Source organism: Electrona antarctica, assembly GCF_951216825.1.
Source record: "Electrona antarctica genome assembly, chromosome: 24".
NCBI lineage: Eukaryota > Metazoa > Chordata > Actinopteri > Myctophiformes > Myctophidae > Electrona > Electrona antarctica.
The window spans coordinates 5885091-6029269 of NC_136803.1; the positions used below are offsets into that span (position 1 = coordinate 5885091).

General features: G+C 41.5%; 5 protein-coding genes across 12 annotated transcripts in view; 3 read left to right on the plus strand and 2 right to left on the minus strand.

Annotated features, from left to right (window-relative positions):
• The first annotated feature begins 2772 nt into the window (after positions 1-2772).
• Positions 2773-39195, plus strand: pspc1 (paraspeckle component 1). 4 transcript variants are annotated; one of them, XR_013789142.1, is made up of 11 exons: positions 2773-3368; positions 7019-7168; positions 7559-7710; positions 8614-8709; positions 9531-9727; positions 11148-11232; positions 13121-13247; positions 31579-31627; positions 36124-36275; positions 37913-38616; positions 38662-39195. XR_013789142.1 is itself a non-coding variant. In XM_079495450.1 (10 exons), exons 1-10 carry the CDS (start codon positions 2961-2963, stop codon positions 38120-38122), a joined length of 1626 nt encoding a protein of 541 aa, XP_079351576.1. In that variant the 5' UTR covers positions 2773-2960; the 3' UTR covers positions 38123-39195. The 4 variants fall into 4 exon arrangements, 2 of the variants coding, with proteins under 2 accessions (XP_079351576.1, XP_079351577.1); XM_079495450.1 differs by having other exon boundaries at positions 37913-39195; XM_079495451.1 differs by having other exon boundaries at positions 13142-13247; positions 37913-39195.
• A 13042-nt stretch (positions 39196-52237) lies between these two features.
• On the plus strand, positions 52238-90018 carry LOC306917188 (rho GTPase-activating protein 20-like; the record flags this gene model as incomplete). Its single annotated transcript, XM_079495321.1, has 17 exons — positions 52238-52556; positions 66145-66230; positions 69577-69750; positions 70498-70650; positions 71201-71242; positions 72424-72508; positions 72713-72790; positions 73525-73591; positions 74847-75032; positions 76034-76212; positions 77588-77752; positions 80694-80806; positions 83275-83464; positions 84007-84121; positions 86194-86457; positions 87106-87812; positions 89194-90018. The coding sequence occupies exons 1-17, from the start codon at positions 52458-52460 to the stop codon at positions 90016-90018; spliced, it is 3528 nt and encodes a 1175-aa protein (XP_079351447.1). The 5' UTR covers positions 52238-52457.
• Positions 90019-103629: 13611 nt separating this feature from the next.
• On the plus strand, positions 103630-119247 carry LOC306917189 (uncharacterized protein). The gene is made up of 7 exons (XM_079495322.1): positions 103630-103729; positions 104001-104164; positions 113941-114041; positions 114609-114831; positions 114911-115055; positions 115186-115319; positions 116725-119247. The coding sequence occupies exons 2-7, from the start codon at positions 104146-104148 to the stop codon at positions 117234-117236; spliced, it is 1134 nt and encodes a 377-aa protein (XP_079351448.1). The 5' UTR covers positions 103630-103729; positions 104001-104145; the 3' UTR covers positions 117237-119247.
• A 9695-nt stretch (positions 119248-128942) lies between these two features.
• On the minus strand, positions 128943-138894 carry LOC306917331 (uncharacterized protein). 5 transcript variants are annotated; one of them, XR_013789147.1, is made up of 4 exons: positions 138772-138894; positions 133193-133329; positions 130926-130979; positions 128943-129525 (listed from the first exon to the last, which is right to left on the minus strand). XR_013789147.1 is itself a non-coding variant. In XM_079495505.1 (4 exons), the coding sequence occupies exons 1-4, from the start codon at positions 136741-136743 to the stop codon at positions 129486-129488; spliced, it is 303 nt and encodes a 100-aa protein (XP_079351631.1). In that variant the 5' UTR covers positions 136744-136752; the 3' UTR covers positions 128943-129485. The 5 variants fall into 5 exon arrangements, 3 of the variants coding, with proteins under 3 accessions (XP_079351631.1, XP_079351632.1, XP_079351630.1); XR_013789148.1 differs by lacking the exon at positions 138772-138894 and adding an exon at positions 136614-136712; XM_079495505.1 differs by lacking the exon at positions 138772-138894 and adding an exon at positions 136656-136752 and having other exon boundaries at positions 128943-129509.
• A 4088-nt stretch (positions 138895-142982) lies between these two features.
• The window catches only part of LOC306917326 (adrenodoxin-like), an 11950-nt gene continuing 10753 nt past the window's right edge, over positions 142983-144179 (minus strand). The window contains exon 5 of the mRNA XM_079495499.1: positions 142983-143584. Within this exon, the coding sequence (XP_079351625.1) occupies positions 143476-143584 (109 nt within the window). The 3' untranslated portion in view covers positions 142983-143475. The remainder of the gene's footprint in view (positions 143585-144179) is intronic.

Consider the following 144179-nt stretch of genomic DNA (forward strand, 5'->3'; position numbering starts at 1 on the left):
ACAGGTGGCGAGCGCCCATAGGTATGCAAATGTATGGCTGCCCTTCATCATACATCATCATACATCATCTCATTCTGGCCAATCATTAGTCTTTTAATGTTTGTTTGTGTTTACACAAACACTCAAACCTGGCCATTCATTTACAATGGCATTTAATGTTTGTGCTAGGACAAACAAAGTTTGTGTTTACACGCAGACACACACTAAAAGCTGGACATAGAAAAATCACACTTGTGTGAAGTGAGGGGCATTCTTATTGTCATACATCATATCACATTCCATGCTCAACCAATCAAGTCATCTAAAATTTGGTACACACAAACACGGAGCTAAAAATGCACAGATTTGAGTTCTGCAATGATTTTACAGCATCCATTTATACTTCAAAAGGCAGGATATTGTAACTTAAGTTTGGATTAAGAACGTCTGCTAAATGCCTAAATTGTAAATTGTCCACTTTCATTCTCCCATTGGAAATGAATAACTAATAATAATAATAATAATAATAATAATAATAATAATAACTAGAACTGCACTCTGTTGAGTGCCTACTTGCTTGTTGCACACTAGTAGGCCATAAATGGCCTACTAGTGCGCAAGCAGAGCGTGCAAGTACTGTCGACCGTCAAGGTATAACTGGTATAGGTAGCTCTCAATGATCACTAGCTCTCAATGATGACGTAATAAAGATGTGGATTAAAGGACCCAATGCAAGAATGTAATTGGTTTTTGATGGTGACATAATGACGATATGTTTTAGTGTCGGGAAGATTAGAGGTAATGTTCCTATGTATATGTATATGTAATTTGTAAGTTGATTAGCGGTATACTGTGGTTACTCTTGATGCGTATGCACCGTCCCAGCAAATGACGTCAGGGTATATCTGATATAGGTAGCTCAGTAGTCAGTAGTCATTACGTCATTTGCTGGGACGGTGCATACGCATCGTCGGGCGAAACTAGTACTTGCGCGCTCTGCTTGCGCAAGTAATAATACTTACTTGGCTGTTGCCGGATGCATTCTGGTTATATTGCAACAGGTTATATTTCATACTTTTGGAAGACCAATGTTATCTTTCTTTTTTTTTAGCCCTCAACATGCATCTATAGATGGTGGAAAGCACTTTTGAATAGCAATTTTTATGATGCCACTCTTCTTGGTGTGTGTGTTTTTTTTTAACCATTCATTTTAGCATAGCTATACAGATCAGGTTTGTCTCAGTGCAGTAGCATGCTTTTAACAGACTGACTTTGATTGATTGATTGAAATATTTATTAACAGTTTGCAGAATTACAGTACATTTCAAGCACAACTCAATACAAAGACTGTTAACTGTGAGTGGACGACCCAATAAAGCATTATACTTGTTTACAAGAGGGTCCACCTTGTTCAATTCATCAAAAACTGAATCCTGACTGAATCCTGATGGCCAGTGGGAAATTCCAAAACTTGAATTCCAAGGGTAGTAGTGACCAGCTGTGTGCATTATACCCGTTTCATGCAGTATTCTTGCCATATGGTAATTGTAAATTATTTCCCTGTAGCCACTTGGAAAAAGGAGAGAGAGATAGAGAGAGAGAGAGAGAGAGAGAGAGAAAGAAACAAACCCACTCAGTTTACCAGGTTTCCAAGGGCTCTATTGTACTAGGCCACCTCTTTTATGGCTGTTAAAATAAGCTCTAAATATATGTCCTTGTCTTGAAAGTTTCCCCAGCCATGCCATCAGCCAGCCAGCCATCCATGTCTTATTAATAAAGATTTATGTCCATCAAAACAACAATGTGCCAGTTTAAAGTGAAATATATGACTATAGCACTAGAATTATTCAAATGGAGTCCGTTGGGAATCATTATGTTACAGTATGTGTTTGATATGGGATGCTAAATCCCACATGAGATGGCACTCTCATACATTGGACACTTGGGAATCTTGGTATCTCTTTAGAAATAGATATACTTATATAGAGTATCCCCCTAATTATTGCGGGCTATACGTAGAATAAAATGTTCTGTAGCCATGGTTATTTATAATAATTTCTGTAAATTCATTCAAGAAAAGGGTTGAAGTTAGGGATGTGACGATGAGACAATTTGGCCGATATCGATATCCAATCGAATTAATTGCTATTATGGCCGATAACCGATATAACCGATGTCGATATGATCTGTGATTCTGTATTAAAAAATATATAATTTTGGTCATTCTGAAAAAGGCTGAATCTTTTTCCAAAACTAGGGATGTTATTGAAATGTTGGCTCATATCCCAACACAAACAGCCTGAATGTAGTATTTGTTTTAAATGTTCCAACTATTGACTCATTCGAAAGCTTCCCCAGAAAACACTGATATGATTTGCAGCCTTCATCATCACAAAAGGCTTTTTCAGGCTTTTTATTAATTTATTTTTCAACATAATTATAATAAAATTAAATACTGATACCGATGTGTTTGCCAATTAATCTCCCATTACTAGTTGAAGTTCATCATTCCACACAGGATTTAAAAACAAATGCTAATGACAAATTAATAATGGCAAAATATAAATATTCAGAAAGAAAGTACACGTACCATATCCACAAGTTGTTGAAGATTTGATGAATCAGACATTCAGCAAGCCATTACATCTACATTAAATTCATCACTTAAACCACTTGGTGGCAGTGTTTGCACAGTTTAGGAAGATCTAGGTGATTAAACCACCAGACCAGTGGAGGGCAGTAATACGCCTGGCGGCGTCCATACGGCCAGAAATAAAAAGAAGAAGAAGAAGAACAAGAGCCGGAAGAGGCGTATAGCTTTGATGAGCGAACGTAGCACCATCTTTGCTAAGCGAATATTTAGCTAGCTGAAAAGAAGCTGCAGAGCGTCGAAAAACGTCTTTCATTCACATTCGTACAAACAAAACAACAATAATATTCAATACATTTGTAAAGAAACAACACTCAAGTCTGAGAAAAGAATGGCCAACCGAAATTTGAAGCAAGTGAACATGCAGCACCAGCACCAGCACCAGCAGGGAAGAAACAGCAACTCCCCTCAACAACCGCCGAGACGCGGCGGCACCGAGTCCCCCGCGCCGGCCAAGAAAGAGTGCCCCACGTCGCCTCCTCCACAGGCCGGGGAGCAGCAGCCGGGCAACGGGGCTGGTGGTGGTGGGGACCCCGGGGAGGCCCCGCGGGAGATGATCCTGGACCTGAAGAGCATGCGGAGGCCGTGGGAGAAGACGTTCACGCAGCGCTGCCGCCTGTTCGTCGGCAACCTGCCCACGGACATCTCCGAGGAGGCCTTCAAGAAGATGTTCTCCAAGTACGGCGAGGTGAACGAGGTGTTCATCAACCGAGACCGGGGATTCGGCTTCATTCGCCTGGTAAGTAACTTCTAGTTGCAGTATGAGGAAAGTGCGTATATATATTTTTTACTTGACTACTAATATGACATTGTAGCAGGAGAGAAGCGTTGCTCATGGTAACGGTGTTGCTCCAAATGATTCGCTAGCCTGTCAAATTAATTCTGACTCATATGGAGGCATCACATTAATTATTTGCTGATTGATTGCAAATTGTATTAACAGTTTGCAGAAAAGGTCCAGTTCAAGCAAAGTACAGGTCAATACAAAAACTGCTAAGAGGTGTGTACATTGGGTAGATAATAGATATCATATGGAGTATTAGCCGCAATTGCAACTTTTGTTATGAATCTAGAGTTGCAATACCCTCCATTGACTCCATTGACTCAGCCAATTTGCTTTTTCGATGTGCTTGTATTAAACGACGTTAAAGTCACCAACATTGCAGCTCTAGGCCAAGCTTGAATTATCCCCTTTCAATCTGCCGAGTTTTTGTTTCTTAAAAATCACAACCGAGTGGTGCAACTCCCCTCTCCTCCTGCCCCCCCCCCCCCCCCCCCCTTGCTACTCTAGATTTATCTCATTATAAAACAAATCGAGAGTTGCAAATTGCAGCTAATGGAGTATGGACTAGCCTAGGGCTACTCAATTTAAGATGACTCGGGGGCCACTCAGCTAAATACCAAATGTCCAAGGGCCGCAAGCTCAAATAATGTTGGTCCTAAAAATTGAGGAAACACACAGAAAACGGCCTACATTTCCATCTAGGAAAGGCCAAACCTCATTGAACAAAATTATTTGATTAATAATGAAATTAACTTACAAAATGAGGCTTTTATTCACAAAATGTGAAGAGAACATGAACAGATTACTGATGCAAATAAATCAAATATCAGAGGTAGACCAAGATACCAATACTACTGAAATTAATAAGCCATATCACAGTCTCATGGACTGGTACAAATAATAACATACAGTAGCCTACCTATAAATTACAGTTTTACTTTTTTTGGTTTCCACTGACATTCAGTCACACTTTACTAATGACTGCTTACAAATTAAAACAAATAGTTTTATAAATCAGCTCAGCTAAATCAGGTTTGATTTGGGCGAAGAGGAGGCAGGAGAGAGACAACATACATCGGGGACAGTAAACGCAGGGAGAGAGGGAGAGACAGCGGGAGAGATTTCTTACTTAATGTGACACTTGAGTCTGCATTTTCGCCACTCAGGTGGTCTGGCTCGTATATGGACTTTATGGAGGTTCTGCTGTGTGCAGACAGTCGCGCGCATGCATGGTGCTGGTCACTGAGAGCGTTGTGCTGTTTTGACTTGATCATTCCCATTGTTCAGAAGACACTTTCACACACATACATTTTCCGAAACAAGCCAGGAGGATCTTCTTTGTACAAAGCACAAAACATGCTGTTTTCTGTCCACGCCCGTAACTTGTTTTGCATATGACGGTGTTGTTTACCGAACACGAGCCGATCTGTTCTGCAGCTTCTGCTCAATGCGTCGTGTTTGCATGCTGCAGCTGTGCTTGTGTAAATCGACAACAACACGCCCACTTTTTGTCAGCAGGTAGAACATACAGCTCAGTAGCGCATGATCACATCGTGTGGTTAGAAATGCTAGAAATTACTTTTCCACACTGAAAACGCAACAAAAAATATTTTTGACCATGACGGGCCGCACAGACATGTTGCACGGGCCACATGATTCATTATATAGTCTAATGGCCCCTGGGATAAAGTCTATCTGTGCTGCATGTCTGGGATAAATTCCTGTTACTGAATTTGCTCTTCTGAGAATAAAGTGCTGTGTGCAGTGGGTGACTGACATCGTCCAGGATGGCCAGTGTCTTGGCCAGAGTCCTCTTCTCTGCCATCACCAGGATGGCCAGTGTCTTGGCCAGAGTCCTCTTCTCTGCCATCACCAGGATGGCTAGTGTCTTGGCCAGAGTCCTCTTCTCTGCCATCACCGCCACAGAGTCAGGCTTGGTCCCTGTCGCCTTGCCTGCTCGCTTAATCAGTCTGTCTAGTCTGGCTGTGTCCCTCTGTCTGGCGCTCCCTCCCCAACACACCACAGCATAGAAAAGACCTGATCAGTCTGTCTAGTCTGGCTGTGTCCCTCTGTCTGGCGCTCCCTCCCCAACACACCACAGCATAGAAAAGACCTGATCAGTCTGTCTAGTCTGGCTGTGTCCCTCTGTCTGGCGCTCCCTCCCCAACACACCACAGCATAGAAAAGACCTGATCAGTCTGTCTAGTCTGGCTGTGTCCCTCTGTCTGGCGTTCCCTCCCCAACACACCACAGCATAGAAAAGACCTGATCAGTCTGTCTAGTCTGGCTGTGTCCCTCTGTCTGGCGTTCCCTCCCCAACACACCACAGCATAGAAAAGACCTGATCAGTCTGTCTAGTCTGGCTGTGTCCCTCTGTCTGGCGTTCCCTCCCCAACACACCACAGCATAGAAAAGACCTGATCAGTCTGTCTAGTCTGGCTGTGTCCCTCTGTCTGGCGCTCCCTCCCCAACACACCACAGCATAGAAAAGACCTGATCAGTCTGTCTAGTCTGGCTGTGTCCCTCTGTCTGGCGCTCCCTCCCCAACACACCACAGCATAGAAAAGACCTGATCAGTCTGTCTAGTGTCTAGTCTGGCTGTGTCCCTCTGTCTGGCGTTCCCTCCCCAACACACCACAGCATAGAAAAGACCTGATCAGTCTGTCTAGTCTGGCTGTGTCCCTCTGTCTGGCGTTCCCTCCCCAACACACCACAGCATAGAAAAGACCTGATCAGTCTGTCTAGTCTGGCTGTGTCCCTCTGTCTGGCGTTCCCTCCCCAACACACCACAGCATAGAAAAGACCTGATCAGTCTGTCTAGTCTGGCTGTGTCCCTCTGTCTGGCGTTCCCTCCCCAACACACCACAGCATAGAAAAGAACCACTGACTGATAAAACATCTGCAGATGTTAAAAGAATGTAAATGCATGCCTTTCAGCCTTTGTATCCTACTCGTCTCAGTCGTCTGGCAGGCATATCTCTTTGAAAACCTTTAGTGCTACGATTGTGCGCGGGGGGACGACAATTAACACATCTTTGCCTGCCCAAAATGTAATTCCTGGAAACGCCACTGGTTATACCTCTGAAAAAAGCCTAAACTACAGCACTGCATCAGATTAATTGAATATTAAGGACCAAAGCAAAGTTACTATATTTACCCAGGGTAACTGGACTAAGCATCAGATACTTGTTTACAGCCAGGCCCCAATGGATACAAGCCATAGGCTTTCTTGGGTTATAAATCAGTCTTGTATTGAACTGTACCTTTTTTTTTTTTTCCTGCAAACTGTTAAAGTAATCAATCAGTCATTTTGAAGTAGCGAGTCTGGTCCATTGGACCAGAGGCCAGAACTAATTTTGAAGTAGGGCCTATTTCAGGCAATCTGATAGTAATTGCTTTATGTTTATAATCATTTCATGATTTGTGATAGCTAAATTAATATTGGTCACAATTAGGCTCTGGCAACATTTCTAATGGCTATAATATTATAGCATTAATTTCAACCATATGCAAATTATATGTAACCATTTAAGTAAGATTTTTTTTCTTTTTTTGAGGTGTATGTAGGGCATTATTTTAACCCTTCATGTTCCTCTGTGTCACAGGAAACCCGCACCCTGGCGGAGATCGCCAAGGCAGAGTTGGACGGGACCGTCCTGAAAAACCGACCTATCAGGATCCGTTTTGCCACGCATGGCTCTGCGCTCACTGTGCGCAATCTGTCTCCCGTGGTTACAAACGAGCTGCTGGAAGAGGTAGTCAAACAAATTGTAACTTTTAACTGTTTTTTTCCTGCTTTGTAATTGCATTGTTCATTCCAACTTGCCCCCTGCTACCATACCAACCCATCAATGAAGTTATTAGTTATTCTGTCCGCCGGGAGGCATACTTTGGTTAGACATAGCATTGGTCCGACCGGATTAAGGTTGGTGAGGGGTGCGTTAAGACGACCGGATTAAGGTTGGTGAGGGGTGCGTTAAGGGTTGGGAGAGGGTTAAGGTTAGGTTTAGGTGTGCTGCCCCGTGGGAGGTCAGGGTGAGGGTTTGAGATATCGGACCAATGGTATGTCTAACCAAAAGCATGCACCCCTGTCCATCTAGTTTGAAATGGTCGGTGATTTCTAAACCGTTGTGAAATCCACACAGGCGTTCGCTGAGTTCGGGCCAGTGGAACGAGCCGTGGTGGTGGTGGATGACCGTGGGCGTCCCACAGGGAAGGGCTTTGTGGAGTTTGCCAACAAACCGACCGCTCGCAAAGCCCTGGACAGATGCAACGAGGGGGCGCTGCTGCTCACCACGTAAGAGGCGTGCAAGCTGTGTGTGTGTGTGTTTGCAGTTTTGTGTTGTACTTGGGCCTGTAAATATCTATAGAAAGATCAATCAAATAATACTGACAGATGTTGTGGTGGGAATGTGTCCACAACAAGGGGTTTAAAAACAAACTATGGTGGGAACCCCCTGTATACTAGGGAGGTTTTCATTGATTGATTACTTTATTAGGCAGAAATGTAAACGGTACAGAGTACAGTCAAACCCTTAGCCTGTTTCCATTCAGGTCCTGGCAAAATTCAAATAATCACAAAAAATATATGTACAGTTTGGGGAAAAAAGGAAGGGTCATAAGAAATGTCATAAGACAGAGCAATCGTCCCTTTTGAGACGGCATATTTGGGGCTTGATTAGAGCTTAACCCTTTCCAAGCCAAGGAACGACAGGTTACGTTTTAAGCACTATAACCCCCTGTGCCAGGACGTCATTTTGCGTCTTAAAAATAGAAACGCTGGCCACTGGTCTGCGTTTCTATTGTAATGTACTGGCATGGATTGTGTTTTAATTTGACTTAGATATTAGCATCGCTTAGCATCCCGGACAGATGCACTGTGTAACACAGTGCAGAAAGCTAGCGGATGTTGTGATCCGTTTGACCGGAAATGACATCACCAGATTCGCTCTATTCGTTCAAAATCGGCATAATGGTGAAGTTACCACCACCATCAGTGTCTAATACTATAGTCTTGCCCCGTGAAAATGAGATGTAGTGTGTATATCACAGATTCTTCTATTGGCATTAAAATGATGAATTAAAAATATGAATAGTGCAGGTAGAAGGCACGATCCACTGTTAATTAGGGTGGCCATAAGGGGGTTAATAATGACCTCATGTATAGCTTGAACCTGTTGCATTGCCTCCCATCCTGCAGCACCCCCCGTCCAGTGATCGTGGAGCCCACGGAGCAGCTGGACGACGAGGACGGACTGCCAGAGAAACTTCTGCAGAAAAACCCGGCCTACCACAAGTATGTAGAATGAAAATGTATAGATGGCTGAGTTATAACAATGATTCCGGACCAGTGGTGATTTAGTTTTAGTCTTTAGAATTGATTAATTGATTTGTTTAATAGACAGATGTGAAAAACGGCAACAGAGTACAGTCAAACATTTTGTCCAAAAGGGATGGCACCAAAAAAAGTCCTTGTTTCATTAGGCCCTAGGAATACATTTTTATTTGGTTTTAGTCCGTCTTTTGAATACAATTTAATTTAGTTTTAGTCATCTGAAATGTTTAAGTTTTAGTTGACTATATCATACGATTTTAGTCAACTAAATCTACAGTTGATGGTTTTGTCGACAAATGTATTTTGGCGGACCTTGATTGCGTCGTAATGGCTGATTTTTTTACTTGGTTGTGACTTTGTGCTTTGTGAGCTGCTATTTTCAGAGCGCAACGCACAAGCGCAACCTAACTATAAAATGTTTGGTCTTCGTTTTACTGTATCTCTTCTTCACTAGTCCCTCCATAACATTTTTAACAGTTTTTTTTTTTTGACAAAATTGTCAATATATTTAGTCTAAGTTAGCCTAAGTCATCATAGCCTAGATGTTTGTAGTTTTTATTTAGTTTTCGTCAGTGAAAAAAAGGTAGCCAACTAACATTTTTCGTCATAGTTTTCGTCAGGGACCCACCGTTTACCTAATGTGTAGTAGAATCGGTTATATTAGCAGAGTAAATGAGACCGTGTCTTTTGACTGATACTGTACGGTAGTTGAATCCTAATTAAAGGTTTATTTATGGTCTGCTGTTCTCAGTATTTAACCTTCTGTTTCTTTTCCTTTCCAGAGAGAGGGAGGAGCCACCGCGCTTCGCCCAGCCAGGCACCTTTGAGTTTGAGTACGCGTCTCGTTGGAAGGCTCTGGACGAGATGGAGAAGCAGCAGAGAGAGCAGGTGGACCTGAACATCAGAGAGGCCAAGGAGAAGCTGGAGACCGAGATGGAGTCGGCCAAGCACGAGCACCAGCTCATGATGATGAGACAAGGTAGAGACGTGTGCATACCTGCTAGCATGGTTTAAAGTTCTCAATCGTCATGATTGGGTTTTTTTTACGTCTGTAATCCACATAACTCGAGAAGCCCTACGACACACGTGTTCCACACTCCCACCGGGAGTCTGTGTCCGGTGTTGAGTCGGTCTGACTCACGGTTGTCCAGAACCGCAACAAAAGGCCTCTGCCCGGGCTCTGGACAGGGCACCTGCCCAGGCTCCATATATGGAGCTGGCCTGTTCTGACATCACAAATATGTTCTGACTTCTGCATAGACTCCATATTTGGGCATGCCTTACAAAGAACTCCATATATGGGCATAACAGGGACACATAAAAACGGGGTGAGCAGGCCAGTGCTCAACAGGCACCACTCTAGTAAAAGAAAAGGTTAATGCGGCTGCCAATACCTAAATATCATTACATTCTCAGTAATGAGATTTTATTTTGCTTTAGTCCATTTGATAGGCTTGTCTGATGTCTATTTTTCCACACTCACGAGGTCTCTTTGATTATTTAATCATCCAAAATCTTACTTGCAAAATCACCGACTTCAAGACACGCTATCTACAGCCACTTAGAACAATGACAATTTGCAGTACTACTTACAAGCCACTGAGTGGTGCTATTGAGTTACATTACATGTGTACACATCAAGCCTTTTAATCTATTGAACACACCAACGCTGGGAGGCTGAGATCCTTTTAGTAGCATGACATAATGGACAGTAACACAACTAGAGATTAGATCGTTATAGGGAGCAAAAGGGGCCGTTCAAGATTTAACCCATTTTGGGCGGGAACCCCTTTTGGTGTTAGCATTATGTAATGCTTTAGCTATTTAAAAATAGCAGATCTACAAGCTCATAGCGCGCCACCGAGTGGCGCGCTACGAGCTACGAGCTTGTAGGTCTGCTATTTTTGAAAAATCGAAGAACGACTGACATAGAAACATAGCTTTTTCAGAAAACTGTCATTTTCAAACAGACATTTTTAGAATCTGATCTCAGGTCAAAAATGGGTTAAATGATATACTCATGCTCTTTTTCAGCCTAATGTGACGACTTGATCTTCAAGCCTTCACAGTAGAATCAAACGGCTATGCCCCAATGTTCAGTATGGGCACAGATAATACATGTTCTATTTAGAGGTGCTCTGATCAGGTTTTTTGGGACCAATTCCAATCACTGATAGTAGTTTTTCTCCTGATCTTGTGCGTAAGGGGAAAATTGGAATATTTCCAAAATGATTATGTCAAAATCCACGTCAAAACTGTGGTGTTCTCCAGATCAGGTAAATTGCCGACCACTGATGGAGTCATTCTGAGTGAATATCGGCGATCAGAGCACCTCTAGTTCTGTTCTCCCTCTGCTCTTCACTCATGTCCTGTCTCTCCTAATGTCTCCCCTTTCTAAGATCTGATGAGGCGTCAGGAGGAACTGAGAAGGCTGGAGGAGCTTCGTAACGCGGAACTGCAAAAACGCAAGCAAATGGAGATGAGGTGCGCTTCTTCATCTTGCTTTAAAACTGTTAAAACCTTCTACATATATTATTAATAACATATATTATTAGTGGGCGGCTGTGGCTCAGGAGGTAGAGCAGGTCGTCCAATGATCCCTGGGTCGGTGGTTCGATTCCCGGCTCCTCCTGTACACATGTTGAAGTGTCCTTGGGCAAGACACTCTGAACCCTACATTGCCTCCAATGAGTTTGTCGGTGTGAGCTTACCACCATTGGTGTGGGAAGTGAGGACGCTGGCGTCGACTGTTCGCCGCTTCACCTCCCAATGTATGAATGAATGAACCGTTGTAAAGCGCTTTGAGCACTTGGAAAAGCGCTATAAAAATGCAATTCATTATTACAGAACTTCACTAGTTCTGGGAAGTTTCTGCTTATGGACGAAGGTTCACTCTCATTCCTGCCGAACTCCATATTAGTGTCTCATGTGACCTGGCATACATAAGGCAGTCGGAACTTCATGTAATAGTGTTTTTTTGGGAGGTTTTGAGGTTGTGAGAAAGCAATTAATGAACCACGTGTACAATGGCTTCTGGGCACAAACGGAGTTATGACACTTGGCACACAGAATGTAGTGATAGCGGAATTAACTGCATATTTGGATGGATGACATGGGTTTTATCCAAACTAAAAACAAGCTAAAAAAGTGTTTGCAATGAGCACAAAGAAGGGAAATGTCCTGCCAGGAATCTGAGTACATTTTCTATCCTTTAAAATCTGCGTGACTGATAATGTCAGGATAATGTGATCTAGTCGGTCAGAAACAAATCATGTGGGCCTTTTTTTAACCGTAGTTTTAGTTTTAGTTGTATAAACCAGTGGTTCTCAAACCTTTTCATGGCAAGGACCCCCAAAGGAATATTTATATGCCTGCGGACCCCAATTTTCACGGTTCTAGCAGTGATTTTCAACCATTTTCATTTCAAAGACCAGCAGTTTGACATGCATTAGGCTACGGACGGACCTCAAAATGTAATCGGATTTCTATTTCTGGGGCCTAATATATTTAGCAAAATCAATGTTAATTGTACTCAAATTGAACCAAATGGTCCTGTTAGGGTCCATTTGTACACTCTCTGATTTGCCGACCCATAAGGGTCCATTTGGGACCCCCTGGTACTCCTCAAGGACCCCTGGGGGTAGTGCTGCTGCTGCACAATTCTCGCTCAAATGTGAATCTCGATCCTCCTCCACAAGAATTGAGATCACAATTTACAATTTAGGCATTTAGCATACGCTCTTAATCCAGAGCGATTTACAATAAGCAAGAACAAAAAACATGGTAATACATCAAAACATAAAAAAATCATGAATCATATGTATTTTGGACTGACGACCGATTCTACTGTAAAAACGCCTTCTAAATCCTGACCTAAGTTTTCTGAAAAACTATTTATATACAAATATTTATATACTGTAGCAGCATCACATTTTTAAATTTTTTTGAATACTGTACATACTGTACAGAACCCCAAGAGGGGTTCCCGTCCAGAAGGGTTACAACACCAAAAGGGGTTCCCGCCCAGAATGGGTTAAGAACCTAACAGTGGAATATCTATCTAAGGAAACTGTGTGTATACATAACACTATAGAGTGCTATGTTTACATAAAGCTATTTAAGATCACGATTCTCACACATTCTTTCCATGAAAATATATATTGTCTTTAGTCTGTAGTTGCTGAACATTACTGCATTCAAAATGTGGCACCTGGAGCCAACTACTGAGATCGCATAGGTGTCTGAATCTAGATCTCAATCTTTTTCTTCCATTGTGCAGCTCTACCTTGGGGTCCCCGGACCCCACTTTGACCCACACTGGTGTAAACGAGCAGTCTTTGATGTCTAATTTTCCTTTTTATTTCCTGATCAGTCACGTTTCTCCCCCGCCCAGGCACGAGGAGGAGATGAGACGTCGGGAGGAGGAGATGATGAGACACCGAGAGCAGGATGAGCTCAGACGGCAGCCCGAAGGCTACAAGTCCAACTTCATGGACAACGTGAGTACCTTCGGAATGTGATTGAAGTTCTCAGTCGCCACGACTGATTTCACTCATCTGGATTCCATAGAAGTCTTCTATATGGAAGCATGTTGCGCAGCGAAAATAGCGGATCTACAAGCTCACAACGCGTCGCAGACGTGTAGTGAGCTTGTAGATCGGCTATTTTCAGTCAGTTATTTTAAGAGGAAAGAGTATTTGAAGTGATCAAATTAGGAATAGCAAAACAGCGAAAGAAGCCCGATCTACAAGCTCTCGATGCGCTCGCTTGTAGATGGCCTATTTTCGGTTATTGGTTATCTTAAGAATAAAGAGTATTTGTGGTGGTCAAACTAGCACTAGAATGTTAAGTCTTCCAGAAAATCCTAATGATCTTGTATATTTCGTAAGGTTAAAGCCTCAATCTTCAATGTCTTCAACTGGTTGGCTGTATGGCTACCAAGACCATAATTGTACATATCGTGCTAATAATTGATTATGAAACACAGCGCTAGTGTGTAGCTCTAGCAACATATTTTATTTTGCTTTAATCCATGGCTGTATCGCTCACACTCTTATTCCGTAACACTCCATAGGCCACTGCAGTAATGGCCTGCTTTTGACGAGATATAAAGGCGTCACATTCCTAACCTTTTGTTAACCTGTTATTAGCCTCGGTACCCAGGCTTTTATTTTTGTTCGCATTTGCCTCAAAAATGAAAGCCTGGAGAAACCCATTGGAAAATGTGGCATAGAAAGCCCACTTCCTTATATTTCACTAACCAATGACAGTGCAGAGGGGCGTCGCTCCAAATTTGGTGACGTCAGTGTTCTCTGCATGATCCGACTTAGAGATTGGCCTAATATATTAATTAACAAATAGTTTTTTGGGGGAAAAAGGATATATATCATGATTTATTGGGAGAAACCAAGCAAGTAAAAGTATGTTAAATCAGACATTAAGCACCCCACAGCCCAAATGGAATGATTCTCTATTGCATTTTTATGGTATGCAATCTCTGTCAAATCTTGCAATATATTTATTTTTTTATTTTTGTGTAGTTGCCTTATAGACAACATTTGGCCAATCATAGTCTACTAAACAAATCCTTAGTTAGGTACAGCCCTTATATCTACAAACCACACCCTGGAAAATGTGCTTTGTCGAGTATATTACAGAGTACAGACCCATATCCACATTAATACATGTTTGAGACGAAAAAAACAGTCAGTTGCAACTGTTGCAACTGTATTAGCCTTCTGCGCCAAGGTGTCGTCGTAACTTTGTCGTAGAGATTTATAGTTCTGTGTAGACCTGACCTGTGGATTGTCATATGACGAGCTGTAAGAACAAAATGTCATACGTCTATTCTAGACTACACAAGAGGCAGAGACGGTGTAATATATAGGCACTTGAGATGTTCTCTAATAGGCCCGTTTTTATTCCAAATGACTCGATCGGCGGTCTCCAAATTGCCCAATCCCATAAACCAAACAAATTACATTTTAATATTTGTAACTGTGTAGTGCGCTTTGTGTCATGAAAGCACATGGTAAATGGTGCATTCATATAGCGCTTTTATCCAAAGCGCTTTACATAAATTGTGCAATTCATTCATTCACACACCGATGGCGGAGGAAACCATGCAAGGCATCAACCTGCACATCAATTGCTCTTGAGCCAACACCACGGGACACCTTTGGCGGCACCTTGGCGCAGAATCAAATTTGCCTTTAGTGTAAAAGTTCTCTAACTTTATTGAAGACTGCCTCTGGTTCCGTTGACCAGAATGAATATCCTCTTTGAACTGGGATGGGATTGATTGTGGGTTTATTCTTTGCAGATGTTTTGCCATGTTTATTTTCCGGTGACTGTGCAGCCTCCGTCACTGTACTTTGGATGTGTTTTTCTTATAGAAACGACAATTGGTTAGGGCCGTTGATTATAGTCATGCAGTGCTTTGCCCTGAGGCCTGGACTGACCCCTTACCCCATGTTCTTCTTGTGGTATGACAAAATACTGACAAATATAAAACCTAATGGGTAATAAATAAGGTAACCTAGTTGAATGGCCATCGTTGTCACATTTAAAAAGAAAAGTATGACATGACTTACTTGTTGGTGTCTTTTGTTATTGTGCCATAGAGCTGTACTCATAAGACACAAGTGCTTCTTTGAAGTTGCCACTTGGATCTATACAATTTGCTTCTTGCATAATAATTTACTTCAACCTAGATTAGAAAGTACTCTTCTCCTCTCAGTATTTTAGTTAAAAGAAAGGCATGTTTTTGTTGATTAGCAGCACCCATAGATGTGTATATAAGAAAGGCTAGATGGCTCACCCTGGCCAATGGAGAGTGACGTCGCTACGTGGCGGCCATCTTACTTCGGGCAGCATAACATTGTCTATGGGGCAAGTATTTTTTAAATAACCATAACTTACTCAATTGTCAACCGATTTTCAAATGGTTTGGTTTGTTATAAACGGCAGATGTCTGCATATGCTTTTATATGACGTTTATATAAAACAAATAACATTAAGCAGATAAGCATCCTGAATCATAGCCACGTTTTATAACGTTTGTAATAAACCAACCCGTTTGTAAATCTGTCAAGATGTGAGGGAGTTATGAGTATTTTTGTTTGAGCTGCCATTGAACATACTGTACGGGTAGCCCCGAGGCAAGAGGGCCGCCGGGTGAACTACGTCAGAGACTCAGAGCCTTGAGCCGTCTAGCCTTTATATAAGTCTATGGGTGCACCAGCAGCATATCATTTGTGCACACAGCCAGCCACCCACCCACAATTCCAATCCGCACACAGACATGCTAAATGTAAGTTACACTGACCAATGAAAAATTGTAGTTGAACTGGACAGTATTTTTTGGAGCATCTGCCCAAAATGGGTGCATTCAGTCTGAAGCCCTGTGATTAGGGTTAGTGACTGACATGTTTGTTTAAAGATAATTGATCAGGCTTCTTTTGATCCCCTATATTGTTTTGTTTTGTTACATTTTATTTAACCTTTTTATGGAAATGTTAATGTTTTGGGGTGGAATAATTTGGGGAATATTCAAATGTGGCAACTTTACATTTAAGGGAATATGGGACTTCCAACAGCTATAAAAGAAGTATAGGGTAATGATTAGACAGTTGGGATTCAAAGGAATCATTTGAGGTACATCTCAACACCACCAGTCTTCCGTGTATTAACATGCAAGTGAATTCCACGGTGTGTTCGATCCCTTTCACTGAGCTGTGTCCCTCCTTGTAAAATCCATTATCGAGACACGGATTACGTAATTCCACACATAACCGAAACTTGGGGCTAAAACAATAAAGGTGTGTGCCGTGATTAAAACCCTCTTATGGCCACCATAATTAACAGTAGATTGTGCCTTCTACCTGCACTATTCATATGTTTAATTCGTCATTTTAATGCCAATAGAAAAATCTGTGACATACACACTATCTCATTCTAACATGGTAATCCTATAGTATTATACCCAGTCCTGATAGTGGCGGTAACGTCACCATTATGCTGATTTTGACCAAATAGAGCGAATCTGGCGATGTAATTTCCTGTCCACGTGATCACAACATCCGCTAGTTTTCTCCACTGTGTTACAGTCAGATGTCCGGGATGCTAAGCTATCATCGTTTATTTTAATAACTAAGTCAAATTAAGCTGTAATCAAGCCCCAAGGGCAGGATATGCATACACGCCATTTTGGAAAGAACTTGGGACCCCTTCCCTACGTCCTTCACAGGTGTTACCGATGATTCTGGTCAGACAGAGTCAGGGTGCTGCTATTGTGCATGTTGGCTCACTGGAAACACTCTGCTACCCCAGTGGGTCTCAAAGTGTCCTTGAGTGGGTTCCAAATGGCCCCGTACGGGTGTGTAACTGAGTTATGGGGGTCCTTGAAATTAAAACGTTTGAGAACTACTGCACGCTAAATGGGACAGAGCCTTAATTAGTATCATGGGTAACGCCTGTGAAGGAAGTAGGAATAGTTATTCTGTCTGCATAGAGCCCGTTGCCACATTATGACGAACCAGTGCTCTGCACATGTGAAAAGAGAATGCACTGTGCATGCAGAGGGTTGTAATCATGCTGAATTCCGATTAAATGGGATGCTGGCAAAATCAACCACATGTAAGGAATACACTGCACACATTGAATGCTCAGTGCATGGTTGCAATTCAGCTGGAATATCTATTAAATTAGGATGTTCTAACCAAAGCATGCCACAAGACCTATTATTTTCCATATGTGCATGTTTTCCCCAAAATAAGTTCATAATTATATTTTATAAGATTTTATTTATTGAAATTGGCCAACAGAATATTTCCCAAATCCCATAGCTTAATTTAACATTCCAGGACTTGCGCAACCCTAGAATTGTCACGTTATTGTTGTATAATACAATAATACCACTAAGCTAGTGTGGTATCATTATATTATTATCAAACCTTGACAAGCAGAGAATATGAAAAGCTCCATGCCAGAAAATTCCACCTTTTCGAAAATAAAATCATCATAACCATTTTAAAAATGTGTATCTTAGCGCATTACTTATGTCAAGGCATTACTTACAATATGTTTCTGTGCTCTTTTTGTTTTAGCTCATGATTTGTAATAACCTAGAGAATGAGTTGGGCTTAGGCCCAAACCACACCAATGCAACTAGTCGCAACTCCTTGTTTTAAGGACATGTCCCACCAATACAACTCCTTGTTTTAAGAACATGTCCCACCAATACAACTCCTTGTTTTAAGGACATGTCCCACCAATACAACTCCTTGTTTTAAGGACATGTCCCACCAATACAACTCCTTGTTTTAAGGACATGTCCCACCAATACAACTCCTTGTTTTAAGGACATGTCCCACCAATACAACTCCTTGTTTTAAGGACATGTCCCACCAATGCAACTCCTTGCAACTGCCATTGGGGGTAATGGTTTCTTGCAACTACTCGCAACCGTTTGGTTGCAAGGAGTTGCTTGGCGAATCATTGGTGTGGTTTGGGCCTTAGTCAAGTAAATTATATGTATTGAGGTAAATGAAGAACATATTAAATACTTCTCATAGTTTTGTAACAACACAAGACCTTATAGTATACCCTATATAGCAAGAGATTTGACATCTCATCATAAATAAAACTGCTGAATTGTATGAATGAATTCTCAAATGGCCAAGTCCCTACTGTTCAGAGAGTGTGCATGCACTGTAGACGATGCTGAAGTGTGTGTGACTTGATGTTGTTTTAATCTGTAATAACTTTTCTCCTCCAGTCCTTTGCTGTGTTGAGAGGTTCCCCGGAGTGTGTGTGCGCGTGTGCACACACACACACACACACACACACACACACACACACACACACACACACACACTAACGTACTGGTCACATCTTCTGTTGTACCTCTACCTCATTGAATCTCTAGATCACAAATGTGCCGATTTGACCTCGAAATTGGTCAGAATGGTCTGGTCACCCAACACGGGAATGTTGGCGGATTCAGTGAGGAAAGAACATTTAACCTACTGATGATTTGAAAAGTTTGCTGTCACTGAAATTGTGGGTCACCAATCAGGGCCCAGTATGCAAATATGGGGAGGGTTTATCACCATATTTTTTAGGAATCTTTTTATCCGCCCCTTGGAAATGCACCATCGTTACTATTACTTCTATGACACTATTGCAGTAAATACAATTTCACGTTGGGATTTTCACCAGACATTCAAGATAAGGAATCTTTATCTTAACCAATGTTGGCAGTCTCCAAGCAGAGTAGCTTAATTTATTTGACTTAAATAGTTAATTGAAGCTTTAATTTTATTTAAAAATATTAATTATTATTATTCACAGTAGTTTCTAGGGGACATGATGAACTGACTGACTGTCACACATAGCATTGCTATTGCATTGCTATTGTATTGTTATTTTTTTACACTGATTTAATTTCACAAAGAAAATCAACTTCCAGATCACATGGCATATCTATCTCACATAAGGGCACACGTATGTCAACATGCCTTATTTATTGGAAAATGTACAAAGGTCACATGGCTTAATGACATATATTTATTAAAACATTCTACCACACAGGCTACAATTATTTAGATTTCCCAATGGGACAAAATAGTGTGCAATTTTTTTTGCAAATACAAAAGGGCTAACCCAAAACGTAAAATTTGTCACCTTTTTGGCCCAAGACATGTATATGTCAAACAACAATAGTAACAGATGATGTAATCAAAATGGTAAGAACCAATGGAATTAGCCCTTCGCTAAACCTCACCCCAAAAGCAATCGTCCAATGCAAATCCAAATGTGACTAAATTTGACTGAGGGGCTGCCATTGGATTTTTTTTAAATTTTTGTTTTTTTCATGTCTTATGAAAGCAGGGAATCATAGCTTCAAATTGACATTGGTTGTTCAGTTTGGCCCACCAGTTTTGGAGATATGGCTTATAGAGTAATGTCTTGCAGAAAACGGCGAGTTGAGAAAACAGGCTTGAAAGGTTCACTTCTGTGGACTCTAACATTACACCTAGTTACATGTTTGGGCATTTATTTCATATTTACATGTCGATTTCAGCTCTGACACTTATTTCAGACATGCTCTAGTATGTGAAGAGTCTGCCTGTGCTATTAACTCATTAGGGTTAAAAAAAAAAAAGTTCTCTGGTGAAAAGCTGTAATTTGCACGATGGCAGTCTCTCAGTCAAATCTGGTCACAAATGGTTAGCAACCATTGCTAAGGATGGCAAGCTTTCATCACCTCATAGCTGTCAGTGTTATTTTGCATGGCTGTGCTGTTGAACACACACACAGCTCAACGTTTGGAAAGTTAGACTGACCCACTATGGCAATAATACTAATCACCGTAGTCTTACCGTGCATTTCGTGAAAACTACTGTCGGACGGTCGTTAAAGTTGATTGAGTTGGATACTGTTTCTCCCTCTTAACATTTCCTCGTAGATATAGTTTACTGAAATAATGTCATGTACATGTGTCCAGTGCATAGCCTACTGCAGGCCTTGTTGACTAGATTTAAAGGACATTTTGAAGCTCTTGCTACTGAAATTATCGATTATTTATATGTGGAAATCCCGTCATTTAACATGCATCTCAATGGGTGAGAAGGACAGCTTGCCATCGCAGAGTGGAGTGGGTGGGTCTTAGCGAAAGGCTAATTGAAGCAATTAAACCAGCTGAATTCAGCTTTTTGAACGATTTGGATTCATGTTAAATGTGATTGGATCATCGTGCCCCCTTTTATTTAGGCCAATATTTTCTTCTCAATTAAATTACGAATGTATTGATGATATTGCACGCCTTTTCTTATATGAAAGTAGATTATTTTACATGCCATGTGTATGCAGTAATGTTTACCTGAGTGTAGTGTTTGTTTGTTTGTCTTATGTGTGTGTGTGTTCTGTCCTGTCTCCCTCTGTGTTCAATGTGTCAGTAACTGCTTTATTAACAGCAGAGGACGTACTCCTGTGAAAATTTTATTTAACCCATTTTGGGCGGGAACCCCTTTTGGTGTTGGCATTATGTTATGCTTTAGCTATTGAAAAATAGCAGATCTACAAGCTCATAGCGTGCCACCAAGTGGCGCGCTACGAGCTTGTAGGTCTGCTATTGTTTTTTAAATCGAAGAACGACTGACATAGAAACATAGCTTTTTCAGAAAACTGTCAGGATGTAGAAGACATTTTTAGAATCTGATCTCAGGTCAAAATGGGTTAATTTAACGGATTAATACTATTCTGGAAGGTATTATATTCTGCATCCACCTGAGATCGCAATTGAAAGAAAATGACTAATTTCTAAATAAACTAAACAAACACCTATTGTGTATGGAATATACATACATATATTGGGTTTAATTTCAAGGACCCCCAATAACTAAGTGTGCAAATGTGACCCAGATGTACAATCTCAGTTAAAACCAGTAAGGGTCCATTTTGGTTTTGGACCCTGGACCCCAATTTGAGAACCGGTGTATTGTAGACCATTTCAGGCCATCAACGATAAAGCCTGATTTATACTTTGTTGCGACGGGTGTCACCCACTGAAACGAGACGTTCAAGAAGCTCACAGAATGTTGCGTTGTGATCTTGTTGATCTGTAGAACTAGGATATAACTTAAGTATAACTCAGGCTGTTTTGTGCACACGTTCCAGCCTTTATGACCTTCCCATTCGTAATCATGAGGTATAGTTAGGTAAAGTTAGCTTAAATTGTGGCTAATCTGCAAAAAAAAATCTTACCACTTACCCAGGGGGCAAAGGGGGTTGACCTGCATTTGTCATAACATACAAAGTTGTCCACCAGAAATAATATCTATGACCCCATAGGATCACAACCTATATGGACAACTCGGTCAATTTTGTTGCGAAAGTCCAATATGGCCGCCCCCAATATTAGCCCCTATTAGTTATAATGGGGGGTGAATAGGGCAAAATTTTAAACTGAGAGATATTTCCACGAAACTTCTCAGGTTGATCACTGATATGAATACGAACATTTTTTGTATTTCAAGTTTCCATGAAATCCAATATGGCCGCCACAATATGGCCGCCACAATATTAGCACCAAGAAAATAGGTTTTGGCTCTAACTTCTGAACCAGATGAGATAGAAATGCAAACTTGGTGTCTATTTCATGGTTTCTGACCATGAGAGACTCAATGGAATACCTATTTTTATTATTGGGTGTGTCTGGACCCTTATTGTGCATATTTACAAGATGGTGGCTACCCGAAATAGTGCTTTACCATGATTTCTACCATGATTGTTGACTGTTTTGGCAAACACAAGCAATATTAATCCATTGGCTAAGATTCATGGCACAGAAGGAACATATTTTCTTGAGCTTGCATATTGTCAAAATGGCTGCAAACATGAAAAAGAAAAGAGACATTACATTTCCTGTCAGATCCTATTACCCAGGGGGGCAAACCACCCCTTTTTGGATACCTGCATATGCCATAACATCAAAGGTTGTCCACCAGAAATATCTATGACCCAATAGAATCACAACCTATATGGACACACCGGTCAATTTCTTTGCTGGAAATCCAATATGGCCACCACAATATTAGCCCCCATTTGCCTATAATGCAGGTGAATAGGGCAACATTTTTAACTGAGGGATATTTCCACGAAACTTCACAGGTTGATCAATGATATGAATACCATAATGGTTTGTATTGGAAGTTTGCATGATATCCAATATGGCCACCACAATACTAGCACCCAGAAAATAGGTTTGGCTCTAAATTCTGAACCAGATGACCTATACATACAAACTCATGGTTTCTAACCACGAGAGATATAAATATTTTAGCCATAATTTCCCTCTATTAAGTATTATTGTTATGGGGTGTTTCTTTGCAGAAAGACATCCCTCTGGCTGTATTTTGGTTTTGTTCTACTGTTTCTGTTGGCATTTCCTCTGTTTATGTTGACAATCATCCCTGGCAGGGACGTGCATCACCAAGCCGGACATCCCTTCACTGAGTATGTATGGTCTCTCAGTGATGGTCCCCTGTCCATCTAGAGCCAGCCTGGAAATCTGTTCATGTGCCAGGGACGTGAGACAAGATGCAGCAGGAGCTTCACTCCATTCCTGACTGGGGATGCATCACCATTATCTTGGACTCTGGCTGGCATCCTGTCATGAAAGGACGCGATGAGAGAGATCAATGTCCCTGGACAGCCAAACTTGCCAGGGATCTGCCACAGGCCCTCACGATTGACTGTGTGAAAGGCCTTGGTGAGGTCGACAAACACCATATAGAGACCTTTCTGCTCTCTGCACTTTTCTTGCAGCTGGCAAATGGAAAAGATCATGTTACAGGTACCTCTGCCTCCGTGGAAACCACATTGGGATCCAAGGACAACATTCTCAGCATGGCTGATTAGCCGGTTGAGGATGATTCTTGCTAAGATCTTTCCTGTGATGTGCAGGACTCAGGAGGGCTATACCATGATGGTTATCGCAGTATGCCCTGTCCCCTTTCCTCTTGTAAACATGTACCTCCTGGTGCCTTTCCAGAAGTGGTTTGTTGGAGTGCTTTCACTGTCTCTGCACTGGTGGGGGGGGGGGGGGGGGGGGGGCTTTGATTGGCAGATGGGGAATCTTGGCAATATCCTCTTCGGAAATTGAGGACTCTCTGTTTAAGACCTCACTGAAGTGCTCTTCCCAGTGTGCTAGGATGTCACTCTTGTCAATGAGCAGGACACTTGTCAGAGGAGCGGACTGGAGTTGAGCCAGTGGTTTTGGGCCCATAAAGAGCACACAGAATGATGCATGCATCTGAGACATTCCCAGTCAGGAATGGAGTGAAGCTCCTGCTGCACATGAACAGATTTTCTGGCAGCCTTTGATACAGCTACATGATATTGTCTTGTTCATTGACATAGGCCAGGCTGGCTCTGTAGATGGACAGGGGACTGCATTCCAGTCACTGAGAGACCATCCAGACTCAGTGAAGGAAGGGATGTCCGGCTTGGCGATGCACGTCCCTGCCAGGGATGATTGTCAACATAAACAGAGGAAATGCCAACAAACAGTAGAACAAAACCAAAATACAGCCAGAGTGATGTCTTTCTGCAAAGAAACACCCCAGAACAATAATATCTTTCGTGGTTAGAAACCATGAGTTTGTATTTCTAGCTCATCTGGTTCAGAATTTAGAGCCAAACCTATTTTCTGGGTGCTAGTATTGTGGTGGCCATATTGGATATCATGGAAACTTCCAATACAAAAACATATGGTATTCATATCATTGATCAACCTGTGAAGTTTTGTGGAAATATCCCTCAGTTAAAAATGTTGCCCTATTCACCCGCATTATAGGCTAATGGGGCTAATATTGTGGTGGCCATATTGGATTTCCAGCAAAGAAATTGACCGGTGTGTCCACAGGTTGTGATTCTATTGGGTCATAGAACCTTTGATGTTATGGCAAATGCAGGTATCCAAAAAAGGAGTGGTTTTCCCTCCTGGGTAATAGGATCTGACAGGAAATGTAATGTCTTTTCTTGTTCATGTTTGCAGCCATTTTGACAATATGCAAGCTCAAGAAAATATGTTCCTTCTGTGCCATGAATCTTAGCTAATGGATTAATATTGCTTGTGTTTGCCAAAACAGTCAATAATCATGGTAGAAATCATGGTAAAGCACTATTTCGGGTAGCCACCATCTTGTAAATATGCACAATAAGGGTCCAGACACACCCAATAATGAAAATAGGTATTCCATTGAGTCTCTCATGGTCAGAAACCATGAAATAGACACCAAGTTTGCATTTCTAGCTTATCTGGTTCAGAAGTTAGAGCCAAAACCTATTTTTTGGTGCTAATAATGTGGCGGCCATATTGTGGCGGCCATATTAGATTTCATGGAAACTTGCAATACAAAAAATGTTCGTATTCATATCATTGATCAACCTGAAAAGTTTCGTGGAAATATCTCTCAGTTTAAAATTGTGCCCTATTCACCCCCCATTATAACTAATAGGGGCTAATATTCGGGGTGGCCATATTGGACTTTCGCAACAAAATTGACCGAGTTGTCCATATAGGTTGTGATCCTATGGGGTCATAGATATTATTTCTGGTGGACAACTTTGTATGTTATGACAAATGCAGGTTTCCTAAAAAAAGGGTGCTTTGCCCCCTGGGTAACTAGCTTTCTTCACAGATGTGTTCATAAAGGTGTCTACTATCACAGACAATTTTGTTCCAACCCAACCAACCCACCTTGGGAAACTTGGGGCTACCATTATCAACCAATATATAAATATAAACATTCCAAATTTCATTATACTTTAAGTAGCATGTGACATGTCAAACTAGGGGGTTTTCAAGATTCTGAATCCATTGCAAGCATTAGTTTTGCACAAAAATGCCCATCACAAATCTGATGAGGTCAGCACATGGCTATGGCCAAATTTAGCCCAAGGAGTATTTTCGTGCAAAACTCATGCTTGGAATGGATTCAGCATCATGAAAACCCCCTAGTTTGACATATGCTACTTAAAGTATAATGAAATTTGCAATTCTTTGCCTTTTATATTGGTTGATAATGGTAGCCCAACTTTCAGCAGCTGTCACAAAGTTTCCCAAGGGAGTTGGTTTAGAACACATTTTTCTGTGATAGTAGACACCTTTATGAACACATCTGTGAAGAAATCTAGTGCTAGCATTATTTTTTTGCAGATTTGCCACAACTTAAGCTAACTTTACCTAACTAGTATGACAATCTGAGAGTTTTTATTTAATTTGCCTAGTGGTTTAACTAGTTGATAGGATGTTGACAAGTGTGTCACACATCTAGCTACAACAGAATGTTGGAAATGAATTGAACCCTAGATGTAGAATTAGTCCTACCCCAACCCCTTGCATAATCATCAGTCTTCTACCCATATGATTTTTACACATCAACTATGGGCACTTCATTTACATGGCCCCATGTGAATAACCCTACGATTGATTCACATAGACTTGAATTGCTCCATGTACCATTTCTCTGATTTATTGCAGCTTGTTCAAGATATTTAGGTTTCCGGCCAGGAAACCTGTTGTTTCTCCTTCCTTTCTTCTTCTTCCTTCCTTCCTTCCTTCCTTCCTTCCTTCCTTCCTTCCTTGTTCTTCTTCGCTGTCTGGTTAGCTCTTTTTCCTTGCGCCATTTCAATGAGGCCGATTCGTCTGGTAATGATATAGCAACCACCTAAAATTCTACATTTTTACAAGTTCATACAGCTGTATAATACTACAGCTTTGCACCCTTTGCTGAAATGTAAGCCCAAATCTGAAGACACTTTAAATACACTGAGACTTAGTAGAAATTACTATCCATCACTGTGAAACTATGTGTCTTCACATTTTACCAAATGTTCTGTATACTTGAATGAGGACATCATTTTTAGTGGTAGTTTTTAAATGTATGTATTTTGATCAAAGTACAAACTTTCAATATTTTCTTTAATCATTTTCATTTTTCGGAACAAACGGACAAAAAAGGCCCAAACAGGATAGTCCGGTCTCATTCAGAGTTACGCATACAGTAGGCCTACTACAAGAAAATAAGTCTTCCTAGAAATGGAGCTACAGAAAAATATATAAAAGAAAATGAGATATAAGCCATACTGTACATTCTAAGGCTTGCAACATAGTGTACAACAAAATGACTAAACCTTTTTGAGGGGCTATCCCCTCCTATCAGGTTTAATGTTTGTTTTTAGTTCAGCCACACATTGTGTCCCTAACAAACATTAAATGCCATTAACCGATTCCGTACATAGGACGTCGCCACACGTCCTAGGGGTCCCAATCGACGTGTACATCCGACGTGTGAGGACGTCTTAGCGCATCCTCAGTGATACGGGACGAGATAAGAATATTCTGAATTTTTTCCTTTATTTGTCAGTTCGCCTTTCGGCTACCGTATGCTACACTCTAGGCAATTGTTAGCTTACCATTGACTTGGCCGTTAGCGCGGCGGAAAGAATGACTCGTTTCTCCTAATCCAGGGCGCTCTCCGTGGTGTTGAACGGATCGATATACTGGCGCTTAATTTCTGCTCATCCGTCTCCCGCAAAATATGAACGCTTTTTGGATCATATATCGTATAAATTAAAACGATCGCAATGTAAGCTAGCTATGTAAAGTCCCTCACTTCACCCGGGTGTGATTTAAAAAAAAAAACTTTATGACCAAGTAAATAACAAGTTTATAAAAAAAACCTGCAAACTATTCTAATCTTAAAACTCTACTATAGTTTTAGGGATGTACCGATGAGACATTTTGGCCGATATCCGATATAATTAACACTTATTTGCTGGGGTTATTTAATCCATTAATAAAGTGTGCCCAGCGATATATATATATATATATATATATATATATATAAACACGGAGCACCTTTACCGACGGACCGGATGTTCTGGATGTGGCTGTAGCAGCTAAGTGTAGCCAAACCACTCTAGAGGCGATCGACAACAACGGGAGGTAAGATTAAATCTAACGCGACTAGCGACTGGACAGCGGGGGCCTGTCTAACACATAACCTTTTTTTTAATAATTAGGCGGGGTGATTTAGATCGCGAGTTATTAACGTTTTAAGATTTTCGTTGTCGTCGGCTAAACGGGGGAACATTTTCGATGACGTCTCACTGTTGCGCAACATCGAGGATTGCGCAAGAAGCGATCCTAGGCTGTGGAGCGATGCGACCAGTTTTGATATCATTAATCTCCGTTGTTTTTTATCAATCTCCATCTCGGGTACTAAGTACCCGGACAAACATCTCCGTCCTGGGCCCTCAACCTGTTAACCGTTTCCGTACATAAGACGTCGCCACACGTCCTAGGGGTCCCAATCGACGCGTACATCCGACGTCCTCACACGTCTTAGCGCATCCTCAATGATACGGGGCGAGATAAGAATATTCTGAATTTTTTCCCTTTTTTTTTGTCAGTTCGCCTTTCGGCTACCGTATGCTACACTCTAGGCAATTGTTATCTTACCATTGACTTGGCCGTTAGCACGGTGGGAAGAATGACTCGTCTCTCCTAATCCAGGGCGCTCTCCGTGGTGTTGAACGGATCGATATACTGGCGCTTCATTTCTGCTCCTCATCCGTCTCTCCCGCAAAATATGAACGCTTTTTGGATCATATATCGTATAAATTAAAACGATCGCAATGTAAGCTAGCTATGTAAAGTCCCTCACTTCACCCGGGTGTGATTTTTTTTTTAAAAACTTTATGACCAAGTAAATAACAAGTTTATAAAAAAAACCTGCAAACTATTCTAATCTTAAAACTCTACTATAGTTTTAGGGATGTACCGATGAGACATTTTGGCCGATATCCGATATAATTAACACTTATTTGCTGGGGTTATTTAATCCATTAATAAAGTGTGCCCAGCGATATATATATATATATATATATATATATATATATATATATATATATATATATATAAACACGGAGCACCTTTACCGACGGACCGGATGTTCTGGATGTGGCTGTAGCAGCTAAGTGTAGCCAAACCACTCTAGAGGCGATCGACAACAACGGGAGGTAAGATTAAATCTAACGCGACTAGCGACTGGACAGCGGGGACCCGTCTAACACATAACATTTTTTTTTATAATTAGGCGGGGTGATTTAGATCGCGAGTTATTAACGTTTTAAGATTTTCGTTGTCGTCGGCTAAACGGGGGAACATTTTCGATGACGTCTCACTGTTGCGCAACATCGAGGATTGCGCAACATGCGCTCCTAGGCTGTGGAGCGATGCGACCGGTTTTGATATATCATTAATCTCCGTTGTGAGAAGAATGACTTGTCGCTCCTAATCCAGGGCGCTCTCCGTGGTGTTGAACGGATCGATATACTTGGCGCTTCATTTCTGCTCCTCATCCGTCTCTCCCGCAAAATATGAACGCTTTTTGGATCATATATCGTATAAATTAAAACGATTGCAATGTAAGCTAGCTATGTAAAGTAAACTTTTTTTTAGTGGATTGTTTCCGGGTCATGGGTTTCCGAGTAAAAGCGGCCATGTCTTTCCGGCACCCCAGAGCTCCTATTTTGAAGGACTTCCGGGACTGATTGTGTTAATCATTTTAATATTGTTTTCTTTCCAAATAAATTACAAAATATGTATGGACATTGGACATAATTATGTATGTACAGTTTTCAACATGGAAACAATTATCTCAAATAATTGCGAGTATCTCAAATAATTGCGATTAGGCGATTATGTAATGTGCCGCCTAAATATGGTAGGCCTATTTTGTGGTGATTGAAGTTAATTCTGTTGCTTTGACACTTAGGTGGCAATGTGGTCACATCTGTCTATTAGCAGCTGCTGAGTTCAGGATGAAGTGATCTATTTATTGTTTTTATTTTTCCAATGTGTTGTCGGTGCATGTTTTATCATGTTCTTTCCATGTCTGGGGAAAAATGCAGTTCCCAAGGCTCATGTTGATGCTGGCTATAAACTGGTGAATTATGTGCTATATGTAATGACATGTTTCCTTCTGGACAATGTTGGGCTGGTTTGTCTGACTTGAATTGTTTGTTGAATTGTTAACAGAATTGTCAAAAAATAGTTTCCCTCATTTGCGATATTAATGATAATGTCTTATTGCTGAGCCAAGCTTAACACAAGTCAGTGAAATCATTCCTTGCATTGTGTGTGTGTGTGTCTGTGTGTGTGTGTGTGTGTGTGTGTGTGAGACTGTTCACACACCTGCGTGTGTGTGTGTGTGATCGCGCACACGCATGTGTGAAAGCGTGAGCGCACGCATGTGAGTGTGTGTGTGTGATCGCGCACACGCATGTGTGAAAGCGTGAGCGCACGCATGTGAGTGTGTGCACGCGTGTGAGTGCGTGTGTGTGAGCGTGTGCGCATGTGTGTGAGCGTGTGCGCATGTGTGTGTGCGTGTGTGTGTGTGTGTGTGAGAGAGAGAGAGCACATGTGTGTGTGTGTAGAGGGAGAGAAAGAAGGGAGTGATGTTTGTGTTATTTAGGGATAGTTTGTATGTTTCTAGAATCCTTTGCCTTCCTTACAGTGTTATTGTGTGCTTGGAAGAATGAATGCATAATTGTATATATTCTTTGTCTTGCATCTAATGTATATATGAGGTTTTGATATTGGGTTGGGTTTAGCAATAAAACCGTAAGGAAAAACTAAAGGGGAACTAAAGCCTAGACATTTTGTGAGTTTTCAAGGGCATGGTTTATCTTATTGCATTGATGTAAGCAGCACCGATGCAGCTAAAAGAATATGCGTTGTGTTTATGGCGACTGGCGGTATAGTATTGTCAATGCTTGCACATTGGCATACATATCTCTTAAAGGGCCACTTCACCCCTTTTGCAACCAGATCATATTTTAATGTTGTTTGGGAGACAAGAAACCCTTTCCTGTTTTATGTTTTTATGTGGATAATGTGTTTTTAGATGTTTTAGTATTTCAAAGTGTCTGTAATGTCATGGACACTGGTCTCACCTCCTTCCTGGACTACATGTCCTTCATGGACTACATGACCCCTCCCCCTATCCACAAGGTTGGGTGAGTACAGCAAAGCATGATGGTAATTGTAGTAATCCAGCAGTGAGACAAGTGTCCATGACATCACAGACGCTTTAAAATACTAAAATCTAAAAACACACATTGCCCACAAAGTGTTTCTTGTCTCCCAAACATGACATTAAAATAAGATCTGGTTACAAATGGGGTGGAGTGGCCCTTTAAGCTTATTTGCTGCAGTGGTTCTCAACCTTTTCTGGCCAATGTTTGACCAGTTTTTACAGTATAGTTTGATTTCTTTGGATGCAGGAATGCTCTTTCTTTCTTTCTTTCTTAAATGTCCCTTTTTGAGTGGTGCAGCCACGCCATTGCCCATCGATGTGTATCCCTGGCTGGCTGTGTCCATTTAATGGGTCCGTCCGAGCACGGAAATACCCCCCATGGGGATCCCGACCCACAGGTTGAGAACCACTGTATTACAGCACCACGCTCAAACTCACAGAAGAGGCTTAAGTGCAAAACTCCCTGCCTGTGCAGCACAGCGCCACTGATGTGGTGGGCGTTGTACATGGACAATAATGGCGGCAGCTGTTTTGACATGTGCCAGCAGTGTGTTTTACACTTTAGGGTTTAGTTCCCCTTTGCAAAAGATCATTATGGATCAAATTGACACTTTCATAGTTGGTATTATATACTTAAAGGGGCATTCCACTCATTTTCAACATTTTACTATGTCATTATATACCTTAGAGCTGTTGTGTGGAAATAATAAAAAAAAGTCCCCCCATTCTGTGTTTCCTAGAACTGGAGGTCTGAAAAAGATTTGTTTCATAATTACAGTTCTGGGAAACACAGAATGGGGGGACTTTTTATTATTTCCACACAACAGCTCTAAGGTATATTAATGACATAGTAAAATGTTGAAAATGGGTGGTTTTCCCCTTTAATACACTATGCAAACATTTTATTTGAGTTCAAGGAAATGCTATACCAGCTAGCTTGTATGTGGTTAGTTGTATGCCTTGTATAAGCCAACAGTCATTCTACCCCATATGTGTAGCCTGTATTGCCCCAAAATCTCTTAAGTATGGCGAAATCTCTGCCATATTGGTTAACATAGGCGACCAACAGTACTGTGTGTTAGTTCTTTTCTAGTAGTGTATGAGTGTGGTGCGGTCCGTAACGATGTGTATGAGTGTGGTGCGGACCGTGCGGTCCGTAACGATCGCTGCTGGGAGGCTTTTGTTTTCAAGGTTCTTCTTCACGTTCTTCTTCCAGGAAATGAGAATGGGTGAGCTGGGCCCTCGTGGAGCCGTTAATATGGGAGGTAGGGGCCATATGACCACATAAGGACTGGTCACTACTGAAAATAACACCTTGAGACACGGAGAGTGCTCTAAATGCCACTTTCCTCTGTTTTTACACCCCTAGTGGCTGCATTTCCATGTTCAGAGTTTTCCTTTTTATCCTTTAATACATCAAAAAAGATTTGGAGCCAGTTGGGGTGTAAAACTAAAATTAGACTGAACAAAAAAAAAAGAAGTCTACTACCTGTAATATACGGTGTACTGTGGAGTGTATTATCTATACTCTGCTGGGTCTATGTTGTGGGGGTACGAGGGCGGGATTCATAGTTAAAACCTTTTTTGTCTGGTCCCTAAGCTCTCATCCTCTGTCATCTGAAGCAAGTAGCAAGGTGTTTTTTGTGTCGGCAAAGTGTTTGTAATATTGTAACCAAAATGCTTTGTAAGAATATGTTAAAGAAGGTGAAAATACAAGCCTATATATTTTTTAACTAAATCAAATATTCTAGTGTACAAACTTGTTACTGATCAGCTGCCTGCAGGGCGAGAGCCTTGGGACCAGGGTTAGGCAGGGCCATACTCTGTTACTGTCGGAGCTGGAGTCCACTGTCGGGAGGTTCATGGTGACTTTTCACCGTATCAATATAATCCAGTACTGCACACCATCATCACTATCAACAAAGCTACTGTGGGTCGTTTTTAATTGTGTTACTCATTTTTTGTACATTTTGCATATGATCACAAACTGCCAAGGAATATTTTCCATACATTGAAACGGTTTCTAACACCTTTTGATTTTGTGTGTGTGTGGGTGTGAGCGTGTGTTCGTGCGTGCGTGCGAGAGAGAGAGAGACAGAGAGAAAGTGACAGGCTAGAGTGTGTGCTGTGGAATGAAAATGTGATTTTGTTTGTTGAATTTTTGGCTTCTATTTTGTGTAGTAGAATAATAAGTAGGGCGCAAACAATTATATAGCATAAACCACTTAGCAAGGAAACTTTGCTAATTATCATCCTAAATCCCAATATTCTGATGTGAGGAGGTAATAGTGTAACAAAGATATAACGTCGCTGCGACGCGTTGAGCTTGTAGATCGGCTATTTATACTACTTGTACAATGTCACTCACCACTCTCTCGACAGTTCACCAATGTTACGTAGTGGTTGTATATATCCATTAACATGGTAACATGCCGTCCACGTTCTCACGTATTGCAACGTATTTTCATACAGCATATCCAGCGGTCATCGGCAGGGTAAAGAACTTAATCACTCCCAGTCCCACGCCAAACGTATATTCCTCCCTTCTGTTTTACTTAGTTTTAAGTTTCTCTCAGACTCACTAGCTGCCTGTTAGCAACTTTAGCGTAGCTGCCTGTAGGCTGTAGGAGATCACTGTGTTGTTGTGCAACAGGACCCAACTTCATAGGCGGCTAATTTGTGACAGATCATGGAAAATTATCCATTAAAATACTAACTCACGCACGCCAAGATTTTGTGCGTTTTTAAAAGCTATAATAAGCATATAGATAGATGCCATTAATTTATTTCCCGCATTATTTCACCCACGGTTTATCCAATATTATTTATAATATATTGAATTGACCCAAATCCACCCTAAACTGCGGTTCACCCACGGCAACCGCGGCTAAATCTGCCACCCGCTGGTCTCTAATGTAGAGACAACCGCAAATTAATACAACCACCTAAAGGTAACAAAAACTAAAAGAAAAAAGGAGTAAAAGACCATTTAGACCAAAATATTTTATTTTTGGTGAGCGAAACCGTCGTTCTAGAAGTATAAATTAAGGTATAGAACTGCAAATCATAGTACGTGCATTCACTGAATCACAATACGATATCGCGGAAAAGGCACATTGTATTGTCTCTACAATATTTATCACCATATCGTAAAAGCCCAGTCATCTTCTGTGTTGTCGTGAAAACAATGATGGGAAACTTGTCGTTTCACAACTGTATGGAATATACGTATGCTAGATGATTTTTTTTGTCACACTATGGTTCGATTGACTAAGGTGTTTACTTCCATATTTTTGGGTGTAAAGGACATTTTCCAAACTTCCCATGTTGGTAGTCTAGAATAAGGCATTTGGTCCCATGTAACGCCAGGGCTCCACCAGACGCGTTGCGTCGCCGTCGCGTGCATCAAAAAACGCACCGGTTCAATTTGAATGCCCGCGTCGCGTCTCCGTCAACGCAACGCAACGCGGGCAGTGGAGCCACCCTTCATTGATTAAAAAGGGAACAGTCCCTGACGGTGACGGAGACGCGACGCTGACGCGCCTGGTGGAGCCCCGGTGTAAGTCTGCATCCGAGCAGACTTGAGAGAGCGTCCCTCTGCAAAATTCACAGACAATATTACTGAGTCGGACTATTATTGTAGGAAGTTTGGAAGGTTCCCTTACACAGAATATGGGTGTAAAAAACAGCTTAGTGAATCGGGCCCTATATTATTGATCTCCTCATAGTTAAAGATCCACAATAGACCGGACCTCTATGAAAACGTGATGAGAGTTTGTTTTGTGTTGGATAAGGGTGAATAGTAGACTTGCAACAATGTGCTGGTTAGAATATTTGAATTTAGACTACACAATTTTGCATCTTGCGGGCAAAGCTCAAGGTAGCGCACATGCAGGCATCATAATGAGCATGTTCAAGGCAGGTAGCATTACTTAGCAGATTTTATTAATCTAACAAGTCCTTGACTGTCATATCTACTTGTAATATTCCACCATTTTTAAAGGGAATATTTCACTTTCAAACATGTTAAGGGTCATTTTAACATCTACCGAGCGTGGCACAGCTGCAGCTCACCGCTCCAAGAGATGGGTCCAATGCGGAAAACAAAATTTCACTGCGGTAACGTGTGTGACAAATCGTACGACTTTGACTTGACTTCGACTCAGGCTTTTGTGAGCACCCAAGACCGTTTTTATGTTGCTTGATTCAGTATTTATTTAGGCATTTAGGACAGGTATACTCATTTTTAACATACTTTTAACCCCTTCTTATACATTCCTATACAAACCCATTGTAACTTCAAACTCCCTTTTTTATTTTTATTTTTTTAAGATATTTTTTGCGGCTTACGCCTTTTATTGGTTTTTTGAAGGGACAGACAGTAGGCTGACAGGAAACGGGAGAGAGATGGGGGAAGACATGCAGTAAAGGCAGTGTCGGGCTCGGGAGTCGAACCCGTGGCACACTGCGACTGGATTACCAGTCGGGTGCCCAGACGGTTACGCCACCGCCTGGGGCAAACTCCCTTTTTAACCATGTTAGATTCATTGAAAACACCCGTCCTTGGTTCTGGTGACTGATGTTGTCCTAATGCGTGAGGAGACCGTGCTTTGTCAATTTTGGGAGGACAATGGTGTGTGTGTGTGGTGTTAAAAATTAATATCCAATATATCTAAATACTGAATCAAGTAACTTAAAAAACTGGGGTGCTCACAAACACGCCCAAGTAGATTACCAAACATGTTTGAAAGTGAAATATCCCTCTAAGAACAGATTGATTGGTCGTTATGGGCAGTATAATTCTGTAATCTAAACGTTTGCGTGTGTTTCTCTGTGTGATTGTGTCTTGATTGTGTGTTTTAAGGCATGTATTATATTCAAACATTGGACACCTGTCACTCATTGTAGATATTAATAGCTTTTTTCCTTCACTGGATTGCCATCTGTATGTACCTCTACTACAAAACTCATATTTTCTCTAATATTCCGCATCATATTGTGGGGATGAATGAATGCAAGACATCCTCTTGTGTTACTGCTATTTCTCTGGAATGACCAAACATGTGCACAGTAGTGGTATCATGTTAATGGTGGCGTTTTTGTCTGGTTGTGGTAGAACATAAATATGACTTGTCTGTCTATTGTAGGTTCTGGTCAAGTTTCCAACAACTACTCTCTTGCTCTCTGCCTAAAGATGGTGTGCAGTTCTGGGTTTTGTCTAATATATACAAATGTGGATGTTTTGCATTTGCATCAAGTTTTAGTTGTCTTAGCAGAGAACCTCCCACAGCTGGCTCCGCACTATATGATTAAATACCAAAAAATATATTTTCCGGCACTTCTACTATTTTGAGCCTAATGTTGGTTTTTGGTTAACACAGAATCGTGTAGACATAACTAGTACACGGCAGATGTTCTCTGAATTAGGTCGTACAGTACACTGCATTTATACTATTGCTTTGGAAATGTAAGCTTTTTAAAAAAAAATTGAACTAAGCAGCCGTTTTAAACAGCATTTCAAATGTATAGCACTGCTTGTTTTATTCATGGTAAATACATTCCCAGGGTACTACTGGTCAGATGTCTAAACATAAGGCATTCTAAACCTTTGTGACCAAAAGCCAACGTTAGCTAGCTTTGTGCGCGGCTTGTTAATATTTTGCTCCACCACATTCTGAACAAGTTCCTCTGGAGGGTGGCTGTGTGCGTTAGGTTTATTCTTCCAGAGTCACCAAACGATGCTTCGTTGTTTTGCGTGTAGATGGCTATAACGCTGCCTCTGCTGGGGCCGGCAGTAACCAAGGCAACCCTCAGGCTCAGATGATGCAGGGAATGGGAATGAGTGGAAGGGGCGGAGCCATTGGCCAAGAGGGAACTCCAAATATGGGCACGATGTCAGAGAATGGAGCCATGGTAATGTATTTATTATTGGTGCTCCCTCGTTCTCTCAAACGCCTTTGGATGGATTTTAGTCGATTTTAAAATGTTTATTTGTTGGAGGAATTGTAATGCAAGCTTTTGAATGGTGTTGGCTTAAAATTAAATGTTTATCAGAAATCCAATAGTTTTCTAAACAAAACATGGCCTAAATTGATTGCACTCGGAGCTACTCCAAAAAACACAAAATTCTAACGCAAGGAAAGAATCTGTGTCAAGCCCTAGAATATTTTAATGGTCCTATGACATGCTGCAATGATAAGTAACATTTCTAGTTGCAGGCTCGCTGTTGAGGCAATTTTCAGCTTTTCACACTAACTGTAAAGCCTAGTTTCTATTTACTGTTCAGTGCTCAGATCCGGTCTAGAGCCTGTATGCTACAGTCTACAGTCTAGAGTCTACAGTCTAGAGCCTGTATGCTACAGTCTACAGGCCCCATTTACACTGATCCTGTCTAGAGCCTGTATGCTACCGTCTACAGGCCCCATTTACACTGATCCTGTCTAGAGCCTGTATGCTACCGTCTACAGGCCCCATTTACACTGATCCTGTCTAGAGCCTGTATGCTACAGTCTACAGTCTAGAGTCTACAGTCTAGAGCCTGTATGCTACAGTCTACAGGCCCCATTTACACTGATCCAGTCCAGAGCCTGTATGCTACCGTCTACAGGCCCCATTTACACTGGCAGCCAAATCCAGCCTGAATCAGATCTTTGCCACATCCAGATTGGAATCTGATTTGTTTAAGTAAACCCAACACAAACAAGTCGCATGGAATCGGATATCTGTCTTAGACTGAACACGGTTACCTGATCTAAATCGGATTCCATGTGACTTGTTTGTGTTTAGACTTATTTTAAACAAATCGGATTGCAATCTCGATGTGGCACAGATCTGATTCAGGCTTGATTTGGCTGCCAGTCTGAACACACATGTGTGACAGATCAGATCCACTCTGGTCACTTGCAAATGCAGTCTGAACGGTCGGACCAAAAGATCACATTTGGGAAATAAATCCGATTTGAATCCGATGTGACTGCAGTCTAAATGGGGCCTAAGCTGGTTTCCGCATTTCACCGCCACCTTTCTTAGTTTCATCGTTACAAATTAAGTGCTTCATAGTGGTGCTGGTTACATGAACGCTGGACTGGTGTATCTAAGCAATGGATTTGTAGGCATTACATTTAGTTTAACTCGGGAACCACTGTCCTATAAGACCAAAAACGAATAAAAAAAGGACCTTTTCTAAATTGATTTGGAAGAGCATGAAAAGTCAGCGACGTTGTGAAACATTGGATCAATAACTAATTGGTTCGTTCCTCTCTCTCTCTCTCTCTCTCTCTGTTTGGCCACACGTCTTCTTCACATCACGCTCTGGATCTAAATTAAACCCCGTTGGATGAACTTTAATAAACCAACCTATCGTCGCCCAACGGATTTGTTTCACCGCTCACTCCCCAAATATGCCCACACACACACACACACACACACACACACACACACTATCTCTATCTATCTCTCTCTCTATATATATCTCTAACTCTCTCGCTCTCTCTTTTCATCATTTTTGTCACTCACATTCTGTATCGTTAAAATCCACAACATTGCTTCAGCAACGTAACGATCGGTTCCCACAAGCTGGCCTAATGGGGGCCCGGCCAGGGGTGGAGTCCCCTCAGCAGCAGCAGCCCCAAACGCCGCAGCAGCAGCAGCAGCCAGGGGCCACTCAAGGCGTCGGAGGAGGGGCCCCAGTAGGATTTGGCAGGGGAAGCCCTGTCGGGGCGGGCTTTGAGGGCCCCAACAACAAGCGTCGCAGATATTAAAGTCGATTAATTTTTGGAACGAGGGACTTTTGACGGTTCACAGTTTTTGCTTAACTGCCCAGTTTTAAAATGTCCTGTCCTCACACCATTATTGCCTGCTTTTTTATTTTGTTTTTATTCCCAGTAAGTTACCTACTCTTAAACTAGAGGCTGTTTTCAATCAATTCTGTGATTATATAGTTTGTTTGTTTTGTCAGGGGAGGGCTGGACACTTGGTATTTTCTTTTACAATTTTGAATTTGGTAGTTGTGACATTAAATAACTATTACTAACATAACAGGCATATTATGTTTGACCACAGTACCCCGAATGCTTTGTAGAAACACTGCTCTGCCTGGAAATATCTATTTTTTTATTTCATCCTACATCTTTTTTTTCCTTTTTTTTCTGAAAGTTGCAGCATCTGTGGTTGTAAGAGTGTACCTGGTTATTCCAGCTTTCAAATAATGGATTCAAACATCTTTAACCCATTTTGGGCGGGAACCCCTTTTGGTGTTATGCTTTAGCTATTGAAAAATAGCAGATCTACAAGCTCATAGCTTGTAGGTCTGCTATTTTTGAAAAATCGAAGAACGACTTACATAGAAACATAGCTTTTTCAGAAAACTGTCGGGATGTAGAAGACATTTTTAGAATCTGATCTCAGGTCAAAATGGGTTAAATGGTTTCCATTGAGTCCACGTGAAAGAAGTTTTAAAAGCACGTTGAGCGTTACCCATCTAATTAAACCACTAATATCCTAATAGAATACATACTTGCTCTATGCTTTAGATAAAAATAAAAGTTTAACAAGAAGCCTGGAGTACAGAAGTTTTTCGACGAAAAGGGAAACCAAATGGTACCCAAGAATGCCACGTTCAAATATAGTTCCTTCTAGAACTTAGGTATCTACTAAATATCCTCATTTGGTGTTTTGTTGTGATCATGTTAAGTCAGTAGATGAATATCTTTTCTGCTTTTGTTTCCTAAACCAAAAAGCTGTAGCACAAACTACATGAATATCCATCCATGCCGTCGTTCTATGTCTCCTCTGCTTGACTGGTTATCCATGAAATAAAAGACATGATGAACAATATGGAAGGTGTCGTTTCTCTCGTGCAAGAATGACTTCCACGTTGTAAATCAACAGTGAATTATATTATGTAATATAATATACCAGGGGTGCCCACACTTTATTGACTTGAGAGCTACTTTCAAAATGACCAGCTCAACAAGATCTACCCACCAAAAAAATTATTATCCCATTGCTGAAAGTAGTTAAACGTACCTGTGTTGGAATAGCGGCGATGGGATGGGAAATAGAGGGGGAGAAATGTAATCAGTAGGGTTTTCTTGTACTGTAACATTGTTTTCAAGAGTGTTGTGCAAACATCAGTATAGCATTACAAAGTATTTCATTGTGGGCCGAGAGGCCATTTTTGAATCAATTATTCACCTTAGTCACCTTTTAATTCTAGTGGCAGATGCCAAAAATATATATTATATTAAATATATATTTATATTTTTAGGGGAATGTCAGCCTCCTGGTAGATCGTGATCTACCTTTTGGGCACCGCTGTAATAGACGGTAACTTATTACTTAAAGTTAAATTATATAATAGTTAGTAATGTAATAACTAATTACTATACAATTTGAGTAATAATAATATTGCTATTTTACTATTTTCACAAGTCTTGGTTGTACTGTGGGCTTGAGTGTTTAATAGACTGGGTTGGGATGGAGTTCCTTTGCAGGCTGCTGATCCGAGTGCTAGAGCGGATACGGAAACAATGCAAACAATACAAACTGGGTAGCCTCGGAAACCCAGACGTTTTATTTCCAGGGAGAAAAGAAAAGTCTGGGTCCGAGTCCACTTCAATTCGGCATAGAGTAGTGCAAACATCGCTCACTCTCTGCCGATTTCTGATCGTCTGCACCTTTGGTAAATTGACATACACACACACACTCCTCTCTCTCTCTGTCGCTCTAATTAATTTGTCTCATGTCTAGCAGCTGCGCATATAGTTTCTGCCGGCGGATCCTGCCGGGAGCTGCCTATGCCATAAAAAGCATAGGTGAGTTCCAGGCTACAAACTGGGTGTTGTGACACTTCTGGGGACAAAATATGCAATTACTGGGGGCGAGAAAAAAATAGTAAAGTAATTAGTTTCGTTTGGCAGGGAGTAATATGTAAACAAAGTAATATTGGTTACTTTTTCTTATTATTACTTTTAAAGTAACTAAAAGGCAATTTACTGTCACTTTATCAGGTCAATCTTGTTGGATCCGGGGTGGATCACCTTTTCAACAAGATACTCAATGTGTGCCCAAAGTCTACCAAGAAAATATCCCCAACACCACCAACCGCCAGCCTGAACCATTGATCTAAGCAACCTTTTTCCAATCGTCTGTTCAATTTCGGTGAGGTTGTGCAAATAGTAGAGCCTCATGGCCCTATCTTGTGCCACCCTTATACTTATTTGCCACGTTTTACTATTTTGAAAATCATTTTAAAATGGTTAAACTAGCTGATCTACATCGACACGTTGTGAGCTTGTACTCGTAGATCGCCTATTTGAACTATTTTAAAGGTTTTTCAAAATGGTAAAACATTGCAAATAAGTTTAGGTGTAAGGGGTGGTGGGGTAAGGGGTAAGATATAGCAGTCTCTTGTTCTTGGCTGACAGCAATGGCACATGGTGAGGTCTTCTGTTGCTGTTGCCCATCTGTCTCAAGGTTCAACGACATGTGCATTCAGAGATGCTCTTTTGCAAACCTTAGTTTTAATGAGTCGTAATTCTAGTTAACTGTTTTTAGTTACTGTTGCTCAAACCAGTCAGGCAATTCTCCTCTGACCTGGCATCAACAAGACATTTTTGTCAATTTCTTTTCTTTTTTCAGACCATTATCTGTAAAACCCTGAAACCCTGGTTGTGTGTGAAAATCCCAGTAGATCAGCAGTTTCTGAAATACACAGACCTGTTTGACACCAACAACCATACCATTCTTACCATTAAGACCTGGAACTCATCTGTGTCAATGTTTAAACTTTAGCTATTGAAAAATAGCAGATCTACAAGCTCGGTGCCACGCTACGAGCTTGTAGAGCTGCTATTTTTGAGATCGTGAAAAGGTGCAAATCTTATATATTAACCATCTGTAGTAATTTCTAAATGCATCAAGCTGCTCCCATGTGATTGGCTGTGATTAGACATTCTATGAGTCTAATAAAGTAGCCAGTGAGTGTATTGCTCATAAATTCTCATCATGGGTGGGTGGTGCCTGGAGACTCCGCCACTTACACTGACCATATGCTCCTTGTCAGTCAAGAGCATAGACATAGAAAGGCAGACGCCTCCTTCGGCTCTGGGGCGTGAGTACTTAAGTGAGCGTAAGCTGCAGATAGACGATAATTCAAGTCATTTTCATACTCGTCTCATTTTTCATAAGTATAATGAGACGAGTAGCATGTGCTTAAATTCATATTTAGAAAAAAATTCAGATGTCAAACATTTCTGAGATGATAGAATGATGATGGATGATTATGGTCATGGAAGGGGAACCTTCTGAAAGCTTCATGGGCAAAGATAATCAACTTCAAAATCTAAAAATAAATGTCCAAATGACACCTCAGACAATCGGATAGGACTTTTCTGTTTGGATGTATGGGCTGTCAATGGGAAATTGCAGCTAGTTACCACCTTGCTGGCAAGATGGCCGGGGTGTGCATAATGCATTATGGTCAATGGAACAAACTCCTACGGATGGGGCGGTATGTTGAACGGGAGGAGTAGGAGTCGTGCTTCCGCTACACCCCCCCCCCCAATGAGGAATCTCACTGGCAGGGGCAGAAAAGTCGGATACAATAGCAGTGGAAACTCACAAAGCATAAAATAATTGGCCCGATGGCATGAATGAAGATGATGCAGCTCTTTCTATCTGAATGGCTCTGGGTTTACTTTACTGTATCTCTGAGGTGGTGGCGTGAGGTGCACATAATTATGCTTTCCTATTATTTATGATGTATTAGGTCTACTCAACTGAACACTACTCTGTTTCCAAGGGCTGGATTTAAGTGAGCGGTATAATGGTGCGGTATCTCAGATTTGATTGCAATAATAATGCTTTTGCGATCATTCTCTCCAAAATGTTACGGATGTGCGGAGGAGTGCTGTATTTCCGAATGTTGGATCTTCAGGTTGCTAATTAAGTTTGGTATTAAATAATTGTCTTGCTCTATATCGTCTCGCATGCCTTTTACGATTTTGAAAAGCAATTTTGAATAGTTAAAATAGCCAATCTACATCGACACGTTGTGAGCTTGTAGATAGGCTATTCTAACTACCGGTATTCAAAAATGTTTTTCAAAATGGTAAAAAAAAGTAGTTTAGGTATAAGGGGTTAAGCATGGACGAAAATAGAGCCCTTTGTCTCTTGTACAGGTGGTTAGCATGAGTTGTTTCCCCCAACGTATCAAAGTGGTTGGCGCAATAATTAATGCATCATATCCGTGTGACGAATCAGAAATAATAAAGTAATTATTGTCCCAGAGATCAATGCTGTGCATCCCTAATTATTACACACTCATATTTTCTCTTATATGGGCTAAATCCGTCCAGTTTAAACCATTAAGTTACTACTTGCTGCCCTCTAGTTGTCGGAAATTGCTTATTGCAGCTTTATGGTCAGGCCTTTTTATTCCACCCCCATAATACTGGAATCCAATTTCTATCCACACATACAATATATGAAAACATTTTACATGACATCTTAATGATAACTCAACCATAAATAAGAAAGTAGAGATATAGTATAAAAGAAACCATTTTAAACAATGTTCAGTGTGTTAATCCTAACCCAAATGCTTTGCTTTGCTCCGATACATTACTGTGTGTTGAATTGCATTCATTTTTGTGTGTTCATCAGAGCTAAACTTGCAATACATGCGTGACTTCATACATTAGTAGTGTTTTTGAACACTGCATTACAGTCGGGTAAATTCATAAATTCTCATTATGGTACATGAAGGAATTTGTAGTTTTTGTAGTTTTTGTTTCCCAAGTCCTCCAGCGCTCCAGCCAACTACCTATTTTGGAAAGAAAGTTTACACACACTAATGTAATACAGTATTTTCGGTTGTATTTGCTCCACAAATGACCAGTGAATCAATTAACTGATTGTCTTGACACAGATGATTGATTACATTATATAATGTGATCAATTAAGCACCAGTTTTCCTATAACTAGGGTTGTCCCGATCCGATCACCTGATCAGAAATCCAGACCGATCACGTCATTTTGATTCATGTATTACCAACTTACCATAGGAAAGATAACAGCAAACTATCAAAATAATAATTATTCTACATTCTCTAATTATGTAGACTTCTTGTAAATTAAGTAATTCAGATGTTTAACAATAATTTCACTCTTGAGAGCATAAAGGTTACCAATTCTCCATTATTTAGCTGGGGACCACCTGGAACCCTCAAGGACCACTGGTGGTCCCCGAACCACTGGTTGAGAACCACTGGTGTAGACCATGGGTTTTCAACTAGTGGTCCGTGAAGGTATTGCATGTAGTCCCTGACCATGCATTTAAATACGTAGGAAAGTATTATCTAGGCGTATGATGATGACTCATCAATGTTTACTGAGAAGTCGGACATCAAGTACTTGATGAAAAGAGTTAGAATCTCAAGGGGTCAAGTCACCATTATAAGGAAATGTTTCCATATCAATGTCATGTCTGCTCAGCATTGTGAGTTTAATTTCCCCTCACACTACGCCCATATCCCCCCTCCCAACACAACGGTGGTCCTCAGGTTGATTCTCAGTCAGGGTGGTAGTTTTAAACACTTCATTCACATTGACACCTAGTGACTGCAATGGAAACTAGAAAAAGTGCCCCTCGGGGCACAGGTCTCCACCAGGATAGGATTGTTTCAATTTGTATTGAAACACGTATGACGTATGACCATAATGCTTAGTAATGTTACGAAGATGAATGCAATGCATGTTGTATTTTCAATAAATGGCTGGCATACATTGACATGACATGATCCGGCTTGATTACATGACTGTAAAGATCATGTCTACAGACGTGATATTTCGATACAATCTGGAGGACTAATATAAAAAAAAGTGTTGCACCAGGTGAATAAGAGATGGTGACTCTCCTATTGGTTATATGGTGTACCTTAACTGATGTGTGCCTATGTTTCCTATTCAATATCCATATTGATTTCCATAAAAGTCTGATAGCTAAGACAAACTATACATCACAAATTATTCTAAATTGTTAATATATATCTTTAATCACTCACATTAGTGGATCTCTCTCACCCACACACATACACTAACAGAACAAGTAAGACGCGTGAACGCGGGAAGCGAACGCAGCTGTTGTGGCAGTCGGACACACATACACATACATGTTTGTTTTTTTTGCGTGCGTGCGTGCGATGCACGTACGTGCGTGCGTGTGTGCGTGCATGTGTGTTTTTGTGTGTGATACAGCTGTGCCCTCTGGTGGTGGGCGGGTGGTGTTACAGCGTGACACACAGACACACACACAGACAGACATGATCTGCTGGGTCTCATAGTAAATGCTCACTGCGTTCGCAATCACTGCGTTCGCAACTACAACTAACTGACTGCCTGCTGCTCTCTTGCATGCATGCAAGAGAGCAACAGTTCAGTACAGTACCTATAACAATAACAGTATAGTTGCACTGCTCAGTTCACACAGGTGTGATGTTTTATTATCTTTGTCGCTCAAACATTGGCAGAAGTGTATTTCTCAGTGGTTCACATGGGATGATTTGATGCCGTGATAAATATGATGTGTCTGGCGTGAGTGCGTGTGAAGAGAGCCGATTGTGTCTCACGCTCATTGCGTGAGAAGGCCTATCTCACAGCCCCCTTTCCACGCCCCCTTCCGGTAGATAGTGGTGTCATTTAACATTAGCATTTACACGTTTTTTTTCTCTGGAAAATCTAAGTACATTTCCTAATGTAAAAATGTGACAGACCAATATTATTATGAAGCAAACAAGATGGTAAATCAGCTCGAACAGATAGAACAAACCTTACCTTGAGAAAACAAAAGTTGTAGACTTCTTAAATTACCTCTGTTAACATGTAGTGTCTATGGAGTGACGTCACGCTATCGCCACTAGCCCAGAAAGGGGGCGTTTCCAGGGGGCGGGGAAATTCTGTGAGATAGGCCTGTTCTGAATATTTATCTCTGAAAACACTGAATATACAAGAAATGTTAACAGTGCCTTTATCTTAGTCTTGACATGAGTCAACCAACTTTAGAAACTGACTAAAGGTGGCCTTACAGTAGCCGATCTGAAATCTGTTAGCACCACACACTACAGGATAATCGGAGCGGGGCAGAGCAAATATCAAACATTCTTGATGTTGATCGGGCCGATCCCGATCGCGCTTTGAGCGGTCGGGCACCCCCAGAGCGTCAAAAATGCCCGATTATCGGATAGTGTAAAGGCCACCTTTACTTTATGCGAAGACCTACAAGCTCACAAATCGTTGCATCTACATCTAATGTCATCTTGATTGGCTGTTTTCAGCACGACACACATCGCACGACAAAGCAGAAAACGGGCTTCAGGAGTAAGCTTGCTAGACGTATTTGCACGACCAGAAAAATGTGATTAAAATAATGTATTCATTTGGGTTGAGATGACGAGGGAGATACAGTAAGGCAGTGTTTCCCAAACAGTGGGTCGGGGTCCGTTTGTGGGTCGTGCACACATTTTTATGGGTCCCATTATTTTTTTGTCTCCTACATTGTTTTAATTATTAGGCCTAGTATTTCAAAACATTTTCAAAAAATGTTTCATGAATTAAAAACAAATTCAACGATTTTCAATGAGTTATTTCATGAAGAAATCAAAAACATCAATGAAATTCCTTAAACAAATGCTTTAGTAGAGTGAAAATAACCGATCTACAAGCTCTCAACGTGGTGCGAAGCGTGAGCTTGGTTTGGGTCCCGGGGAGACATCACATTTCTCTTTTGGGTCACGGGCTAAAAGTGTTTTAATAAGTCTTACCCTTTAGTCTAATTGCAATCACCATTCACTCCAATGATGTGGTCTTGTTAAAGGGATAGTTCAGATTTTTTTAACTTAAGTTGTATGAAATACTTGCCATTAATATAGTGGTTGCAACTGTATTCATTGATTGCCCGAGTCCTGTGGTGGGAGTTCTGCTCTGGTTTTGGTGAAATATCAAGTAGTTCCGGTCATTTTGTGGGGGGCACTGGGTGCCACGCAGTAGAGTAAATTAGTCCACAAAACTAACGGCATTTGTATTGTTGACCTATTTTTTCGTTCTTTTTTTACCCCTCTATCACACAGAACTATGTTTTTTGTGTCCATATCACTACGCCCAAAAAATAGTTGGAGGGGTCAAAGTTGAACGAAAGTCGCGCTAATATTTTAGAAATAGGTCAACAATACAAATTACGTTCGTTTTGTGGATTAATTTACCTTTACTGCGTGGCACCAGTGCCCCCCACAAAATGACCGGAACTACTTAATATTCACCAAAACCAGAGCAGAACTCCCACCACAGGACTCGGGCAATCAATGAATACAGTTGCAACCACTATATTAATGGCAAGTATTTCATACAACTTAAGTTAAAAAAATCTGAACTATCCCTTTAATGTTAGGTTCATGTTTTTTTTAAATGTTCTTATGTGTTCCTTTTCATGCTCTAGTCATGCATTGTTGTGGATTTATATCATGCCATGTGAGCCCAAGAACATTTCCCACTTGATGTGGACAATAAAGTCATATTGCATATCAACCAAAAGGCATAACATTGTTATTGTTATCGCCACAGTGTTGACTGCATCGTATAAGGCAGGGTTCCCCAATTCATTTTCCTCAAGGGCCATATTTTGACTAGGGAACCAGGCTGGGGGCCGAGTCCGCATGCGCGAACAATTGGGTTTTTTATTTTTTCATTCATTCATTAAAATGTGTTCTCAACCAGTGGTCCTTGAGGGGGTGCCCAGTTTGACATGCATAGGCTACTGACCCCCATTTAATGCCATTTATATCTGGGACCCCCCCCCCCCCCCCCCCCCCCCCCCAAAACGAAACAAAACTTTTCTTTTCTTTTTTTAAAAATAAATCTTCCAGGGGCCACAAGGGGGCGCGCCGTGGGCCCGGCCGCCTATTGGGGAACCCTGGTATAAGGCCTTGGGTATTCATATGGTATTGCAATGTGGGATCTGATGTGTATGGGTGAGGTACTGAAGTGGAGAACGTGGCATCTGATGTGTATGGGTGAGGTACTGAAGTGGAGAATGTGAAATCTTTGATATTATAAAAACCTAAACCTTCTCTCTGTGTTCTCTTTCATACTGTAGGTCACTCTACTGCTGCCCGTCCTCCAGACAGGAGAACAGAGGACACGATGAAGAAGCTCAATACACCCATCAGTGCTGGAAGGAGGGTGTGGAGAGGAGAATTTTTTGACATGTCTATCAGAGCGTGCAGATTGCACAGTGAGTGAGTTGACAGATAGACACAACAACATGACGAGACGCTACACTTATTGTAGTTTTACTTTCACCTGCACCAAGTGGTTTAAAGAAATCTAACCCAAACAACAACACAATAAGAGTCACATACTGTTATGATTAACTCGGTTACTCGGAGGAGGAGGTGGAAATAACATCACAACGACAACTAATAGTAAGTATAACAGGTGTGTGTGTGTTAGAGATGTTTGTTGAGTGTTTGTGTTGGAACGCTCAGTTCATATACAGCTCCTTCCAGAGAGAGATCATATATGGAGAGTGGAGACACTACACTGCTGTGTGCGCTTGTGTATACGAGTCTCTCTCTCTCTCTCTCGTGTACATGATGCTGCGCAGCTAGGTCCTAAATAAGTCATTATTAGGCCAATTATACCCGAATAAGACCCGAAATTTCGATTTCCCTCCCACCCTTCAGCCCCCTCTGGTATAAATACCTTCCAGCGTCCCTCTACATTCCATGGTAAATCAAATGTCGATAGGAACCACACGGCCATCGAGACAGGGGGGTTTGATTCCTCAGTATAGCTGAGCACTCCAGTGAAGTAAGCCTTCCTTGCCGAGCCTATCTCCTGTTCCTGTAGCGTGAGGCAGCTTGATGTACAAGTACACCCCCTGGACATGATGCTACAGTAGTATGTCGCAGGAACTTACCCCCAATCCAACCCTTGATGGTGAGTGCCACGTGAGCTTGTAGATCGGCTATTTCCACTATTGCTTAATTATACATACTAGCCCTTACCAGTTGTGAGATATTGCGCCCCCCCCCCCCCCCTTGTGGCCGCCGGGGGTACTGCACCCTGGTGTGTTTTTAATTCACTAATAAATGCATTATTAATCATTAATGTGTAAAATCAAAAAAAGGGCTTCGTTAAGACCTCCATATTATTATGGTCAATGCCTGTGTAAAAAGTGGGAGCGATTGGTGCAGGTGGTGAGGAGATACGGCGGCGTTTCTGACACACATTCATTCATTCAGACAGACATTGACTGAATTATAGTATGATGATAGTATGATATGATATGATATGATATGATATGATATGATATGATGATATGATGATGATGATGATTTGTTGTACTGGTCCCATTTTTCAGACTCTTTGACCCGGCCAGGGATCGAACCCCGACCTGTATCAGTGGTTTTCTGCCTGCACTCAAAAATCGGCAATTCAACTTTCCCATAGAGAATTACAAAAACATTTATATCCATTATTTTTAGCCTAGAATCAAGCCAACCAGGATGGCTTGATTCTAGGCTTAAAATAATTGATGTAAATATTTTTGTAAATCTCTATGAGAAAAGATAATGGACGATTTTTCAGTGGAACCAGGAAACCACACCCACTGCTTTGCCCTAGCACGGCGTCGGTTGTATTACAACATCATTCATTACACCTCAACTCATCTCTGTTATTTCCAAGATGATGATGGAACCTAGTCAACCTACCTACAGGTACCAGGTAAGTTTTCAGCACTGGGGTGGTTTTGTAATCTGATTTCAATAAAGATGGTTAAAAATACAAGTCTGTGTGTGATTATTATGCCTGTGGACTTTTTATAGATCGATTCACGTTGCGTTTGTTCACACATTTTGTTGTCGGTTATCAGATGCCTGGAGTTTAAAGGGAGAATCCTTCTTATGCTTATCTATATATACAATTGAGAAGTTGGACAAGTTGTGAGCGTGCACAGTTCGGGTGGCTAAGTCATAGACCGTGACGCATGCGGAGGTGCTGTTCACGCCTGTGCTTTGTAGCTGTGATACATCACTGACTTCACCTGCGTTCATCCCAGCTGTGGGTCAGGGACTACTGGCCAATGCCAGCGAGGCCAGCTGTTGCAGTTTCCCTTTCCGTGATGCGATGGAGCGACTGTGGTGCGCACGGGGGAAAAAAATCACATCGCTGTCTGCCTTTGTTCAAAATGTACGCTTCGTGTGTCACTCGGACACAAGATATTCACGGAGAAACGACAACAACACGGCCACGTGGCGTTAGCGGCACGCAAGCTTCTAGTATAATATAGGCAGCGCAAACAGTGCTCGTCCTAAATGTGTCCCGAAAGTGACATGTGAAAGTACATGTGCACTACATAAGTACACTTCAGGTACACAGTTCTTCCTTACTTCAGCTAACTTTGTTTTCAAATATGATGCTTTGCATGGTCCTGTTAATATTAGTGTGTACATTTGTCCATGTAAACGTGGAAATCAGATGAGTGGTGGTAGCCTATATGAGCTGCAGACGGAGACATCAAAAAATCTAAATGTTTAATAAACCTAACACCCACTTTTCCCCCAAATGGCCCATTATTTAAATATCATAGATGGAAATGATGTGGGGGAGAGATGGCTGCTTTTCTTTGCCATGCCCAAGGCAGCTCATTATCAACATCACACTAGCTAAGCCTAATCATTAGACTGAGCCACTTTTAACAGGGCTGATTGTGGCCAATTTGGGGAGCGAACGTGTGCACATAGCACACGCAATTTCTCTCTGTCACTTTTTGCCCTGGTTCTAATACTTTAGCCCAGTTTGTGGCCCACTTCTGTCCCCACTCCCAGAGGTATAATCGATTTGGGGACGATATGCATATTTCTTTCTGTGTCTTTGTTTCTATTTCAGAGCCTTTTTCTGGAACACATTGTCTTGATGTGTTTTGAACACTGATAGTCAGTGTGCCACATATATAACTAGAAAAAGTGCCCCTCGGGGCACAGGTCTCCACCAGGGCAGGTCAGGTTGTGGCCTCCTGGTGGCGCTATAATAGGCCAATGTGAAAAGGGTGCCATTTCTTCATACGCCTTTGATGGCAATTGGATGATTTGAGGCATTTTGTTCCAATGTTGTTTTGTTTTGCAAAAATCAATTTTAGGTAAAACATGTGAAAAGCTGCCTCATGGTGGCGCTATAACAGGCCGTTCTGGAAAATGTGGGGCAGAGGTTCATCGTTGGCATCCAGGGAGTGTGTGTGCAAAGTTTGGCATCGACCGGGTTAACGGTGCCGGAGATTAGCTGGTAACAGACAGACAGACGGACGGAAGGACAGACACACACACACACACACACGGACGGAGTGCAAAACATACTCTCTCCCCATGCCTTCGGCCTGGTGGAGAAAATTATGACACCACATCAAAATTAAATATTCCCAGTTGATTTTGATTATCCATAGGATACACATAACCTTAGAAATATTTTCTTTCACATCAGGATGTAATGATCATTAAACTCAGAGCAATAACCCACCTATCTCCCAGAATCCCTCCCCAGTCATGAGTTAGGAGTTTGAATGAATGTACAATGATGTGCAGGATGTAATTTGTAGATGTGAGTGGACTTAACTTAACTGGCTAAACGTTTCTGGAATGACTAGAAAAAACTTCTCTGTCTCACACTTATGCCATACGTCGTGTGCCAGTGATCACCCTCCCCTGGGCCAATGTTGGCACCCGTGTCTAAGGTTGCCTACGCCTGATCTAGGCTATATTCAAAAGCAGATCTCTGATAATGACTTCAAAGGAAAGGACCTGCAGGAACTTGCATGAAATAAAAATAAATGTTGCTCTTTATTGGACGTTTGGGTCGTTAGACCTTCGTCGTGTGCGGGTCCTCTTCTTTGATGTCATTATCAGAGAATCCCCGTTTTTAATCTTAGCTCACCTTGAAACCAAGCGCAGTGTCTTCCTCAGGGTTCCCTGAGTAGCATGTCTATGTCTTCCTCGTGGTTCCCTGAGGGTTCCCAGGGTTCTTCCTCAGGGTTCCCTGAGGAAGACTATTATTGTGTTTCCTGCACCTTTTTTTATTTATTTTTCATCGTGGCTTAGAGTTGTGCAGCCTAATCCTTCTCAATGTTATTACAAACACATTGTAATGTAATGTTATTTTTTTTACATAATGGCCTACATTAATTAAGAAGACATAGACGTGCTACTAGCCGGGGAGCCAGTCACCCAAAATTGGACAGGACCTGTGATGTCATGCTGTACTTTTTATTTGTGTTTTTTTCTATTCATTTGGTTATTAAGGTCCACAGAATGAGAGGCCTGCTCTTCCGGAAACATCGCGAAAAAAAGTTATGCCAATTTTTGTTAGTTATGCCATTGACAATGAATGGAGAATTTACGTCATAAATTATGTGGACGAGCACATTGGCTATTTTCGTCCTACACAAAGATTAAATTCCCATTGACAATATTATTGATATTTATTTTCGTATATTTTGTTTTACGTCATGATGTACGATGATAAGAGCGCCCCTCACTTCACACGGGTGTGCTTTTTATTTTACACACCTCCATCCTCTGCTCTAGATTGGAACCACTGACTGGCCCCAAGTGACCGGTAGGCCCCGCCCCCATCTGCCTCCAGGCTGTGCGTAAAGACGCATACTGAATTGGCACACTTTAAAGTCTGGGTTATTCTCACACAGACAGGACTCCTCTGTAGGTGAGGACGAGGTACTTACTTAAGAGCCTTACTTCTCATTCCCAGTGGATAATTAATGATGAAGAGCAGCTGTGGCAGATTGACAGATTTGTTTAAATAGTCTCTTAGTTTCTGCGCCAGCTTGAAGTTCATTTATAATTTTTACGCACGATTCAATGCCAGCTATACACGTTTTGTTTGGGTTCTTTGCCTGTATGTATCGGATGGGATGGAGCTAAAGAGCAGACTTTTGCTATTATTGCATCATCACCGTCGGGAGCCCGTCGTGCGACTTTGAGCTTTCAGTGCGTATTATTATTATTATTAATTTTTTTTGGAGCCTGGATGGAAAACATGTCGCCGCAGCAGCAGGACAGCCTGAGCCGTAGCCGAGCCTCTCTGTTCGGGGACGCGAGGAGCAGCGGACAACACGATAACAAACGGGTAGGGGTGTGTGTGTGTGTGTGTGTGTGTGTGTGTGTGTGTGTGTGTGTGTGTGTGTGCGCGCGCGTGTGTCCGCGTGCGCGAGGGTGCAAATAACACAATACGAGTCCCTTGGGTTACATGTTGTACACATTAATTCGGCTACCAACTGTCTGTTATATAGGCTATCCTCCCTTCGACCCATTTAGATTTGGGTCGAGCTGCCACACAGCCACTAACATTATGCAGAAATTGAGCATTTGAATGAGTTGTAAATTATGCAATTTAGTCAAGTGAACGTTCTTATACCAAAACATATATATTTCAAAACAGGCCTACAGTATGTTACAATGTTCAAAAAGTCTATTCTAAAGAACATATAGGCCTATATTCAGTCAATATTGAATCCCATTGTCCATTGAAATTTCAGGATATCTACACTATAGGAGCTGATCAGATATGTGCATCTGATTCTCATGCTTTTGGATGCCCAGCCCAGTAGGGCTACGGCTACGCAACATAAGTATACTAGAGACTGCTCCTGTTGTAGTATACTGATTAAGGAATCAGTATACTACAACTCTAACTGATTTTGTATCATTCTGCTATTCTGGGTAAAACGTACGAGAATTCTGCAACATCACCACAATACAAACTTCTGATCTGAGACCAGATTCTACAAATGACATCTAAATCCTAACAGTTTTCTGAAAAACCTATGTTTCTATGTCGGTGGTTCTCAAACTTTCTCATGTCAAGGACCACCAAAATGATATGCATTTGGCTGCAAACCCCTTACAATATGTTGTCCTGCAGGGACCCCCAGAATCAAAGAGTTGAGTTAAAAACGTTCGCTGTGAAAGAATATAATATTCAAATATTTGCGGCACATTTTCACAATTTTTCAAAAATAGCAGATCTACCAGCTCATAGCGTGGCACTGAGTGTTGCACTATGAGCTTGTAGATCTGCTATTTTTCACCAGCTAAGGTTTAAAATAATGCTTAAAGTGGTTGGTGACACAGATGCTTCCAGGTCTTAATGGGTTCTAATTGAGGTTGCATGTTGTAATGTCCTTGTTAATTTCAACCTGTGTTAGCATGTTGACTTTCAACTGCGAGCAGCAATTGAACTACAATGCCCTGTTAGTGTGAGTCAAACCAGAATAGTTGGAATCCTGGGTCCCATGGCAACATATCACACTGGAATCCCAAACAAGAGATATGGTATTGTAAAAATCATACAATATCTGAGGACCCTGTTTAGTTAGAGTAGAGTCTACTCTACTCAGTAGACAACGGTCACTTTAAATCTTGATCATTTGCCTTTTATATGAGCATTGATTTATTGATTGAAAATTGTATTAACAGTTTGTAGAATGGGTACAGTTCAAGGAAAGTACAGGTCAATACAAAAAACTGCTAAGAGGATGAAACCAGAAAAAGCACTAAAGACTTGTTTACATATATTTTCAATTCATCAGAACATTTAAAGACATACAAATGTGTACTTCTATGCATAAAAAAAGCATAACCCTGAATGCCTGGGTTTGTGATCCCCATATATCCCATTCAGGTCAATCAAAGCTGATACTGCTGTATAGAATAGATAAACATGTACTTGACTGACAGCAAGTATTCTTTTATGTGAAAAAGCTGTCATCACTGTAGTTATTCTGTAATTTATCATCTGCCGTTTCTTTAGCAACTTGGCAGTGTGTTTGTACACACTAGTCACAGACTGTTTAAAGCTGGGACAGACCATTTTAAGTAGCCTATTGTTTTGTGTTTTTCAAATAACATGACTTTGACCTACTTTGGGCTGAAATGACATAAATTCCATTAGAGCAGATGACTGTCAGTTTGTGCTTGGAGCTCTAAGGCTTACATGGAGGGAATGAGTTTTGCACAATATTCCGAAAATATTGTTCTGGCATGAAGACGACGTGTTTACATTGTTGGAACAACTCCTGGGTGGATGAAGAAAGAATCACACTATTCACTCACAACAGCTTGAATAAGTGTGTGTGTGTGTGTGTGTGTGTGTGTGTGTGTGTGTGTGTGTGTGTGTGTGTGTGTGTGTGTGTGTGTGTGTGTGTGTGTGTGTGTGTGTGTGTGTGTGTGTGTGTGTGTGTGTGTGTGTGTGTGTGTGTGTGTGTGTGTGTGTGTGTGTGTGTGTGTGTGTGTGTGTGTGTGTGTGTGTGTGTGTGTGTGTGTGTGTGTGTGTGTGTGTGCCCCCCCGCGCGCCTGTCTGGAAGGCATTGGTCCAGAAAGGGCCAGTCTTGCATAAATCTAAATGCAAATATGATGCCAAAAACATGCAAATCAAGGCCTTAATCATCTTGGTTGGAATGTTCAAATTCATTCCGATGCTAAATCAAGTGTGTTGGTTTCCAGAGCCCGAAAATAGAAAAAGTGATCGTTATTATCGTTTATTGTAACGTATAATTGTATCGTGGAGATTTTAATTTATAGTAAAATTGTCCTCCGTCAACTGTCGACTTCCTGCGCACGCATGAAATGCGCACCGGAAGAAAAGATATGTTTTAGTTACTCCACCCTCTAGATCTTGTCAATAGAAGACCAGATTTTTCTTTCTGGTGACATTTTTTCTTTTCTGGCCAAAACTTGCATTTTATACGTGTGGTGGGGAGTCTGAGTCCCCAGACTCCCCACCACACGTATAAAATGCAAGTTTATGATGATGATTAGATGATTCCCCCCCCCCTTTTTTTCCCCCTATCCCACCCTCCCCCCACCCACAATCCCAAGGATAGTCGGAAAAACAGTCTGGAGGAAATAAAATAAATAAATATATCTATATACACATACACAAAATACATGCATACATAATTACAAAAAATAAAAATATAATCAAATAAAAAGCAGATTTTTCATAGCAGAGCAGATTTTGTTTCTGTTGTGGTTTGGCGTTGGCCGAGGCATAGGCACGATTAGACGATTTTGTAATAATTGTGACAGTCCTGCATGTGTCCAGCCCAGCCCAGTTCAGCAGCACATTATCTTTACGAGGGGAGCAGCGAACACACCAGCAGGCTGGCCCATTTGTCCTCTCGTCTCGTGTGGTTACTGAGTTACTAGCACAGTGTCATTAATCACACAACTACGCGCTACTGTATGCGGACATTCTGAAGTCAGGTGGCGGTCAGCCTGTTCCGAGCCATGTTCATTCATTCTGGGGCTAGGCTGCCATGTTGTCCTGGACAAATACCACCCAAATACATCTACAGTCAATGACCTGATATTACATCATTTCAACCCTTAACTACTAGCTGTGGTGGAAATTCAATTGTTTTACTTAAGTAAACGTATCAATACAGCCATGTCGAACTACTCTGTTACAAGTAAAAGTCTGGAATTCAAAATGGACTTAAAGTACCAAAACAAAGACAGTACAGAATGTCCCGTTTTCAGTTTTCAAATGTATACAAATATTTTGAAAACGGCAGATCTACAAGCTCACAATGTGCCACGATGCGACGCATTGTGACTTTGTAGATCTGCTATTTTCAAATGGCCGAAATGTATATAGGGCTTATAGGTAATGTATGTTTTGTAATAATAATCAAAATCTACAAAGTAACTAACTCATATTTTCAAATAAATGTAGTGGAGTAAAAGTACAATATTTGGCAGGTGCGCAACTACCGTGACGCAGGCAGCGCAATTGCGTTGGGGCCCAGAGGCATTTGGGGTCCATGGCCGCCCACCCGTGCAGTCTGTAAGATAAAAATATAAATTCGGGGCACGGTGGCACAGTTGGTAGTGCTGTCGCCTCACAGCTAGAAGGTCCTGGGTTCGATTCCCGCTCGGGACGCTGTGGGTGCTGGCGGCGTGTTTCCTCCTCCGCGTCATCAGTGCCCATACCCGAGGCGGGGTTGGCGAAAGGGCCTTTCTGTGTGGAGTTTGCATGTTCTCCCCGTGTCCCCTAGGGTAGGTACCCTCACAAAAAACAGGCAGTAATCCTGGTCTCTAAACTGCCTCCCCCTGGCCAGCCGGGGCGCCTGAAGTAGGGGAAAGGAACTGGTCAGAATAACGTGTTCCTTCCACGCGCTACGTCCAACCAGGGAAACTCCCCCCTGTCAGGTGTAAAGGAGCAACTTGGACACTCAAGCATGAAGGAAGCATGAGTTCAAGTCCGTTGCTCTCCCCATGTCCCCCATATATGGGGACTAGGTTGGCGGAGGGTTTGTAGAGCCCAGGATCACATTAGATAACACAGGGGTGAAAAATGGGTTACAAAATCGTGGGATAAAAAATAAAGAAAAATTATAAATTCATACAGATTCATACAGAGATGCAATTGAGTGGCTGGGGGGGGGCGGCCCACCCTCGCCAGCCTGCATTGGGGCTGTCCAATAAGGCCCTTCAGCTTGTTAAGGGATTGGAATGCTATGCAATAGAGCGTTGCAGTCCCGCCCCTTTTCATGACGACGAGTGACCCGGAAAATAATTCCCCGGCGTTCATTTTCCTCATAGACTTTTCAAAAAGTATTTATTTAAAGACGTTTACGCCTTTATTTTGGGCCGATCAAATCATTTGTAAGAAGAAAAACAAAACAAAAAGTGTTGTATCCTGCCTTTTTATTCTTCTTTCTAATTGAGGTCATGATTTAATCGACTGAAACTATGACGAAAAATGTTCGTCCACTACCTGTTTAGTCCAGTGACCAAAGTCACTGACGGAAACTAAATAAATAAAAACGAAATAAAAACTAAGCTATGATGACTAAAAAACTATGACTAAATATATTGACAATTTTGTCAAGAAATAAAAACTAGATTAAAATGTTAGGTAGGGACTAGTGGAGAAAAGATCCAGTAGAAGTTGACAAAATCAACTGTGGGTTTAGTAACACTAAAACTAGACTAACATTAAAACATTTCAGATGACTAAAATATGACCTAAACTAAATTACATTTTACTCAAAAGACTCACTAGATCTAAATCAAAATTTGCTGTCAAAAACAACGCTGTAAATGGTAAATGGTGCATTTATATAGCGCCTTTATCCAAGGCACCTTACATAGATTGTGCATTACATTCACCCATTCACACACACATTCATACACCGATTGCGGCAGAAGCCATGCAAGGTACCAACCAGCACATCGGGAGCAATTTGGGGTTCAGTGTCTTGCCCAAGGACACTTCGACATGTAGCCAGGAGGAGCCGGGATTCGAACCGCCGACCCATGGATCATTGGATGACCTGCGACCTGCATTGAACGACCTGCGACCTGCTCTACCTCTTGCTCTACCTCTACCTCTTGAGCCACAGACTCTGTAAAGACAGTTTATTCAGCTCCTGTGGCCATGTGATGCTGGAGAGCTTGTCTCTATCCTAGTGACCTCTGCCCCTCGCAGACTGTTACTACTATTCCACCGCTGAGCCCATGTACGCTGTATGCAAATTACATAATTGTCTCCACCAGGCCGAAGGCATGGGGAGAGAGAGTATGTTTTGCACTCCGTCCGTCTGCGTCCGTCCGTCTGTGTACAGATAATCTCCGGCACCGTTAACCCGGTCGATGCAAAATTTTGCACACACTCCCTGGATGCCAACGATGAACCTCTGCCCCTAATTTCCCAGAACGGCCTGTTATAGCGCCACCAGGAGGCCGACTTTTTGAAAAACACATTTTTTTATATTACTCCTCCAGATTCTGTCCAAAAATCCTGCAAATCATTACACACTATCTCTATAGTCATGTGTTCAAGCCGGATCTTTCCGATATTTCATATTCCATCCTAATTGGCTAACATTGGCTTGCAGGTTTGGCCCGTTTTGAACAAAAAGCCTCAAATCATGAACGCAGCGTGCAATTTACGTGAGATCTTTCACAGACTTTCCTACTAGGCTGAGGAATATAACCCACCCTTTTCACATTGGCCTGTTATAGCGCCACCAACAGGTGGATTTTTGCAAAACACATTTTTGGAACAAAATGCCTCAAATCATGAACGCAGCGTGCAATTTATGTGCAATCTTTCACGGACTTTCCTACTAGTTTGTGAAATGAGAAGCACACTATAATCATACCAGCGGGCATGCTGGAATATTAGTTCATGAAATGGTTGATAAAAGCTTGTGATGTTAAAAGAAAGGACAGCAAAGCGTTAGCATGTTGGATTTCAGAAGTGGTGGAAAGTAACTATAAGTACTTAACCCATTTTGACCTGAGATCAGATTCTAAAAATGTCTTCTACATCCTGACAGTTTTCTGAAAAAGCTATGTTTCTATGTCAGTGGTTCTTCGATTTTTCAAAAATAGCAGACCTACAAGCTCGTACCTTGGCCATTATTTTTGCCAAGGTACATTTTTAATTTCTGACTTGTAACAAAGTAGTTCTACAAATCTAAGTATTGATTGCGAACGCAGTGAGCACTAACTTTGAGACCTAGCAGAACATGTCTGTCTGTGTGTGTGTCTGTGTGTCACGCTGTAACACCACCCGCCCGCCACCAGAGGGCGAGGCGCAGCTGTATCACACACAAAAAAACACACACACACACACAAAAAACGTAACTTAAAAAAAAACGTAACTTAAAAAAAAAACACACACACGTACACATACACACTAAAAAAGGAACTTAAAAAAAACTTAACTTAAAAAAAACTTAAAAAATAAATTAATAAGTACGTAATTTATTGTAATTGTTGTTATTGCAATTTACGAGCTGCGTTCGCTTCCCGCGTTTGCGCGTCTTACTTGTACTTTTACTTAAGTACAACAATTGAATACTTTTTCCCCCACTGGTCTTCAGTTAGTTGCCTGGTGGAATTGAATGGACCTTTTCACAGCAGATATTTTGAGCGGGATAAACACAGCTGGAGGTAATGACATTAAACGTGGGACGCTACATTTAGGTGTTTCAGTGTGCAAGCAGAACAGCTCCTGTACAGTTATACCTTCAACGTTGGCACACAGTAACACCTAAATGAATTCAAGCGCGTCCACCACAACTAACATTATTACCTTCAGCTGCGTTTAACCCATACTGACCATTCTAAAAATGTCTTCTACATCCTGACAGTTTTCTGAAAAAGCTATGTTTCTATGTCAGTCGTTCTTCGATTTTTCAAAAATAGCAGACCTACAAGCTCGTAGCGCGCCACTCGGTGGCGCGCTACGAGCTTGTAGATCTGCTATTTTTCAATAGCTAAAGCATAACGTGATGCTAACACCAAAAGGGGTTCCCGCCCAAAAGGGGTTAGTGTCTGTCTGCTCGACTATATATTTTAATTGCAAAACCCGTGTCACATAATATGTGTTAAAAAGAATCCCGGCATGGCGAAAGGGCAAAAAAAGGAATACAGACAGAGAGGGTATTTGTGAAAGAAGAAGAGAAGAGAGTGTCCTCTGACCATCAAAGCTAGCCCATAAAAAGTGTGTCAGGGGTATAGTGACCGGATGGGAACCGCAAGGTTCTCAGTTCCACTTCCCAGAGTTAGTATCGAAGTGTCCTTGAGCAAGACTCTGAATCCCCAAGTGCTCCTGATGTGCAGGTTGGTGCCTTGCATGGTTTCCTACTTTCCTCCGGCATCGGTGTGTGAATGTGTGTGTGTGAATGTAATGCACAATCTCTTTACAGCACCATGGTTATGGGCGCTATATAAATGCACCATTAACCATCTGGCTAATCTTTACGTCTCTAAATTCCTCCTATGTCATGATGCCGGCCGTCGTGACGTTTGGAGGCCACGGCAGGCGGCTGATGCTCTGATGGATGAGAGGAACGTTAAGAGAGCTTATGTAACGACGACAGAGAGAGTGTGTAAACATGAGCCAAGCGTTGTGTGAATGCCTGTCTGCCTCTCTCTCTCACACCCAGCGGTGAATGCCTGTCTGCCTCTCTCTCTCACACCCAGCGGTGAATGTCTGTCTGCCTCTCTCTCTCACACCCAGCGGTGAATGTCTGTCTGCCTCTCTCTCTCACACCCAGCGGTGAATGTCTGTCTGCCTCTCTCTCTCACACCCAGCGGTGAATGCCTGTCTGCCTCTCTCACTCACACCCAGCGGTGAATGCCTGTCTGCCTCTCTCACTCACACCCAGCGGTGAATGCCTGTCTGCCTCTCTCTCTCACACCCAGCGGTGAATGCCTGTCTGCCTCTCTCACTCACACCCAGCGGTGAATGTCTGTCTGCCTCTCTCACTCACACCCAGCGGTGAATGCCTGTCTGCCTCCCTCACTCGCACCCAGCGGTGAGGGTGTGAGGGTGTTTTTAAGCCCGATTTATACTGTCGCTCGTGCTTTTCAGTTATAACACTTTATCTTTCTGTTGATTGAGCTGCGATGATGTGGAAAATTAACCGATCTGTGAGAGTCTGTAGAGAACCTCAGGGTAGCGAATATCGGCAGCCATGGTAGTAATTAAATTGTATTGTATGGGGGGGCTCATAGTTTGTCTCTCTGTCTGACCATCCAAAAAACATATCCATTATTTTTCTTGTGACCTGTCAGAGGTGATATTGCAACTTTAACACATTTGATCCCGGTGACAGGTATACTTGTCCTGAATAATTACGGTCACTTTTCATTTTAAGCCTGGACTTTAGAACGGGCTGAACTTGCTGAAGGGTCTCACCTGAGGATGATCCAAGGCTGCACAGTGGCTCATATGGGCTTGACATGACATGTCTGCTATGTAACGCAGAGCCAGACTTAACCTTAACTCTTTGAGCGTTTCAAGGATTTCTATATAGTTTGTAGACTTCTCTATGGCCAGAATGGCGTTTTTGAATGATTTATTGAAAATTCTCTGTTGTGAATGTGTGACAACGAAAGACCTTCAGAGAAAGCTTGACTTGTCTGCTTCCAGGAAAAAAATGAACTGAGTTGATAAAATGTTTAGTTCTTGTGTTGGAAGCCATTTAAAAGAGCCTGCATTTACACTGTTTCTGTTTCTAGGACAACCAAAAAAAGTTATGCCCGGTTGAAGTTTTATTTTCTAAATAACTTTTTTTCTGCTGGGCATACATAGCCATGCAATATCTCATTTTAAAGGGTGAGTTGTCTAGTTCAATTAAAATAAAATAAAAAGTTTCTCACATGTACCACTGTAGATATTTTGCCATCTATAAATAGCATGGTCAGTCATGATCAATCTGACCTATCCAGCTAAAAGTCCCCATAGCTCTGAAATTGGAACATCATATAAACTCAATTCTTTTTTGGGGTAAAATTAGACATTCTAACGCACATTTTGATATATACCATGTTTACATAGTCTTACCAGTACCTTGTCTATTCATGCATGTATCTCAAAAACCTGTTATGAAGAAACACAGTTTTGATAAAAAACACATCCAAGGACATTGTTTTGATATGACTTGGTGCCCATGATATGTATCAAAATATAGACTTGAATGTATACTGTATTATAAAAAAGAAATTGAGTTATTACCATCTACCGTTACAGAGTAAATCACAGTTGAAACTTGCTTAGTCATATACAATAAACCTCACAATAGTGAACAAAATAGTCATGACAGGTCTAACTCATTGTAAAAGCGTCTTTTATTTTTTACGACTACTAACATAATAAAATGATAATTACAGAAAATAAATAGGCCTACATACAAAACAGTTACTCCTCCCCTAGCTCTGATCCATAGCTCTAAATGCGCATTTAGAGCTATGGATCAGAGCTACTCCTCCCAAATGTCCCCAAACCCAGTCCTTGACGGTGTGTGTGTGTGTGTGTGAGTTAACCTGACTCCGCCATATGGGGCAGCAGAGTGTACACTGTGTTCCCCCCTCCTGCTCCCATCTGGGAACTCTCAGGCAGACTTGATGCCCGGCCACAAAACGGCCTGGCCAATCAGCAGCAGCTTCTAGCAACTTCTAGCAGCAGCTTCTAGCTTCTACTAGCTGCTGCTGATTGGCCAGGCCGTTTTGTGAGCAACTTCGCTTCTAGCTGCTGCTGATTGGCCAGGCCGTTTTGTGGCCGGGCATCAAGTCTGCCTGAGAGTTCCCAGATGGGAGCAGGAGGGGGGAACCCAGTGTACTCTCTGCTGCCCCATCTGGCGGAGTCAGGTTTGAAGATTGAAGAATTTCAATCTTGTGAGTAGGCTAAATAAAAAAAACACCCAAAAACTGCCCCCCCTGAAATGAATGAATGAATGAATCCGGTTCAGTGTCGGAGAACGCCATCGCAGTCTTGACTCTTCATCCTCCTCCTCCTCCTCCTCATCTGATGCCAGTTCTAAATATATAAAAAGAAATAAACATTTTAGCTGTAGTCAGTGCACGCTACTATTACATGGCGTTTTACCCGGCTGCTGGCGATCAATGATTTTATTGTGCAGTGTCTTTGTGGGCCGAGTCGTGGCATGACAAATACAAATAGATGCTTGTATAAGTAGTATCACGATAAAATAATATGGCAACGTTAGAATGAAACACCAATGAGTGATCGGTGGTAATGTAGCTAGCTGCCCAGGGTATATCCAGCACCATTGCGTCGCAATCATCCAGCAACATTGGTACTGGCTATTGCCCGGGCTTGTGGCCCGGCCAATAGCCAGTACCATTTGTGCAGTGTTTGTTAGCAACTACTACTAGCCAACAGCCAGTGGAATGTGGTGACGTGATGGTGCTGGATATACGCTGGGCAGCTACATTACACGCGATCACTCATTGGTGGTGTCATTCTAACGTCACCATATTATTTTATCGTGATACTAATTATACAAACATCTATTTGTATGCCACGATGCCACGATTCGGCCCACAAAGACACAGTACAATACATTCATTTGATCAGATGTTTTTGTTAGCTACGTCGATCACCTATAGTACCGACCCTTGTTATATATTCTCCGACTATGCATGTCACGATGACTAAACCAGTTAGATCTATCCATATATGGTTCTACCACATCTATCTGATATCAGCACTAGGTCGGCTCGGGCCAAATATAGGGATCGTCTTACTAGACATGTCATATTAGGGCATTTTCGAATACAATAAAATTACCTTTTAGCGAAGGCATCAGCCTTGGTGGTAACTCCGGTGGGGAGAAGAAAAAACATCGCACACGTGTAATCCGCGAGGGTGGATGTTGCAGCCCGGCCAACGGTCTGGGACTGGAGAATGCCACTGGACACGGATGGATCATTTTTCAGATTGTTTTTTTTGCGGCGACTGCAAACCTGGCTGAAAAACTCTTCCTCCAGTGCCCACCTCGGAGGAGTCAACCAACCCCCCTGTTCACTGGGGGCTGGGCGTCAGTTTCCAATAGGAAAGCATACACGTGTGTCACGTGACACGGGAATTCTGGGAAATGTAGTTGATATTTATGCTCAATACTATATACAGAGGTGCGGACCGAATTAATATATTGGTATTAATAAAAAAAGAGAACTACGGAAAATCACGTACAGGGCAGAAAAGACTAATGCAAAACTCCACGTGTTTTCCAGTAGTAATCTGTCTAAGGGTTAAAGATGGAGTGCCGTGATGTTTGTACCTTTTCTGTTTTGTACGTGTCTATGGAGTTAACATGACTCTAATAGACCCCCAGGTGTGGTTAGAATATTCAAATATGTCTTCCCTGTGTATTTTCTTTTTTTTCCTGAAAGCTGAAAGCCTTTGAGTTCAGGTGGGTGGTGCTAAGGTGAGAACCAGGTGTACTTAATGAACTGGTGGTTGTGGCCACATAAAAACATGATTTTAACACTTTCTGTACACTTATTTTTGAGTGGTGCAACCACTCCAAGGAACAGCAATGTCCGTGTTCAACTATGTTTGTGTGTGACAACTATGTTTGTGTGTGACTATGTGACTATGAGCACCAGTACCAATGAGTACCAAAAGTGGCGCTGTTGTGCCAGAAACGGAGAGAGAGAGAGATAGTGCTGCACTGCTGCCTGCTAATGAGAGAGAGAGAGGGGGGGGGGGGGGGGGATTTGCACCACTCAGTTCACACGGGTGTGATTTTTTTAAATCACGACACTCCATCTTTTAAAGTAATCAATATCCGTTATATAACTAGCTAGCTGACAAATGAAAGGAAGGCATAAGAGGGTTAATGGCGCGTTTGTGGGCCACCACGACAAGACTACCTTGCTAATATTTAATGATTTTTTTTGTTTTTCTTTTTGCTGTATACCACTGAGAGACGGAAAAGGAAGTGAGCTGGGAAACAGAATGACTGTGACATTAATTAAACCGTTACTGATGGACCCTGCTTTAACCACATGTACCCTAGCATCCCTAGGGTTAACCCATTTTGGGCTGGAACCCCTTTTGGTGTTAGCATTATGTTATGGTAAATGGTAAATGGTGCATTTATATAGCGCCTTTATCCAAGTCGCTTTACATAGATTGTGCATTACATTCACCCATTCACACAGACATTCATACACCGATTGCGGCGGAAGCCATGCAAGGTACCAACCAGCACATCGGGAGCAATTTGGGGTTCAGTGTCTTGCCCAAGGACACTTCGGACATGTAGACAGGAGGAGCCGGGATTCGAACCGCCGACCCATGGATCATTGGACGACCTGCTCTACCTCTTGAGCCACAGTCGCCCACAGTTATGCTTTAGCTATTGAAAAATAGCAGATCTACAAGCTTGTAGGTCTGCTATTTTTGAAAAATCAAAGAACGACAATACATAAACATAGCTTTTTCAAAAAAACGGTCAGGATGTAGAAGACATTTTTAGAATCGTTCACAGGTCAAATTGGGTTAATGTTAAAGGGTAGGGTAAGTGATCTTTTTTTGGTTAAAACAAAAAGTTGTTTGTTAAAAGGTTAAATCACTATATTCTGATAATAATCATTGCTATATAGTGTTTGTTCAGTAACAGGGGTCTCCCTGTCTCTCCAGCTCTTCAATAAACAGAAAATACATTTTCAAGTCGGGGACAACATTTCAGCCAATCGGGAGAGAGTAGCAATTTATCAGCGTAGTTTAAAATGCATTTTCTCTTTAATAAAAAGCTGGACAGACGTGGAGACTCCTGTTATTGAACAAACGCTAGTCTATAGCAATGAGTACTATCACAATATGGAGCTATTTAACACTTATTTTAACCATAGATAATCACCTACCCTGCCTAAACATCGCTATCATTCAGTGAAAACAGCAGATCTACAAGCTCAACGGGACACAGTGAGATGGTAGATTGGCTATTTTCAGGAAAGATGTTAAGTGTAGAGAGAAAACCGGAAGGGACCCTGCAGGGACCCTGTAGAGACCCTGTAGAGCCCTGGGGAACTCCAGCATGGGGTTTAATCTTACTGAATCACTGGTTATTTTACATCATCCGTCTCTCTGGGCGGCGGTGGCTCAGGGGTAGAGTGCCTGGATGGTAACCGCAAGGTTGCCAGTTCAAACCCGGGCTCCCCCAGAGTTACTGTCGAAGTGTCCTTGAGCAAGACACTGAACCCCTAATTGCTCCCGATGTGCTAGTTGGTGCCTTGCATGGTTTCCGCTGCCATCGGTGTATGAATGTGTGTGTGAATGGGTGAATGTAATGCACAATCTCTGTAAAGCGCCTTGGATAAAGGCGCTATATAAATGCACCATTTACCATTTACCATTTATCTCTGTCTCTCCGTTTCTTTAGAGAATGAAGTCGCTGAGTCATCGCCGCCAGTCGGCTCCCTCGATGGTCATCACCAAGGCTCTGACCAGGTCCAGGACCCTTTCCAGGTATGGTGCAGTGTTCCCACGCATACTGTATGAAATTCATTCCTGGAAATATTTTGAAATGAGAAGGAAAAAAAAAGGTTTGGAATTTATCAAGGGCCCTGGAAAAATAGTTGTTTTTGGCTATTGGTTTTGTTAATAAAAAAATCCAAAACATGTATAACATTACACAAATTCATATGTAGCCTAACATAAGTCGTTATTCGCCAAACTCTTTGGGCATTGCACATAGGAAGTAAGAGACTCATTATTGAGCTGAATGAATGTTATATACAGTAGGCCTGGAATTTGGGTTAACTACTCTGGAAAAGTTTTGGAAAGGTTTTGGAAATTCATTGGTAAAAAATGTGTGAACCCTGATCGTGTCCTTTGTGGGACAAGTCTTAGGGCCGATTCATACTCCTATTTTACCGCTGTAGTGCCGAAATGATTTTGGCTCGTCAGAAAATTTCAGTAGCACCGAAGAGCCGAATTTAGGACGGTACCCCAAAATGTGCAACCAACTGTAAATGCAGTCATTATAACGCCATTAAGGCCCGCCAAAATACATTTGTGTCAACAAAAACTACTTTAGATTTAGTCGACTAGAATCACATAGTACTTAGTCGGCTAAAACTAAACCTTTTCAGATGACTAAAATATATAAATAAATTGCTGTCAAAATCAACACTGCTGGGTGTGAATCAGCTGATTGAGAGCTGTCTATGTAGTAGAGGTGGGACGATTCACTTACCTCCCGATTCGATTTTGATTGATTGATTTATTAACAGTTTGCAGAATTACAGTACATTTCAAGTACAACTCAATACAGAAACTGTTAACAGTGAGTGGACGACACCATAAAGCATTACACTTGTTTACGATAGGGCCCACCATTTTCAATTCATCAAAACATTTAGAGACGTACGAATATACACAACTATATAGTCAAAAATAAATCATCATAGGAGGTAAAAAGGGAAAATAAATATATACAGTGAGGGGAAACAAGGGTGGGTGGATAGTATACGTGGGTCGATACGATCTCCATACCTAGGGTGCAGATTAAATGTATAGTGTGATTCGTAATTATATCGAGATTCGATATCATGATTTATTCCGATTTACGTTATTTAAGTTACTTTACTTGTTTTATACTAGAACATTTTAAAACAAATATAAACAATATAAACCATGAAAAGTCGAATCAGGTTTACTGCTTACAGCTTACTTCAGAACAAATCTGAAAAAACTAACCTAAAAGTATAGTTAAAAAAAAAAGAAGAAATAACAATTTGAACTAACAATTAAAAATTGCGATATTTGAGTGATTTGTTTTGCCCGCCCCTACAATGTACACCCTTGCTAATGTGCACTGAAGTGTTGATGAATGGCATCTTATCTAAGCCATAATAAATCATAATGAGTTCAGTGAGTCACACGTACAGAAAGAAGCCGTAGCATGGAGAACAGTGAGATTATGTCTGCTAATCATCTCACACACTTTACAGAGCAGATTAGTGGAGGCAATGCTTATAATGTAACACTCACACACACACACACACATATATACCGTACGTACATTCGTACATACACTAAACTGCTGGAGTAGCTGAGTCCGTTCAGGTACATAATCCCTCTGTCTGTGGCCAATCCTATCAAGCGATAAGGGCTCTATTAATCCATTTTGGGCGGGAACCCCTCTTGGTGTTTATAGCATTATGCCATGCTTTAGCTATTGAAAAATAGCAGATCTACAAGCTCATAGCGCGCCACCGAGTGGCGCGCTACGAGCTTGTAGGTCTGCTATTTTTGAAAAGTCGTAAAAATGTGGTGCAAATCTTTCAATATATATTCCCGAGCGAACATTTTTAACTAAAATATTGGCTTCTGGGGGGTCCCTGGAACTACATATTTTGAGATGGGGGTCCGTGGCCCAATAGAGATAATTCTGGGGGTCCTTGACATGAAAAAGGTTGAGCACCACTGGCATAGAAACATGGGTTTTTCAGAAAAATGTTCGGATTTAGAAGCCTTTTTTTTAATCGACCTCAGTCCACAATGGGTTAATAGGCCTGGCTTTAATAGACCGCGTGGAACAGTGATGTGTGTGTGTGTGTGTGTGTGTGTGTGTGTGTGTGTGTGTGTGTGTGTGTGTGTGTGTGTGTGTGTGTGTGTGTGTGTGTGTGTGTGTGTGTGTGTGTGTGTGTGTGTGTGTGTGTGTGTGTGTGTGTGTGTGTGTGTGTGTGTGTGTGTGTGTGGACCTAATCCACCACCCTGCTGGGCTGGTCCACGCCTCACCTTTCACATCGGAAGCTATAGTCTCACGTAGCCAGACAACTATTCCACAACCTCTGAATGCTATATAGAGTTTGGAACTGAACTACACCTCCGTCAAATCCGAGCAAGGAAGCTGCTATTTCTCGCTCACGAAAATATATTTTAAAATATCTTTACATTTTATTTTTTTTAATATCAATTTCTGATTAGATGATTTCTATTGATATTAGACTGTAAAGACTAAACGGAAGTGGGGAGGAGGCTTCACTTCCGCTTTATCGCTCACTCATGATCAGAGCTTCCGTTGCTCCAGACTGTATGACGGAAGCATTCGAAAATTGGGAGGGGCAACAGTCTGGCAACGCGAGGCTACATTGGAAGCACACAAAAAAAGAGAGAAGGGGATAGAGAATACAAATATAAATTGAAGGTTCAGTAAGTATATTGAATGTGTTTCTACCAGCTAATGCAGTCACTGAACCCTTAGCCTGAGCTAACGCTAGACATTTCTGGCCTAGATGGGAGGGCCGCGGCTCAGATTTGCGCACACCCTGGATTGGTTCACCGATCTGTCCGTCAGCCCCGGTCTCTCCTCCCCCCCCCCCCCCAGTGCAGCACTGTTATTGTGTCGACCAGAAGCAGAAACCACTGGTTGCTGGAGTATACCATTCTAACGGACTGTCAAAGTTATTTCCACAGAGTCGGCACACGTTGGTTTTTTTCTTAGACGGTGTGGTGGGTTCTTCAGCCATTCTCCTCATTTTCCTCGCATAGCCTCGTTTGAAGTTTAGGCCAGTGCAGCCCATGCATAAATCCAGGCTTTCATTTTTCGCGCAGACGAAATTAAAGCCTGGGTATCGAGGCTACTGAACCCTTGATATAAAGTATCACCACTAGAGCCCGACCAAAGCCAGATGTTTGAAGGCGACGCCAATCAACGTCAGGGATCAAAGCTTGCCTATGTGCATTTAGAATGGTGAATCAATTAATAGTCCACCCCCCCAACAAACGATGTGCATTCGCAGGCATGTAAAATAAAACGATTAAACGGTTTGATGATTACCAGCGTTGTGCGTTCTTCTGATTGCAGAGATTGCTTCCAGGCTCCCTTCTGCCCAGAGACCTGCCCATTGGTCCAGTCCTTCCTGGTGTGGTCTGATAGGGTGTTCCTCCTGCATGGCCACGCCCAGTTGAAAACAGGACTACAGACACAGGACAGACACCTGTTCTTGTTCAACAACATGCTGGTCATCGCCAAGGCCAAGTAAGTGGTTTGTGTGTTAGAGTTTTCAAACTCTGCCCGAACCCGACCAGGCCCGACCCGACGTTTTAGGGCCGGGCCGGGCATAAACTGTATGCTAATCAGTAGGGCTATTATTATAAACATGAATTTGTTTATTATAATAAAAATAATAGTTCTGTTCTGTCTGTGTATGTATCTATTATGAAGATGGTGCTGACTGGCGTTTCACTTTTACTCTGTGTAGAGTTATCAAATTATGCACAAACCCGACCAGGCCCTACCCGACCCGACGTTTTAGGGCCGGGTCGGGCCTACAATCTATGCTAATTAGTCGGGCCGGGCCGGGCCGGGCCTCGGGCCTGATCATTTAGGGCCCAGTTAGGGCCGGGCCTTAATTTTCAGGCCCGATGAGAACTCTAGTGTGTGTGTGTGTGGGTGGGTGGGTGGGTGTGTGTGTGTGTGTGTGTGTGTGTGTGTGTGTGTGTGTATGCGGTGACGACCAAACGAAGATGAAAGGAGTTTTTTCGTAATGGAGACGGACGGACCGTGAGATACGTGATGTGGGAGATGGAGCAGACTCCATCTCAAGATATTTTGTTACACAGACCTCCCAGAAGATTTGAGTTAAAAACGTTCGCCGGGAAAGAACATAAATTCAAAGATTTGCGCCACATATTCACGCTTTTTCAAAAAAATAGCAGATCTACAAGCTTAGTTTTAGTTGTGTTGTGTATATGTTTCCCCATGCATCTCTCCGTCTGTTCTCAGGTCAGGCAACCAGTTCAAGCAGAAGGCGCAGGTCCGTGTGTGTGAGATGTGGACGACGTCCGGCTGCCTGGCGGAGGTGTGTGAGGGCAGCACCAGCCCAGAGAGCAGCTTCGTCATGGGCTGGCCCACCTGCAACTGTGTTGCCATGTTCAGGTACCGTTGTGTGTGTGTGCGCGTGAGTGTGTGTGTGTGTGTGTGTGTGTGTGTGTGCGCGCGCGCTAGGGATGTTAACAATTAATCGTTAATTGATTAATCGCCGCTAAGAAATTCTTCAATTGAAATGAACAGTTAACAATGAATTGTTAATTCTGTGGTTCTATCATCGGGCGGTTTTCTGTGAATGTAATGTATTGAGGGAAATCAAGATTTTCATATAAAAAAACGCTGCTTATAGACTAACCGGTAAATCGATCGATAAGATTATCGATTATCATTTGATGTATTAATCGATCATTTGCATCCCCAGCGTGTGCAGTAGTAATGAATCACTAGCGCTCTGTCTGTTTGATTCAACGTTTGTTTGCAATAGTTTCTGCGATAGTTTACGATTTTGACGATATTACCCCCAACTTAGTTTGTACGTGCTTTATGAATTATAAGTATACCAGAAGGACATGTAGGAACAAAATGACAGTGAAACAGTGATGGTGGCTGTGAGGTTTATGCTGCTCTAATGTTCACGATGTCACCTCTGCTTCCACAGCTCCACAGACCAGAAAGATACATGGTTGTCCCTCCTCCAGAGGTAAGGGGTGTGTGCGTGTGTGTGTGCGTGTGCGTGTGTGTGTGTGTGTGTGTGTGTGTGTGTGTGTGTGTGTGTGTGGAGAGTATGCAAATATAAACTAGCTATAATTCAAATACATACAGTTCGTACAGTATATGAATCATAATTAGAGTGGATCTAATCTCACGGAGCCAGACAACAATTCCACAGTCTTCCAAAAAGAAGGGTGTTTGGAGTTTGGTGGTGGTTGTTTGTCACAGAGACTCTTTTAACCCATTTTGGGCGGGAACCCCTTTTGGTGTTAGCATTATGTTATGCTTTAGCTATTGAAAAACAGCAGATCTACAAGCTCGTAGCGCGCCACCGAGTGGCGCGCTACGAGCTTGTAGGTCTGCTATTTTTGAAAAATCGAAAAACGACTGACATAGAAACAGCTTTTTCAGAAAACTGTCAGGATGTAGAAGACATTTTTAGAATCTGATCTCAGGTCAAGGCCAATACTAAGCCTGGAGCCATAATCATTGTTAAACCTTGTTAAACCACTGAGTAGTTCGACCGAAGAACTTTGTGAAGGGGAAGAAAGAAAGTTTGTTTGAGCGTTTCTGATGGTTTAAGCTCTGAACAATTCAGAGCTTTTGGACAAAGGAACGTGCTGAGGCCTCCTGACTTGAGGGTTGGGTGTGGAGTATATATTATAAATAATTACTGACACAGGTACAGGACCTGTATTTATTTTAGTTCTTTAACCCATTCTGACCTGAGATCAGATTCTAAAAATGTCTTCTACATCCTGACAGTTTTCTGAAAAAGCTATGTTTCTATGTCAGTCGTTGTTCGATTTTTCAAAAATATCAGACCTACAAGCTCGTAGCGCGCCACTCGGTGGCGCGCTACGAGCTTGTAGGTCTGCTATTCTTCAATAGCTAAAGCATAACATAATGCTAACACCAAAAGGGGTTCCCGCCCAAAATGGGTATAATAGTTATAGACATACAATTGTATGGTTCTAATTGTTAAACATTTAATTGAGTAGTGAAGCATGTCCTCGTGCAAAGTCTATTACAAAGAATGGTTTCACTGAAATCTTATTCATAACTGTGGTGTCATTTTGTAGTGGAGTTGTCATGTATATTTTGTCCACAAAGTAAGAACTTACATATTCCTTATTGTCTGGTCTGTGATTTCCCTCCTCTCTTCTTTAGCCGAATTAAAGAAGAGAAAGAGAAGGAGGAGCCTAAAACCATCCCTCTCAAAGTCTACGGGAAGGGAATCAACAGCTTGGCTGATGTAGGTTTGCTGTTACACTGTGTGTGTGTGTGTGTGTGTGCGTGTGTGTGTGTGTGTGTGTGTGTTTGGTAGTACTTAGCTTATGTGAGCATGTGTGACTGTGTAGTATTGTAGACATTATGCTCGGTTCTATTGGCTTCGATGCAGAGTTCCCTATCAAGCCGCTATTCAATGCTGTTATATTATATCTTCTTCCTGGTTCAGATCAAAACCCTTGCAGTCAGTAACTGTGATTCAACCAATGAGGTGGTCCGATTGGCCCTACAGCAGTTTGGCATCGCGGTGAGTACCTGGGCTCAAGAAGAGGTTACATCAACCTGGGCTCAAGAAGAGGTTACATCGATTCACCACCAGGGAATTCCCTTTTGGATGATTGGTAGAGCAGTGGTTCATGTGGGAGACCGGGGGTTAAAATCCAAATGGAAAGAAAGCCCCCTTCGGCTTTTTGTTATTCTTTTAGCATAACCTTTACCTGTACTGTTAACTATAACCTTTACCTGTACTGTTAACTGGACCCAAGGACTGACTCCTTGGGCTATAAACGTCCATAGACACTTTTCCAAATTCGACGACCTCATCACATTTGTGATGACGGCTGTGGCCGTTTTTAGACCAAGGAGTGTTTTTCGTGCAAAACAAATGCTTGCAATGGATTCAGGATCATGAAAACCCCCTAGATTGACCCGTCACATGCTACTTAAAGCAGATGAAATCTTGTACATTTTGCCTTATATAAGTTGTTAGTGGTACCCCAACTTTCAGCAGCTGTCACAAAGTTTCCCAAGGGAGTTTTGGCTTGGAACAAATTGAGAGTTGATTTAGCTAAATTTCCCTAATTACACCCTGTCCCAGTTTCTAAAATAGTTCCTTGTTGTTGTTTTCAGTGGTGGACAGTGTATACTCAAGTGAATATGTTCTAAATTAATTTTAGAACATTTCACAATGCAACATTTCCAGTTGTTTAGTTGCTATCCACCACTGCTTGTTGTTTTTAATAAAGTACCTCTGTTTCTTAGGGCAACGTGAAAGACTACCAGCTGTGGGTTTTCTCAAAGAGGGACAACGCGCCCTACCCTTTGATTGGTCAGTGAGTCTCCTACTGTTCATGATGTCCAGTACCTTTCTGAGGGTCCTCCATTTTGTTATCCGGAGAGATTAGATTTGTTTAATCCCTATATTCAGTTCCTATAGGACTGAATATAGACTCTATTATCCCATTAAGGGCTGATTCATACTCCTATTTAGTCCCGAACAATAGTCGGTTCTGGAAAGGTCTAGGGCCGACTTAAGTTAGCCTCTAGAAAAGTCAATTCATACTCTCTCACAGCTAGCGCTGAAGTTGCTTTTAAATATTGGAGTTTTGTGGCTGGTAAATGAGCTTCGCAACGTGGATACAGTATCTGACTGACCCTCACTGTCGCGGTGCGTGTTTATTTGTGTATCCTAGTATAGGTTTGTAATTATTTTAGACAGTAATTGTTTTATTGTTGAGAACGAGTTTATGTTTATGTTTATTTATTTGATATGGACATAACAATTACATTGCTCATTGCACAGTTGTACAAATTGTAGATGCATCATTTACAGTGTGTTAGCACATGTGCTAATTTTCACCACTTGTCCACAGGAGACTTTTCTAAAAAATACTATTTAGTTTAAAAAAAAAAAACACCCAATCAAACAAAACATTATACATTCTAATAATAGCAAAATTACAGTACCCATTACATAATCTCAAATACACAAGTAAACAGTGTGAGAGGAGTGTGAGAGGAGGGTGGAGGACAACAACACTGCAGCCAGATCTGCCCGCTCTGCGGAGCTCACCTTCCAGCCACAAGCATTTGGAAGTTGGCTGGTCTCTTCCAAACTACCTGTTCCTCCTTGTCTTCAAGGCAGACAAATTGAACTCGAAGCTGGGCTGAATGAATGAGGAAATACCGCTCTGGTGCCGAAATGATTTTGGCTCGTCAGAAAATTTCAGTGGCACCGACTCATAGCTTGTAGATCTGCTATTGTTTTAACAATCCTGAAAACGTGTGCAAATCTTTGAATATCTATCCTGTCACAGCGAACGGTTTTAACTCAAATATTTGCTTCTGGGGGTCCCTGCCCTGGAACAAAAATATTTTGAGATGGGCATTCGCGTCCATATACATATCATACATGAAACATATCATTTTGAGGGTCTTTGATATGAACATTTTTGAGAACCACTGATATAGAAACATTAGAAGACATTTTGTAGAATCTGGTCCCAATGGGTTATTCCTCCCTCTTTGTCTCTCTGTTGTCTCCTTGTCTCTGACACCATGTTGTCGCTCCTCTCCTCCACCAGGTCACGAGTTTCCCTTCAGTATCCAGATGGGTCATGTGAGAGAGCCGCCGTCTCAGGGTAACAAGGACGCAGTACTGACCCCCGACAGACAGATGGCGGTGCAGGCAGAGCTGCTGCTGCAGGCTAACAAGCAGTGCCAGTTCATTCTGAAGCGGCGCCCCGCATCACAGCAGCATGAAGCCATAGGTGATTTCATAGACTTACAACTCCGTTACAGACTTCCTATTGTCCAGTTACGCCAGAGCTGGGGTTGTGCCGTGATCGGCCAATCACGTCATTTTCAAATGATCGGAATCGGATTGGGGAAAAAAAAGAAATGTGATCGTGACATCCCTAGTATCAATATTTTATCCATATCATGATATTAGACTGGATATTGTCTGTGATGTTTTATATTGTACTATTGTGATATGGCAAAAGTGTCCAAATCAAATCATCGGAATCGGATCTGGGGGCAAAAAAACACGCGATTGGGGCATCCCTAACCAGAGCAGTTTGAGACTTGATGCCTTGCTCAGAGGTACTTTTTTACAAAGTAGTTTAAAAGGAGAGTTGGATGTTTCTCCTCTCCGCTGATTGTCACACAGCTAGCTTTGGAAATGAACAGGTGACAATTACTCTGGCTTGGCATTACCTTCTCAAAGTGAGGTCTAAGGATCTGTAACTCTTGAGAGTGTACGAATGTACGTTACTGCGGCATTTGGTTCAGTTTGTACACAAGAGTTATGGGTGTAAGGTTTGTCTAACCCATGTTATGCTTAGCTGTGATTGGACCATAGCAGTTTGGGACAATTGATTGTAAATCGCTTTAGAAGTAGATCGGGAGTGGCTTATTGTCGGTATCAGCCGGTAACACGTGGGAGTCTGTCCCCATTACAACGCACTATAGACTCCTAGGAATTTGATTCCGAGGTGGACCACCACACCTACCATCAGCTCCCAGTACTTCCTGCATGACTTGCCACCCCCAAGCCGTGCTACTCATACGCTGAGATGGCGGTGCCCGGGATCGAACCCATGACCTTGTGGTCCAAAGGGGAGAGCTCTACCGACTGAGCTACCTGGACACAAACTTAAACTGTAGACTAAACCATGACAATGCTATACTACACTTTAGGAATAAAATCAATGACCTTAGGAATAAAATCAAATAAAAAATAACAGGATATTGCGTTTGTTATTTTCAGAATTGTCTCAGAAGCCCTTCAAAAGGAAGCGTTCGATCATCAATTGGGCCTTCTGGAAAGGCTCCTCCTCTCAGCTCGACGACTCCTCCATGTCCCTCTCGAGTCCCGCCTCCGGCTGCCTCTTTGGCCAACCGCTGAGCTCCGTTTGTCTGGAGGACGCTCTGCCTCAGCCAATCATGGTGAGCGGCTGCAATGGACTGACGTAATTTAAGTGACTATTATTGCTGTGTTCACACTGGCAGATGCAAAAGATACAAAGCTACACAGCGTATTTGTAGCTTTGTATCTTTGTAGCTAAAGTTGAAACCAGCTCAACTTTGTTGTAGCTTTGTAGCTGTAGCTGGCGTAAACAGCCGGTAGATCCTATTGGTTCACCGATCTGTGTGCCCTCAGCCCCCTCCTCGAGTCCTCCCCTCCCCGATAGAACACAGCGGAGAACACTGACAACACCAAATTTGGAGCGACACTCCATTGTTGGTTAGCGAAGTTCAAGGTTCACTTTTCTGGCTCGTTTGCCCAGGCTTTTTGAGTGGTGCAAACCACTCCAACAACTGGCTTTGTACCCGTGTTTGTTCGTACCAAAAAAACGAGCATGGTTGCTATGGTTAGCAACCAAAAACATGAGCATGGTTGCTATGGTTAGCAACCAAAAAAACGAGCATGGTTGCTATGGTTAGTATGTGACGTCACTGACATAGCTGATCAGACTATATAAGACCTTGCACCACTCAGTTCACACGGGTGTGATTTTTTTTCTTCTAAAACAAATGTTTTAAAGTTGTCGATGCCGCCTCAATATCATGTTGGTTAGACTGTATGAAAAAAATATGTATATCTTTAAGTTTTTCAAATCAACTTTATTGTTGCTCCACTGCCAGTCTTTGGGCATTGCGCATAACTGTAGGAGTAAGAGACTCATTATTGCGCTGAATGATTGTTATATATGCCTAGTAATGGCCAAGATATTGGGTTAAATACTCTGAAAAAGTTTGTTACTGTTAACAGTAAACTGTACTATACTGGATGTCGCTCTTTTCTTTTTTTTTTTCTATAATATTTATCCCACGATTTTGTAACCCATTTTTCACCCCTGTGTCAATTATCTAATGTGATCCTGGGCTCTACACACCCTCCGCCAACCTAGTCCCCATATATGGGGGACATGGGGAGAGCAACGGACTTGAACTCATGCTTCCTTCATGCCTGAGTGTCCAAGTTGCTCCTTTGCACCTGACAGGGGGGAGTTTCCCTGGTTGGACGTAGCGTGTGGAAGGAACACGTTATTCCAACCAGTTCCTTTCCCCTCCATCAGGCGCCCCGGATGGCCAGGGGGAGGCAGTTTAGAGACCAGGATTACTGCATGTAATGCTCCCCGTGTCCCTAGGGGACACGGGGAGAACATGCAAACTCCACACAGAAAGGCCCTTTCGCCAACCCCGCCTCGGGTATTGGCACTGAGGAGGATGAAACACGCCGCCAGCACCCACAGCATCCCGAGCGGGAATCAAACCCAGGACCTTCTGATGTCGCTCTTTTCTCTCTGCATTCCTACAGGACATGCTGGTGTTCCTGTACCACGAGGGCTCCTGGACGCGGGGGATCTTCCGTCGGTCGGCCGGGGCCAAGGCCGTCCGCGAGCTGAGGGACTCGCTGGACTCTGGCTTCTCACAGCTCCCTCTGACCAGGGACCACGTGTTCATCATCTCTGGGGTCTTCAAGGTACTGCTAATAATAATAATAACCACTGCAAGAAGAAACTCAAACTCAATGTTGATAGCATTTGTAGATAACAGTAGCACAATTTTAAATTTGAATCAGTGGTGGAAAAAGTACTCAAATGTTTTACTTAAGTAAACGTGTCAATACTGCAATGTAGAAATACTCTGTTACAAGTAAAAGTCCGGAATTAAAAATTGACTTGAGTAAAAGTACAAAGTATTGGTATGAAATGAACTAACTTTTAAGTTTTGAAATGTCTAAAAATCTTTTGATAATAGCAGATCGGTTATTTTCAAATGGCCGAAATGTATATGGGGCTGAAGTGGTTAATGTCTATTTTGTAATAATAATAAAAATCTATGAACTAACTAGTAATATTTATATATATTATTGGAAATTGGTAAAGTACAAATACCTAATAATTGTACTTAATAATATTAATGTTTTTTAGAATAGTTTCTCCCTCGCTCTCTCCCTGTCAATGACACTTCATTATTATGCCATGTCCTTCATTATGACCTTGAACAAGCTTGCATGTGCCCACCCACGTGAACGCTAGCTGTCTCACGTTGGTGGCCCACCCACATGAACGCTCTCACGTTGGGCATGGTGGTTGTGTGACATTTGGTCAGAATAGTCAAACAATTGGCAAAAAATCACACCCGTGTGAACTGAGTGGTGTAAGGTCTTATATAGCCTGATCAGCTGTGGTCTGACGTAATGTCTGACGTAATGAAATCAGCATCAACCAATCAGCATCAACCATGCTCATGCTTTTTTAGCACAGACAGACAGACACGTAAACTAACAAAGCCAGTCGTAGGAGTGGTTTACACCACTCAAAAATAGGTGCATTTGTGATCTATATCGCCACAGAGCTTGTAGATCGGCTGTTTTGGCTATTGATGTACAACAAAGTATATATAGGCTTTAAGTGGTTTGCATTCTGCATCCATAAGGCTAAAGGTCAAGGTTATTGTTACCGTTGTTGAGGACTGTGTTAAGCTGTGCCCTCGTTCTGTGTGTGCATATTTCTGCATATTTAAGTGTATCATGTGTACAGTACACACATGCTTTAAAGTGCATACACTTAACTGTGTGTGTGTGTGTGTGTGTGTGTGTGTGTGTGTGTGTGTGTGTGTGTGTGTGTGTGTGTGTGTGTGTGTGTGTGTGTGTGTGTGTGTGTGTGTGTGTGTGTGTGTGTGTGTGTGTGTGTGTGTGTGTGGTTCCTCCTTTTGTGTAACAGCATTATTTAATCCGATCCTATTTTAGTCCTCGGCCCTAGAACAGGCTGTTCATAACAATGGTGGTCTTTAAAACATAATCTGGATTAATATCCATTTCCATTATAATCTGGACGGATGACAGCGAGTCATACAAACACCAGTGTTTTTTTTTTTAACCTATTACCTAACGACACATACGTTCATTCATAGAAGGACATGCATGGATTCACTGAACAGTGCATGGCTATTAGTGCAGTGGTTCTCAAACCTTTTCATGTCAAGGACCCCCAAATTTGAAAAAAAGGAAAAGAAGGCCGTACAGCCCGCAGTCACAGGCGCCTGAAGAGGCATCCTGTTTGCCGAAACGTCGGTTCAATAAAAGTTTCTTGCATCGTGACTATATGAGCTGTGCGGCCTCTTTTTCCTTTTTTCAAGTTTTATCTCCTGCGGTCAGCACCTCCCTACTACTGGTGTGCGCGCCTACCTCTTTGTTTGTTCAAGGACCCCCAAATTGGCCTCGGCCGTGGCTCAGCGGTTCAGGCACCTTGGCTGGTAATCCAGTCTGGCGGTGTGCCGTGGGTTCGACTCCCGATCCCGACGGCCTTTACTGCATGTCTTCCCCCCATCTCTCTCCCCATTTCCTGCATGTCAGCCTACTGTCTGTCCCTCCATAAAAAATTTGCCTGCGGACCCCCATTTGAAAATATATGCCAAGGACCCCATAAGAGAAGATTTTTTTACGGCTCTAGCAGTGATTTTCAACCATTTTCATTTCAAGGACCCCCAGACTGACCTGAATTAGGCTATGGTCCCCCATTTCTATCTCTGGGACCCCAATGTATATTGTAAAAGCGAAGTTAATTTAACTCTGAGAGTGTACAAATGGACCGTAACGGGTCCATTTGGTTCCATTGTACCCTCTCTGAGTTACTTCCTAGCTATCATTTAGCTGGGGTCCCCCTGGAACTCCCTCAAGCACCTTTTTCTTGGCAGCTTTGAACATTCAGGAAGAGAGATAGACATTTGGAACACAAGAAGCCCTTAATCGGTCAGGTGTTGTTCACAATCACCTTTCAAGGCAACTGATAAGAAGATGGTGTGATGTCCCACCAGAGCATGCCTTTCGTTGATAAATATAACACAGACAAAATGTTCAATGTTAGATTATGTATTTTTTTTTACAGTTGGTGTGGTTAAAACGATAATGAGATGTGACACCGTGGTGATGACCGTACGTACGTACATAGACACCCCTCAGTTGTACGGCTGTTAAACATGTTAATAAGCTGAGAGAGACCCTGCGGTTGTGCCGTTTGTGAATCAATCCTTGTAAATATCCGAAACCCCTTACTTGTGTTTTAAATAACCCTAGAAAGACCCTACGAGGGTGCTCTTTGCGGAACAAGCTTCTAAATATCTGAAACGTTTTTTTGTGGTAAAAGCCCTCAAACTTTCTTCTTCCCTGCCTTGATCTCCTTGATCTCCTTATGCCCCCCCCCCCCCTCCCCTCTCTCTCCTTCCCTTTCTATGCACAAAACATAATTCCACACACTTTTTGAATCCACCAGGCCAAAGGCATGGGGGGAGAGTATGTTTTGCACTCCGTCCGTCCGTGTGTCCGTCTGTGGGCAGCTAATCTCTGCCACCCTTGGCTTGTTTACTTGTTTTAAAACTGTGATGTGACAATAAAGATGATTCTGAGTCATACTCCACAGGACTTCCTGCGCAACATCCCAGGAAGCCTGCTGTGCTCCGACCGCTACGAGGAGTGGATGGACATATTGGACCAAAGCCAGGGAGTGGAGGAACAGGCACAGGATATACAAAGGTTGCATGCACGCATGCACAGTTGCACACACACACACACACACACTTGCTTGCTTATGGTAGTCCATCGTATCCGATGATGACTTCTACTTCTTCTTCTGGTGAGTTTTGAGGTGACTGAAGTCCAATCCGAGCGCCACATGGTTTATTGCAGTGAGGGCATATGAAGTCAGTATTAGTTGTGGCCTTGGCTGCAGTGGTCATCTTTCTCTCACACACACACACACACACCCCACACCATTGTTATAAGGTTGGGCTTATAATGTATAACGACGACATATTGAGCTGTATACAGTATGTCAGAGACATTGTAATCATTTTTAATCAGATCACGATAAGTTAAGGAAAAACGCTAACAGTTGTTCAGCTCTTCATTTACCATTTCGCAACAGCGGTAGATGCAGCCAGAGGTAATGCTTATAAAAGGGGGTCCTCCTTAACACAGCGAACGCTAACCGCGTATCCATACGTTATTAATTAATCAAGCGTCCGGCGCTAACCACGTATCCATACGTTTTAATCACTTTTTTATAGCATACTTTCATTCATCTTTTTACCCACCCGGACAATGAAGAACCATCCCCCTGTCATTGCTGCTTAGTCCCGCTCACGTGATCAGAAAAAAACAAAAAACAAACCCTCCCCTCCTGAAAACAGGAGGGCGGCCCGCTTTACGTGTAGAAGCCAGTGTAAAATGGACGCGCCCATGCAATGATCTAGTCGGTGTGTGAAAAGAATCAAATTTCACCTAACCTCGCCTCACCAGGCTTTCCCCCACCTCGGACATTTCACCCAACACTATAATACTCGATTCCCCCCTCCCCTCCTGTTTCTCCAGGAGGAGGATCTTGCGAGATGGGGGCTCTGTCTCTCGGAAAAAAACATGATGAACGGAACGCTGCCTAAACACATATGCACCGGATCGGCATTGCATAACGTCTGCAACACACATGGACAGATGCATGTTTCCTTCTTCATACTGTAGCGACCAAACGATCCCCGAGCCTACAATACTACTGTATTGTAGGTGCAATACTACTGTGGTGCAACTGTTCTCTACAGTTGCACCGCGCAACTGTAGAGAACAGTTGCACCGCTCACTTCACAGGGGTGTGATTTTTATTATTACAGTAGAAGTTTACAGACCAAACTGTAAATAAAAGGTTTACATGACTTTCTGGGCCCTATTATGCGTGTCTTAAGTACCAGGTATTATGACTTAACTTAAGACCTGGAGGCGTGGTCAATGCTGTTTGGCCACTCAGAATAGCCAAATGGCATTGATCACGCCTCCAGGTCTTAAGTTAAGTAATAAGACCTGGTACTTAAGACATGCATAATAGGGCCCTCTGTCTCAGTCCGTATATAGCGAGCTGTAGTGAATAAGTACAGAACAGTTGCAACGCTCACTTCACAGGGGTGTGATTTTTATTATTACAGTAGAAGTTTACAGACCAAACTGTAAATAAAAGGTTTACATGACTTTCTGCCTCAGTCCGTATATAGCGAGCTGTATTGAATAAGCAGAGAACAGAATATGGGACAGAGTTGCACCACTCACTTCACATGGGTCTGATTTTTATTATTACTACAGTAGAAGTTTTTTTCTTATGAAAGCAGAGAGTCTTCTGTTTCATACGGTATATAGTATTTATCGCTATAGGCCTTATTTTGTGAATATTGAGGAGTTCACGTCCATGTCTTCTCTGAAGTTATCTGGTGGGCACAAGCTGCATTCAATAACCAATTACTGTCTAACTGTAGATGGGATCAATGTGTACCGTTTTCCTCGTAAAAGTACACATTCAGGGCTTTCATTCGGTGTATAGGATGTATAGGATATTTATTGGGTTCAATTTTATATCTGCCTGTCAATGTCTCTGACTTTAAACCATCCATAACTCTGCTCGCTGTTCAAAATAACCACTTCCAGGCAAATGCAGGTGTTGCAAAAAGGTCAATATCTCCAGAATGGAACATGGTAAAATCAAAATGTATTTTTTAAATTGAAGTGGACAAGTTCAGCTTTCTTTTGATGTATGCGTGTGATTCTCACTATAAGAGAACATTTTGCTGTGGGCCCCCGAACAAGGCCTTTGTGCAATGTTAAACGGTAGCAACATCAAAATAGGCCTGGGGAGATTCTGTAGCAATCAAAGTGTTAATTGACATGGAAAGGTTTGGGAACAGTCTATATGCTATGAAACAGAAAATACAAATAAATGGTACATTTTGCAATTCAGGCATTTAAGCGGACGCTCTTTACCAGCGTGACTTAAATAAACACATACCTAGAATGCAGAGAGGGCAGTGTACTGAGTAGTGCCTCAGGAAACTATGGGATGCCAGGTAAACCAGGAACCTGAGCAACATCCTACCTACATAACCTTCTGTACATTGAAACTACAGGATAGCAGGTTAAACCAGGAACCCAGAATACCGTGTTTCACCACGTCTGTATTCCTGCAGGCTGATTGTGCGACTGCCCACAGAAAACGTTGTGTTGCTCCATCACCTCCTCTGCCTGCTGAACGGCATCCAGGGCAACGCGCTGGACAACCAGATGACCAGTTTCAACCTATCGGTGTGCATCGCTCCCAGCATGCTGTGGCCTCCTGGGACATGTAGTCCCCAACTGGAGGGAGAGATGGCCAAAAAGGTGAGCAGTGGTGGAAAGAAGTACTCAAAGGTAAAAGTATCAATACTGCAATATAGAAATACTCCGTTACAAGTAAAAGCTGGAATTAAAAATGTACCTGAGTAAAAGTACAAAAGGATTTGCATCAAAATGTACTTAAAGTACCTAACGTATAGTACACCTTATGCAGAATGTCCCATTTAAAATTAGCGTAATTTGTATTGACCTAATTCTACCATATAGCGCAACTTTCGTTCAAGAGGGTCACATGGAACTATGGTGTTGTGCTGTTGCTGGCGTTTGTGGATTAATTTATTCTTAACACATTTGATCCCGTTGACAGGTATACTCGTCCTGATGAATTCATTTTGTGCAATGCTCCCAGCGCTTTTGACGAGTAGGCTCGTCTTAAGGCGTTTGATATCGCTATAAGATTGCCTTGCTCCGTCCGCACCGTTTCTCTATGACCAACCACATTAGCTTCTGAACTAGAAAAAAATCTGAACTATCCCTTTAAAGCAGGCAGCCTGACTTTAACACAGTATTTCTCTCGTCTCCTCTAGGTGTGTGACTTGGTCAAGTTCATGATCGACCACTGTCAGCAGATCACAGGACAGAACCCCGCCACGTTGTTTGGAGGTCCTCCGCGGAGTCACAGCACAAAGGACATTCAACCAGGTACTAGGGCATTAAGCAACTAGTCGACTAGTTTACTAGTCGACTAGTAAATCCACTAGTCGACCTTGTTGGTACTAGTTGACTAGTTGATAAGAAAATTAAAAAAAAGGGGGGGGGGGGGGGGTTCCCGATTTTGAAGGCCTCAAGATCAGGTAGATTATAGTTATAGTCACCATGTACACAGTTTTTCAATGTACAAATATTGATTTCCCCAAAAAAGAAAGTTTTTTTTTTTAATTTATTTTATTTTTTACATAATAGGTAGTTAAACAACTAGTCGACTAGTAAACTAGGCAACTAGTCAACTAGTAAAAATGACTAGAAGTGAATGCCCTACCAGGTACTGCATAGTGTATATGCATAGCGTTGTATGGTTTAGAGACGGTCGCACTGAGGAAAAGACAGGAAGCAGAGCTGGAGGTAGCAGAGACTAAAATGTTGAGGTTCTCTCTGGGAGTAACAAGGATGGATAGGATCAGGAACGAACAAGTACATCAGACGGCACATGTCAGATGTTTTGGAGATAAAGCCAGAGAGGCCAGACTGAGATGGTTTGGACATGTACAGAGGAGGGATAGTGAGTAGACGAATTCAGAAACGGGTCTCATGGTCGCAGCTTACGTATTTCTCACTTTATACCTCATACTTTAAATGCTTAGTATGAGGTATAAAGTACAGCAGCCATGTGTTCATACAACAGAAAGATTGGGTATTGGGTAAGACTGACATTATGTATCTTTCAGGACCTTTCACTGTCTCAACCATTACTCAATGGCTCTGGTATCAGACCCCGCGGTGGATATTTTGACATTCCGTTTTTTTGATGTTGCCACTTCCGTTGGAGCAGCCATAAACTAAACAGGTTCATCTCGATGTTCTGGGCATCTTTGTAATGTTAGTGTTAGTAAAAAGCAGGTAAAAGAGTAACGTTTGACTTGAGGCAGACTAACACCAGTCACTCTACCGTTCACTGTAGTAGAAGAGGTGCGCCTGGTGAGGGTTTAAACCCCGCAGCTATGTCGAGTCCGCCTACAGGAAATAAGTAAGCTGCGACCATGAGACCCGTTTCTGAATTCGTCTATATCGGTAGAAGGATGTTGAGATTGGAACTGCCAGGCAGGAGGCCTAGAGGAAGACCAAAGAGAAGATTTATGGATGTAGTGAAAAAGGACATGCAGTTAGTTGGTGTGAGAGAAGAGGAGGCAGAGGACAGGGTGAGATGGAGGCAGATGGTTCGCTGTGGCGACCCCTGCAGGGTAAAGCCGAAAGGAAAAGAAGACGACTGCATAGTGCATGCACAAATATACATTTGTACACATTTATTGTTTAAAACACGTTATTTTTCCCACACACAAGTCATCACTGGAGACATGCATTGTACTATTCTATTGTAACTCTTACAGCAGAGTGATAAAAGCCATAACTAATGTTTTTTATTTTCAGATGTTGATATTACAAAAATGTAATATTAGTGAAAATAGCTATTTTCATCCAAATGTTAGTCAATTATGACAACATATGTCCAGAATATGGACATCTGTTGTGCGTTAACGAATATTGACAATCATTATTTAAAGGTAATATAAGGTAACAACTGATTATTTTTTCTTTTTTTTCAACAAACAGTTTTATCACTATATTCTGATAGTAATCATAGTTTGTTCAGTAACGGGGGTCTCCCTGTCTCTCCAGCTCTTTAATAAACAGAAAATAAATGTTCAGGTAGGTGACAAAATTTCAGCCAATCAGGAGAGAGGAGCCATTATCAGCTTACCTTTTATGGTGTTCCAGTTCCAATTTTGTCTGCTCATTTCTTTGTGTCATCACTTACACTTGTTTAATCTGTATTCTGACTGCGTTCGCTATCCTGTTTGGCTAAAATTGGTATCCTGACCTGAAAATGCAGTTTCTGTTTAATGAAAAGCTGGAGAGACATAGAGACTCCTGTTACTGAACAGACACTCTATAGCAATAACTTCCGCAATATAGTGCTTTTTTAACACTTATTTTAACCAAAGAAAATATCTTACACTTCGTTTAATTTTATTTCTACGCCATTCCTCCTCATTTAGACCCCTGGCCGCCATACCCGCTGATGGACTCGTCCTTCGACAGTCTGGAGAACGAGCTGGACGACTACAGCGGCGGCAGCGGCGGCTCGCCCAGCTTCCCGGCCGGACGGGGTGGCTGCCGTAAAAACAAACCGCTGCAGGGAAGCCTGGACTCCATCCTCACGCTCAGCGACAACGACCAGGACGCCGCGGACCCGGACGTGCAGCGCTCGCGCGCCCTCCAAGCCACCAGGGAGCGCTGTCTCCTGCAGTTGCCACCGCCAGGTAGGTATATAGGCCCGATTAATCGCTAATAGGATCAAAATCGATTATTCAAAAATATATATATATACATGTATAAGAAGAAGAATATCCATCCAAACAGGTCAGGGCTACAGGCCTACCAAAGTGTGCCTGCATTGCATTATTGCAGTGGTTTTCAACCAGTGGTCCTTGAGGGGGTTCCATGTTAGCCTGGCGCAGCCACACTAAACCCGCCCCTATTGCATATGCATATGCCCCGAGGCACGTAGCCCAGCGCAGTGGTATATTAGTATCGCAACGCAAGGCTAGTTCCATGTGGTCCTCATCTAAATGATGGGGAGTTGGTAACCAAAAAGATATTAGATCTTTAACTCTCAAGAGTTAAATTATTGTTAAACATCTACATTACTTAATTCACCTTGATATGAAAATTGTTGAAAACCACTGAATTATTGGTGTTGATTGGTAATGTTATCTGCTATTAACAACCTGATTGAGGCAACATGGATGTGGATGGATAACAGAATACAAAAAAAAACATTTCCGCAATTTAACCTTTTTTTTATGGTTCATTATTGAACGTTAAAAACAAAAATCGATGAATCGTTAATATTGAATTATACTAATTGATTTTCATTTTGGACACTTTTTCCACATCCCTACTGCCAGGCCGACCCAGAGGCAGGAGACCGGCACACCCAGCCGGCCCCCTCATCAGCCAGGAGGGATCGCCCACCGGCAGCCAGGACCTCTCCTCCTCCCCGGAGGACCGCTGCTACAGCTTCCGGAGGTGTTCAGAGCCGGCCATCGCCTACGCCACCGAGTTACAGGTTATCGGAAGTGGCCAGTGCCTCTCCAGAGAAGATGGCAATAATGATGACCATGAAGAAGAACATCTCAAAGCCGGTAACCACTCGCAAGCCCACGCCGACTCCGAGACTCTTCTGGCCGCGAGGCTCCTCCCTCTCGAGGCCGGCAGCTCCTTCGGCCTCTCCTCTCCGTGCACCTCCCCTGCACCTCCCACACGCTCTCCCCTCGACTCCCTCCCCTCGACGTGTCGCGAAGGGGCCTCGCAGGCCAAACGAGACCCCCTCCTCCTGGCGAAGACGGCAATGCTGTCCGTGTCTACCTCCCCCCCTACTACGGCCTCGACGGGAACCGTCTCTGACAATGTTCCAAAAGACGGTGCCGGTCCTCCAGACGTGGGACCACCTGGTCCAAACGGCTCCCCCCCGCCGCCACCCCGAGAGCTTCCTTCCAAGGAGACGTTGAAAAGCGGCAGGGGGCTCCACCCTAATGCGTGGTTGAAGGACGTACGGAGGCCCTCGCTGAGCGAGCAAGACAGCTCGGAGGAAGACGACGGAGAGAGAACGGGGGTGAGCGAGAGGCATGATTAATTTATTTCATGTACTGTCATGAATGTACTTTCCTAGTCAGGCACCTGCACGTCGTGCACACATAGACATCATAGGGGGTTTCAGCCCCTGCAACCGCCCTCTCCAGACCATGAATGCTAGCCTGGCTAATAAGCCAGACTCAAATCACACTGTCGTGTGGTATTTGAGTCTGGAGATGCTGTGTATGGATCTTGTTTCCCGGGGGGCGGGTTCAAACATTTTCTCTTTGACGCAATTGGTCAGAGCTACTGTCAGTCAAAGGTCTCAAGCATTGGACGTCACTGTACCAAAGCCCGCCCATATTGCATACCGTGTCCCGATTGGCCACACCAGTTCTCTGGTGTAGGAAATGGGCGTACAATTGAGCCTCTCCAGACCGTAATCCGCCGGCAGGCAATTTATTTTTGCCAACGGCTGATTCGGTCTGGCTTATTAGCCAGGCTACGTCGTGCACACATAGACATCATAGGGGGTTTCAGCCCCTGCAACAGCCCTCTCCAGACGATGAATACATCATTTACTGGTGAAACGAATACAAATGTCCCTCCTTTCCTTTTCATGCTTTTTTCCGAACTCTCCTGAACTGAATAGGCAGTATTTTGTGTTGAAAGAATTTGTTTAGAAATCCATGTCGCACTCCGCATCTCCAGTAGATAAAGAGAGGACTCATTGGGCTAAATTAGGCTATAGCCACTTTCCCAAATGTGCCCAAGGAGTGTTTTTCGTGCAAAAGTAATGCTTGGAATGGATTCAGAATCATGAAAATCCCCTAGTTTGACACATTACATGCTTCTTAAAGCATAATTAAAATCTTATCTGTTTTGCTTTTGCCTCATAGGTTTTTAATGGTAGCCTACTCTAACAAATCTTAGATTGACTGGATTGAATGTTATGAACGTATAAATTAGCGTTATATTGACATAAATAGATTCTATTTTGGAACTTAATTACTCCATCATAAACACAAAAGAAATGCATGTTTTAATCCAGACAGTGTTTACAAAGATCAGTAACATAAATACACCTATACTACAGCCACTTTACAAATCATGTATCTGTTACTGTTAGTTCTTGAGCTAATATGAGCTGAATAGAATTTAGCTTACATTTGTGTCACTGATTGATCCTTTAATGAAGGCATTTATTTGGTTGATTTGGACTAACATCTAAATCAAAACCATTTTAGCTACAGGTTATTGTTTTAAAATATTTGTACGCTGTGGCCAAAAATCACAAAACGATAGTCGACAAGTACATAATGCTAAAATATATTATCTACGTCATGTATCATCACATCACTGTAAAGTTATCTTAAATAATCTCTCTCCCCCCCCCCTCCTTCACTGGACCATGCAAACAGGGAGGGCACACTGATCAGTCTGTCATTGCCAGTAAACGGGACCCGGAAAAAGGTGACGACCTCGTGAAGCTCAAGCCGGAGGAGGAGGGGAGGATGGTCATTCTGGAGACCCCCAGCAGCGGGCCTCAACCACTCGTAGAGCCTGAATCCTCCAGCTCTCCTTCCCCCCATGGGAACCTCCAAGCACCCTGTCCTCAGCCCTCCCATGGGAACCTCCAGGGTCCACCCTGTCCTCAGCCCTCCACTGGGAACCTCCAGGGGCCACCCTGTCCTCAGCCCTCCACTGGGAACCTCCAGGGGCCACCCTGTCCTCAGCCCTCCACTGGGAACCTCCAAGCACCCTGTCCTCAGCCCTCCACTGGGAACCTCCAGGGGCCACCCTGTCCTCAGCCCTCCACTGGGAACCTCCAGGGGCCACCCTGTCCTCAGCCATCCCATTCCATTAGGAGCCTCCAGAGGGCACCCTGTCCTCAGCCCTCCCATTCCCAACTAACTGTCCGCCAGCTCAGAGACATCCACACCCAGGCCTGCCAGCAGCAGCACACCCGGGCCCGAGGAGCAGCAGGAAGTGACATAAACGAGCTCAAGCTTGCTGTGCCACAGACTATGGTCTTTGGGCAGACGAGTCCGGCCCTCGCAATGTTTAGGAAAAACAAAACGCTCTCCCTCAGCGGCGCGGAGGAGGATGGCCACGCCTCCCTTCTCTCCCAGCGGCGGTCCTCCGAGCCGGAGGCACCGCAGCTCGCCTTGCACCTGGAGCGCTTCAGCAGACGAGCCGTTGGCGCGCAGAGACTCCCCGGTGAACCAGAAGAATCATTTGTCTGAGAACTCTGAGTCACACTGCTCATCAAGGTGCGCTTGTTGGTTTATGTTCTTGTATACATGTATGTAGGGCAGTGGTGGAAAAAGTACTCAGTGGTGGAAAAATGTTTTACTGAAGTAAAACTATGAATACCGCAATGTAGAACTACTTTGTTATAAGTAAACATCCAGAATTCAAATGTACAAACGTATTGGCATCAATACATCAGTACTTAAAGTACCAAAAGTGCAAACTTGCAGACTCATTAGACAGAATGTCCCATTTCAAGTTTTCAAATGTATAACAATCGTTTGAAAATAGCAAAGCCACAAGCTCACAATGCATCGCGATGCGACACATTGCGAGCTTGTAGTTCTATTTTCAAATGGAAATGTATACAGGGCTGAAGTGTAGTAACTAACGTTTTCATATAATTGTAGTGAAGTGAAAGTGCAATATGTGCATCTCAGATGTAGTGGAGTAGAGTAGTAAAAGTATTGGTAATACTCAAGAAAAGTAGCCTACAAATACCTCAAAATTGTACTTAAGTACTGTACTTAAGTAAATGTACTTAGTTACTTTCCACCACCGTATGTAGGGTATAGACTCGAGTGTGTTATTACAAATAAGGAAAATGTAAAGGAAACCCCTTCACTAAGCATCTGCCTGAGTTTGGAGAGATAAATCAAAGCACCTTTTGACATTTTAAACCCATATTTAAATAGTTTTGCCTGCAAACAGGACTAACTGAACGTTTACTGTAGGCCTACTCGAACAACATAAATGCTGGTATAATGTTAATAATAATAATTAATAATTGTACATGACCAAGCAAAATCACATATAAATATATCTAGACCTTCACTTTCGTTTTTTTGTTTTTCACGCCAAGTGAATATGCTTTTTTTTAACGGCATCATTTATTTATTTAACCAAATTTCCCATGTATGTACGTTTTGATGTTAGAGATGTGAGCTGAGCAAATATTATTGTTCAAAACACAGGAGATGGTGGTAAAAGCTAACAAGAATACTTTAGATGAAGTAGAAGGCAAAATGAATAAAGTCAGGCAGGCAATGATCAAAAGATCTCACAGAGGAAGAGAGAGATGCTCTATTCAAATTGCATTTACATTTAAAAGGGATTATAGGTCCAGAGAGCAGATGAAAAAACAGAATTTATATCAGAATATGTAGGCTACCCCCAATAGTAATGTTTATATCAGAATATGTAGGCTACCACCAATAGTAATGTTTATATCAGAATATGTAGGCTACCCCCAATAGTAATGTTTATATCAGAATATGTAGGCTACCACCAATAGTAATGTTTATATCAGAATATGTAGGCTACCACCAATAGTAATGTTTATATCAGAATATGTAGGCTACCCCCAATAGTAATGTCATCACAGAAGAAATGCCACAAGATGCCTCTTACGTGTTTTTATTATCACACACCTGAACCTTGGTATGAATTAGGGTTAGGGGCTATTTACATATTATCTATATCTGGATGGTTGGTCATTGTATTAAAGTGGCTATGAGCAATAATATGTCAGCAATGACTAAAACGCTCCCAAAAAATGTAGTCTCTGTGACACATCTAGGGGCCACAATGCACAATCTGCATTCAAATATGTTCCTAGAAGCTTTGGCATTGGTCAAAAAAAAACCGGTCGAAATGACTAACCAATCAGGAAGTAGACAGGCAAATCGACCAATGACAAAGCTTCTAGGAAAGTTTTTGAATGCAGATTGCGGCCCCCTAGATGTGTCACAGAGACTACATTGAGTGTTTTACCCATTGCTGGCTATCTGAATACAAAAAAACAGGTCATTAAATTAAATTTGACATATTTTTGCTTATAGCAGCTTTAAGGAGACAGCGTTAAGATCTGTCAGCAGCTAATAGTTCATCTATATTATCTCTATCTATAGTTAAGTTACTACATTTAAACATTAGCCCAATTAAGCAAGAAGTCCATTCATTCTATGGTAGTTTGATTATTACTGGGTGGTGATCATTAAATATCTCGTTATAAATGACAGCAAAGCTGATTTACAAAAGAATATAGACATGCATATGAAGAAAACGCATTTAATTACCAGAACCTGAAACGATATAAAAAAAAAAAGTAAGTCAAGTCATCTAATAAATAAGTGCAGCTGTGTCACACAAGTCAGTTCTACAGCAGTGGTTTTCAACCAGTGGTCCTTGAGGGGGTTCCAGGTGGTCCCCAGCAAAATGGAGAGTTCCTAACCAAGATCTTTAACTCTTGAGAGTGTAATATGAAACTAAATGGACCCGTAAAGCCCAAACCACACCAAAGGGTCGGGTCGGGACAAAACTGTTTTTAACTGCAATGAGTTGCATTGGTGTGGACCGTGTGGTCTACCTTAAAAACAGTTTTGTCCCAAGCCGACCCTTTGGTGTGGTTTGGTCTTACCAACATCAATACAGCATGGAATTGTGGATAAAATCTTATGATTCTAAAATATTCTCAGAGGCTAAATCTCATCAAATGGTGGTCCGTGGCTCAAATGCTGAATAAATAATGGACCTTGATATGAAAAAGGTTGAAACCCACTGTTCTACAGTAATTGTAGCCAAATATAACTACTGTATATGACTGCACGAACATTAAATATCACAAGGTTTATTGCAGGCTTATTGAGTATATGTATGTCTGTCAGACAGTAGGTATCTGAGATTATGCTTTGACATGAATTGTTGACTGATAGAAACATTTTGTTGTGATTTAATAATTAGTAGCTAGATTATCTATGATAATTCAGTAAACCCTATGGAATAAGATTCTCCTTTGATGGTTTAAAATATGTAATAATGTACTGTGTGTTGTTTTACTGCCAGTAGCAGGGAAGCCACTGGTCCATTTCATTTTTATAAATTACGAATAGCACTTAAATGTTGTGTGCTAGCCAAGTCAATTTACCTTCAATTAAACAAATTTAATAGGGATATTTCAGTTTCAAAATAACTTTCGGTCAATTCATCGCCTACTCAGGCTTAAGTGAACACCCCTTTATAACTTCACATATATTGTTTTTAATTTGTATCTTATGTTGAGTTTTTGAGGTTTAATGTTTGTTTTTTCCTTAAACAAACATTAAATGCCATTAACAATGAACAGAGTTTAATGTTTGTTTTGTCCATTGTTTGTTTTCATGTTGTAAGAAGAGCGCCCCTCACTTCACACGGGTGTGATTTTTATTACACAATAGGCCTACTTACTCCTTTTTGAATAATGCACCTCAAAGTATGAGACAATCGTACATCGTTCCATGGGCTACACACAGTCCTGATTGAAATGGAAGGTATTCGTAACTCAAAACCCCTTGCATACATTTCCTCTGACCTTGCTGACCCTGACCCTGTCACACCAAACATGTTGATGGGGCGGCCTGACTCCTCTCTTCCCCAGGCAATCTATTGTTCAAGTGAACTCCTTGGCAAAAGAAAATGGCGTCACAGTCACATCTTGGCTGATCAATTCTGTTCAGCCTTTATCAAATTCTACCTGCCAAATCTTCAGGCCAGGCAAAAATGGGAGACTGACGAGGACAACTTTGATTCGGGTCAGGTTGTGATGATAGTTGACCCTCAACTTCCCCGAGCATCAGACATGGCCCATTGGAAGGATCACTGAAACCTACCCTGGAAAGGATGGAATGGTTCGTCAATTGTGGAATAGTATAATAAATGACCAAAACATTAATAATTATAGACACAGATAGTATTTATAATGAGATAAATGCATCAAATATTTATTTACTAGTATTATATGGCGATATTATTGGGATTGTTTTGGCTTGTTTTTCGAGTGAAGATTTGGCTTATTTCTCTCGCTAAGAGTTGGCTTGTTTTGGGCTTGTTTTTGGAGGTGTGTTGGCTTATTTCTCTCAAGAGTTGGCAACACTGGTTTGGAGTCTTGCTCAAGGACACTTGGACAATAACTCCAGTGGTCTGCGTCGTCCAGGGCAGGGCGGTTGGAGTCCATCACATGAGACGGAGTATCGAACTAGGGATGTCCAGATCACATTCTTTTTTTTGCTCCCAATCCGATCATTTGAAAATGACGTGATCGGCCCGATTTCTGATCACGTAATCTGATCGGGACAACCCTATATCGAACTCATAACTGCCCATGATGTTCACAAACCAAGGCAGGCACGAGCAGAAAACGAACCTCAAAACCATTGTTGAATCTTTGTTATAAAGATTTGTTTCTCAGTCAGTAGGACGTAGATTATTTTGCTTCTGAGAGAGGCTGCCTGATGAGTGTGGTTACTGTAGGATCCATATTGTCTTTCTAATATGTGAGGTGCCCGTGTTAGTGCCATTACTTTTTTATATATTTTTGGGGGGGAAATGAGAAGAACAAGGATCCATAAACAATTCAAGAATAATTATTAAAAATAAATGAAAAAAGTAATCGAAAAAACACAGACACTTAGGACAATATTAGTCATTGAAATTCCCCTTAACAAATAAAAAATTGTATTTGTTACATCTCATATTCTGGTACAACATATATTTTTGGATTGATCATTAATTGATCATCCCATTACACGAACACAGAATAACAGAATGTTGAATTATATGACTAAGAAATAAAACGGGCACTCCTGGAACCATAATACTTTCCTTGCTTGTTTACGTTAAATTTCCCGAACAGGCCTAGGATGGGTGTTTTCAATGGTTAAAATGGAATGGGATGAAGTTACAATGGGTTTGTATAGGAAGGGGGTGGGGCAGCTGAAATGAATATCAAATATCTAAATGGTAAATACTGAATCGAGCAACTTAAAAACTGTCTGGGATGTTCACAAAAGCCTGAGTACATAGATGATAAAAGGGCCAGATTATTTTTTTAAGTGAAATATCCTTTAATTAAACAAACGAACCTCGGTTCATTTAGCCGGCATCCGTTTTGCATATTTTCACAAAAGCCTGTATTGGTTTTGTTTGCCTCATACCTAAATGTTTCTTCTGTATATAAGAAATGATGTGTTTTATGTATTTAACAATTCTAATATTGCACTTGTAAAGCTTTGCTTTTAAAGGACTGCTGCTTAATGTTTTCTATGTCTGGGTTGCTTTTAACCATGTGTTATAACAGGCCTGTGGTTGTGTTTTATGAAGAAAACAATAAAATAAACAACCAGTGGAAATGTGTCTTGAATAATGTTTTAAAGCAAACACAACTTTGGTTAAACACTGGTTAGGCTCCTCGGCTCGCACCAGTTTCCACTGCCAGAGTTAAGTGAAGCAGCTTACAATATTAAGAATTCTGTTATATTATTATGACGATTTCATTATGAAGTTTAAGTTAAGAGTAGTGGTTAACTATATGACTATATTTTTTCCGGGTAGTTAATTCAGTCTGTGTTAGAATTTTCCAAAGATTACCACCTTAACTGTTCAGAGAAACATGTACCTGTCACCTTAAGTGCGCAATGCATTGTGTGTCATTATTCCAGTCAGAGCGGTGAATGCAAGTCTCACAAGTTCACTCGTCTCCTAATCTTTTCTTCATTGTGCAGCATTGCAGTGCCAGTGTGCGTCTTTGACTACTGTAAGTGTATTATTTAGTTCAGTGATGCCTGCTGACTGTCATCTCTGTATTCTGTTTAGTCACCGCTGTTTCTGTATGTTTATTCCGTCGCTGGTTTGAGTGACAGTGATTGATTACTTGGTTCCTTCATTCAATGTCCTACATTGCGTGCCTTTGGCACGTCACTTCATTATATTTCCCTATGTTTCCGTAACATGTAAGAGTGCATTTAGGAAGGACCGACGTGTATTTATATGTTTAAGCTCCTTGTTCAGCACGTTAGGTCTGTGAATTGTTTGGTCATGTGTATATCACGGGCGCCGCCATTGCGCAACGTCCCGCAGCTGCGGTCGGCCCTTGGATGTTCAATTAAGACAATTTAGTGCAGATTTGGGCCGCAGAGACTTATTAATGGAGTCATTGATACATGGTTGATCTTATTGGGCAGCTTACATGGAAAGGTGTGGTGTGTACTAATGTTATGATGATATTAATGTGCTCCAGTATCCTGTTATATTGTTTAGTGTATGGTAATTCTGTACTCATACTTATTGTTTCGTGTCTGTATTTATTGCAGAAAGCACATTATCATTCGCACTCAGTGCTGTACCATCTACATCCCCATGCTATGTCTGTATGCCTGTGCCTACAACTATACAGTAAACTACCATAAACCCCCTTCACTCTCCTGTCCAGTGTGTTGTGACCGACGCCCCGGGGGCGAATGACTCACAACTAACACAGAACTAGTCCATATAATACAGTCCTTTCAAATCCTATCCAACACTATGTACTATTGAGTATATACCCTCTCTTTTATTATAGCATCAATATTTATTTTAGAAGCATAAGTCGTATCAGTAAGTCTGTGGGATAGATTGTAAGTAACTATACTGAGATACAGAAGCGAGCGGTAATGCATTATTACCGCTCGTATTAAGGGTGCAAACTGCCATTAACAAGCTTGGTTTTGGTTTAAATCCTGAATTAGTTTATCCAAGTTTCGTGAAACAGGCCCCTGGAGCAGAGCTGACCCAAATTCACAAACTGGTACTGAACATATCACAACACTGACACCTGCTGGACACAACGGGACACAACATTGATTATGCCTAGTGCAGATGGTTCCAAACAAATGGTAAAATGGTAAATGGTGCATTTATATAGCGCCTTTATCCAAGGCGCTTTACATAGATTGTGCATTACATTCACCCATTCACACACACATTCATACACCGATTGCGGCGGAAGCCATGCAAGGTACCAACCAGCACATCGGGAGCAATTTGGGGTTCAGTGTCTTGCCCAAGGACACTTCGACATGTAGCCAGGAGGAGCCGGGATTCGAACCGCCGACCCATGGATCATTGGACGACCTGCTCTACCTCTTGAGCCACAGCCGCCCCAAAGCAATGTCACTGGGCAATGGGCATACAGAACAGGTGTTAATCAACTCTAGTCAACATATTACAGGTTTGACAGGGGGCGACCTTATATATATACTCTATGGGGGCAACCCCTGAAGGGAAAGCTGCACCTGTTGTTTCTTTCTTTATCGGCTCCACAGACTTTGACAGTTGTGTTGGATTCATGTTAATGTATATTTTCTATATATAGTCCACTATAGTCACGCTTTTTCGTCACGTTTTTCGTCACGCTTTTTTTTTATATAGTCCATGGACTATAGTCCATTAGTCCATATACTATATATAGTCCATGGACTATAGGACTATATGGACTATAGTCCATGGATTATAGCCTAGTGGCTACGATTTCTTCAGAATATGTTTGACACTGTTTTACTACACACTATAGGACAGTACGATTCTCAAACCTTTTATTTTCAAGGACCCCATAACTTTTTATTTTCAAGGACCCCATGACTCTGAATGTGTACCAATGGAACAAAATGGACCCGTAAGGGTAGGCTCCATTTGGTTCTATTTGTGCACTCTCAAGAGTTACAGATTGATTGATTACGCCAAGTGCAGATGGTTCCAAACAAAGCAATGGAAATGGGCATACAGGACAGGTGTCAATCAACTCTAGTCAACATATTACAGGTTTGACAGGTGGGTGGGACTAAAAAAACTAAATAGCAGGAATAGCAGTCTGAGAGTGAGAGATCTGTGAAAACAGATGTTTATAAATTAAATAATCTGATTTTGTCACCAAATGAAGAGCCAGGGATTAATATCAGTGTGTGTATCAGCTGGGTTTTCACTGGGTTTTCACTATGTTTTTACCATAACCAGCTGACATTAATAACAAGATGGACTGTGACTGTCAACTAACACACTAGCTAGCCTACCCTGGAGGAGAAGAGAGTCAGGTGTGAGAGATAAGTTTGAGTGAGTATGGGTGCTATCTGAGAAGTGTAATGACAAGGACATTTAAAGTTATAAAGTAAAGGACCTTTATAGCCCTAGAAGCATATTACTGTCATATTGCATACATTTCACACACACACACACACACACACACACACACAGGAGGGCATGTGAGGACACAGCCATAGGAGTGACCTATGGCTGTGTCCTGTATATGAAATGTATGTAATATCACAGCCATTCTAGGACTAGGACCTTTAATAGTGTTCCAGGTGCAGGATAGGATCCAGGTGCACACAGACAATGATTTAGAAATTAAATCATTGAGTGATTCACTGCTTCTTTCTCTTTTTACAGACTGTGACGCTGCTTTAATTATCTTAAAATAATGTGGTTAATTATAGGCCTAAATAACTATGGTGCCCACATATCGTGTATCCCACTGCTCTGGAAGTCAAGCCTACAAGTACAACCAGTACAAACAGATCCTCACAACGCTGTGAGCGTGTAGATCTACTATACTACTATGTTCAGTGCACGACACTGACCATCGTGCGACGAATTAGGCCTATATAACAATTTTGATTGTGCTTTAGGCCTAGCTCTGGTCCATAGCATTAGAGCTATGGATCAGAGCTACTTTAGGCCTACAAATTGCACATGTCTTTTGAAGGAGTTATGTTATCTGACATTGTGGCAGTGGAAGCATTGTGGGCTACTGTAGGTTTAACATGTACAGTAAATAGAAATGGGAATAAAATGTTATGGGTCACGTCACTGTAAAGCCCAAACCACACCAAGGGGTCGGTTTGGGACAAAAACGTTTTTAAGGTCAACCACACCAAATGCTTCTCATTGAGTTGCACTTTTTTTTCAATCACTTTGACAGTATTCAGTGCAACCATAGAGTGCAACCTGTCATCTTCCTGGTTAGACCCAGAGTAGTATAAAAGAGAGTAATGACACTCCCGTTGACTCTCATTGTAACAATGGAATGCGGAAGTGCTCATTCTATCTCAATGGAATAGTTCCAGACATAGGAGCAATGTGTGGAACTATCGCCCATAGGCACCCGCTTTGCGGCGAGATCAAAGTGTGTCACCACTCTCGTACTACATTACTCTGGTTAGACCCAACTGACTACCTTTTTAGAGAGAGTAACCTACCTATATTACCTGGTTAGTCCATACTGTTCCCCAGGTAACTCCAAAATATCCCCCACTCCTATAATCACAAAATACCATTACCTAAACCCCTACCATATGCATGCACCCTCAACACACTTACAGTTAGCATTATGCCATTTAGCTTACACACATGATTAAATTCATTATATTCCACTCCAACCGGAACTAATAAAAGGGGTGCGTATACCCGAAGGGAACTCTTTTGCCCGAACACACCACACTGTGGAAGGAGGATGAGAAACTACTCTATGATGAGAACAGACAGAGGTACGCTTAGACGTCAGAGATTTACATTCCTTCTTCACAAGTCTTACCATTACTTTCAATAAATGCATTTGTTACATTCTGTCTTTATTTACTCTATACCGGTCCATACCTACCTATGCTATGCAGAGCTGTTTAAATATTAATTTGGTAGCCGCCGTTACAGTCACACAAACTGTGAGTGTGCACATAAGGCCCATAAGACAATGAAAATGAGATGTGATCCAAAGTCCAGAAAATAATTTCCTTATTTCACAGTTTATAATTTCACTGAAATTGCTTTAATGTGGAGTTGTTTGTAGTAGCAAACTCTAAAATTGATGACCTTGTGGCAAGTTTGAATTAATTGCTAAATGTAATACATGGTTTCAAGCGCCAGAGGGTAGCATTGGCTACCAAACGTCATGTGTGGCATTTAGGTGCTATTACAATATATCTATCGGCAATTCTGCATTTTACTGGTAGGTTAAGGCAGGGGTTCTCAACCTTTTTGGCCGGGGACCCCCGAAAATGCTTTGGCAACGTCTCGGGACCCCCGCCCCGCCCCTCCTGACCCCCAATATAAATTGGGCCAGCAATAAACAGGGCCAGGCGCCCCTGGACAATACACCATAAATAAATACTGAAACCAGATATAATCATTAGGGAAGGTGTATGCATGTACTATGTGTACTATATGTAAACTCTTCATTTCCATTTTCCAGCCATTCAGTTTTTTTTATTTATTTGGGGACCCCCCAAAATAATTTGGCGACCCCCCCCCCCCCCCCCCCGTGGGTCACGACCCACGGGTTGAGAACCCCTGGGTTAGGGTACAATATTGGTACTTGGTCCCTTCCATATATTCGCTGAAAATGGCAGATCAGATGTAGGCTCAGAAATGTTTGTTAAACACTGTAATGATTTAGTGATTATGGGTTATACTTATAACTTATTTATGCTGTAAATTGAATTGTATTTCTGTGGTTTAGGTTCAAATAAAGTCCAAAACCCCAACCCTGTTGCTGTGGGCTGGTCACATGACAACTCCAGAAAGCAGGATGTAATTAGTTTGATTGAAAACATGCAGGCTCAGAAATGTTTGTTTGTTGCAGGCTCAGATCTGTATGATATATTTAGTAACCTGCTGGTGCTGGAAGGGAAACAACTTAAAACTAAAAGTATGTTATAAATACAGTACACTTGTTTGCCTTCTACCCTTGTAAAAGAAAACAGTCATCGTAATTATTATCATTAGCCACTAATAATTTCATGATGTACTGTATGCTTGTTTTCCAATTCAATTGAACCTTTTCAATGAAATCCTGCCAACATCACATGCAGAAAGATGTTAAATTCCTACATTGACATCGGAATAGTATATGAAGTTATGATATATGTCATAATAATTAAGTTGTAAACAACTATAGTTAAAACATTTAGTACAGTGCTCTAGTTAAAAAAGAAAGTCATACAATGTCACAATGTGTTATTCTTGTTAGCCTAAATTGTTCACAGCACAGATGTTTTGATTGGTGTAAATACATGAAATGTAAGTAGTTGGATTCAATTTTCATCCCGGGTCCTACCTATACTTGATTATTAATTTGATATTTGTCATGACAAATATAAATCTGAAAAGTAATGTATCAAACAAGTACATTTATATTTCTGGTTGATTAAAAATGCTATAGTTTTTTATTAAACAATAGCATTTATATTTCTGGTTGATTAAAAGTGCTATAGTTGTTGTCATCTAAAACTAAGAAAAGAGATGACAATAACTGGTATGCAATGAATGACATTACTAAGGCAAACTAAACATCTTGTTTGCTCAATGAAAGATATGTTGGATATATTGGCGAATGTCTTACTTAACCCACCTTTCAGACATTAGATGGACAGTGAAAATGTGAGGTTTGAACACTGCACCTCTGGTTTCTAAGTTCCAGATTATCTCTTGAGCCATTCTGGGATGTTGGATATATCGGCGAATGTCTTACTTAACCCACCTTTCAGACATTAGATGGACAGTGAAAATGTGAGGTTTGAACACTGCACCTCTGGTTTCTAAGTTCCAGATTATCTCTTGAGCCATTCTGGGATGTTGGATATATCGGCGAACGTCTTACTTAACCCACCTTCCACAATATAGATGGACAGTAATGGACAGTAAGAATGTTCTTCAGGAGAATTGAACTCTAATCTTCAGTTTATAAACCTGATTGATCTATAAACTAACAACACGGAATTATCCTTAATTTGTGTTTCCCTTTTTGAACTCCCATCAGTTTGATTGTAGTTTTAATTTTGTAGATCTATTTTCAAAAGATTTCCATGCATTTGAAAAGTTGAAATGGGGCATTTTGCATAATGAGTACTTTTACCCTTGATTTGTACTTTATTAATTTTCTTTTGTATATGAAACATTGACAGACATAGACAAAACACAACCAAAGAAATGCAAAACAAACACATAACATAACAAAACAAAACAAAACAATATAACAGAGATGTTAATTTTGATGTCAATTCTTTTGTACTTTTACTCGAGTAAAGTTGCAATGCAAAAATGGAAAACATAGTTCTCAAGATAATTAAAATCTGAATATATATATATATTAACGAAGATGTCACTGGTGGAAGAGTTTCTGAACTACCCACAGCCCTCCAATGAGACACAGACTGAGTAGGAACAAATTGTGCTATTTTATCTTGATCATTAGTGAGGACCAATTATATGAAGATAGGTTGAAAAGTGGTGAAGTGGTCCTTTTAAGTAGAAAAAAACTAATTGACATGATTGACATGAACACACTGGGCTCACTGCTAAAATCTAAAATATCTAAAAACCACACATTACACACACAGACCACCAGGAAAGTGTTCTAAATCTTCTAAATGTCATTAAACATATTTTTTTTTGCAAAAAGGGTGAAGTTTCCCTTTAACCAGTAAGGCGCCCTGAGGGCTTCTGAGGTTGCGTGCACGCATCCGCCTGGGTGACAGCAGACTGCTGGGCGAGCGCTGGCGCTTTGGCATGGGGCGTCAGATCAACATATGGAATGAATTCTGTACTGGCCATATATGGAGTGTGTCTTGAGCGTACAGGATTTGATGAGGTCAGATCAACATATGGAATGTCGGAACAGGTCAGCTCCATATATGGAGATCTAAGGGTGGCAGCGGGGGCAGTGTCTTGAGTGTACAGGGACTGACGGCACGACAGACAGGTTTTACAGGTTTTCATAGTCATCTGCGAACCAGGGTCGCAATATTTTTACTTTATGTGAATTTGGATGGCATATTTATTTATTGGCATATACTTAATTTGATTTGTTTATTTGCTGTGTGCAATTAGTTAGCCTTCACCGTTCATCACCAATTTGCCACTTGTGGGCTTATAGTCCCATTTTTGAGTGGTGCAAACCACTCCAACAACCAGCTTTGTCTGTATCTGTGTATTTGTGTACCTGTACGTGGGGCCACGTACAGATGAGCACGGTTGCTTTGGTTAGTGTGTGACGTCACTGCACGACTCAGTTCACATGGGTGTGATTTTTTTATGATCATAATAACCCCTCCTTCCCTTCGTATTTTAACACAACTTCCTTTTTAAGATTCAATAAACTTGATGTTGAATAAACCTTTTTGGTACATCAGCCTCTGGTTCTGTTCATTCTGAACACTTAACCAATTTGGGTTACCTTACCTTTGTTCACTTACCTTGTCCAATATAAATACAATATATGGTTAATGTGTTTGTAGGATCCCTCACTCCTATCTGTGAGGGTGGTGTAGTCATTATCTCCCATAATATTATTATCCCTGCTACATAAACATTAGGCTATGTTTTCGAACATTGAGATTCTGTCACGGTCCGCTCCTCGCACCGTGGACTTTGACTGTCCTTATTTTGCTTTTGGACTTTGATTTGTCATTTCAGTACGCTCTGTTTTGGTCTTTGGTCATGTGTTCCTGACTGTTCTGTTTGTTTGTTTTGGTTACACTGTTTGTTACCTTGGTTTTGTTCGTCTTATTTTGTAGTATTGTTTTTAGTGTTTCCTGTCTTCCTAGTTAGCCTACTGTTTTCCTGCCTTGTCTAACCTTGTAATTGGTCAGTGTTTCCACCTGTGTCCTGTTAGTCCCCCAGCCTATCCCAGTGTTGATTGTCAGTTGAGTTCACCTGTGCCCTGTTATCCTGGGTCTATTTAAGTCCTGTGTTTGCATTGTTCTTGTTGGTTCGTTAGTTCCCTGTTATGCATTCTGAGTTTTATCTGCCTTTTGCCCAGTTGTGGAAGATCCTGAGTTTGATTAATGAATCCTTCTAAGTTTAATTGTTCTGCCTCAGTGGTGTCTCCTGCATTTGAGTCCTCATCCCTACTCACCGTAACAGGTTCCTTACATACATAATTACTTAATACATCTGCATAATTGCAATCTTTTACTTTGTCTATTGTAGTACACCTAGCCCTCATCGACAGTAACTCTTCCATGTGTCATTTATTTTAGAAAACATGCCAACGTTTCACCTCATCAATTCTAACTTGACAATCAAAAAGGTTATTATGATTATTCAACAAGAGTTCAAGGTGAATCCGTTATCAGTATCTTTTAACATTTTTGTATTTATTTTGTACGTGTTTATTTATTTTGTACGTGTTTAGGGAACAGTTTATGGACAACCTCGCTCAATGTCTTCGCTACTCCTACGCAGACAGACATAGCAACGACCCACTGCGCAGACAGACCAATGACCCACTGCGCAGACAGACAGACCAACGACCCACTGCGCAGGATTGACGACCCAGGATGGACGAGAGACATCACAGTGAGTACAACTCTGCACCCCCTGCTCTCTCTCTAACCGTGCACAAACACCCAGCATCATGTTTTATATTCAGTGGTGGAAGAAGTACCTTGCGTCACCTTGTGAGTTTGTAGATCTGTTATCTTCAAAGGATTTTTTAAAATATACATACATTTGTTTTATACATTTGAAAACTTCTTAAACGTGACCTTCTGCCTAATCAGTACTTTAACTGTATATTTTGGTGCCAATACTTTTGTACTTTTACTCAAGTAAATCTTGAACACTGAACCAGACAATGTATACGATTTGGTACTGATACTTTTTAACGTTTATTTATTTTCAAAAAGAGCCGTCATTTTCAATGATGCCAAGATTACAAAAGGCATACCTAATACATAAGCAGTGTAATATTAAAAATAAGAACAGCACCACAAAATTAGTACCATCATGTCAAAATAAGCAAAGACCAGTGTGAAATCAATACCGACATCTTATTTAACAGTCTTTATCCAAGGCGCTGTAATTTTGCATTACATTCATTTATTTTGTTTCATTTATTTATTTATTTCGAACATATTAAAACATAAAAGAACAGGCAATGGAAATAAAGGAAGAACTAGATTTAAAATAATAATAAAACAAGAAATAAAACAAGGTATATCTAATATCCTTATAATTTATGTTCGAAAAAGGGATAGGAAGAAGTTTAGTTAAAAACGGGTCCTACCCCTTCTTTGTGTATCAAAAAATAACATAAAATAAATAGTCAAGCATATACTGTATACAAGACAGTCAAGGGTCAAGGTTGACCCTTGAGGACATACATTTTTACACTCACAAAAACATATGCGTACACACTGTACCCAGCTATTCTATCCTTTATATATATTTATTATATCTTTTTTAAACATTTTTTTAAACTTATTCCATGTTTCACATCGTTTCAATTCGTCCCTGCATTTATTCCACAGGATAACCCCTTTCACTGAAACACAGTGGTATTTTGCATTGGTCCTCACTAACGGCTGATTAAACATACATACCCCTCTCAAATCATAATGACTCTCTCTCTTCTGGAACAACCTCTGGATGTTGTTTGGTAATAATTTGTTTTGTGCTTTATACGTTAATTGGACTGTTTTCATGTCAACCAGATCTTTGAATTTTAATGCTTTTAAATTGATAGAGTTGGTTTGTTGGTTCTCTGTAGGCAGTTTTATTTACAATTCGTATGGCTTTTTTGGAGGATAAATATTGATTTAGTATTTGTTTTATATGTGTTTCCCCACACTTCCACACAGTATGTTATGTATGGCAATATAAAAGAATTGTATAGCATATATAGTGAACTTTTATTTAAGAAATCTTTGACTTTATATAGTATTGCTATTGATTTGGCTATTTTAGTTTTTATATAATTTATATGAGGCTTCCAACATACTTTATTATCTATTATTACTCCAAGGAATTTGACTTCATCCTTTGTTCAATTTCCATTTTGTTTATTGTAAGTTTTTTATTTGTATTAGTTATACGATTTCCAAATATTATGTATTTAGTTTTACTTAAATTTAGTGTCAATTTATTAAAATCAAACCAACTCTTTAACCTTTTTAGTTCCTGTTCCACCGTCTCCAGAAGTTGTTCCAGGTTATCTCCACTACAGATCAAATTAGTATCATCTGCAAATATTATTGTTTTCATTAGTTTTGAAACCTCACACATATCATTTACATACAAGATGAAGAGCAATGGACCCAACACGGAACCCTGAGGAACCCCACATTCCACATCTAATAATTGAGATTTATAATTATTTATTTGTACATACTCTTTTCTGTTTTGCAAGTAACTACTTACCCAGGAGAGGGCTAATCCTCTAATTCCATATTTTTCTAATTTATATAATAATAAGTCATAATGTACCTTATCAAATGCTTTACTAAGATCAAGAAAAACTCCTATTGCATAATCTTTATTTTCTAGTGCCGTAGTTACTGTCTCAACAAATTCCATTAGTGCATGAGATGTTGTCCTATTTGCCCTAAAACCATATTGTTGTTCACATAATACTTTGTGTTTGGTAATGAATTCTTCTAGCCTCTTATAAAACACTTTCTCCAAAATCTTGGAAAACTGTGGGAGGAGTGAAACTGGTCTGTAGTTTGTGAGTTCATGTTTGTCTCCGGTCTTGAATATCGGCACAACTTTTGCTATCTTCATCTTGTTTGGGAATATTCCTTTTTTTAATGATTGATTACAAATGTATGCTAGAGGTTTCGCCACATATTCGATAATGCTTTTGACTAATGCCATGTCAAATCCGTCATTGTCTGTAGACGTCTTAGCCTTACACTTATTGACAATGTCAATTATTTCTTTTTCATCTGTTCCTTTTAAAAACATAGAGTTTGACACCTTTATGGTTTGGCTCTCCACAGTATTTTTATTGCCAGTCTTTGGGATCTTCCTTGCCAAACCAGGACCAACCTTGACAAAAAAATCATTGAATTCATCTGCCACTAAATTCATTTCATTAATAGTTGTGTTATTCATTGTCCGAAAATAATTTGGGTATTCTATTTTCCCATCGCCCTTTTTTATAATTTGATTAAGTACCTTCCATGTATTTCTAATATTACTCTTATTTTCATCCAATATTTTACTGTAATAGTCCCTTTTACTGCTTCTCATTATTCGTATCAGTTTATTCTTATATATCTTATACTTGATTTCTGCCTCTACTGTCCTTTTTTAGGAATTCTTTATATAGTTTATTTTTCTTCTTACATGCTTTTTGTATTCCCTTAGTTATCCATGGTTTTCCACCAAATTTCTGCTTGACAGTTTTCTTCACTAGAGGACAGTTCTTATCATAGAGAGCAGTTAATATGGACAAAAAAGTATAATATGAGTCATTCACATCCTCAATATAAACGTTATTCCAGTCCTGGTTCTTTAACTCTCTTTTAAAGGACTCAACTGTCTTTTGTGTTTTTATTCTACTTAATATTTGAGTTTTTGTGTCCTTGTTGGTCCTGATTCCGCCCCTAGTGACCGCAAAGACTGGCAGGTGGTCAGTTGCATCATTCATAATTATTCCACTTATTATTTTCTTATCAATAACGTTAGTAAAGATATTATCAATGAGTGTAGCACTATGCGTTGTTATTCTAGTAGGTCTTGTGATGGTGGGATACAAGCTCATACTGTACATGGAGTTAATAAAATCTGTGGTTGTATTGTTCTCAGAAAGCAAATCTATATTGGTGTCTCCACAGACATACACCATTTTCTTATTAGTTATTTTATCATACATCTCCATTAGTACATCTCTAAATGTATCAATGCAAGACCCTGGTGTTCTATAGACACAACTTATCAGTGTATTTTTTGAGTTTTTGTTTTCGATTTCTACGGTAACACATTCCATGATATTTTCTACTACCATTGACATTTTACTTACATGTTTAACTTTAAAGCTTTTATCAATATATAATGCAACGCCCCCACCCTTTCTATGAGTCCTATTATTAAAGAATATCTCATATCCCTCTAATTTATATAAAATATACTGTTCATCCTCAAGCCAGGTCTCAGAGATTGCTATTGCTGTGAATTTCTTTCCCAGTTGTGTTAAACACTGCTTTATCTTTGAAAAATTTGCATTCATACTCCTGCAATTGAAATGGATTATTGATACTGCTCCTTCAATATCCTTCCCTTTGAACAGTTCTTCAGTGTAATATTCACAGTGGTTATGTGTAGTATTGTAAAAATTGTTTTCTGGGTCGATATCACTATCCATGTCATGTAATTTATGTTCAGTATATTCAAACATTTTCAGCCCTAGTGTTTCATAATCACTCCATGAATGTTCGTTGTCTCCACCGGGAGACAATTGACTTGTATCAAGGCTTGTCATGTTTGTAATGTTCTTTCCACAGTATAGCAAGACTCGAGAAAACAAACTATTATAAATAGAATAGGGGATAGTCCTGTTTCAAACAGTATTATAAATAGAATAGGGGATATTCCTGTTTCGATGTAGACTCCAAAACCAAACGCCGTGTCATGACGAACTCTATGCAAAAAAGTATGATTCAAAGAGAAAAGAAAAAAAGACGTGCAAAACAGAGGTCTGTATATTAAAAAGTAAGAGATAAAAATAAAAAAATCAGGCCGTCTGTCAGTTATTGCTGGTAGCACCAACTCCAGAAAGCAGGCGAACAGCGCCGCTTGCGCATAACGGAATAATCCAATCCAATCCATACGAACGCTATGCATCAGTAGTAAGGAAAAAAATAAGAAGAAGAAGTAGGGCCGTTTGTCATTCGTGTTGTTATTGTTTGTAGCTCGCATATCAGTGAGTAGGCCTGCCTTTAGCAATAGCATGCGTGCATCCTACCTCCATCGATCTGTTCAGTCCTCCTCAAACTTGTCGAGTTCGCTGATGTCACGGATAACGCTGACTTTTTGTTCCTCTGGTGTCGAGCCATTCTGTTTAATAAAAACTTTACAGTTCCAGGTCCAGGTCCACTCGAGTTTATTTTGCATACTCAGCGTGCGTGCTCTTTTGGCGATGTCCGCGTTCTTCTTTGTGAGGTGTTCATTGATGTACACCTTGGTCCCCTTTAGATTCTTTCCTTGTCGCAGGAGCGCAATTTTATTCTTTCTATTTGTGAAGCGGATTATTATCGCTGGGATAGCGTTCTTTTTCGTCTTGGAGGGCAGAGTGTGGCAGGCCTCAATGTCTCTCCTAGCCACTTCTATGCCCTGGCTCTCCAGGTATCCCACAACCTGCTGCTCCAGTGACTCCGTTTCAGCCGCGGTAGGTTGACTCCCGGCGGGTGTCTCATTTGCGGCAGCCCTGGCATAGGACTGGTGTCTTGTCTTCAATCCGTTAATGACCAGGTCATTCATCCTCGAGTACTGTTCCAGGTCCGATACTCGAGTTTCCAAGAAAGCAATCTTCTTTTCCTTCTCCGCATTGTGTTTTTTAAGTACTTGAACTTCAGCCATCAGTCCCATTCACCCATTCACACGCACACATTCATACACTGATGGCAGAGGAAACCATGCAAGGCACCAACCTGCTCATCGGGAGCAATTAGGGGTTCAGAGTCTTGCTCAAGGACACTTTGACACAAACTCTGGGGGAGCCCGATCTGGGAACCTTTCGGTTCCCAACTGGCAACTCTACCCCTGAGCCACTGCCGCCCCAATAACTATTACGTATTTATCACGCAACGGTTCTTGCTAAAAATCAAGCGAGTATTTCTCACGTAACAGTTTTCTTCCTGAAATCAAGCGAATATTTCTCACTTAACAGTTTTCTTCCTGAAATCAGGCGAGTATTTCTCACATAACGGTTGTTCCTGAAATCAGGCAAGTATTTCTCATGTAACAGTTTTCTTCCTGAAATCAGGCAAGTATTTCTCATGTAACGGTTGTTCCTGAAATCAGGCAAGTATTTCTCACATAATGGTTGTTCCTGAAATCAGGCGAGTATTTCTCACATAACGGTTGTTCCTGAAATCAGGCAAGTATTTCTCATGTAACAGTTTTCTTCCTGAAATCAGGCAAGTATTTCTCATGTAACGGTTGTTCCTGAAATCAGGCAAGTATTTCTCACATAATGGTTGTTCCTGAAATCAGGCAAGTATTTCTCACAACGGTTGTTCCTGAAATCAGGCAAGTATTTCTCACGTAACGGTTGTTCCTGAAATCAGGCAAGTATTTCTCACATAATGGTTGTTCCTGAAATCAGGCAAGTATTTCTCATGTAACAGTTTTCTTCCTGAAATCAGGCAAGTATTTCTCATGTAACAGTTTTCTTCCTGAAATCAGGCAAGTATTTCTCATATAACGGTTGTTCCTGAAATCAGGCAAGTATTTCTCATGTAACAGTTTTCTTCCTGAAATCAGGCAAGTATTTCTCATATAACGGTTGTTCCTGAAATCAGGCAAGTATTTATCATGTAACAGTTTTCTTCCTGAAATCAGGCAAGTATTTCTCATGTAACAGTTTTCTTCCTGAAATCAGGCAAGTATTTCTCACATAACGGTTGTTCCTGAAATCAGGCAAGTATTTCTCATGTAACAGTTTTCTTCCTGAAATCAGGCAAGTATTTCTCACATAACGGTTGTTCCTGAAATCAGGCAAGTATTTCTCATGTAACAGTTTTCTTCCTGAAATCAGGCAAGTATTTCTCACATAACGGTTGTTCCTGAAATCAGGCAAGTATTTCTCACATAATGGTTGTTCCTGAAATCAGGCAAGTATTTCTCATGTAACAGTTTTCTTCCTGAAATCAGGCAAGTATTTCTCACATAACGGTTGTTCCTGAAATCAGGCAAGTATTTCTCATGTAACAGTTTTCTTCCTGAAATCAGGCGAGTATTTCTCATGTAACAGTTTTCTTCCTGAAATCAGGCGAGTATTTATCGCGTAACAGTTTAATTCCTGAAATCAGGCGAGTATTTCTCACATGACGGTTCTTCCTGGCATCAGGCAAGTATTGACAGGAGGTCCTTTCTCCAGGTTCCTGGATTCCTTGAACCGTACTAAACCCATTTGATCAAGGCATCATCATGCGCCGTGAAGGAGCCTATAAGGTGAGAAACAGTCAATATCATGATTCACCATGCAACAACATTTATGTAAGGTGCAACTGTTACTTACTTACTTACGCCTACTGCCCCTTCTGGGGCATCGGCCGTCAACAAGCGATCTCCAGGCATCTCTGTCTTGAGCTGTTCTCTCCAGCTGGTTCCAGGTCATCTTCATGGTCTTGATGTCTGCCTCCAGGTGCAACTGTTACTGCATTCTAAATAGGCCTACATACAAAATTGCAGTTGCAACTGATTGCATTCTAACTACATGTGTAAACGCTACACGTAAGCTACATGATCACAGTTGTGTTACAGTCCACTGTACAGGCCATTTGGTTTCCAAAATGCTTAGTATTGTAGCAGTCGTCACGTGGCGCGCCTCATTGGTATGTGCCCAAAATAACAGATCTGTAAGCTGTTGAAAACGCCATGAGCGGTGTGCAGGGTTGGGAAGCAACGGATTACAGGTAACGCTGTTATGTAATCGGAGTAAAAAAAAAAGGTAAATAGCGTCTTACTAACTAACTGGATTACAGTAACGGGGATTACAGGCTTGATTACATTCTCCCCTCATCATTCTCCCCTTCCCCTAACCCTTCCCCTCATCAATTTATTACAGGCTTGATTACATTCTCCCCTCATCAATTTATTACAGGCTTGATTACATTCTCCCCTCATCAATTTATTACAGGCTTGATTACATTCTCCCCTTGATTACATTCTCCCCTCATCAATTTATTACAGGCTTGATTACATTCTCCCCTCATCAATTTATTACAGGCTTGATTACATTCTCCCCTTGATTACATTCTCCCCTCATCAATTTATTACAGGCTTGATTACATTCTCCCCTTGATTACATTCTCCCCTCATCAATTTATTACAGGCTTGATTACATTCTCCCCTCATCAATTTATTACAGGCTTGATTACATTCTCCCCTCATCAATTTTAGGCCTAGAATAAATTAAAACAAACAAAGAATCAAGTTGAAATAAATAGTACTTTTGTACTTTTACTCAAGTAAATCTTGAACACCGAACCAGACAATGTATACGGTTTGGTACTGATACTTTTACTTAAGTACAAACTGCGAATACTTTCATCTTTTATTTTATTTTATTTTTTTAACGTTTATTTCTTTTCAAAAAGAGCCGTCATTTTCAATGATGCCAAGATTACAAAAGGCATAATACATAAGCAGTGTAATATTAAAAATAAGAACAGCACCACAAAATTAGTACCATCATCAAAACAAGCAAAGACCAGTGTGAAATCAATACCGACATCTTATTTAACAGTCTTTATCCAAGGCGCTGTAATTTTGCATTACATTAACCCATTCACACACACACATTCATACACTGATGGCAGAGGAAACCATGCAAGGCACCAACCTGCTCATCGGGAGCAATTAGGGGTTCACTGTGTGTGTCGCTGCCGCTACCCATAATGCACTGCACAGTGGGCACACGAGCAGCGGCGGTCCCAGCAGCACCACGTCAGAATCCAACTCTCCAGTCCCTATATTATATTCCATTATATCGCGCGATGATCTATAGCCAGCGGACACTCTGGTCAGTGATCTGTATAGGGGAAAACAGGAGGCGGGGTGTGTGTGGAGCGCTCTATAGCTGCGGGGTCACGGGTGGAAAATGATACATTCCGTTCAAATGGCACTCCAGTAGGCTATGCATTGCTCGCTATGATGCAGACATAACCATAACTCTATGGATCATATCATTAACATGCAGCTCTCAACAGCTTCTGTGTTGACCAGTGTGGTGGTCGTATCAAGATCATTTCAAAACGACATAGCCTACAACAATAGTTGATTTCTAAATGCAAACTGAATCAGTCTGTGATTAATTAAAGCTGTTGGTCTCTCATTGCAAAGTTAAACTTGTCAGCTCAATCGCGCTATTGTGTGTGTGTGTGTGTGTGTGTGTGTGTGTGTGTGTGTGTGTGTGTGTGTGTGTGTGTGTGTGTGTGTGTGTGTGTGTGTGTGTGTGTGTGTGTGTGTGTGTGTGTGTGTCCTCTGCCATGTGAGAACGTATTTGTTAAAGTACCATTTGTTTTTCCAATAGGCCTATACCAATTGCTTTTGGCTGTATACATATTTTATTATAATGATTAGGAATTATTATTATAATGATTAGGAATAAAGTTACCTTTTGTACAAACTGTGCCTGAATAAGACTGTATTTTAAAATGAATCATAATGGTGGTAGGTCTACTTAAGAGCCAAATATTTTCTGAGGTGGTATCGTTGAGAACCACTGATTTAACTATTTCTGTAGTTTTTTCATTCTTGAAAAACATTCTTGTCTGGTTATCAATGATAAAACTTGTTTTATCTAATTAAATAGTTTTGCATAAAAGTAATCCAAAAGTAAGTGAAAGTAACCCCTTACTTTTGAAATTGTGGTACTCTCATTACGTTACTCAATTTTTTTGCAAGTAACTTGTAACTGTAGGGGATTACTTTTTAAATGTAACCTTCCCAACCCTGGCGGTGTGTGGATGGTTTGTATGTTTGTTCTTTTGGACACCGTCCGTTACGCACATTACGTGTGCTATGTATCTGTATTAAGAGTCGATGATTGATGTACACTACTAGATTATAGCCAAATTGGCAGTTGATAAAAATATCAATCTATCTCTGTTCAGAGACGGTGAATGATGGAGAAGTTCCATAACTTAGACATAACCCTCACTTCTAAAACTAAAATAAAGGGAGCTGCTACTTCAGAGATGTTTACTCACCCCTGGAATCCATTACAATGGTGGAAATGGAACATTAACAGCCAACGAGAGTTGCATAAATCCTTTATTTCGGCGATAAGTCTGTTCTCTCACACTGTTCTCTGTATATTGAACCATCTAGTGGCCTAACATTATGGTAATTGTTTGGGTCAGGCCGAGCCTCGGGCCGACCCGGGTAGGGTAGGGCCGGGCCTTAATTTTCGGACCCGTTGAGAACGCTACGTCTCCCCCTCTGCCACCCCCCCTCATCCTCCCTTTTCTCCTCCCCTCTCCCCCCCTTGGTTGTGTGGGTTCGTTTCCCATCAGTGCGATTGTTATTAACACTGTACAGACTCACGGTCCAGTAAGACCTGCCACTAACTCGTCATCCGGGGAGCTTCTCCCCGGAGTCTCTTTTTGTCTCCCACTCTGCAGTTCCATGGACTTGTATTATGGACCCCCAGCTGCCTATCAAGAGTGTGACTGTGGACCCGGCCTTCTCCCAGAGCACGGCCAAGGACTGCTACCATATCATAGTACACCACCACACTGTATTTTATCTTCTTCTTAATCCAAGTGCATTTTTGTGGCTCTTGAATCAGAGACAGGTACTTGCCCATCTCTTCCAAAACAAGTCATTTTTTTCACCCTTCAGCATGTATAGGAGTCTTCTTTTGTGAACAGCTCACGTGTCATGACTGATTGTGCTGACATATTTCCATTGCTGACCCACGGCAAAGGCCAGGTCTGGGTTGGTATGGGTGTTCCATCGTGCAGAGAAGAAGCTTGGGGGCACTTTTGGGTCAAACAACAGTAGTGAGTTGGTGCTAGAGGCCCATTGGCTGTGTGTCTCCATTTGATGATGTTTGGCTGTAACCCCAAACCTTGTGTTGGGAATTGAAGTCTCCTGTATATGGGCCATTCTACCGAATCGGTTCAAATTCAGAGTTGGAAATTGTGTGAAATTTGTATGCTATTTTGGAAAAACTTTTACCATATTCATGTCGCACCAGATCTAAGGGACACATATTTCATAAAGGCAGACTCCATTATCATATTGTATTTTAATAATGTAAGTGTCAGTGTTTGTTTTTCCTTGGCAGACCTTGGAGATCTGGGCGGTGTTGGGCGCGGAGCCCGAAGCTAACGAGACCTTCACGGTGCTGCTGTCCAGCCCCAGCGGAGGAGCCCGTCTGGGGGGAGCGGCTCCACCGTCCAGCCCCAGCGGAGGAGCCCGTCTGGGGGGAGCAGCTCCACCGTCCAGCCCCAGCGGAGGAGCCCGTCTGGGGGGAGCAGCTCCACCGTCCAGCGCCAGCGGAGGAGCCCGTCTGGGGGGAGCAGCTCCACCGTCCAGCGCCAGCGGAGGAGCCCGTCTGGGGGGAGCAGCTCCACCGTCCAGCCCCAGCGGAGGAGCCCGTCTGGGGGGAGCAGCTCCACCGTCCAGCGCCAGCGGAGGAGCCCGTCTTGGGGGAGAGGCTGCACACCTACATCACCGTCCTGGAGAACCTGGCTCTGTCCGGCCTGTTCCGCATCGGACCCACGCTGAACAGGTCAGCGCTGAGTATCACACCACACACCGCATCCACAAAAAAAGATATTTATTTAGGCACGCACGCGCACGCACACACACTGTAGGTTTAATATCTCTACCTGTGTATTTGCTGTTCAGAACTAACACAGAGGTGGTGGCCACGGAAGGGAGCGTGGTCTTCCTGAAGGGGGCGTGGTCTTCCTGACCGCTTCCCGTAGCAACGGTCTGGACTCTGCCGTCGGTGTGGAATGGGAGACGCAGTCTGAGAGCGCCGTGGCCGCAGGTGAGATGACGAGATGACTTCATGGTGTAATTTAATTGACTGGTTCTCCAACTGATGCGTATTTGGCCACGGACCCCCATCTGAAAATATGTTGTGCTTGACCAGTCATTAGTCCTACAAGTTGCTACAACCTATCTCAAACCCTCACCCTAACCCTAACCTCCCACGGGGCAGCACACCAAAACCTAACCTTAACCCTCTCCCAAACACACCTCACCAACCTTATCCGGTCGCGTTAACGCACCCCTCACCAACCTTAATCCGGTCGTTTTAATGCACCAATGTCTAACCAATGCTATGTCTAACCAAAGTGTGCCTCACCAGTGGTGCCCAGAAGAGAAGATTTATTACAGCAACAAAAAAATACCAATCCAGAAAAGAATTGCAATTGCACAAACTCGCAAGCGTGGCACAAACTCCTGCGCTGTGAGCTTGTACATCTGCTACTTTTGAACATCCAACATATCAATGGATAAAGTGGTTAAAATGATTGTATGCCACGTTAACTACTGTTGATGCACCTTCACCATACCTTTTGTAGCTTTATAACAATCCAGTATTTGTTGTCAGATTGTTTATTTGGATTCCTTTCTCATTTCACCTTCCTTCAATCTTCGCCTCCGTTTCTCCTCTCTTTCACTGTAGTCGGGGGATATTAATAAAATCTGGGAATACATTTCTTACCAAGAATTTTCTTCACCAATGTGTTTGTAAAGGTGTCTACTAACATATCCCACATTGGTTTCTATTCAACCACCCTAGGGGAATTTCTGACAGCTGCTGAAACCATTAGCCTATAACGTAAAATGTTCTAAATTTCATTATGTTTTAAGTAGCATGATTCTGAATCCATTCCAAGCATTCGTTTTCACAAATGTGATGAGGTCAGTGCACATTTGGGCAAGTGGCTATGGCCGAATTTAGCACAAGGAGTGTTTTTCGTGCAAAACGAATGCTTGGAATGGGTTCAGAATCATGAAAAACCCCTAGTTTGACCATAGACCCCCTAGTTTGGCCATAGCCACTTGCCCAAATATACCCAAATGTTTTGACCTCATCAACCATTTTTAGGAGTGTTTTTAGTGCAAAACTAATGCTTGGAATGGATTCAGAATCATGAAAACACCCTAGTTTGACAAGCATAATGAAATTTAAAACATTATGCCTTATAATGGTTGTATGGCACACCAACTTTCAGCAGCTGTCAAAACTTCCCCTAGGGTGGTTGAATAGAAACCAATGTGGGATATGTTAGTAGACACCTTTACAAACACATTGGTGAAGAAAGTTCTTGGTAAGAAATGTATTCCCAGATTTGACACTATACTGACGATAGTCCCTGACTACTGGGGTACATGGATTGTAAAATTGATTCATGATGATGGTGTGTGTGTGTTTCTTGCAGAGGGCAGCATCCCAGTGCTGGGCGTGTACCAGACCTTCCAGAGGGCAGCGTCCCAGTGCTGGGCGTGTACCAGACCTTCCAGAGGGCAGCGTCCCAGTGCTGGGCGTGTACCAGACCTTCAGCAGAGGGCAGCGTCCCAGTGCTGGGCGTGTACCAGACCTTCAGCAGAGGGCAGTGTCCCAGTGCTGGGCGTGTACCAGACCTTCCAGAGGGCAGCGTCCCAGTGCTGGGCGTGTACCAGACCTTCAGCAGAGGGCAGTACGTGTCCCAGTGCTGGGCGTGTACCAGACCTTCCAGAGGGCAGCGTCCCAGTGCTGGGCGTGTACCGGACCTTCCAAGAGAACCCTACGTCGGCCTGGTGCTCCATCCCCGACGACGGAGCCTCCTCCCTGGCTATGAGACTGGACAGAACGCCCCCTGTTGGATCAGCTCACACCCTGGCCACTCTGTGCAGATGGCAAGGGATCTTTGTCCCCATACAGGTACATACAGACCATCTCTCCTCTCTATAAGCACCTTGCATTTACCTCCATTTTGTTTTCTGTCGGGTGGAAACCTTGGATGTTCAAGACTACTTTTCAGGAAATACTCTCATCTCTTACAAAACAAGTCAACAAGATACTGCACTTTTTAAGCTTTCAGCATGTATATGAGTCTTCTTTTGTGAACAGCTCAAGTGGCATGACTGAGGTGCTGACATATTTCCATTGCTGACCCAAAGCAAAGGCCAGGGCTGGGTTGGTATGGGTGTTCCATTGTGCAGAGAAGAGGCTTGGGGGCACTTTTGGGTCAAACAACAGTAGTGTGTTGGTGCTAGAGGCCCATTGGCTCTGTGTCTCTCCATTTGATGATGTTTGGCTATAACCCAAACATGATCTGCAGATCAGCTTCCACCAACTTCTTCTAATAACAACTTCTAATACCACCTTTTCTAAACACGTCCTTCTAACACCACCTCCTTCTAACACGTCCTTCTAAAACCACGACCTTCTAACACGTCCTAACACCACCTCTTTCCATGTTGGTGAAAGCTGATCTGCAGAAGACATATGATGATGTGAATTCACTCACTCCCACTGGTACCAGCACCTGCCTTCTATGCAGGGGACTTCAATTCCCAATACAAGGATTGGAGTTACAGCCAAACATCCTCAAATGGAGAGACACAGAGCCAAGGGGGCTTGTTTGACCCCAAAGAAGCTTCTTCTCTGCACAATGGAACACCCATACCAACCCAGACCTGGCCTTTGTCGTGTGTCAGCAATGGAAATGCGTCAGTACCTCAGTCATGCCACTTGAACTGTTCACAAAAGACTTGTATACACACTGAAGGGTGAAATAGTGCAGTATCTTGTTGACTGTTTTGGAAGAGATCTCTGCTTCAAGTGCCACAACATTGGACTCAGATTAAGATGAACCTGGCAATAGGAGACCTTATGATTATGGACGATTCAGTGCCACAGAGCTTGTGGGTGTCGGGACGAGTCAAGTAGATGACACCTGATGCAAAGTGAAGAGTCACATATGATACCTGATGAAAGGGGCTTGTCAGATGTACGTGCAGATGTATGTATGTGCATATCACCCAGCTAAGCAGCACAGTCAGTGTAGGTGAAGTCAGGGTTCATATCTACAGGTCACCATGACCACAGCGTCTCCATGCATGAGACATCAGACTTCCCATCTTGTGACTACGACGTCACTACGCTGCCACCACCACCATCACTGTGCTGAACCAATGAGGGGATCACGATAGAACAACAACATTCCGCCATGTTTGCTATAATTGTGTTATTCACGGAATAGAAACTTTATCCAGGACTCAGGAACGGACTTTGTAACTATGGAATAACGCTATGTCAAGCCTGGATCTGTAACATCTTTTCACTGAGAATCAATTTGTATAAATTCCACTAAACTTTATAATTCGGCATGGTCTGAATTCCTGCATCTTCCTAATTCGTTTTTAAGGGTCTTTTACCAAGGTGTTTTATCCATTGCCTGGATTGTGTTCAGGCTTCAAGGGTTTTTCTAGGATTGGCAAAGGTTACTAAAGGATTTTAACCCATTTTGGGTGGGAACCCCTTTTGGTGTTTTAAAGCATGATGTTATACTTTAGCTATTGAAAAATAGCAGATTCAGATTCATTTGGTTCCATTCAAAGTTCTCTGAAAGGTTTATCCATTGTGCTATCTTAAACTGACAGCGCACTATATTTGACAACTACTAAGGTTTTCTAAAATGGTTCTTTAATTACTGCCTTAAACTGACAGTCCTATATTTTAACAATGAATCCATGAATTGAACAAGGTGGACCCTCTTGTAAACAAGTGTAATGCTTAATTGGGTCGTCCACTCACAGTCTTTGTATTGAAATTCAGGACCCTGATGAAGACCGTATAGGTTGAAACATGTCGGTTTAATAGTTTCCTCCTTTTAACATTAAGTGTGCCCGGATCTCCTCTTTGTTCTACAGTCGTTGTATTGAGTTTGTGCTTGAAGTGTAATGTAATTCTGCAAACTGTTAATAAATATTTCAATCAATATTTCAATCAAATTCTATAACTATTACCCTAGAGTTGGGTTCTGCTTGACGTTTCTTCCTAAGGGAGGGAGTTCTTTCCCGTTACCACTGTCGCAATATTGCTTGCTCTGGCGGCTGTCCTTTGCTCTACATGTAAAGTGTCTTGAGACAACTTGTTGTGATTTGACAGTTTAATAAAATGGAATTGAATTGTGTATCGGGCATATATGCATGTGTTCTGATAGGTGGGTGAATATAATTGTGCAGTAAAATTGTACTATAAAACTATATTTGTACTTAAAGTATTTGTACGTATAAAGCTGTTTAATTGTGTTTTAAACCAATGCAAGGGAATGCTTGACGTGTCTCTGTAAATATGTTTAATTGTTTTGAACCAATGCAAGGGAATGTTGGATGCGTTTCTCTGTAAAGATGTTTAATTGTTTTGAACCAATGCAAGGGAATGTTGGATGTGTCTCGGTATAGCGGATTAATTGTTCTGATGAACTAATGCAAAAATAACAAATTATCTTTTTTTTCTTTCTTTTTCTTTTAACTCCTGTGTCTATTGTCTGTTTTTGTTAGACACATTATAACCCACATTCAATACATCATCAATATATATCACCCACATTCAATACATCAACAACAAAGCCAATACGAAACGGGCTGTCTTAAACAACAAAGGGACACTACAAAGTGTGTATATTCTAAACATTTAAATAAAAGTACTGTATTTGAAGCCCCTAGTAGTAAATAGTAGTGCAAGTGATAGTTTTTGGTTAAATATGTTTATCGTAATTATTACAGTAAAGATATTGGTTCTGTTCAGAATTTGTCGCGTCATGTCTTTCCACAAAATAATAGAAAAAGCTCAAAAGGGGCTCGATAAGACAGTTCGATAAGGTGCTAGTTCTGAATAAAAAATAACGAGCTCCATCGCTAGTCCTCCCTCACCAGCACGCTGGCGGGAGCTTCTTCACACCCCGACCAATCTATAAATCTTTGTGCATAGTTCAATTTGAACAAGGCCCTTTGCCTTACCAATCGCCCTATTTAGCTTTATATTCATTGTCTTTGTTCTTAGATAACTTGATTGACTTTGAATGACGCTACAGGATAATAGGCACCACTATAATACGTTCTTTATGCATTTTCTTTCTTTATAAGCACTTTTCTACCTTTTGAGGTTAAAGTAATATTAACGTACAAACATGAGTGATAATTGATTCTTATGCATTCTGTTAGCTGCTTGGTAAGCACACTTTACTAATTTAATTTACTCTCATTTTAGTTATACAAAAGTGTGCTTACCAAGCAGCTGTTTTGAAAGAAATCCCGGAGCTGATTGTGTTAAACACTTAAGCCCTATATATACTTTGAGCGGTCACGACCAGAAGTGAGGAGGCAGAGGCAGAAGTACATCAAACCCCAAAGGTGGGCCCGTAAATGTCAGTGTCCATAACATACATGGTAACAATAAAACCTGCATGCATATCGGCCTTTAATACACCCCACCCTCAGGCGCTACCATCCACAGGGGTGCTCTAGCACATGGGTTCCCAAAGTGGGGTCCGGGGACCCCCAGCGGTCCTTGAGGGAGTTCCAGGGGGTCCCCAGCTAAATTATAGTTAGGAACCAAATGGACCCTTATGGGTATGTAACTCTGAGAGTGTACAAATAGAACCAACGGATCCATTTGGTTCCATTTGCACACACTCCGAGTTAAATTACCGACAGAGGCCAAACACATACCTCTACTGCACCCTATAAGCATGTGGTCCGAGACCATGGACTATAGCCTGTCACTTTTGATTTTTTATTTTTTTTCACCTTTTTTTCAAATCCTCCGTAATCGTGAAAAATGGCATCCTATAGCATGCGGTCTGTAACAGCCGTTGGCTGTTTTTGGTATTATGTTTGATTAGTAGTGATAAATATGTATGGAGCTAATGCTAGTGTATCCATATATATTTATCAGTATAGGCTGCTTATTATGAGTTTCCTTGGACATGTTACTGTTTGGCAATTGTCCTCCACAGAAGATGTCCGTCGTGGGCCACTGTCCTGTGGGTGTGACGTAGGCCTGATCATCCGACTCTCCCCATTGGCCAGGCGGTCACGTGACTTTGCTGTCTTCCTGGAGTGTGGGCTTTATAACCACAGTCTGTGGCAACAGCTCTTCGAGTAGCAACGCAGCTCTCCCTGCAGCCGATGCCATGCTCTGTTAAGCCACTTGTCATTAGTTTGTGTTTCTGTTCTGCTTTGTTTGTGCCTGTGAGAGAGGACGTCTGTTTGGTAGGTGTAAGTTGTAGTTTTTGTCCCTGTATGCTTGTTAGGGTCAGATGTCCGAACTCTGGTCTTTTGTAAGTAACTATATTTACATATGCAAAGCCTTTGTAAATATCCTGATACCCAATATTCTGAGCCTTTGTAGATATATATTTCATTCATTCTGAGCCATTACATATATATCTATTTATTCTGTCATGAGCAAGTCCAACTATTATGGGCCAAGTTTGGCCCTAGACCAAGAGTGGTCCGTAATACGGTCCGAGACCATGGACTATAGCTTTTCCGCACTTTTCCGTGATTTTCACCTTTTTTTTTAAATCCTCCGAAATGGTGAAAAATTGGCATGCTATAGCATGTGGTCCGAGACCATGGACTATAGCCTGTCGCTTTTCCGTGATTTTCACCTTTTATTCAAATCCTCCAGAATCATGAAAAATTGCACCCTATAGAGCGTCGCAGTCCCGCCCCCTACCAGGGCCCAGGAAATGATTCTCCGTTCATTTTCCTCATGGACATTTCAGAAAGTATTTATATAAAGATGTTTACGCCGCGGACAAAGCCAACTCTTGTCGTGACAAATCATGACAACAAACAATTTTTTTTGGGCCGAACAAATAATTAGAAAGAAGAAAAAAACGGCAGGTTACAACACTTTTTGTTGTTTTTCTTCTTTGTAATTATTTGTTTGGTCCAAAATATTGTGTTTGTTGTCATGAGTTGTCACGACTCGAGTTGGCTTTGTCCGCGGCGTAACCGTCTTTAAATAAATACCTTTTGAAATGTCTATGGGAAAAATACATTGGGAATCATTTCCTGGGCCTGGCGTCGTCATGAAAGGGGGTGGGACTGCGACGCTCTATAGCATGCAGTCCGAGACCATGGACTATAGCCTGTCGCTTCTCCGTGATTTTCATCTTTTTTTCGAATCCTCCGAAATCGTGAAAAATTGGCACCCTATAGCATGTGATCCGAGACCATGGACTATAGCCTGTCGATTTTCCGTGATTCTCACCTTTTTTTCAAATCCTCCGAAATCGTGAAGAAAGGCACACTATAGCATGCGAACCGAGACCATGGACTATAGCCTGTCGCAAATCCTCCGAAATCGTGAAAAATTCGCACCCTATAGCTTGTGGTCCGAGACCATGGACTATAGCCTGTCGCTTCTCCGTGATTTTCATCTTTTTTTCGAATCCTCCGAAATCGTGAAAAATTGGCACCCTATAGCATGTGATCCGAGACCATGGACTATAGCCTGTCGCTTTTCCGTGATTTTCACCTTTTTTTCAAATCCTCCGAAATCGTGAAAAATGGCACCCTATAGCATGCGGTCCAAGACCATGGACTATAGCCTGTCGCTTTTCCGTGATTTTCACCTTTTTTTCAAATCCTCCGAAATCGTGAAAAATGGCACCCTATAGCATGCGGCCCAAGACCATGGACTATAGCCTGTCGCTTTTCCGTGATTTTCACCTTTTTTTTTTAATCCTCTGAAATCGTGAAAAATTGTCACCCTATAGCATCCGGTCCAAGACCATGGACTATAGCCTTTCGTTTTTCCGTGATTTTCACCTTTTTTTCAAATCCTCCGAAATCGTGAAAAATGGCACCCTATAGCATGCGGTCCGAGACCATGGACTATAGCCTGTCGCTTATCCGTGATTTTCACCTTTCTTTCAAATCATCCGAAATCGTGAAAAAAGGCACACTATAGCATGCGGTCCAAGACCATGGACTATAGCCTGTCGCTTTTCCGTGATTTTCACCTTTTTTTTTAAATCCTCTGAAATCGTGAAAAATTGGCACCCTATAGCATGTGTTCCGAGACCATGGACTATAGCCTTTCGTTTTTCCGTGATTTTCACCTTTTTTTCAAATCCTCCGAAATCGTGAAAAATGGCACCCTATAGCATGCGGTCCGAGACCATGGACTATAGCCTGTCGCTTTTCCGTGATTTTCACCTTTTTTTCAAATCCTCCGAAATCGTGAAAAATGGCACCCTATAGCATGCGGTCCGAGACCATGGACTATAGCCTGTCGCTTTTCCGTGATTTTCACCTTTTTTTCAAATCCTCCGAAATCGTGAAAAATGGCACCCTATAGCATGCGGTCCAAGACCATGGACTATAGCCTGTCGCTTTTCCGTGATTTTCACCTTTTTTTTCAAATCCTCCGAAATCGTGAAAAATGGCACACTATAGCATGCGGTCCGAGACCATGGACTATAGCCTGTCGCTTATCCGTGATTTTCACCAAACTCTGATGGAAACATGGCCGCGGTCTGCAAATGGTCAATTACAGCTCTACAGATAATAGAAGATTTGAGAATAATATTTGTTCTTGGTTTAAGTGTTTTAGGGTGACCAGATCCACACTGTTCATTTGAGGAACAGAAGTATCGCTTGTGCATTCCACAGTTTGCCCCCCCCCCCCCCCCCCCACCCCCTTTCCACTTGTCCCACACAAGCGACACTGAAGTACGGGGTTAGCAATTTACTTCTTGAGTTGCTATTAACCCATTTATTAGACCTGAGGTCGATTCTACAAATGCCTTCTAAAATCCTGACCGTTTTCTGAAAAACCTCATGTTTATGTCAGTCTTTCTCAAACATGTTCATGTCAAGGACCCCCAAAAATATATGTAATTGGCCGCCAACCCCCATCTGAAAATATGTTGTTCCAGAAGCAAATATTTGAGTTAAAAACGTTCACTCTGAAAGAATATATATTCAAAGATTTGTGACACATTTTCACGACTTAAAAAAAAAAGCAGATGTACAAGCTCTCGGTGCCGCGCTATGAGCTTGTAGATCTGCTATTTTTCAATAGCTAAAGTATAACATGATGCTTAAAACACCAAACAGGGTTCCCGCCCTGAATGAGTCAAATGCCTTGATGTCATATTTGACCATATAGGCCTATTGGCTATCTACCACAGACGAATAACAGTCTAAGTCCACACTATTGATCCATAATATATAAATGATAGATAAGGGTTCAGGACAACGAGGCCTTTTCGTGGAGGGGTCAGTCTGAAATTTGGACTTAGACTGTTTTTCGTCTGTGGTACTATAAACTCCTCTGGTGTCTCACATTTTTTTGGGAAATCATTTTCATGTTATTTTAACAGGCTTAAAAACACATCTTTCAGAAAAAGTGACAATGAGAGAGCTTTACAACAGAAGGCCAACTATTAGGGGACTAAACTATAAGGACATTTGAACCCTGATGCCTGTCAGTCACAATGTGGGACAGACAGGGTCTCAATGAACACTGATGCCTGTCAGTCACAATGTGGGACAGACAGGGTCTCAATTTGAACCCTGATGCCTGTCAGTCACAATGTGGGACAGACAGGGTCTCAATTTGAACCCTGATGCCTGTCGGTCACAATGTGGGACAGACAGGGTCTCAATTTGAACCCTGATGCCTGTCAGTCACAATGTGGGACAGACAGGGTCTCAATTTGAATTAACCCTGATGCCTGTCGGTCACAATGTGGGACAGACAGGGTCTCAATTTGAACCCTGATGCCTGTCGGTCACAATGTGGGACAGACAGGGTCTCAATGTGAACACTGATGCCTGTCGGTCACAATGTGGGACAGACAGGGTCTCAATTTGAACCCTGATGCCTGTCAGTCACAATGTGGGACAGACAGGGTCTCAATTTGTTATTTTTTTATTTTTGTTAGCTAAAAAAAACCCTTAAAATCCATTTAATGGGTTAATGGGTTAGGACAGGGGTTCTCAACCCCTGTCCTCGTGGGGTCGGAATGATGGCATTATAATAATATGACTAATGATGTCATTACTAATGATATTAATAACTGAACTTTCTGCTAAAATAATTTTCTTCTCTTGTTACGGTGCATGATTGGTTTTGCACGAGTGTATGGAATAGATGTTTATATATGGCAGGATTAGCCTAAATTGCACTCATTTAGGGGAAATGAGTGCAAACAAGTCTATTGGTACCAGTTACTACACATGTTTAAGCAAACAAGCATCCTTCCATTAATCTATTTGATTCCCACAGAAGAGTAGTTAAGGCCTTGACACATTGTCAGGACCGGGATTCGAACCCAGGACCTTCTGCTTTCCAGGCAGCCTCTCTACCCATTCAGCTGCCTCTTCTTATCAACACAATGATTCTCAAACATCTTCATGTCAAGGACACCCAAATGAATAATAGGTATATCACAGACCGCCCATCTATGATTCAGATAGAAGAGCCTTGTCTGGATTTGAACCCACAACCTGAGGATCATATGCACAGTGTCTTAACAGTGAGAGCCACCATGTTCTCTGTAAACTTCCACAGTTGTAGGGTGTTCTTCTGGACGTCACTCTTTAAAACATGTGTTGAGCAGAAGGACATGAGCTGGACTTGAACCCACAACCTGTGGCTCACATAGACAGCAGTTTAACCCAGAGAGCCACCATGCTCCGGCTCCTCCTCAGCTTTCCATCTCTTTCCAGTGTTCTTCTCCAAAACATGCTCCAGAGTGAAAATAGAATGAGCTCAGCTGGGTTTGAACTCACAACCTCTGGCTCACATAGACATTGCCTTAACACGGGAGCCACAGAGCTCACTTTGATTCAGCTCTCTGAGATTCCTCATAGTTTGGCTTCTGTTTTAGGTTCTTCTGGTTGTCACTTCAAATGGGGCCTTGGGATCATATACAGAGCATCTTAACAGCGTTTGCTGTTCCATCACATGTGTCTTTAGTGTTATCATGGATGTTAGTCAGATAATACAGAGGAGAAACCATGACAGAACACAGAGAGCCCGGTAGCTCAGTGTGTTACATGGCTGAACACATGATCCAGACGTTGTGGGTTCGAATCCCGCTCTGTTCTTTACTCTGAAACTTTACTTTGAAGAAAGAAGAAGATATAAGCGCCCGGAAATCTCACTCAGTCAGGAGAAGGCTGTGGTGGCGCAATGGATAGAGACCCTACCAGCGATGCGGAAAGACTCTACCTGCGAGCTGGCTGCGAGTTCTCCTACCGGTTGATAAGTCATGGACCATGTATGGGCCCGGGACCATGTATGGGAGTGGGCGGTGGTGCCCCCTGGTGGTCTAGGACAATAAAACGAGGTGGTTATGAAAATAAAATCCAGATCTGGCTGAAATCTTAATACAAGGAGAGAGAGAGAGAGACAGGAAGTGGTGTGACGAGAGAGAGGAAGGGGGTGTGGATAGAGAGGAAGGGGTGTGACTACAGAGAGGAAATGAGAGAGAGGAAGGGGGTGTGGCTAGAGAAAGGAAATGAGAGAGAGGAAGGGGTGTGGCGAGAGAGAGAGAGGAAGTGGGTGTGGATAGAGAGGAAGGGGTGTGACTACAGAGAGGAAGTGAGAGAGAGGAAGGGGGTGTGGCTAGAGAAAGGAAATGAGAGAGAGAGAGAGAGAGAGAGAGAGAGAGAGGGGGGTGTGGTGAGAAAGAGAGAGAGAAAGGGGTGTAGAGAGAGAGAGAGGGGAAGGGGTGTGGCGAGAGAGGAAGGGGGTGTGGCTAGAAAAAGGAAGTGAGAGAGGAAGGGGTGTGGCAGAGAGGAAGGGGGTGTGGCTAGAGACAGGAAGTGGTGTGACTACAGAGAGGAAGTGAGAGAGAGGAAGGGGGTGTGGCTAGAGAAAGGAAATGAGAGAGAGGAAGGGGTGTGGCGAGAGAGAGAGAGAGGAAGTGGGTGTGGATAGAGAGGAAGGGGTGTGACTACAGAGAGGAAGTGAGAGAGAGGAAGGGGGTGTGGCTAGAGGAAGAGAGAGAGAGAGAGGAAGGGGTGTGGCGAGAGAGAGAGAAAGGGGGTGTGGCTAGAGAGAAAATAAGTGAGAGAAGAGAGAAGAAAGAACTAGAGAGAGAAGGAAGAAACTAGAGAAGACACTAGAGAGAGAGAGAAGAAAGAAACTAGAGAGAGAGAGAAGGAAGAAACTAGAGAAGACACTAGAGAAGACACTAGAGAGAGAGAGAAGAAAGAAACTAGAGAAGACACTAGAGAGAGAAGGAAGAAACTAGAGAAGGAAGAAACTAGAGAAGACACTAGAGAGAGAGAGAGAGAGAGAGAGAGAGAGAGAAGGAAGAAACTAGAGAAGACACTAGAGAGAGAGAGAGAGAGAGAGAGGGAAGAAACTAGAGAGAGAGAGAGAGAGAGAGAGAGAGAGAAGGAAGAAACTAGAGAAGACACTAGAGAGAGAGAGAGAAGGAAGAAACTAGAGAAGACACTAGAGAGAAGGAAGACACTAGAGAGAGAGAGAAGGAAGAAACTAGAGAAGGAAGAAACTAGAGAAGACACTAGAGAGAGAAGGAAGAAACTAGAGAAGACACAAGGAAGACACTAGAGAAGACACTAGAGAGAGAAGGAAGAAACTAGAGAAGGAAGACACTAGAGAAGACACAAGGAAGAAACTAGAGAAGACACTAGAGAGAGAGAGAAGGAAGAAACTAGAGAAGACACAAGGAAGAAACTAGAGAAGACACTAGAGAAGGAAGACACTAGAGAAGACACTAGAGAGAGAGAGAGAAGAAAGACACTAGAGAAGACACTAGAGAGAGAGAAGGAAGAAACTAGAGAAGGAAGAAACTAGAGAAGACACTAGAGAGAGAGAGAAGGAAGAAACTAGAGAAGGAAGAAACTAGAGAAGACACTAGAGAGAGAAGGAAGAAACTAGAGAAGGAAGACACTAGAGAAGACACAAGGAAGAAACTAGAGAAGACACTAGAGAGAGAGAGAAGGAAGAAACTAGAGAAGACACAAGGAAGAAACTAGAGAAGACACTAGAGAAGACACTAGAGAAGGAAGACACTAGAGAAGACACTAGAGAGAGAGAGAGAAGAAAGAAACTAGAGAAGACACTAGAGAGAGAGAAGGAAGAAACTAGAGAAGGAAGAAACTAGAGAAGACACAAGGAAGAAACTAGAGAAGACACTAGAGAAGACACTAGAGAAGGAAGACACTAGAGAAGACACTAGAGAGAGAGAGAGAAGAAAGAAACTAGAGAAGACACTAGAGAGAGAGAAGGAAGAAACTAGAGAAGGAAGAAACTAGAGAAGACACTAGAGAGAGAGAGAGAGAAGGAAGAAACTAGAGAAGACACTAGAGAGAGAGAAGACACTAGAGAAGACACAAGGAAGAAACTAGAGAAGACACTAGAGAAGGAAGAAACTAGAGAGAGAGAGAAGAAAGAAACTAGAGAAGGAAGAAACTAGAGAAGACACTAGAGAGAGAGAAGGAAGAAACTAGAGAAGACACTAGAGAGAGAAGGAAGAAACTAGAGAAGGAAGAAACTAGAGAAGACACTAGAGAAGAAAGCTTAAAAGAGAGAGAAACTAGCGAATAAAGAAACGAGAGAAAAAAGACACTAACATTGTGTTTCATAGGAAGTTTCTCTCATAGAGTGAGTTTCATAGTAAGTTAGAAATATGTGTGTTTCATAGTGAGTTTCATAGTAAGTTATAAATATGTGTGTCACAGTCATCAAGTAGACAGGGTTTTTGTATTTTTTATACAGATTTACAGTTCAGCAAAAACAGTTAAATAGTACTTAAAGTGTATCCTTATACCTGGGTGACATGTTTTTACATTTTTGTATGCATAGATTATCTCAACACATAACTTTTATTCCAGGGATAAGATAGCATATCACAAGATCTACCATCAGTGTAGTATCCTTCATGATTTTTTAAATCCTCTAATCAAAAATTAACTTTCCCTGCATTCCGTATGACCTATCCGATTAAAACACACCACACGCAGAATAGTCCGTATATCGTTCAGCAGCTTCCAAAGTCCACCCCAAATTTCATTCACATGGTGGTTTAAGCAATTCCATCCGTAGGGGGGCGCCTATTGCAAAAACATGCTTTTTGGTATAAATCCACTAGGTTTGCAACAGCGAGACACTGTACATAATTTGGGTAAATAAACATAATTTGGGTAAAGCCCTTCAGGTACTCTTCTCGATCCACTGCTGGTGTAGAGGTGTCCTCATGATGCATCAGGCAACCCAGAAAAAAATAAATAAAAGCAAAAGATTTAGTTACATAGACATAACAATTAACATCCCTAGCTGGAATACTGTAATTGTGAAAAAAAACAGCAGTGGATTTAGGCATAATGCAGTTGTGTCTAGGTCTCCCTGTCGACTAATCCAATAGTTATGAAATAATCATTAAGAAAATGAGCTATTGCAGCCATAGTTTGGCTTAATGTTCTCTCCCGTGTCACTGACAGAGTCACTATGCCGTGAAGTCCTTCAGGACCTCCAGAACTTTGAGTAGAACTCAGCTGTATGACACCTTCTTCCAGCTGCCGCCAGCACTATGAGTAGAACTTCCACTGTATGACACGATAAGTCGATGACTGTGGCGCCGCCAGCACTATGAGTAAAACTTCCACTGTATGACAACTTGGTGCGGTACCTTGGTACTACACGGCACAGTGACTCTGTCAGTGACACGGACAGAACATTGGAGCAAAACTAGGTCTGCAATAGCTCATTTTCTTAGTGATTATTCCATAACTATTGGATTAGTAGACAAGGAGTCCTGTGCCCGGCCTCGATACAACTACATTATGCCAGCTGTAGACTCTGTCCACTGCTATGTGCTTCACAACTACATTATGCCAGCTGTAGACTCTGTCCACTGCTATGTGGTTAGAACTCAGCTGTATGGCACCTTCAGGATTTGGTAATTTACAGTATATATATATGGTTAAATTATTACCCTCAGGCAGGGTCTGGTGTTTTCCACTGAGGTCAAACACAAAGCGAAGCACACAGTTATATTTATAATCCATTCATTTCAACAGTAGAATAATGAGCTGTGTGGCTGTGTGGCCCGGTTGAAAAAAATAGTAGTAGTAGTATTGTCTCAGTTAACTAGGATCACAGGTAAACCAATAACAACATCGGCCTAACATTATAATGGTGTGTAAAACAGAAAATTCACCACGGACAAGACCAAGTCTTGCCATGGACACATTTGTCCGTGTACGGACATATTAATGACCTCTTAAACATTTAGAAAATACACATTAAAATAAATCCAACACAACTCTGTCTGTGGAATCTATGAAATCTATGCAGAAGTTTGATCTGCGACACAATTGTATCAGTACATTGAAATGCCAGATAACCAATGAACAATGAATGTTCAAGTAGCAAGATATCTAAATTAGATTTTTAACATAATCCATTCATCATGTCATTCATCCCCAATGCATGTCTTTTGAAGATTAGTCATATCACATGTGGCAGCCAAGTCTATGGACCTTTTAATGTTTGTTTAGAGCACTAATACGTAAATCATTTGCCAGCCAAGTCTATGAACTTTAATGTTTCCAAACGTACAATACATCGTTTGCCAAGAGATCCACGACTTACCAGGAAAGAAGAGAAGCTCAGTCTGGGTATAGCTTGAGGTGGTGAGAAGACAACCTGAGTGGCAGAGTAGTGGAGAGAGAAAAACTGTTGAGTTTTTAAGTGGTGTAACCACTTCCTTAAGTGACTATGATAATGTGTGTGGGTGGCTGGCTGGCTGGGTGGGTGGCTGGGTGCGTCTGAGCACGGAAACAGCATGGTTGTTTTTCACCACCTGTGCGCAACCTAACACACACACAAACACACGCACATATTAACTGTATATATGGTGATTTCGGGTGTGCCAGTACAGTACCGTTTCGGACGCGGGGCGGCAGGTGCGTTCCTGTTGGTCTGGACCCCCCAGAGGTCAACAGGGGGGTCCAGGACCCAAAGTTACTGTGGTATATTGAGCAGTATATTAAACACCACTTAAACTAACAAACCAGAGCAATGGAGGACCACATAGGGACAGTGTAGTGCCTCAGTAAACTATAGGACCATAGAGACAGTAAACTATAGGACCACATAGAGACAGTAAACTATAGGATCACATAGAGACAGTAAACTATAGGACCACATAGACAGTAAACTATAGGATCACATAGAGACAGTAAACTATAGGATCACATAGACAGTAAACTATAGGATCACAGAGACAGTAAACTATAGGACCACATAGACAGTAAACTATAGGATCACATAGAGACAGTGTAGTGCCTCCAACCCGATCTCACCCAAACACGTTCAAATAACACACACGACTAGTAAACCCCAAAATCCGTACATATTACACTACTACTGTTTTGACCGCGACGGAGGCGTGGCTTTCAACGGCTAGTAGTGTTAGTGTATGTACAGAATTGCCAATCTGTGTTATTTCACTGTGTTTGGGTTAGACCCTTTGGGTGAGACCGAGTTGAGTGCCTCAGTAAACTAGGATCACATAAAAACAGTGTAGTGTCTCAGTTAACTAGGATCACAGGTAAACCAGGAACAGGGTAGTGTCTCAGTTAACTAGGATCAAAGGTAAACCAGGAACAGGGTAGTGTCTCAGTTAACTAGGATCACAGGTAAACCAGGTAGTGTTATATTTAAAAAATCACACCCGTGTGAACTGAGTGGTGTAAGGTCTTATATAGACTGATCAGCTGTGGTCTGACGTAATGTCTGACGTAATGAAATCACACCTGTGTGAACTGGGTGACCATAGCAACCATGCTCATGTTTTGGTACGAACAGACAGACAGACAAACTAACAAAGCCAGTTGTAGGAGTGGTTTACACCACTCAATAACAAAGCCAGTTGTAGGAGTGGTTTACACCACTCAAAAATAGATGCCTCATCAGGGACGGCTCCAGGGGGGTAAGGAGGGGCTTTAGCCCCCTCTGGTGGAGGCTTAGCCCCCCTCCAAACAAGCCAAATTGACTGACTCAATTCATTGATTCATTGATTCATTAGCCCCCCCTCTAAATAGAGCGTCGCAGTCCCGCCCCCTACCAGGGCCAAGGAAATGATTCTCTGTTCATTTTCCTCATAGACATTTCAGAAAGTATTTATTTGAAGACGTTTACGTCGCGGACAAAGCCAACTCTTGTCGTGACAAATCATGACAACAAACACAATTTGGGCCAAACAAAGAATTAGAAAGTAGAAAAAAACGGCAGGTTACAACACTTTTTTTGTTCTTTTTCTTCTATGTAATTATTTGTTTGGTCCAAAATATTGTGTATGATTTGGGTTATGATTTGGGTTAGGGTTAAGGTTAGGTCTTTAAATAAATACTTTTTGAAATGTCTATGGGAAAAATGCATTGTGATTCATTTCCTGGGCCTGGCGTCGTCATGAAAGGGGGCGGGACTGCGACACTCTATAGCCAGCTCCTCCATAGCACCCACAATTTAACCCTAACCCTAACCCTAGTTCCAAATCATCATTTAGCTGGAACTCCCACAACTACCCCCTGGGGGTCCCCGGACCCCACTTTGGGAACCACTGCGACAAAGTATAAAATAAGCATCAAAAGATGACATAAAAAAAAGAATATACAAGGTTTCTAACTGACAGTTGTTCCTTTTGTAGCACTCTATAGTGTATGTTTACGCATAGTTTCATTATATAGATATTCCACTGTTAGGTTCTTAGCTTACGTATGATTCTTGACGACTTGATGTATTTATGTATTAGCATGTTTTAGTTTGTACGTAGGTGTGTGTGTGTGTGTGTGTGTGTGTGTGTGTGTGTGTGTGTGTGTGTGTGTGTGTGTGTGTGTGTGAGTGTGGCCTCTTACCGTCTGCGGTTGGGTTTCCCAGGATGGTGGTGACCTCCTTGTTGGTGGGGTTCTGGCCCAGCTGCCCAGAGCACTACAGATATCGGCCACCAGGTTCTCACCAGCTCTGTCAAAGAGACCGAACGCCTCCTTGAAGTCTGGACACAAACAAGACAAGACACACACACACAGACACACACACACACACACACACACCTTTGAATGCGGCGAAACGGAATTCAACATCGAGAGAGTAAATCTATAACCGCGTACATCTTGTGTCATATATTAAATTATACATGCATTTATTGTACAGTATACTGTACTGTGTACTGTACTATTTATGCCATGAGTCATGACTGTCACTCCATCAACTTTCCCTGACTGAAGTGAGAAACACAATTAAATAAACTAGCGCCACGCCAAAAAAATAATACAAATACAAATACAAACAAAAATGAAAACAATGTTAACCCATTTTGGACTGAGGCCGATTCTAAAAAGCCCTCTAAATCCTGACCTAAGCTTTCTGAAAAACGTATATTTATGTCTTATATTGCACTTATTACACTATTACACTTATTACACTATTACACTGTTGCACGATTACACTGTTGCACTTATTACACTATTAACCATTTCACCAGAGCCAGTATTGCAGATGTGGTGCTCCCTGCTTTTAAAAGTAAAGTGGGCAAAGGCTCATTCATTTATATAGGAGCCACACAGTGGAACAGCCTGGAAACCAGTGTTAAACTGACCTCCAATTTGAGGACATTTAAACAGAAGATTAAACAATGGCTACTGGAAAAGTTTCCCCTATAAAGGGTCATCTTAGAGGGATGGATAGGGTCGTACTTGTTGTGTTATGTATGTAATGTATATGTACTGTTATGTATTTGTGATGTATTTTAAAGTATTGTTCCGTTCAGTGTGAGAGGACCTCAGTGGAAATAAGTCTTTGGACTTTTCTGTGTAATCCTTGAATCGCTGATTATAATGTTGTATTATGATTGCTTTTCTAAATAAATCAAATAAAATCAAAAAAATTACACTTATTACACTATTACACTGTTGCACTATTACACTGTTGCACTTATTACACTATTACACTATTGCACTTATTACACTATTAACCTTATTACACTGTTGCACTATTACACTGTTGCACTTATTACACTATTACACTAATTACACTATTACACTTATTACACTATTACACTGTTGCACTTATTACACTATTACACTATTGCACTTATTACACTAATTACACTATTACACAATTAACACTATTACATGTATTGCACTTACACTATTACACCATTACACTATTACACTATTACACTTAATACACTATTACACTTATTCGTTATTACACTATTACACTTATTGCACTTATCAGGTTGAGGGACTGAGTGAACATAGAGCTTTGGATAACATATATATATGTAGGGAACATTGAGGGAACACAGGGCTGAGGGAACATAGGATAACTTAAATAATATGTCGTAAAATAAATACAACTTTTTTGTATCATTGCTCTCATGGCTTTGTCACTGTTAGAGCTCCAAAAATATTTATAGGTCCTTATTTAGATCAGTTATTATTAAACAATGCCAACCTTTTTTAACAACCAAACTCGTATCTTAGTTAAGATAATTAACTAAATGCTAAAAGAAGTGAGGTAAAGTTAACAGAAGTTTTTAAATAAATGTAGTGGAGTAAAAGTACAATATTTGCCTCTTCTAGTGGAGTAAGTATTGGAAATGGGAAATACCTCAACATTATTGTACTTAAGTAGGCCTACAGTACGTAAATGTACTTAGTTACTTTGCACCAGTGGTTTCAAGGCCCATTATTTATTCTACATTTGAGCCCAAATGGATCTGATGAAATGTAGCCTCTCCCAAAATGTAGAATATTTCTGGTGTCATTGTTGGATAAGATTTTGTCCACAATTCCATGCTGTATTATGTATTAATGTTGGTACCACAGGAGAGATACAGAGAGTAAGGCTGTATTATGTATTAATGTTGGTACCACAGGAGAGATACAGAGAGTAAGGCTGTATTATGTATTAATGTTGGTACCACAGGAGAGATACAGAGAGTATTATGTATTATGTATTAATGTTGGTACCACAGGAGAGATACAGAGAGTATTATGTATTATGTATTAATGTTGGTACCACAGGAGAGATACAGAGAGTAAGGCAAACGTTGATCAAAATAACAATTCTTCTACATTCTCTAATGTGTAGACTTAGTATAAATTAACTGATGCAGGAGAGGAGAGTGTGAAATGAAACCAAATGGACCCACAAGGGTTCATTTTCTTTAATGTCCATTTGGCGGGGACCACCTGGAACCCCCTGAAGGACCACTGAATAAATACCCCTGCTTTACACCACTGACTACAACACACCATTAGTGTCTTAAAAGGATCCCTGGCTAAAGACTTTCATAAAAAGAAAATGTTTCACTCAATAGGAACTACTCCTGTCGGAAGTTGATGTCATATATAAGATGTATATATATGTATATATGGAATGATGTCATATGCCTATGGAATGTATGGAATGCACATGCTAATAAAAAGTATATAAAATATTGCTTTGCTCATATTAACCTTAGGAAGTATTAAATTGTTTTTATTAGCATATGCATTCCATACATTCCATAGGACTAGACCATTATGGACATATGACATCATCAACTTGCGATAGGAGCAGTTCCTATTGAGTGAAAGATTCTCTATTTAAGAAAGTGTTTTTATTTTAGTTGTAGAGCAGGGCAAGAATAATGTTTTAAGGCATATTTGTCTTATTCGCCAGGGATCCTTTTAAGACACTCAAACAAGTGTTGTTCATGTCAACAAAATAAGCAGAATGACCCTTTAATGTTTTGCCATGCTGTTGCCTCAGTAACCAAGGCTAGCTAGCTTAAGTAAGTAAGTACATTTTATTTGTAAAGCAAAGTCACAAGGTGCTGAACAGAACACAGAACAAGCAATCAACAATAAAGCAATAAACAAGGCAAAATCTCAAAACATAGGCATGTAAGATAGTAAAATAGAGGCAGAATCACAAAAACAAAGTATGTAAATGCTTAAGTAGTTAGCATCTTGGTTAGCATCAAACTTCTTCATAAACATCACTACAATGTTACAGTGTTGCACTAAAGTATGATTAAAACACCAAGACAATATTCTCTGGCGTGGTTTTTGTATCTGGACTCAAACAAGCAAATGAAGTATGTTATGACATGGTTAGCATTAGCAACAGGCTTTGGGCCTAGTGTGGATTCACAACATTAAACTTGACTGAATTATCTTTGCTTCAGGATCACAGTCTGGACTCCAATAAGAGATCATCAGCTCTTATGTATTATGGAAATAATCAACAATCAACAATAAATGACAAGTCTGTGCCTTTTTTTCATACCACTTAGTTGTTCACAGCTTGTTCTGACAGGCATCAAATCACCTGGAAGGAAGTGCAGTTTACAGAACAGGAAGCAGTTTCCGATTATATCCACCTTTTTCCCAGCCAAGGTACTGGGGCTCATAGACATATATACATAGACGCCTCATTTGCCGCTGCAGTTCATTGGAGCGACGTGTATCCCAATGAAGGCGGAAGTGCAGTGCTGAAGGCTTTTTTTTTTTTTTTTAACAAATCTTTATAACAGTCATGACAAAATACATTACATTACAAGACAAGACAAACAAACAAACACAAACAACAACGTTATTAACAATACAACATCAGAGCTAGGGGGGATTAGATTACTAACAGAAAACATTAAAGAGTGAACACAAAGCAACAGTTCTCCGCAACTTTCTTATTTAGAAGTGCTGAAGGCATTTGCTGAAGGCGACTGCGTCGCTGCCCAAGTTACGTCACTCATGTGATTCCTCCATGTCTCTCGCTGTCACTCAAGTGACTACTGGCCAATCACAGCACGTATTTTCCGGGACTTATGTTACGCACGCGGAAGCTTGACAAGCTTCCGCTTTGCTTCCGCTTTGCTTCCGCTATTCTTCGCAAGGAATGTCGGGAAAATAGTGCCTTCAATTTTGACACACGCCTCAGAGCCGGAAGGGGCGTCTATGTATATATGTCTATGCTGGGGCTCCTTCTTTGCTTCCTTCAGGCAGTGTTGCCATGTCTGCTTATTATAAGCAACCTTTGACTTGTTTTTTCTGTAAAGTAGCTTGTAAATAAATCATTGATAGTTGCTGGTTGATGTTTTTTGGGCTTGATTCTAAAGTGTACAGTAGTTGCTAATTTGGGCTTGATTCTAAAGTGTACAGTAGTTGCTAATTTGGGCTTGCTTCCTAATGTTGTTTAAACCAGTGGTTCCCACATTTCTTCACGTCAAGGAACCCCAGATTAATATGTGATTGTCCACAGACATCTATCGGAAAAGATTGTGCCTTTTTTATTAAAATGTTTAAAAAATATTCAAAATATTTTGATTTATTCTCAATGTGTTTTTAAATAACAGATGTACAACCTCACAATGTGTTGCTGTGAGCTTGTAGATCAGCTATTTTCATTTGCACTTGTTTTCATAGACCTGGCCACTTGTTTCTCTTGTAAAACTGGCAACACAGCAAGAGAAAGGAGAGAGAGATGTGAACATATCAGAGAAATAAAATGTCAAATGTCATGATTCAGCCCCGCCCCCATCAACAAAGACAGTTATGGATTTATAATATAATAATTCTTCTTTACCACTTGCACCACAGCAAACCTATTCTGTGGGAACATTCACCAAAAGCAGCTGATCTACAAGCTCACAAACTGTCATGATGAGGTTGTGCAGCCTATATATTTTGGTTATTTTATTTTGTATATAGTGCTTAAATTAGTCCTTTAATGCAGACTGATTAAAACAAGACAACATAAAGGCAAACATCATTGGTTTGTGATCAGATTGACTGGTTAATGAACAGTAAAGACATCAGGATTAGGTTAAACCTGGCTGTTAGCCTGGTCGAGAGCAGGCTAAGTCCACAGCATTAGGTTAAACCTGCTGTTAGCCTGGTCCGGAGCAGGCTAAGTCCACAGCATTAGTTTCCAACTAATGTGGCATTGCTTTCATGAAACTGAATCAAGCCTCAACATATCCAGGTAAACTGGCAAACTTAATCTGGCAAGATTAAGTTTGATGGTTACTCTACACTCACTGTGTAGAGTAACCATCTTTCATGAAACCGGTTAATCGCTGATCCAGGATATATTAAAACAGGATATCTGTTAAATCCCGGTTTAATCTCTAATCCAAGTTTCGTGAAACGGGCCCCTGGACTCAAACAAGCAAATAAAGTAAGATGTTATGACATGGTTAGCATTAGCAACACATGGTTGGCATTAGCAACAGGCTTTGGGCCCAGTGTGGTTTCACAACAACACTAAACTTGACTGAATTCTCTTTGCTTCAGGGTCACAGTCTGGACTCCAATATAAGATAATAATAATAATAATAATAATAATAATATAATGGCTCATTAGCTGTTATGAATGATGTAATAATAATAATAATATAATGGCTCATTAGCTGTTATGAATGATGTAAATGTGTGTTTTTTCATACCAGTTAGTTAACAGCTTGTTCTCTCAGCAACCATCAATGACCTGGAAGGAAGTGAAGTTTACAGAACAGCATCTCTAAGGGAGATGCACTTCTCACCCTATCTCTAAGGGAGATGAACTTCTCACCCTATCTCTAAGGGAGATGAACTTCTCACCCTATCTACACTCACTGTGTAGAGTAGCAAAAATTGTATTGTAAAAATTGTAAAATCTGGAACTTAGAAACCGGAGGTGCAGTGTTCAAACCTCACATTTTCACTGTTCATCTAATTTCTGAAAGGTGGGTCAAGTAAGACGTTTGCCGATTTATCCAACATCCCAGTGTGGCTCAAGAGATAAATCTGGAACTTAGAAACCAGAGGTGCAGTGTTCAAACCACACATTTTCACTGTCCATCTAATTTCTGAAAAGTGGGTTAACTAAGACGTTTGCAGATGTATCCAACATCCCAGTATGGCTCAAGAGATAAATCTGGAACTTAGAAACCGGATGTGCCGTGTTCAATCCTCACATTTTCACTGTTCATCTAATTTCTGAAAGGTGGGTCAAGTAAGATGTTCGCCGATATATCCAACATCCCAGTATGGCTCAAGAGATAAATCTGGAACTTAGAAACCAGAGGTGCAGTGTTCAAACCTCACATTTTCACTGTCCATCTAATTTCTCGAATGTGGGTTAAGTATTACATTTCCGATTATAGCTTACATGCCAGTGTGGCTCAATAGATAAAAACTAGGCTTCATAAACCCAATGTCATACAGTAGGTTCAAACCTCAAACAAAACAAAAATGCCAACTAAAAACAAAAACCTCAAACTAAAAACAAAAACCTCAAAAAAGAAAAGAAAAAAAAAGCCAACTAAAAACAAGAAAACTCAAACCTAAAATAAATAAATAACAACAACTCAACCTAATGTGAAATCATTAAATAAAAAATATTTTTACCATAATATGTAAATTAATTAAGCTCCTCCCCAAGGAGGCGGGCTCCAAAAAAAAGATCATCCCTCTAGAGGCGGGCTCCTAAAAAGATCCTCCCCCTGGAGGTGTTCCCCCAATGCTCCTCCCTCTTCCACCGGAGCCAAAAGAGAGCGTGAGGAGGGAGGCGGGCTTCCTCAGCACTCTTTGCCTCAAAAAGCCAGAAATTGAAGGTTTACCCTGAGCAAGATTCAAACCCACCACCTTCAGCTTGTGAAACCTCTGCTTTTCTCTTGCGCCACTCGGCTTTTCACACACATAGAGATTTGGAGGTTGTATTTAAGGTTGAAGGGACAGGTGACGGGTCAAGGGCTGAAAATCGACATCAGACACCTCTACCCCTGCCAGAATGACTGAATTTGGAGGTTGTATTTATGGTTGAAGGGAGAGGTGACAGGTCAAGGGATGAAAATCCACATCAGACACCTCTACCCCTGCCAGAATGACTGAATCTACAGATATACCCCCTGATGATCAGGGTTCATGATCAGATTTAAACTATTGTTTAAAACCATCTGTGGGAACATTTTTATTCTGTTAACCACATTTACTCTTTCATTGAGCAAACAAGATGTTTAGTTTGCCTTAGTAATGTAATTCATTGCATACCAGTTATTGTCATCTCTTTTCTTAGTTTTAGATGACAACTATAGCACTATAGACAACTATTACACATTAACATGATGAATCCAACACAACTGTCAAACAAGTCTGTGGAGCCGATAAAGAAAGAAACAACAGGTGCAGCTTTTCCCTCCAGGGGTCGCCACAGCGAATCATCAGCCTTCATCTCGCCTGTCCTCTGCCTCCATACTGTCTGAGTGGCTTAGTATGTGCACCAGAACATAATATGCTTACAAACCACCACTGACTGCAGCTCTTGTGGCACAGAAGAAGCATGGAAGATACCAGAGTACAAATACTTGACCTTGTAGAATGTAGATGGAGTAAACATTTTCTAACCACTGATATCAAATTTAAGACCCTTGAGCATACAAACACAAACACTGTCATTCTGACTGGCTGCTGTTGCTGCTGTGACACCTGGATCCCTGCATGGGATCTCTGCATTTCTTTGAGCCGATGCGAACGAAAATAAAAGCCTGGGTCCGAGGCTATCTGCATGGAGATTAAATGGAGTTTGTTGATAATAAGCAGCACGTGCACGGTGCACTAACAAGCACGTGCACGGTACATAGAATAAAAATAAAGGCACCCCGAGTCAGAGCAGTGTCTGTATCTTTATTATATGGTCGGTGTCGCCCTCAAGTGGACAAAAACAGCAGCATCTCACAAGCAATTGTACAAACAATACCCAACGTCCCAATCTTCCGCCGTAGTCTGAAAACCCACCTTTTCAGACTCCATCATGGCCCATAGCACTTACCCTACCCCCTTAGATAGCATTTCTGTAGACTTAGATATAATTTGATACAGACTTATAGCATGTTATGTAGACAGCATACGGTACGCATGTTTCATGATAAATGCTTTTTTATGTGATGTATTCCCAGTATGTAAATCGCTCTGGATTAAGAGCGTCTGCTAAATGCCTAAATTGTAAAATAAATGACAAATTGTGGTCTAGTGCTGTCTCTCAGATTCCTTCTTTGAGTCTCAGGCTGTCCATATTTAATTAAGAGACTAACATAGAAAAGAATAGTTCAAAAACACTAGGAGACATTTGTTGCACATTAAGAGTTCACTTGAGACAGAAAAGTCACAATTTTTGACTGTGTGCTTGGTAAGTACAATCACATCAAGACAAAACGAATATTTGATACATTGAGGATTTAATAAAACAAATCAGCTTATATACTTGAGAAAATAAAATACAATTTAGATGAAATTGGAAACAGGACAAGTCATAAGACATTATTAAAATCAATATATTACTACCCAATATATTGGGTAATAATGATATGGAAAAGGGTCCTGACAGTTTTGAACCATTGGTTAATCTTTACAATTAATAAATCTATTGACGGACTATGGATGTGATCAAGTCATAATATATGTATCCACTGTGGATATATTTTCATAATTATGATCGTGGCTAGAGAATCTATAGTAAGCCATTAGTATGTAGCTTTTGTTTGTCTGTTTTGTTATTGTTCAAACATGATGAATGGAAGTTCTGACATTTAGTTGCTGCAAACTAAATATTGGAAAATGCAGACTGGGAGCCAAATTCCTCACATAGTGATCCAGCAGATAAATAATACAGGATGTTATCGACATTCTACAGTGTCCTTTAAGCAAGTTTGACAGGCAACAGGCAAGGATTAAAACGCACAACAGGAGTTTTTGGACATTAAGATCTTGTGATTCCTGCCTTGACAGGAGTTAATAAGTCAGACTTCTTGTGTCCTGCACTATATTCTACAGAATATTAGTATGTGGTACATTACAGATATGGTGGGGAGTAATATTGTAGGAGAGTCCCTTATAGTATAGAATATACCACCTTCTTTTCAATAAAGGCCTCGAAGGTATCAGAAGCACCTTTGACCAGACACAGGATCCGCTCGTAATAGGCCTATCTCACAGCCCGCTTTTCACGCCCACTTCCGGTAAATAGTGGTGTCTTTAACATTAGCATTTACACGTTTTTTTCTCTGGAGAATCTAAGTACATTTTCTAATGTAAAAATGTGACAGACCAATATTATTATGAAGCAAACAAGATGGTAAATCAGCTCGAACAGATAGAACAAACCTTACCTTGAGAAAACAAAAGTTGTAGACTTCTTAAATTACCTCTGTTAACATGTAGCGTCTATGGAGTGACGTCACGCTATCACCACTAACCCCAAAAGGGGGCGTATTAAGGGGGGCGGGGAAATTCTGTGAGATAGGCTTATTCCGATGGCGCATTAGACCGACAACGTGGCTTGGCATGCGGTTGGGGTTAGTAATGGGAAGTGGGACCAACGCGCCATCGGCATGCGGTTGGGGTTAGTAATGGGAAGTGGGACCAACGCGCCATCGGCATGCGGTTGGGGTTAGTAATGGGAAGTGGGACCAACGCGCCATCGGCATATAATGCCCCCATAAACAGCACACGAATAGTCGGCACAGACAGGTCATGCTTGGTGAAGTTAAAGTGAAAATTCTGAAGTCTGAAAATGTGACCATAGTTGATAATCTAACCATGTTTAAAAAAAAAGATATATAATATATATATATATATATATATATATATATATATATATATATATAGATCAGCAGCACAGTCTGTAGTGGTTTCACCACTGAACACCACATTGTGATTTGATTTGTGTGGCTTTATTCATACACTGAACACATACAGTAGTAACTTATTCATAGCTAAACAATGGTCAGCGAGGCTGTCATTGTTGTTGTTTTTTAAGGGTAAGGTCAATTGGGAGTGCCGTCCTGTATTCTTTAGTCCTAAGATACAGTAAGAAGTTGTCAAATAATAACTATGCGTTTCCTGACACTGTAGTTTAAGAAATACACAAGGAAATTAAAGCCATCCCACTCCCAATATTGAGAACTGGATATACATGAAAAGGGGGCAGCCTATGAAAAGGGGGCAGCCTATGAAAAGGGGGCAGCCTATGAAAAGGGGGCAGCCTATGAAAAGGGGGCAGCCTATGAAAAGCGAGAGTTGACGCAGTGACTCCAGGATTCAGCTTTAACTGACAATGACCAAACTCTCCTTAATTGTGCATATTTATTTCTAGCCATTCCAGGGTTGCCGAGTTAAGAAGATCCGTCTCCACTCTGTCTGATGTCTGCGACGCTCTCCGGCACTCTGGCCACCATGCCCTCCATAGACTTGGTCAGACAGATCTGGCAACCCAAACGTGACCTACCGGAAAGGGGGAAGGAGTTTATCTTTAAAATAAAGAAATACTGAACGGAGAGAAAAAAGAAAGGAAAGGAATAACACAGAATGGAGTAAGTGGACATGTCTTTCTGGTTGGGGATGCGCTAAGTGGACATGTATTTCTGGTTGGGGATGCACTAAGTGGACATGTCTTTCTGGTTGGGGATGCGCTAAGTGGACATGTCTTTCTGGTTGGGGATGCGCTAAGTGGACATGTATTTCTGGTTGGGGATGCACTAAGTGGACATGTCTTTCTGGTTGGGGATGCGCTAAGTGGACATGTCTTTCTGGTTGGGGATGCGCTAAGTGGACATGTATTTCTGGTTGGGGATGCGCTAAGTGGACATGTCTTTCTGGTTGGGGATGCGCTAAGTGGACATGTATTTCTGGTTGGGGATGCACTAAGTGGACATGTATTTCTGGTTGGGGATGCGCTAAGTGGACATGTCTTTCTGGTTGGGGATGCGCTAAGTGGACATGTCTTTCTGGTTGGGGATGCGCTAAGTGGACATGTATTTCTGGTTGGGGATGCGCTAAGTGGACATGTGTTTCTGGTTGGGGATGCGCTAAGTGGACA

What these genes read in the sequence shown, in the direction of transcription:
- LOC306917189 (XM_079495322.1), top strand. An exon ending in CAGCGCCAGCGGAGGAGCCC is followed by an intron (nt 114,832 to 114,910) that starts GTCTGGGGGGAG and finishes GTCCAGCCCCAG; the next exon opens with CGGAGGAGCCCGTCTGGGGG. An exon ending in ATCGGACCCACGCTGAACAG is followed by an intron (nt 115,056 to 115,185) that starts GTCAGCGCTGAG and finishes GAACTAACACAG; the next exon opens with AGGTGGTGGCCACGGAAGGG.
- pspc1 (XM_079495450.1), top strand. Translation starts at nt 2,961, where the DNA reads ATGGCCAACCGAAATTTGAAGCAAGTGAACATGCAGCACCAGCACCAG. An exon ending in AGTCCAACTTCATGGACAAC is followed by an intron (nt 13,248 to 31,578) that starts GTGAGTACCTTC and finishes TTCTTCTTCCAG; the next exon opens with GAAATGAGAATGGGTGAGCT. An exon ending in TGGAGCCGTTAATATGGGAG is followed by an intron (nt 31,628 to 36,123) that starts GTAGGGGCCATA and finishes TTTTGCGTGTAG; the next exon opens with ATGGCTATAACGCTGCCTCT.
- LOC306917331 (XM_079495504.1), bottom strand. Translation starts at nt 136,743, where the DNA reads ATGTCTATGAGCCCCAGTACCTTGGCTGGGAAAAAGGTGGATATAATC. An exon ending in TAAACTGCACTTCCTTCCAG is followed by an intron (nt 133,330 to 136,655) that starts GTGATTTGATGC and finishes GTTTGTGTCCAG; the next exon opens with ACTTCAAGGAGGCGTTCGGT. An exon ending in TGAGCTTCTCTTCTTTCCTG is followed by an intron (nt 129,510 to 130,925) that starts GTAAGTCGTGGA and finishes CCTCTACACCAG; the next exon opens with CAGTGGATCGAGAAGAGTAC.